This window comes from Ceratotherium simum, chromosome 1, assembly GCF_057802395.1.
Source record: "Ceratotherium simum simum isolate JZ-2026a chromosome 1, ASM5780239v1, whole genome shotgun sequence".
Classification (NCBI taxonomy): Eukaryota; Metazoa; Chordata; class Mammalia; order Perissodactyla; family Rhinocerotidae; genus Ceratotherium; species Ceratotherium simum.
Genome location: NC_141900.1, coordinates 58,571,935 through 58,705,835, shown reverse-complemented (window position 1 = coordinate 58,705,835; position 133,901 = coordinate 58,571,935). Strand labels below are relative to the sequence as shown.

At 41.5% G+C, this 133,901-nt stretch overlaps 3 protein-coding genes, 2 long non-coding RNA genes and 1 pseudogene across 13 annotated transcripts; 3 read left to right on the top strand and 3 right to left on the bottom strand.

Moving 5' to 3' along the window:
* Window positions 1-13,190: 13,190 nt before the first annotated feature.
* CBX3 (chromobox 3) lies at window positions 13,191-24,888 on the bottom strand. The gene is made up of 6 exons (XM_004418902.3): window positions 24,747-24,888; window positions 23,553-23,604; window positions 20,503-20,645; window positions 17,839-18,001; window positions 14,840-14,934; window positions 13,191-14,478 (listed from the first exon to the last, which is right to left on the bottom strand). Exons 2-6 carry the CDS (start codon window positions 23,574-23,576, stop codon window positions 14,352-14,354), a joined length of 552 nt encoding a protein of 183 aa, XP_004418959.1. The 5' UTR covers window positions 23,577-23,604; window positions 24,747-24,888; the 3' UTR covers window positions 13,191-14,351.
* Window positions 24,889-25,892: 1,004 nt separating this feature from the next.
* On the top strand, window positions 25,893-36,529 carry HNRNPA2B1 (heterogeneous nuclear ribonucleoprotein A2/B1). Of its 8 annotated transcripts, none has more exons than XR_015551687.1 (14): window positions 25,893-26,082; window positions 28,993-29,028; window positions 29,126-29,236; window positions 29,408-29,554; window positions 29,882-30,092; window positions 30,249-30,350; window positions 30,428-30,508; window positions 31,240-31,302; window positions 32,579-32,698; window positions 32,960-33,082; window positions 33,813-33,895; window positions 34,750-34,979; window positions 35,273-35,345; window positions 35,984-36,529. XR_015551687.1 is itself a non-coding variant. In XM_087429062.1 (12 exons), the coding sequence occupies exons 1-11, from the start codon at window positions 26,077-26,079 to the stop codon at window positions 33,872-33,874; spliced, it is 1,062 nt and encodes a 353-aa protein (XP_087285188.1). In that variant the 5' UTR covers window positions 25,893-26,076; the 3' UTR covers window positions 33,875-33,895; window positions 35,984-36,529. The 8 variants fall into 8 exon arrangements, 4 of the variants coding, with proteins under 4 accessions (XP_087285188.1, XP_004418960.1, XP_004418961.1 ...); XR_015551686.1 differs by having other exon boundaries at window positions 35,273-35,408; XR_001390918.2 differs by lacking the exon at window positions 34,750-34,979.
* A 4,157-nt stretch (window positions 36,530-40,686) lies between these two features.
* Window positions 40,687-72,443, bottom strand: NFE2L3 (NFE2 like bZIP transcription factor 3). The gene is made up of 4 exons (XM_014786300.2): window positions 71,590-72,443; window positions 49,465-49,644; window positions 43,209-43,292; window positions 40,687-42,425 (listed from the first exon to the last, which is right to left on the bottom strand). The coding sequence occupies exons 1-4, from the start codon at window positions 72,172-72,174 to the stop codon at window positions 41,154-41,156; spliced, it is 2,121 nt and encodes a 706-aa protein (XP_014641786.1). The 5' UTR covers window positions 72,175-72,443; the 3' UTR covers window positions 40,687-41,153.
* Window positions 54,178-57,327, bottom strand: LOC147918215 (uncharacterized). Its single transcript, XR_015551690.1, has 2 exons — window positions 55,685-57,327; window positions 54,178-54,517 (listed from the first exon to the last, which is right to left on the bottom strand). It is a non-coding gene; the product is annotated as an uncharacterized LOC147918215 (long non-coding RNA).
* LOC106801598 (small ribosomal subunit protein eS19-like) lies at window positions 57,691-59,324 on the top strand (annotated as a pseudogene). Its single transcript, XR_015551688.1, has 2 exons — window positions 57,691-57,789; window positions 58,851-59,324. The product of XR_015551688.1 is annotated as a small ribosomal subunit protein eS19-like (transcript).
* Window positions 72,444-72,755: 312 nt separating the features above from the next.
* Window positions 72,756-83,867, top strand: LOC147918214 (uncharacterized). Its single transcript, XR_015551689.1, has 3 exons — window positions 72,756-75,117; window positions 79,935-80,028; window positions 80,384-83,867. It is a non-coding gene; the product is annotated as an uncharacterized LOC147918214 (long non-coding RNA).
* Window positions 83,868-133,901: the final 50,034 nt, after the last annotated feature.

The following is a 133,901-nucleotide window of genomic DNA, read 5'->3' as shown; positions in this document are numbered from 1 at the left end:
AAACAAAGAATAGTTTTTACATTTTAAAAAGATTGAAAAAATATCAACAAAAGAATATTTCATGACTTGTGAAGAGTATATGAAATACAAGTTTCAGTGTCAATAAATAGTTTTATTGGAACACAGCCACACTCATTCATCTATGGCTGCTTTCATACCAGAGAGTCAGAGTTGATAGTTACAACAGAAATCCTATGGCCCACAAAAGCCTAAAATATTTACTATGTGGTCCATTACAGGAAAAGTTTGCCAACCTCTGCTTCAGAACAAAGCTAGTAGGCATCAAAAGACCTAAGTGGTAATGTGAGTTATTTGGGGCCAATATCAATGAAATAATTATTCTTGTAAAAACAGATCATTTAATTTCTTATACACCGGTTGGACAAGAGATAAGATTTTTTAAAAGATCTCATGCACTCACATTTATATAATTCTTAGGGAACATATCACTAAAGCTAAGATAATTTAAAATATGCAATAAATCTACATACGAGCTATTAGTCAAGGGTGATTCCTTATTTAAAATGGAAAAACAAGTGATATAGAAATCAAGATATAATTTTATAGTTAACAGACTCCACCTTCTACCCCCTTACTGGAATTGTCTGTTCACTGGTTGGTATATAGAGCCATTCTGCCAGACTTCAGTGCGGTTGTATTTATTTTAGCATCTCTAGGAGCTTCTATGCTACAAATCAGAGCATTATGACAAACACATAGGTTTTTTTCCTTCTAAAATTTAGTTGACTGAGTTCTTTCAATGAGCATGAAATGTGAGGCCTCTCAGGAAAATTTCTGTCAAAGTTTAAGGACCCTTTTGTGATTTACAGTCTTCTAATTAGAGTCTTTATCCTAAAGATATTTGTTTCTTGTGTTTGGGAGTTAAACTGCTGGCTCATTGCTGCGTAGGAACAAGTTGGTAATAATAGTTAACTTGACATTTTAGGAGAATTATTCTAAAAATTCACCAGCTTGTTTTAGTAATTTATTTTAGGGTTGTTTTTTGGATTACCTTAGAGATTGCTTTGCATTTTGGTTTTGGGAATTGTTTTCTGGGGGGCAAGGAGAAAACAGTAAAAATCAATCAGTAAACAAATAGTAAAATGGGTTATTTTTAAACTTCCTATTGAAAACCTAGAAAGTCTGCCAAAGTTCAGAAATTGTTTGGAAGGTGCATTTCATCCTGATTTATTTATCTTGACTGATATTCAGGCTTCCAGTCTGTAGGAAATTACTACAACCCCAGGAGAGTCAGAATAATCTAAAGGGGGCCCCAAAAGACTATTCTGGAGTTTTTAGTAATGAATCCCAGAGTCAATAGCCAAGGATGTGGCTGAGAAAGTGCAACAAAATTAAGAGTCCTCTTGCCAGCTCTCACACATAGCCTGTGCGTTCTCTGTGGGATAAGCCACCAGACAGCACAAACTATGTTTACACAATAGTTGACTAGGAAATCTGCCTATAAGAATGTCACTCATCCCCAGCTCAGCTTTGTGGAGTGGAGGGCATTCCAAGATCCAGCCATTTACCCAATTCGAATCATTGTGTGCCAAACACTTTCATAATCATCCTGTTAATTCTATGAGATGCATAATATCATGGCTGTTTTATAGATGCAACACCATACAAGTGTAAGGAAGGGAAGACATGGAGGCAAGAAAGTTTCAAGGAGGTGACAGAAAATGATGACATGATCAAATCAAAGAGTTTATCAAGGAGAAAAATAAGAGGCATGACTTTTTTTTTTTTTTTGGTGAGGAAGATTAGCCCTGAGCTAACATCCATTGCCAATCCTCCTCTTTTTGCTGAGGAAGATTGGCCCTGGGCTAACATCTGTGAACATCTTCCTCTACTTTTTATATGTGGGACGCCTGCCACAGCATGGCTTGATAAGTGGTGCATAGGTCTGCGCCCGGGATCCGAACCTGCAAACTCTGGGCTGCTGAAGCAGAGTGCGCGAACTTAACCACGATGCCACCAGGCCAGCCCCGTGACTTTTTTTTTTAGGTGTTTTTTCAGCTAAGAGCCTTCTCATGCCTCAGCTTTTTCTTTTTTTAAAAAGCAGCTTTACTGGGGCTGGCCCTGTGGCTTAGTAGTTAAGCTCAGTGTGCTCAGCTTCAGCAGCCTGGGTTTGGTTACCAGGCATGGACCTACACCACTCATCAGCTGCCATGCTGCGGCAGCGCCCCACATACAAAATAGAGGAAGATTGGCACAGATGTTAGCTCAGGGAGAGTCTTCCTCAGCAAAAACAAAAACAAAGACAAACCAGCTTTAATGAGATATAATTTACACACAATATAATTCGCCCATTTAAAAGGTACAGTTCAATGGCTTTGACTATATTCACAGGTTTGTGCAACCAGAGGCCTGGCTCTTAAATGAGGTATATTCTTTCTTTTGGCTAGCTGAACAAGGTATCACAATTGCATGTCTGTTTTATTCAAACCTTTATTTTCAGGCTAACCTGATTGAGTGTTTTCACCAGTGTCCATCTTAAAATGTAAATGCCACCAGGAAGAGAAGTATGTCTGTCTAAAATAGACCTGGGTCCAACACCTAGGGCTGTACCACGCAAGAACAGAGGAAATTATCAACACTTACTTCATAATAATTGTATCATTTTTAATTTGAGCCTGTTTGGGAAGGAATGATAGTAATCTCCATCACGGATTTAATTCATCCTTGAAAATGAACATGTACACACAATCTCTGAGTTCTTCTCAACTCTCCTCCTTCCTCCCACTTCTTTCAGATCAAAATAGCAAAATAGGACCATTCTAGTCCACTTTTCTTGGAATATATATGCCAAATGGGGAATGCATATTTGCTACTGAAGACAAATACTTATGCTTTTAGTTAAACGAATGAGAAACAATGAAGGAGAAGTTATCAACAGTTTAGAAAACAATAATAAGCACAGGGAGGCTATTGCAAATTATGTGGAGTAAATTAAAGTAGGCTTCATGATTTTGAAAAAAAAAGTGTACATTCCCAGATCTATTTCATTAATTCAGGCACTTGACTCACCCAAACTACAGCACTTTAGATTTAAAAATACGTAATTTTGCCCTTTCCAGCCTTAATATGTGATCCATATACTGAGCTTGCTTTATTTTAGGGGTTTACTCTTCTTTTGGGAGATCCTTTTTGAGTTTTTAAATGGTAGAAACACTATATTTCAAGCCCAAAGTTAAATCCAGGGCCCTCCCTCCCTCCATCACTCCCTTCCTCAAGTTGATACCAGGCCTCTTCTAGGTGCAGGGGATACAGCAGTGAAAAAGACAAATACTTGCTCCCATGATGCTAACATTCTAGAAGAAGGAGAAAGCAAAAGGTTCGGAGTCATTCTCTGCCCTCATTTGCATAACAACCACGTGTAGAGAGATCAGTATCCTATTTATTTATGATAACATAAGAGCAAAGTGTAACTTAAGAATCCTCTCCTATTAGATGTAATGCTCTAGTGCTAGAAAGTTTGCTGAGCATGGCTTTCTGTGGAGAACAACTGGGTTATCAGAGTAAAATTGAGGTTTTCATTGTGTTGCCACTCTGTATAACAAACTGCAAGAAAGCTACAGCATTTCCTCTGCAAAATGTCCCAACTTTTATCCCTTTCAGCACGTTGGAGATAAGTTTCTGTTACTCAGAAATTTTTCCTGTTGCAGAGTATTCAGATATCCACGAAAGCTAAATGAAGAGACGAGAGGAGTGAGAAAGTATAACAGGAACCTCATTGTGACACTACTTGCTAGACAGATGAATTCACTTTAAAGTGAGTCCATCTTGAAATCTATCCAAAGGTATTCAGTTACTGAAATACCAAAATGGTCTTGTTAAGTGGTGGCATGGATCCTGAAGGTAATATGTATCTTCTTTGGTTAATCAATCTCATTCTCGAATTTCCCAATGCCCACTCTCATCTAGACTTTTCCCCTGAATATCTGCCCCTCATTTTTCTTCCTCCTTGATTCTCTCCTAATGCTCCTCATCAAAATGGCTTAGAGCTCTGAGACACTAAAAGTGGCGTTGGAGGTCTAAAAATATTAGCTTAATATACCAGGACGACCAATTCAGGATACTAAATTAGGGTGTTACTAGTATCCAATAAACGCGTCAGGGGAATAGGTACGGGTTGGTGGGTGCCATTGAGCTTGATCCTTATAGTAGACACTGAAATATCACGAAAGGGAAAATGTTGCTAGGAAGGGTCACTTAATATTAGTTTTAGTGTCATTACTTTTTCCTTTAAGAAGCTAAAATGCAGAACTTCTGAATAAGGATAAAAGGTTGAGTCTATGGTTATATTTTTAAAAAGTGAAAATTCTCTATGCATTCATGGAGCTCCAAGAGTAGTTTTAAATATCAATGTTCTTGTCTTGCTCTCCCAAGTCAGTTTTTTTCCCCAATACTTAAATTTAAGGAAAAGAGCAGATTTCAATATTGGTTTGAAAAGAAGTAAGGAGTTGGTAGGAAGTTCCACAATGTTCCGGGTCATTGAAAATATTCACATTAGAAGTTTTATAAAAAGCAAGGACAAAGAGTATTTTAAGAAGGCATTTTCAAATTGGCTGAAATTCTTTGTGTTAGTTATACACTTTGTTTATATAAAATATCCACCTTTTTCTGGAAAGCACTCTTCTGGCGATTGATCCAACCATATTGCTCTACATACCTATTTACAGTAGATAATTCCAGGAAAGGCATTTGACCCAAGCCAGGACAAGCAGAGATCTCTTAAAAGGATTTTTGAATTGGACAGCAGAGAGAGAAAAACTCAATGCCTCTTTAGAGGCAGACTTGGGGATTTGGAAGCTGCCAGCACTTCTGGTTTTGATTTGTGGAGATCAGTTCCACAGAAGAGAGAGCCAATGACCAGAGACGGAGAGTCTTGGGGTTGTGCCAGTCCAGGGTTCCAGTCATCCTGAGGCTTACAGTAGAGATTGGGAATAATATTTATCTGGTCCTTTTGAAGTACCAGACACTGAGCTCTAGGTATATTTCATGTTTCTCATTTAATTCTGAAAGTCCCATGCAATAAATACCATCATTATCATCCTCCCAGTTTTATAGATAAGAATATTGAGGCATAGGGAGGTTAAGTAACTACAATAAATAGCTGAGCTGGGATTCAAACCCACGGGGTCAAACTCCAGAGCCAGTGCTCTGAACCACTTTGTTATTCTGTCTGTAGACCAGTGAGTAATTTCTCTTATCAAGGCAAGTTTGAGTTGGGTATCTCCCACTTTCAGCCAAATTATGTAATGTGTATTGTAGATATACTAAGTAATACACTAATCAAAGGAATCAAAGGAATACTTCAATCTAAGTATGTTCAAAGACACGTTACTATCTCAAACTTCTTTCTCACTAAATGACATTTTTATCCCTCCAAGATGAAACTAAATCTTGGAGTCATTTTGGATCTCTTTCTTCCTAACCTCCACATCACTTCTTTTTTTATCCCAAATCACTTTATTCTACAAACACATATTTGGCAGTTACTATGGACAAAACACTATCTTCAAACGGAAACTGAGCACAAACTCATGTTCGTTTACCTGACGTACAGCAAAGCCAATCACCGAAACATCAGGATTGTAGCAAAGAAAGAGGTTTATTATCAAAAGGCAGCCAGACCTGGAGATGGGAGTAAAACTCAAATCCACCTCCCCAAAGGACAAAAGTTAGGGGTTTTTATCTTGGGTTTTGGGTAGGGAAGGGAGTAGGAGGGCGTTAGGGGCTGAAGTTTTAAGAGTCCCTTGCTCAGATGTGACTGTCTTTCATATTTCTTCATGGGTCGCATGTGCGAATTCGGGAGGAGGGGAGGTTTTATGTATTGCACATGGTGGATTTTTAACCTGTGACCTCCTAAGTTTACCATCCGTCATTTTAGCTTCTCAATGCACCTGCACCATGTTTAGTCAGGCAAGGGGGCTGTCAGCAAGCTGTTCTCTTATCAGAGGTCTTTCTGTTCTGCAAAACAAGCTCAGAAACTTTGGTTACTTTGTTTCCCACATCAGCCTTGAGTATGAGGGACAGTTTCAAAACCAGTCCTCTTCTCTTTATTCCCACAGCTAATGGTCTAGTTCATACAAATGGCCTTGACTTTCTTTAAACTTTTTGTGCCCTAGTTTCCTCACCTGTAAAATGGGGTCAATCATATCTACCCCAGAGGGTTATTTTGAGGATTAAATGAGACAAAGTATGAAAAACAGCACAATATTCAACAACTGTTAGGTATTTCTTCTAGGAACTAACTTCTCTTGTGTGCTCGTGGAAATTTTCATTATGTTTGCTTTTACAAGAAAAACGTGAGCTGTAATGGGAAAATAAAGTCTCCAAATGAATATGATTTCATATTTTTGTACTTCTCCAGATGACCTATATGATTGCCTGCAGAAATCTTTTAGCGTAATATAAATTCTTAGAACACACACAAAACCGCACCCAAATACCAACAACCCTTTCCCCCCTCCTTAATTATTCTCTATTAGCAGATAAGTTAATGATTATCATTTATCTGAAAAGTTCAGCATATTCATAGGAGATAGTATATTCAGAAGAGGGATCAAGCTATGAAGTAGTAACAAGATAGATTGGCACCTACTACAACTTTCTTGATTATACCAAATCAACTACAGTCATGCATTGCATAACCACATTTTGGTCAACAATGAATTGCATATATGATTGTGGTCCCATAAGATTATACTGGAGCTGAAAAATTCCTATCGCCTAGTGATGTTGTAGCCCTCATAACGCTGTAGTGCAACACATTACTCACATGTTTATGGTAATGCTGGTGTAAACAAACCTACTGTGCTGCCGGTTGTATAAAAGTATAGCACATACAATTATGTATAGTACATAATATTTGATAATAATAAATAACTATGTTACTGGTTTATGTATTTACTATACTATTTGTCTTTATTTTATTATTTTTATTTTTTTCCCCCCAAAGCCCCAGTACACAGTTGTATGTCATAGTTGCATATCCTTCTAGTTGCGGTATGTGGGACGTGGCCTCAGCATGGCCGGAGAAGCGGTGTGTCGGTGCGCGCCCGGGATCTGAACCTGGGCCGCCAGTAGCGGAGCGTGTGCACTTAACCGCTAAGCCACGGGGCCAGCCCAATTTGTCTTTATTTTAGAGTGTACTCTACTTATAAAAAAAGTTCACTGTAAAACAGTATGCCATGTTATGCTGGCAGCGGCCTCATATATCGTGTGTGTACTGCATCTCTTTATTGCGTCATTTCCTCTTGTGCTTGATTTAATCTCGTGCTGTTTTGTTCATGATAGCCCCTAAGCGTACAGGATCCACTGCTAATGTTGCCACTAAGAGGCCATGTTGAGTGATTCACCTGGAAACAAAATTAAACGTGATTAAGGACTAAGGTAAAAAATCAATGATTGTTATTCCTCACCTCTCAGGCATGTCCCCATTCCACCATAGCTATGATCTTGAAGAACAAGAACAAAGTGATGGAAGCTGTTAAAGGATCTGCTTCATGGAAGGCAATGAGACCAAGAAAACTTTGAGGAGGGCCTATATCAGACATGGAGAAAGTTCTAAGGACCTGGATTGAAGATCAGAAGCGTATCCCTCTCAGCACCATGACGATCACAGCCAAACCAAAAAATTTGTTTGCGACGTTGAAAGAAAAGACTGGACCCAACTACGATGTTGAATTTACTGCTAGCGCTGGGTGGTTTAAATGATTCAAGAATCATTATTCATTAATAATGCGAGATTAAGTGGTGAGTCTTTGAGTGCTAATGTGAAGGCAGCTGAAAGTTTTTTGGAAACTCTAGATAAGCTGATTGTGGAGGAACATTACTTGCCAGAGTAAATATTCAATACGGATGAAACCTCCCTATTCTAGAAACAGATGCCTGAAAGGACTTGCATCCAAAAGGAGGCCAAGGGGCCGCCCCGTGGCTTAGCAGTTAAGTGCACGCGCTCCGCTGCTGGCGGCCCGGGTTTGGATCCTGGGCACGTACCGACACACCGCTTCTCTGGCCATGCTGAGGCCGCGTCCCACATACAGCAACTAGAAGCATGTGCAATTATGACATACAACTATCTACTGGGGCTTTGGGGAAAAAGAAAAAAAGGAGAAGGATTGGCAATAGATGTTAGCTTAGAGCCGGTCTTCCTCAGCAAAAAAGAGGAGGATTAGCATGGATGTTAGCTCAGGGCTGATCTTCCTCACACACAAAAAAAAAGATCAAAAGGAGGCCAAGTCAATGCCAGGTTTCAAGGCTTTTAAGGACAGGATAACACTTGCCTGGGGGCAATGTTGCAGGCTACAAATTGAAACCCTTTGTGATCTGACTGAGAACCTCAGGGCCTTCAAGCATATCAATAAGCACATGCTGCCAGTGTATTACAGGAGCAATAAGAAGTTATGGATGACCCGGCTCCTCTTCCAAGATGTCCTCCTAAATTGCTATGCCAGTGAAATGGAAAAAAACCTTTCAAGATTTTGCTTATTGTTGATAATACTCTCAGACATCGTCCTTTTATTGGTGATCTTCATCCCAACATCAAAGCGGTGTTTATCCCTCCAGACATCACCTCTTTGATCCAACCAATGGATCAAATAGCAGCTTTTAAGGCCTACTACCTAAGGAAGACTTTTGCCCAGGCTATTGACGCATCTGAGGAAGACATTGAGAAGACACTGATGCAATTCTGGAAGGATTACGACATCTACGACTACATCAAGAACCTTGCTTGGGCTTGGGGTATGTCACCAAGGACTGTATGAATGGCACCTGGAAGAAGACACTCAAGAAGTTTGTCCATGGCTTCAAAGGATTTGCCAAAGACGAGGAGGTTGTAAAAATCAACAAGGCTGTGGTTGAGATGGCAAACAACTTTAACCTGGGTGTGGATCAGGATGACGTTGGGGAGCTTTTAGAGGTAGTTCCTGAGGAACTGACTAATGAGGAGTTGTTGGTACCAGAACAGGAATGCATAGCTGAAAAAGAGGCAAGAGAAAAAGAAACCGCAGAAGAAAAAGAACCTTCAAGAAAATTCAGTGAAAGGTTTAACAGACGCTTTTGCAGACCTCAACAAGCTCCTTCAGAAGTTTTAAAACATAGACCCCAACACGAACCCGTTTTCATTGAGAGAGGAACGGTCACAGTACATTATCTGCTTACAAGCAGATCTATGAATAAAAAATAAACAAACCAAGCAAAGCACCACGGACATATTTCCGAAGAGTGATACCTCCTCAAGAAGAGCCTCAGGCAGGTCCTTCTGGAGGTATTCCAGAAGGCACTGTTGTCATAGGAGGTGACAGCTCAATGTGTGTTATCACCCTCAAAGACCTTCCAGTGGGACAAGATGTGGAGGTGGAAGACAGTGATATTGATGATCTTGACCCCGTGTAGACCTAGGTAATATGTGTTTGTGTCTTAGTTTTTAACAAAAAAGTTTAAAAAGGAAAAAAGGAAAAAAAAATTTTTAAATAGAAAAAAGCTTATAGAATAAGGATATAAAGAAAATACTTTTGTACAGCTGTACAATGTCTTTGTGTTTCAAGCTATTACCAGAGTCAAAAAGTTAAAAAAATTTAAAAGTTTAGAAAGTAAAAAATTTATGGTAAGCTGAGGTTAAATTATTGAATAAATTTATTAAAATAAATTTAGTGTAGCCTAAGCGTACAGTGTTTATAGTCTACAGTGTGTACGGTAATGTCCTAGGCCTTCACATTCACTCAGCACTGACTATCTGGAGCAACTTTCAATCCTGCAAGCTCCATTCATGGTAAGTGCCCTATACAGGTTTATCATTTTTTATCTTTTATACCATCTTTTTACTGTACTTTTTCTATGTTTAGATACAGAAATACCATTGTGTTACAATTGCCTATAGCATTCAGTACAGTAACATGCTGTGCAGGTTTGTAGCCTGGGAGCAATAGGCTACACTATATAGCCTAGATGTGTAGTAGGCTATGCTATCTAGGTTTCTGTAGGTACACTCTATCACGTTCGCACAACGATAAGATCGCCTAACAACATTTCTCAGAATGTATCCCCCTTGTTAAGTGACGGATGACTGTACTGGAGCTTTGAGTTGTTAAAACTGTGCCCCTTGTTTGGTGAATATTCAAAGGTACAAATTCATTTATTCAATAAGATAAAAGGGTCTATGCATTATACAGGTTACATACCAATACACAACACTATTCATGTTCCACTTCAAATTAGATTATCTTTTGCTTGATACCCAATTTTCATATTGGTTTAACAAAACATAAAATAATGCATACTGTAAAGATCAAATAAAACATAAGACAGCCATTCAGCTTTATCTGTTAAAACAAATATTTTAAAGTAAATATTATCTGTTAAAACAAAAATTTTAAAGTAAAATTAAGCACTTGTCTTCATTAGCCTTCTAGGGGAATGTAGCCAATACGAGTCCAGCTAGGAGTCTGTGGGTGGGGTGTTTAAAACAAACAAAAGTGAGTTGTTTTTTGTGACAGAAATAGATAAAGAAAATATAATAATGATCAAGCTCAAACTCATGATGTCCTTACATTTTCCTTTCCAACAAATATCTTCATTGCATAGTTGAGGTTCAAGAACTTGAAAGGAGAGGGAGACAATACTCTTTCAACTGCCTGAAGAGTTACCCTGAAGGGCTGATTTTCCTACCTTTCCACTACTGTCCGTGCTATGTACTACCAAACACCCTGGGCAGTATGAGGTCCTGTCACAATTACCAAGAACTAGCTCTTTGGCTTACAAACAAGGAATATTCCTTTGTTTTCAATTACAAAAGGAAAGAACAGGGAGGTGGGAAAAAGTAGTGAGGGATCACAATACTAAAACTTGAGGTTTTAAAAGTAGGTTATTGGTAGTAAACTCCACATCCAAGTGTCCCCTTCTGTTCTCAAAGGTGTTAAACTCAAGAGATCCTGCCAAACCAATACTCCTCCAGGTAAACAGATTCCAGGCCCCTTGAAAAAGAAAAACTTCAGTTTTATGTGTTGACCAACTTTTTTGGTAGAGGCATATGGTTTTCTTTGATCCACAGGATTACAGAAACTTTGCTACCTACACATTTGACTTCTTCGCAGAGGTATTGATGTCCATCTTCAGAAACAAAAATCAGAAACTATCACAATATCTAACAAAATCTCAGATTAAAGACCTAATAAATATGATAATAAACATAGAAGAAAATTTAAAAGAATATCCACATAGGGGCCGGCCCCGTGGCTTAGTGGTTAAGTGCGTGCACTCCACTGCTGGCGGACCAGGTTCGGATCCCGGGCGCGCACCGACGCACTGCTTCTCCGGCCATGCTGAGGCCACGTCCCACATACAGCAACTAGAAAGATGTGCAACTACGACATACAACTATGTACTGGGGCTTTGGGGAAAGAAAGGAGGAGGATTGGCAATAGATGTTAGCTCAGAGACAGTCTTCCTCAGCAAAAACAGGATTGGCATGGATATTAGCTCAGGGCTGATCTTCCTCACACACACACACACGAATATCCACGTAACTTCAACTTTAAGATGCGAGAGGTATTTTTAAACAAACGGGAAATCCAGAAGACATAAAGACTGGCAAGAGTTGACCACATGAAAATTTAAAAATTTGGTATAAGACATAAATCATGTCAAAATACAAACACTGTGAGAAAATATTTGCAATACAAAAAACTTAATATTCTTACTACAAAAGGAACTCCTCCCAATAAAAAAATTTATAAAGTTGGCAATTAATTTATAGATGAAGAAATGCAGTCATTAAACATGAAAAAAATGCCCAAGAAAAATATCACAGATGTGCAAATTAAAACAAAATGCCATTGGGCTGGCTAAAAATAAGATCAGTATTAGCTTGCAGTACAAGTAGGATATGAAGTAATTGCTACTGATCAAAGAGTAAATCAATGCAAGCTTGACTTCACGCGTTTCTGGGAATCCACCTGTTAGACTTAAGTGTCAGTATACATTATGTGTAACAATGTTCACTACATTAATCTAATAGCAAAAAACTACAAACTAAGTACTCACACCCACAGCAGTTGGTTAATTTGGGGAACCTCTATAATATAAACAGCCTACTATGCCCCTATTAAAAATAATCAATAAAACATTTTGATTATTAAATACAAGGCACTGTTCTAAAATGCCTCACATGCACACATTTCATCTTCATAGAAACCCATGATTTATCGATTTTATAGACGAGGAAACTGAGGAACAGAGAGATTAAGTAACTTGTTTCGAGACTGCTACACTGCTAGTTTTGAAGATGGAAGGGGCCAGGATCCAAGCAATGCAGACAGCCTCTAGACAGAAAAAGACAAGAAAACCGATTTTTGCCATCACGGCCTCTGGAAGGAACCAACACTGCTGATACCTTGACTTTTGCCCAGTGGGACTAATGTCAGACTTCTGACCTCTGGAACTGTTAACATAATAAATTTGTGTTAAGCCGTTAAGTTTGTAGCAATTTTTTACAGCACCAGTAAGAAACTAAGACAACATCATAAAGGATAATAAAAGTAATACATGGACAACATATTGTTTCTACAAATGCCCTTAAGTTTAATGTGGTGCCATCAATTTCTGTTATGAACAGGTTTTGTATCTATGAGCCCATTGTTGAGAGCAGTGCTAGGTCTAGAAGGAGATAAGTAATACACAACTTAGTATAGATATGATTTATGCTTTCTTAAAATTAAAATTTTTAACTTGAGGTACTGTTGACATACAACATATTAATTTCAGGTGTACAACATGATGATTCAGTATATCTATATATAGCAAAATGACCTCCTTTCTTCTTTATGGATTTTGGAAATTAGAAATCTAATTCAAGAGATCAGTCCTATTAGAACATCTAACATTTTTTAAATAGCTGTTTCCAAAACTAGCTTCTAAGTATCAAAATTTTACTTTAATAAAGCAAATTCCTCTTAGGCATCACATTAAACTAATTTTTGTCTCCCCAAAAGAAAAAATTTTGTGGAAAAGCAAATTCTAGTTAAGTTTGAGATTCCTAAGCTCAAAAGATCTAAGACATGTCACTCTAATACCTTAGTGGTATATGATTTATAAACAGGAAGGTAATTCAATAAATGTGTGTGGGTGTTTCTACTCCCACTATAAAGGCAATCAGATAAAGAAAAAAAAGTCTAATCACATAAAGGAATATAAAACTATTTATTGACCGTTTACCAGTATTTACAATAAAGTAAACAATATACAGTTGGATAACATTCTGACTACTACAAAGTTATTGTTTCTCCTGGCTTCTGCTGAACCAGTAACCCAAATACTGAGAAGTCTGAACCTACATGTAAGGAGTTAAGTTGGGATAAAGAAAACACATGCAGGTCGTGAGTTTAGATTACAAAAGTTTGTTCACCCATTTATTCCAGCAGGTCCTAAACTGCCAATATCTCTAACCGTCTGATTAGGTTTCCATGAATGAAGTCTTACACATTCCATGAATCATGTCCTTTTAGTCAATATAGTCCAAGGATTTCAACTTCTTATCAAGTTGGTTCACTAGAAGGAACCTTTAAATGTCCACTTAACTAAGCCTTGCTTGCCTAATTAAAACACACCAGGATCTGTCTAGTTTTCTCATTTGGGTGGGGAGGTTGTTGGTAATGATAAAATTTTCCTTTCAGGGTTTTGCAAATAAACTTGCATTTATATGACTGTAGATACAAATTCTGATATGGCTACTTTTAAATTTTCCAATTAATTACAAAATTACCTATTTAATTTGAAAGGTTAAGGCTTCTGGAAAAATTTCAATTAAACTTGAAGTGATTTATTTCTTAGGTTGCTCAAAATGTCGGCATCCCAGAAACGGGCTAATCTATGGTTGTGAAATGCCGTTTTGTTTTGGTGAATGTTTAAAAAAAGAAAGAAAAGAAAACCATTTACATATGCATTTTATGTATACACACAAAAAAACCCTAAATAAACAAAAAACCCCAAATGGTCCTTAGGCATACATGAGTTAAACACAAATTCTGATTGAGTTATGCCTATGGAGACTTTCCCCAACATTTAGAAAAGCTGTTCTCTAATGCAGAGGAAGTAATATACCATGGTATCAAATGTTCTTTTCTGATAAAGGAAGCAACTACAGAAAGCTTTTATTTGTTCAAAGTAACCAGTGCTATAGACGCAAAAAAACCCCCAACAACTCCCCCAATATTACTTCAAAACAAACATATCAAACTTGATTTTCATTAGAATGTAGTTATTTTTTCACACTAATAAACCAAAAAACCAAGATCAAGATTTTATATATATATATAAATATATATAAAAAGCAATGCAAATAATTATTGAGCTTCATCTTCTGGACAAGAATGCCAAGTTAGTCTCTCTTCATAAAAAGCAATTACAATTTGAGGACACTTCATATTTGCCTCTTTTGCCAGCACCAAGTCTGCCTCATCTGAATCTTTCCTGTCGAGAGGAAAAAAATATTCAGTTAAAAGTCTAAACTGTTTTGGTCAACTGAGACTCGTTCATTTAAGAAATCATAATTCAATCACAAAAGGTATTTAAGCGCTTCAGAAGGGTTATGTGGTAACTGTGGCTATGTTCCAATAAAACTTCATTTTCCAAAACAGGCCACAGTTTGCCAATCTTTGCTTTAAAACATCATTAGCAAAAGTTAACTGGAATCATCCTTTCAGCAGATAATTACTCTCTATCTAATGATGAAAACTATTTATAAAACCTTTCTTATATAAGGCTACATGAGATTTTGAAAAACATGTCTATTCGTACTTTAAAATATAAAAGCAACCACCTGCACACTTACCATTTCATGAGAAACATTAATTCTCCACTGCTGTCTGTGGCACCAATTATTCGTTCAGGATCAAGACCTCTGGCAAAGCCTCTTGGTTTATCAGCCTGTTGAAAAGAGGTTAAATGATTATTTATATAAATGTGTGCACACATTTTTCCACATAGCAAACTAATAATATTAACTTTCAATGTTTTCATGACAGTAGCTTTTAAAAAACTTTTCAATAGTGAAACAGAAATGTCTAGAGTTAAGAGCACATATTTAGCACTAGAACACACTGTAATTTCCATTAACTTTACAAGGAGAAAAAACAAATCTGGATGTCTAAAAGTACTCTGAACTGCAATCAAGAAAATTCTTCATCCAAAGCCATCAAGGGCAGAACTGTGCGCGTGCAAACAAAAAAACTAATCCCTTTATTTCTGGTAACTCTAATCAATTAGTAATTATAAATTCCTGAAAGTTAATATTTCAAGTTACTTCCAGGATTTTTTAGTCTAAATTATCCACTTTTTTTTTTTTTTTTTTTTTTTGGTGAGGAAGATTAGCCCTGAGCTAACATCTGTCGCCAATCCTCCTTTTTGCTGAGGAAGACCGGCTCTGGGCTAACATCCGTGCCGCCCATCGTCCTCCACTTTATATGGGAAGCCGCCACAGCATGGCTTGACACGCGGTGTGTGGGTGTCGCGGTGTGTGGGTGTGTGCCTGGGATCCGAACCCTAGCCGCCGCAGCGGAGCACGCGCACTTAACCACTACGCCACCGGGCCGGCCCCTCCACATATTTTTTTTGTGTGTGTGAGGAAGATCAGCCCTGAGCTAACATCTGCCAATCCTCCTCTTTTTGCTGAGGAAGACTGTCCCTGGGCTAACATCCGTGCCCATCTTCCTCCACTTTATATGGGACGCCACCACAGCATGGCTTGATAAGCGGTGTCAGTGCGCGCCCAGGATCCGAACCAGCGAACCCCGGGCCACCACAGCGGAGTGCACGCACTTAACCGCTTGTGCCACTGGGCCGGCCCCCCTCCACATATTTTTAAAGCACACACAAAATAGTCAAAACTTTAAAACTCAGACTAATGAGTATTGTAATCAATCTGAATTACAGAAAACCTTATAAACTACTTAGTGTAACCAGTGGTTCTCAAAGTGTGGTCTGAGGATCCCTGAGACCTTTTGGGGATGTCTATTTATTATCAAGGTGCTCTCTCTTCATTTACCTGTGACTTTATCAGCAAATCAAACACTGAAGTAGAACTGTCTTCTATTAAGCCAGACACTGAAGTTTGCAAAAACGTAAAATGCCCCTCTTCTCATTTAAAGTTATTTTTCATAAAGTTATGAATAACATGCAATAGGTTTTGTCATTCTTAACAGAATACAAATATTTCAGAAATTTCTATTTTAATTTCTAATACAGTTTAAGCAATGACAGTTATAACCCATATAAACAAAAGTTCTTTGGGATCCTCAGCGATTTTCTGGAGCGTAAAGGGGTCCTGAAACCAAAAATGTTTGAGAACTGTAGAGATCAACAAATCCTTCTTCCCTACCAGACTTTTATATTAATACCCCGTATCTCTGAAGTCAGACTGCTTAGGTTAGTTAGAATGAGGGCTCTAACAACCACTGTGTAGCTTTGAGGCAAGTTAACCTTCATGGTTCAGGTTCATTATCTATAAAATAGGAATAATGAGGGGCCAGCCCTGTGGCATAGCAGTTAAATGCTCGAGCTCCACTGCTGGTGGCCCAGGTTCAGATCCCGGGCACGCACTGATGCACTGCTTCTCAGGCCATGCTGTGGTGGCGTACCACATAAAGTGGAAGAAGACTGGCACGGATGTTAGCCCAGGGCCAGTCTTCCTCAGCAAAAAGAGGAGGACTGGCATGGACGTCAGCTCAGGGCTGATCTTCCTCACAAAGAAAAAAAAAGAGGAATAATTATGCTGTCTCACAGATATTTCATAGTATATGAAATGCAAATTAAGTTATTTAGAATACTGGCACATTGTAAGGGCTTGACATAGGATAACTATCATTATTCAACAGTGCTTTTGTTGAGCATGTGGTTGACTTTCAATTTATGTATACTAATTCTTAACATTGTTACCTTTTCGCTTTGCCTGATAAAGCATCCAGAACCAAATTTGTAGCCAACCTGTTTCTCATCTGTAAAATGGGGACAATACCTATAATCTTAATGGAGTTGTCACGAAGATTTAATGGACTATCTGTAGAGTCCTTGGCATTTAGTTCAAATGATTAAATTTTAAATTTAAAGGCCTTATCAATAAATCTGCATTGTATGTTTAGTCCTCAGGCCTAGATACTAATTCAGAACCAAGATCGTTTCCCAAATTGCCATGCTAGGCCAGCAGGCAGGGCAACTACAATGTTTTGAAGTTGAGTGTAGAAGCAAGGAGTTATGTGATTTGCCCAAAGCCACACAGACATTAGTAAAACAAAGACTAGATCAAAATACACATGTGGTGAATGAACTGATTATTCATGCCAATAAAACATACAAAATTTTTTATTACCAAAGATTATATACTTCAAAATCAAAGTACTGTTTGGGAATACTTGGGCAATACAAAGATCACAAGCCAAAGCACTTTTTGGTGGTCAATGCCACTAGTGGTTTACAATCAGGATGTGCTACATGGATCATTTTCATTGCATTTCAGTGATCTAATCTTAGTGTTCTTTGTATTTAATACTGCCTGTCATGGAACACAGGAAACTGATCAGGCATCAAACCCATGAATCCACTCAAAATAACATTAGCACAACAATTTAAGTGGTATAAGCACTTACTGCACATTTATACAAGGTAGGCTAAACCATGCCTATCCCTTTTGTCCTAAATATTAAGCATTTAAAAAGGCTTTTAAATGATATTTTAAAAGTATTTGAGTTTTTAAAAGTATCTTAAAAATATTTTTAAAAAATCAAGCCATCAACCTTTTACAAAAAGCCAGTCTGGTGGGCAATGTTTTATACTTACAGCATCTCTTTTCTTCTTTGATTTGCTATCATCAGACTCACTGTCAGATAAAGACTTTCTTTTTGTACCATCCTTTTCTTTACCAGCTTTTTGAGAATTAAGAAATGCTTCAATTAACTCTGGACAATCTAAATTTTCTTCAGGTTCCCAAGTATTGTCAGCACTGTTTTCAGTTAAAAAAAAAAAAAAAAAAGTTCATTCAGTAAAACATGGGTTCATCACCATCATCCAAATCCATTTAACATACATCTGAAAAAATGTCCTCTGTACTGCAGATGCTAACCGTTTCCTCCCTATCCTCCACATTCTTCTGAGACAACCCTGCTTCTACTTCCTTTTGTGTTTACTTTCACAGCCTCTACTAAGTGGGCAATCTGCTACATTACCTCCAAGTTAACAGAACCTGACTTTAGCAGAATAATTGGAGCTAATATTTTTCCAAGTTATGCAGACAACCCACTTCAGAATTTCTCTGGAAATTTTAAAAAATGTGGGTTCCTAGGCTGGCCCTGTGGCTTAGCAGTTAAGTGCGCGCGCTCCGCTGCTGGCGGCCCGGGTTTGGATCCCGGGCACGCACCGATGCACCGCTTCTCCGGCCATGCTGAGTACGTGTCCCACATACAGCAACTAGAAGGATGTGCAGCTATGACATACAACTATCTACTGGGGCTTTGGGGGAAAAAAACAAACAAAATTAAAAAAAAAAAAAAATGTGGGGTCCTGATTCCTACCCCAAATTACTTTGTCAGATTAATTAGATCTGCCTAGTGTTGCGGCCTCCAATACTGTGTGTGAAAACAACAATTCTGAGGCATTTTCAAATGTGAGACAGTATTTTCAATTTCTGCTGGGTGCTCAGAAATGATATACAGCAGGGGCTGGTAACCCAAAAGTCAAATCCAGCCTTTTGCATGGCTGATAAGCTAAGAATGATTTTTACACTTTTAATTGGTTGGGGAAAAATTTCAAAATGAAAACTATATGAAATCTGAATTTCAGGGCCCAGTAACAAAGTGTTAATTAGAAGACAGCCACACTCATTTTTTGAACGTAGTGTCTATTGCTGCTTTTGTACTACATTTGCCGAGCTGAGTAGCTGTGACAAGAGACCTATGGCACACAAAGCCTCAAGTATTTTACCACGTGCTTCTTTAGCGAAAAAGTTGGCCAACCTTTGATATAAGGCCGAGATGACCATTTCTGTGTGTTTTTCAGAACAGCTGGAATGAAAATGAGTATCAACTGCCAAATATGAAAGTAAGATCATCCTATACTAGTGATAGACTTGCTAACTCTGTGTGCTCTGATCCAAAAAGCCTTTACAGAACAAGATAGAATGAAATTAATCATTTTAGAGAGGGTGGGAAAGGTGCCATTAACCTCTAGTTACAACTTGGTCTGTGGATATCCTAGGACTCCAAAACTGGCAAATCTAAATTAGAGGGTAGAGGAGGACAAAAGAGCTGAAGTGGAGCCTCCGTTCTGTAGTTTCACTGTAGCCTTCTATTATTAACTAATACAGTATACTGCATATAGCAGGTTCTCAATCATACTAGTTGCCTTAAGTTTGGGAAGAAAGAGAGAGGAGTAGTTTCCTAATGTTTTGATGGGTAGGTCGTAGACAAACAGACTTTAATGTCTCATGGGATTCTTAAAAAAAACAAAAAACAAAAGCCTGTCTACCACATGAAGGTAATCAATTCTTTGGCAAATTGGTTAAATCTACTTTAGAAATAGTTCAGACTTATTTTTCCTTGGTTCTGCTATCTGCAGGAAATTCTTCTAGTGGTAAACTATGAACTTATGATATATACTTAGGGTCAACTAAGGGTACTAGAAGAATAAAATAGGGAAGCCTAAATCTTACAGTCAACTCATTATTCCCAAATTGCTATGGAGATGGCTTTAAAAGTGAATGTTGGGGGAAGTAGTAGATAACAGCTATTTGAAGCATCAGAATTTGACTACCATACTCCACATCTCCACCATGCTCGGAAAACTGCTGTCAATTTCCACCTATCCATTGTCAACAGTCACTGCCCATGGAGCCTAGATCTGTCTTGGTGGTATAAAGTAGAAGAATCCAAGTAGACTAGTACAGGATAAATGTAAGTGTATGAGTAAAATTTGTGCATGTAAGTTACTTACAATACATCTAACATTATCAAGAGTGATTATGAGAGCAATTAGTAATAAAGAACATGAGGAACTAGGGAGCTTAAAAAATGCCCAGATTCTACTTTTTAGAGATTAGGATACAATAAACCTAACATAGGACCTGGATTATGAGCACTTCTGTTTAAGATTCACTAATCTACACCATATAGCTTCAATGTTTTTTAGTGCCCTCTGTATGTACAGTAGGTATTCTAATTAGTACAAAATCCAACTACATTAAAATGCATTACTTACATAGTAAACTGCACTCTAATTCTATAAATTTGACTCTCCAACGTAATCAACTAACCTCAAATCTGCTTAGTTACAACACTGGGCTAAAGACTTGGCTCTTTTTAAATAGATATCAAACAAGATACCCTGGATTAAAGGTATCTTTAAATTTGAAGACACCTATGTGAAAACCGATAAAAGATCTCAGGCTAAAAAAAAATTTTAAATGCAACTTAGGTGCAGTTAAACATACAATAAAAGGAGATTTCTTACTCTGTAAATCCCTTCCACTTCAGGAAATACTCCACCTTCCCATTCACTACGCGTCGATCCAGGACTTTTTCCACCACAAATTCTTCAGGCTCTGCCTCTTCGACTTTTTTACTCTTTCCATTCTGTTTCTTTCCCATTTTTTGCTAAAACAAAAGAAATTTAAGAACCAACTTTTTAAATTTTTGAGTACATTTTAAAGGCTAAATTGCTTAATCGTTGCATCTGACATCTAAATTTTTACTTCTATATCCCAGGACAGACAACTTCTGAAAAGATAAAAGTCACTGGACAATCAATAAAATAAAGGCATGCTTAATCCTGTTGCTTTAGCTCAACCCTAACACCCACCACCCTTCACTGAAATAATACAATCAAAAACACTATCTGGAAAATACTGTTATGTTTTCCTACTCTTATTTCTATCTAGTCTACAAGACCAAATTTACTCAAATTTTCACTCATTTTAACTACAACACAGCAACCCCAACTAGAAAGTATTAGAGGATGACACAGAGGAAAGTAAGTAGCAGCGACAGGCTTTACTAAGTGAACCACAGACCCATTACAACTACAGCCCCCAAACACTAAGATCCCCTTTCCCAATTCAAACAGCAACGTTAAAAGCCTCAACAATATAGAAAAAAGGGAACTGCAGAACGAAAACACAGTTCAGAATCCTGATATCAATTGCAGGGTCAACCAAGGAGACCTTTTTAATAAGTTAAAAAGGACAGATTATTTTTCCATAATCTCTGTAGACAGTATTACTGACCACTTGGGACAAAGCTATAATGCTGTCACTTCAAGAGGCCAAAATGCTGGATTATTTTTATTCTCTGTGAAAAAAATCCTGCTTTCTTCATTTCTCAAGAGAAAGAGTCTAAACTGGTAGCCAACGAAATTCACTTCAAACAAGTTTTTAGGTTTCTTTCTTGCATAACACTATTTGAGAGAAGCAGACCAGGCTCAACCTGCCATATTCTAATAACTCAGATTTGTTACAAGGATTAAAAATGAATAAATTTTTTAAAAAGAGAAATGGTTAATTAGGAGAGACTAAGGGGGTAAAACCTCAAATGTTATGTTCGTTTTAAAATTATTTCATCTTAAAGCTGCTATTAAAAAAAAATCCTAATTGCCTAGTTACTAAAGTCATCCCTCAATATAGCATATAAGTTAACAGCAATGCCTCAAGATTGCAAAAGGACATTAAAACCATGTAGTCATTTAGAGGTACACATACACACAAAGAAATAAAAATCTTCTGGAATTAAAAAAAATGCAGCAAACATCCGATTTTGTTGGATACCATCTCCAAGTCAGGCCTTACAATTTCCATTAATCAAGATACTTGGGTATTGCACCCCGTCAGATAGCTTTCTGCTTCTGTTCAGTAAAAGCAAGTTAAGAATGGTAGTAGGAAGAGTGGAGAAAAATTGGTGTAGACAAAAGCTTATTAGATACTGATCCTAGATGAAAACCAGAACAGCTATGTCCATGAAGGTAAGAGGTTAACAGAATAAAGAGGATGACCAAAATAAACACAGAAAATGAAAAGGACAAAAATACTAAGAAAAAAATTGGCATAAAAAATGAAGTATTTACTACTATGGCACTCAAGCTAATTTCAAGGGCTCATTTGTTTCTTTTCAAAAGAAAATTCATTCACTTTACCATTTAAATTATAGCACACATCTCACAACACTATTTTAAAATGAAAAGTCAAATAAAAACTTTTAAAGTTGTCAATATGTGATCCTCTACAAAAGAATATTTAAATACCAGTAAGTTACAGACATTGAAAAGTATCAAATTATATGCAAAAGCAACTTAATTTTAATGGAATCATCTATTTGCTTGCTTTCTGTATCTATACTCATCCTCAAAGCCTCATGAACAGCTAGTTCCCTTCCCCACCAATACTTGAAGAACAGAGGTGTTCATAAAGTCAATTTATTATCTCTACTTTCCTTTACTGATTATGGAATTTGAAGGACACTTTCATCCTGAGGGGGCACAGAACATGCTAAGAGCTGTTCCCACTGATGGCTTTGATGGAACCATTTGTGCCACAGAGACTCACCACATAGGCTTTATAGTTGTTTTTGTTTCCCAGGAAATTTGACTTAAATGGGCAAACCTATGATGGCACAAATTAAAATCACCAACTTGCCCTTTTTATTGTGAAACCCAACAGACAATACAAACTAAAACCAAATGTCTTGCTTTATTTAGATATTAACACTCACCTTTATATGCTTTCGATTATTATTAACGCAGTGTTAGAATTAAATACTGTGCGAACCGTAACTGAATTTCGTGTTTTTTTTAAACTTGTAACTTGACATGGCTTTTACACATTTGCAGAACTTGTAATGAAGCCTGAGAATGCAAACTTTGGATTTAAGAAACTGCTAGAGACAAAAAATTGCTCGAAAGATCGAGTCTTTTCTCCTTCCTGGACATACATGATTGTGTTCATTTTGTGTATTACCAGAACACTGCAATTATTTAATTTTAAGGCCCATCTGACTTTAGAATAAGCAAGTCTGAAATATGACAACGTGATGAAAGTAATTTGGAAGATTCACTTTCTGCCCCAATCTAAGTGTACAAGGTGCCTGTTTTTGACACTGGGCAATACTGAAAATACTTGCTTTCTCTAGAATTCAGTACAGTCATTTAGGGAATATTATGCCAATCAACAAGACTACTGCTTTCTCTATGCTTGTAACATATTCTTCCATGTTACATAAATTTGTGCATTTTTGTTTCAAGATAAAAATACTCATTAAAATTCACATTGTGCTATCCTCCCAAGATTAGGTTTCTTTAAATGAATTAAAACACTATCAAGGCAAGTCAGTAAATATCTCAATCTAACGACTTCGTTTTGGCCCCTAATTCTCCCCATAACAACACTGGGGAGAGAGGGGACTGGGGAATACATATAGATGTAAATTTCTGAACCACAGAGACGCAAAGTTATAATTTTTGGGGAAAAAATTTTGAGTTAGATCCTTACATATTTCAGGTTTTCATTAACTTACCAATGTAGTTTTATTGGAGGCCATTTTTTATTGCAGACTTGAAGAGCTATTACTAGAAAAACGCATGACAGTTAAAAGGAAGTTTGCACGACACAAAAAAGGTAGCTAAAAACAAGTTTTGTTTGGATTCCAACCCCCACCTATGTAGCGCATATTATCAAACATGTATACAAATCCATACAGAAGCAGATTTAAGCTCCTGCGTAAATTATTAGAGAAAATATGCCTGAGAATATATCAGTGTTCTAACAGCGAGTCTAGAAAACCTTACTGAGGTCATTGGGACTTGAAACAGCTTCGCTGGCCGAAAAACAATAGACAAATATGTTTTTTCAATTCAAATGCCATTTATACATATTCAGTATTCTTTACAAAATGGCCAAATATTTTGGTTCAAAATCGGACAATTTCCTAAACTACCGTGAATTTTTCGTCGAGACCTCTTAACAGTCCAAAGAGTCGCCTATGTAATCCCAACTTGGTTTCTTCTTAGAAACCCTCCCTCTTCCCAATCACTAGTTAAAACACTAAAGGAAAAACACACTGAGATGCTTCAGGCCCATTTCGTGCCACTTTTGAAAACAAGTCACCTCTTCGGTACGTCCATCTGCTCCCAAGCCCCAGGCCCCACCCTGCTGAATGCGGCCTAGACGCCGGGCGCCCGCCCCCCACCCGGGAGCGCGGGCCTCGTGGTCAGCGCATCCGCGGGGAGAAACAAAGGCCGCGCGCGGGGGCTCAAGGGCACTGCGCCACGAGGCTCGCGCCTCGCCCCCGGCGGCGGCCACATAACGGAGCGCCCGCCGCAGCCTCCGGGAAGCGGGCCGCGCGGATGCGGGAGAATGCACCGCCCTCCCTGGAGGCCCCAGTCGCCGGCCAAGCCCGGGAGGGGGAGGAGGGCCCCTCATCGTGATCCGGGATGGGGGAGGGGAAAGGAAAATGCGCTTTGTCTAGAAATAAGGCGACTGTCGCCACGACTCTCCACCTTCTCGGGGACAGTCTCGTCCCCCACTTAACTACAGGCGTCGGCGCAGCGCCAGGCCCGCCGCGGGGTCTCCGCTCGCCTCTCCGCTCCTTCCCACCAGCTCCCGACTCGGGGTCGGGCGGGAAGCAGGGGCCAGGGGGTGGACCTGGGGCGCATGTGGTATGTTAAGCGCCACCACCGAGTGAGAGCTAGAGAGAAAGAAAGACACCGACTTCACCGCCTCCGAGCTGCTCCGCGTCCCGGGTCTGCAGCGTCTCCGGCCCTGCGCGCCTCCAGCCCTGCGCGCCTCCAGCTCCAGCCACATCCGAGGGGGAGGGGGCTGGGGAGCAGCGCGCGGGGCGGCCGCCGGGGGGGGGAGGGGGAGGGTGGCACCGCCCACGCCGGGCGGCCGCCAGGGGCGGGGCAGGGGGCGCGCGCCCGGCGGGGGGGAGGGGCCGCGCGGCGCCGCGCCCGCCGGGAGCCCGGGCCCAGGGGGCGGGGGCAGAGCGGTGGCGACAGCGGCACTTACCGTTCGCGGCGTGGCGCCTGGTGGTCCCCGGAGGGGAGGGAGAGGGAAGGAGGGGCAAGGACGGTGTCCAGAGTCCTCTCGGCGGAGGCGTTTTTGCTTCGCAGCAGCAGCCGCTGGCGCCAAAACCGGACTCCGCCCACTTCCTCGCCCCTGGGGGTGCGTGCCTCCAAACGTTGGGGGTGAGGGGATGAAGATAAATTTGGGTGGGGGGAATCGGAAACTGAGAAAGAGTGCCCCTTTCGGACCACTCTTTGCAAAGACCTTGTCTGAACCCGAGGGGTCAGTCCCAAAGACGTCGGCCAGGGTTAGGTTGGTGGAGGGTGAAGTGTAATTTGTTGACTACAGTCGCTTCGGGTGTTTCCGGAAGGGGCCGAGTCAGTCCTCGGCGCAGGGGAAGGGGGTGGGGGAGGGAAAACGCAGGGGGGAGGCTACAAAGATTTTTATGGCGGGAGAACGGGGGCGAGGGGGGGCGGACTATCAACGGCGTTGCTGCAGGGACCACCTCCTGGGCTGAGGGGGCTGGACCTGAGAGCTGCGGATTAAGCTCCTCCCGGCTGCGTTCATTTCAAACTGCGCGACCGTTTCTTACCTGCCCTGCGCTAAGGCGGGGGCTGGACCCAATTCGGAGAGAGAGAAATACGCAGGACTCGCGCCTTCCGCAATTCACTGAGCCCATTTACGCAAGTGACGTCAAGCACCACCGCTGGCCGCAAGGGGGGGAGGAGTACGTGCTTGGCGTAAGGAGGGGGTAGAGCGTCCCCGCCATTGGCGGCGGTTAGGGCGTTTACGCAACGGCCTGACGTAGGGGAAGACGCGTTAGTCGGGGGGAAGGTTCTAGAAAAGCGGCGGCAGCGGCTCTAGCGGCAGTAGCAGCAACGCCGGGTCTTGTGCGGAGGTGCTCTTAGCGGTGTTGTTTCTTGAGCAGCGGCAGTTCTCACTACAGCGCCAGGACGAGTCCGGTCCGTGTTCGTCCGCGGAGATCTCTCTCATCTCGCTCGGCTGCGGGAAATCGGGCTGAAGCGACTGAGTCCGCGATGGAGGTAACGGGTTTGAAATCAATGAGTTATTGGAAAGGGCATGGCGAGGCCGTTGGCGCCTCGGTGGAAGTCGGCCCCCCGCCTCTGACGGAGAGCGGCAGTGAAATCGGGCCACTTAAGAAGCGGTTGGTCGCAGGATATTTTCGAAGAGGGCCGTTAGCGGAGGCCTGATTGTACAGCACCTTCCCCACCCTCAGCCTCCCGGCGCCATTTCCCTTTGCTGGGGGTGGGGGATGGGGAACTTCCACATGGCGGACGCGGCCCGCGGTAGTGAAAGCGGAGCGCCGAGGCTGCAATTCTTACTCCCCTCGTGAAGCACGCCGATTGGGGGGCCCCGGCGGCCCCCGTTTGAGCGTTTCGGCGGGTTTCGGGTCCGCGTGAGCGAGGCTGCGGAGCTTCCCCTCCCCCTCTCTCCCGGGAACCGGATTTGGCGGCCGCCATTTTCATTTCTCTCCTTCCTCGCAGCATTTTTCTTTTCAACCTCTGAATTCTGCTAGTTTGATTCCTTTACCGAAGAAGAGAAGTGGTTAACTATTTTTCTTTCTTTTTGGGCTGTTTTCATGCTGTTTCGAGGTGGATTCCGAGGGTTTTGTGAGCTTGGATCTTTAAAGTCCTGCGCACCTCGTTAGAGGCTCCCTCCCTTCCCCTCGATGAAATGGCGCCATTGCGTCCAGAAGCCACAGCGAGCAGCGGGCGGGGGGGTTCCTCCGGGGCCCGGGCGCGCGGCGTCCGAGGAGGTAAAGCGAGCGAGGGTGGGGGGCCGGTTTCAAGCGAGCCATCGTACAAAGAAGACATTTTGTTTTCCAGTACTGTTTCTTTGAGTAACGGTTTTCTTTGGGCCTGCAGTGATGAAAAAGACAGTTGAATCGCAGGAAACTTGAGAAATAAGTCAGAATTTGGAACCATGAGATTACTACCGACTGCGTGGGTGGCAGCGGGGAAGGAGGTGGGGGGGACTTTTTCCTGAAGGATTTCCTTAGAATGGTAGAATTTATTCCTGTTTTAAATAATATTTTTTCTGGGAAATGTGATCTTTACTGGATAAGACTACGGATCCTTGTAAATGATGAATTAGAAATTTTGAGGAGAGTGAAGAAAAAAATGAGTTTATTCTTAATGGTACTTTGGTTAAAACATGGCTCAGTCCTTCAGTGCGTGTATTGCTGTATACAGAACTGTGTTAGGCTAGGCCGCTCTGTATTTGAACTTTGTCACTTTTCTCATTTATGTTTGCAATCGTGGTTGATCATTACATTGATAAGCATAAGGTCTCAAGCGAAGGGGGTCTACCTGAGTATTTTCTTTGACCCTAAGCACGCTTAAAAAATAACTTTGTTTGTAATCGATAGTGGACATCGGGTAAGTTTGGAAAAAGCAGAGGTAAGTAATGAGTTTTTGCCTTTTGTTGGTGATTTGTAAAAATTGTTGTAGATGTGCTTTTTAAAATTTCCGTAATGTGGGTTTTAAAAGACGTGTTTACTGACAGTATTTGGTGTAAAGTGAAGAATCCAAATATCAATATGCCGTATAATTAACCATTTTGATAGTTTTAAGTAAACATCTCGGGAGCTAGTTTGATAGTTTGTTAATCTTTAAAATTTTTCAGAATCCTGAGAATAGTTAACTATGTAGGAAGAAAATCTGTAAATTGTTTCTTATCGCTGTATTTTTTGAGCTGTTGGGAGAATATCATGCGTTGAAGGAGAAACCTCCATAGAACTGTGGGTTGAGAGCTGTAATGCTATTTGCTGGGAATAAGTTATCGCCTGTTGTATTGAAAATTATATTTTACGTTTTAATTTGTATTATACACTTAGAGCAGATTGTCCTGGACGTTATGATTTCTTGGGTTTCTGAATATTTTTGATTTTTTAACCTAGTCACCTGAAAATTATAATGATGCATTCTTTAACTGAGAGTCCCAAATACAGGGCTATTAATGCAACATAATTGCTTGCTGGTTTATAGGGATTAAAAGATTTCAGCCCAGGCTTTTTTCTTTTTCACTTGTGAAATTAGATGTAACTTGTGTAGTTTGCCAGATGGCCACTAAGTTAAATACACTTGAGGTTTCGGGTTTTTTTGTAAATGAATTGAAGTGTAAATGATAGTTAAATATGTAACTACTGAATAGTCACAGTGGTCATTTAAACGTTTTTGTGGTTTTTGGGAGAAAATGATTACACTCATTGTATTTATGGTTATTGGTTCAATAATCAGATTGTTTCTGTACTGTCATTTAAATAACCAAACATGGGGGTGCCCACAAAAAGTCAGTTATGTTAAAACTTGAAGCTTTAGACACCAACGGTCATTAAAAAAGTCTGCCTTGGTCAGAAGAGAGGTAAATTTTAAGGATGTTTTGGAGCATATACTGAAGGTTTGAATTTTTTTCCCTAATCGAGAGTTGGTGTATGGGAAAGAATGATCTTTACCAAGGTTTTTTTTTTTTTTTTTGATGAGATGCATTAGAATCACCACCAGAGGGAGCAATGAGGGGAAAATGTCACTTTTCAGATATACTGAATCCTGAAGTAAATGGTAAACTATGAGTTATAAGTAAGGAACCAACAGTTTTTATGTTAAAAAAAAAAAAGGTATTTAAACTGAGCTTTTAAAAGTTAACTTTAACTTCTCTGTGGGATATAGGATTGAATGCTAATTTTGATGAGAATCCTTTAACCCTTCAATGACCAGGGAGTAGATTTGCTTCTTTCTCTTCAGAGAGTTTTTTTAAAAATAAGTGATATTAAATTTGTTTGAAATAATTTAATGTCAAATAAATTTAGAGCAAGCATTAATGACTTTGAAACTTGTGTAGTTCAGCTGAGGCAATTTTTTTGGTGTAACACAACTAATATGCAGTTTAACATATGGTTTAAATTTGATGTAAGTTTTTTTTTTCCCCCCCAGAAAACTTTAGAAACTGTTCCTTTGGAGAGGAAAAAGGTACTCTGCCAGCAGGTCACCTCATATTTAAGAATTTAATTTCCTGCATACAAAGAGAAAATGTAAATAAAAATTGAAATGGTGTTTTCCTTTGCAGAGAGAAAAGGAACAGTTCCGTAAACTCTTTATTGGTGGCTTGAGCTTTGAAACCACAGAAGAAAGTTTGAGGAACTACTATGAGCAATGGGGAAAACTTACAGATTGTGTGGTACGTTAAATGTAAAAGTGCCTACAGATAGTAGTCCTTTAGCTGTTGAGCTTCTGTGTTTAAAATGTTGAGTTGTGGAAAAAATCACTTAAATCAGCCATCAATTCGTACTGCTAGTTCATAACACAAGTAATGAGATCAAATGCTAAAGTTTCCCCTTTGGTCGTATAGGTAATGAGAGATCCTGCAAGCAAAAGATCAAGAGGATTTGGTTTTGTAACTTTTTCATCTATGGCTGAGGTTGATGCTGCCATGGCTGCAAGACCTCATTCAATTGATGGGAGAGTGGTTGAGCCCAAACGTGCTGTTGCAAGAGAGGTGAGCAAAATATAATTTCTTTGTGCAATAAATGTGAAGAAAATTCTGTCCCACTGAAAATTAGAATGTAGTTTTTGGAAGAACTAGATGCTGTGTATCTAGCTGAAAATTTTTTTCCTCATTAAAGCTATGTTGGGTTTCTGTACTTTTGATTTTCCTAGACTTATCAGAAGTATTTTTCAAAAGACTACATTCTTATTTACAAGCCATTGCTTTGCTTGGTATTTTATCGTAGAGTAGAAGACATCTGTGGTACCCAGATAGTGTGTTTTCAATCATATTTGGTTTTTTCTATGCGGGTGACCTTTTTTTCTCCCACTGTTTCAGGAATCTGGAAAACCGGGGGCTCATGTAACTGTAAAGAAGCTGTTTGTTGGTGGAATTAAAGAAGATACTGAGGAACACCATCTTAGAGATTATTTCGAGGAATATGGAAAAATTGATACTATTGAGATAATTACTGATAGGCAGTCGGGAAAGAAAAGAGGCTTTGGATTTGTTACTTTTGATGACCATGATCCTGTGGATAAGATTGTGTGTAAGTGTCTAAGAATTAGGTGTGTGACTGCTTCATATGTTAAATTTTGCATATGTTAACATTACAATTTTAATAAAAGGTAAACTTTAAAGTAATTTATGAGTTGGTTACTATTATAGAATGCTGACTTAACGGAGTCTGAATTTTTCATTTCAGTGCAGAAATACCATACCATCAATGGTCATAATGCAGAAGTAAGAAAGGCTTTGTCTAGACAAGAAATGCAAGAAGTCCAAAGTTCTAGAAGTGGAAGAGGAGGTAACTTCAATTACAGTAAAAAAAAAAAAAAAATTATTTGTATAGGTGCTTGTTACTAACCAGAAAATTTATTGTAGGCAACTTTGGTTTTGGAGATTCTCGTGGTGGCGGTGGGAATTTTGGACCTGGACCTGGAAGTAACTTCAGAGGAGGATCTGGTAAGTTCAAGTTCTAAGTGTTAGGGTGAATGTACTTGATTAAAAATATGATTCAGTTTTGATTAGAATCAGGAAGTACAACCTAATTTTAAAAAGTTATCCTTAAGGCTTTTTAAATAGGTTGTATCCTGGTAGGATGTTCTGATGTGGCAAGAGAAAATTCTGTTTCTCAGGCAAGAGAAAATAGTTAAAAAAGATATTCTTAAAATTGTAATCAAAGACAATGAATTGTCTGCATCCTTTTATGATCTCCAATTTTCTTAAAAAAGGAAAATGACATTGTAACCACCTTAAAAATTATGAGGATTTTCCTGAATAGTGAGTGAAAATACCATAGAGGCTTGCCTGTGGGTTTAAAAAGGTCTGTATCTTAAGTTTTTTGCTTTCGGCTTGAGATATATTTATCTAAATTAATATAAAGACGCCAATAGGAAAATTTTCATCCCGGTCCAGTGTCCCTCTTAAGTATAAATAAGTGGAGTCTCTTAAATTGAGACTTGCCAAGTTCAAGCCCCAAAATTAGGCAGTTATCCTGATAATGAGATTTAGTTACACCCTTTTGTGTGTTTATTTTTAAGAATAAACACATAACACCAGTTTTCCAGCGTAAGGGGGATGGTTCCTAATAATAATTTTCATCCAGAGATAACTAATGGAGAATGTAGAGGAAAACAGGGTGAGGAATCAAGTAGGGTGAACAGGATATAATATATTTTTTCTGCCTCTAACAGATGGATATGGAAGTGGTCGTGGATTTGGGGATGGCTATAATGGGTACGGAGGAGGACCTGGAGGTCAGTTTCTTCTGCGTTTCGTTTGATGTGACTTAAAGACTTACTTAATCACACTGTATGTTGGCCTAGTTGAGTGTATTTGTGAAATTTCTCTCAATGTATGACTCTTTCTTTACAATTACTTTACATTTTAGCTGTTGTACAGCTTAAAGAAAGAGTGTACTTACAGTTAGTATAGGTTGCAGAATCATTTGAGTGGATTTTGAATGAGAATTTAAAGATGGCATCATGTTATCCCTTGGTTTCTTAAGCAAAAGAATTGGACATAGATGTGATACTTTATATAGTCTGTTTTCCTGGAAAAATAAAGAATACTGGATATGACCAAGATAAGCATTTAAGGGGAGTGTATATAAGGGCAGTTGTGTCTTACTTGGCTCTTAGCAAGATAAGTCCCACAGGAGAACATCCAAAAAGTCACCAAAGGAACTTTTCCAAAACACATAAGTGTGCTCCTGGGTCCAGCTAAGGTTGTGAGCCACTATTATATCACATGATATTATTAGATGTATCTTTTGTTGGAGTACAAAAAAGGTTGATACTTGGCTGACAAATGTCCTGATAAGAAAGGGACATTAAAACTCTGAGCTGGTGATAGACCTGATTTCTGGCTTTGCCAATCATTAGGCATGACTTAAGCTACTCCTACATCGCATCATTTCCAACTTTGTTTTGAAATCTAAATATTAATTGGGTGTTATGAGAAAGATGAGTTCTTGTATTTAAACTACATGTAATTTGAGACTTCCTGTACCAATTTAATTTTTTGAATTACATGCAAGTTTGCTAATTTCTGGTCCTCCCCCCCATTTCTACTCAGAAAGAGGGTAGTGGGCATGTTATTTAAGAGACATGGTAATTCATAGGGAAACATGAGCTGCGATCTTTTGGACCAGTAGGAGGATGTGGCTCTTCTACTTTCTCCCACTAGGCTTCGCCTCTTGTCTGCCCCCACAACTCTTACACAAAATATAAATAGTATTTCAAGATGCCTTCAGGAGCACCCTTAATATCTTTAGATTTAGAGGAGAGCTGTGGCATTACAGGTATTTCTCTATAAAGGTTTTATCCAGTTGGTTGTGGGTACGCACTTCCTGCCCTCAGATGTTTACCAAAGATACTCTATTCTGCCCTTGAGGCTATTCTAGAAAAGATTTCACAGAACAAATATTTTACTATAAATAAGTGTTTTGGAAAGCTGGAAATGGGTGTGATAAGACAGTTCAAATGGCACTGAAAATACTAAGTAATTACTTAAAGGCTTATTTTATAATAGGTGGCAATTTTGGAGGTAGCCCTGGTTATGGAGGAGGAAGAGGAGGATATGGTGGTGGAGGACCTGGATATGGCAACCAGGGTGGGGGCTACGGAGGTGGTTATGACAACTATGGAGGAGGTAATAAATTCACCTGCAACCTTTATGTGGGATTTTGGATTGAAATGAATGACTTTTAACACATGAGATTTTTCATTTTAATATTGTCAATAGTTGTCTTTAAAAATTGTAGAATTGTAGATAGGTGTTTTGCATTTATTCTAATGATTTGTTTTTGTGGGAGATTTGTCCTAAATACTTAACATGTATTGCTGGCTTAATGTTTGATTGTATTCTGAGGTTCATTATGCAAAGCTAGTATTCCGTTTTTTTTCCCCACAGGAAATTATGGAAGTGGAAATTACAATGATTTTGGAAATTATAACCAGCAGCCTTCTAATTACGGTCCAATGAAGAGTGGAAACTTTGGTGGTAGCAGGAACATGGGGGGACCATATGGTGGAGGTAATTTATTAGATTCTTTAAAATTATTTTGTGTTATTAAATGATTGGTCTTGCATGTCTTGAAGGAAAGATATTATGGTAATTGTTAGTTTATTTATGTTTGGGTAACACTGCCACCATATGTAGTGTTACTGAAATAAAAATTTTACGGAAGGAAACAACTCTAACATCACTTTTTGGAGTTGGTGTGGTCAAGGTGGGATGTTCAGTAATGTAAAATAATTAGGAGTTGGGAAAGTAGGTTAATATTTTGGGTGGGGTTTCTTGTTTTCCTTTTCTTGGCTCCTTTTTTTAAGAGGCAGCCAAATAAAATTGCTGAGCACATTGCAAGTGGTATAAATTTGTATGAGTTGTCTCTTTTAAAGTTATAGTAAATAATCTCAAACCATTGTTTGTTACTCTTGAGAAAGTATTTAGTAAGACCGGATTTCTTTTGCCTTTTGTGCTTGGTATACTTTTTTTTTTTAATTCCTTTCTAACCAAATGATTGTGATGGAGAACTCTCTAAAAGAAGAGCATTGTTAAAATGTTTTCTAATTTTAAAGGATGATATTATAATAGCTATGAATCTGGATAACTTACCTCCTAAGTAATTAGCTTAACTAGAAACAATGGGTTATGATCTCGTTTTAGAGAGTATATGGCTGTAAAATAGAATCAGCTATAGTATTAAGGTAATCATGGGAAATCGAAGTAAGTTTGCTTTCTCTTGCTCTTCCAACAATTCTAGGAAACTATGGTCCAGGAGGCAGTGGAGGAAGTGGGGGTTATGGAGGAAGAAGCCGATATTGAGCTTCTTCCTATTTGCCATGGGTAAGTGTCTTTTGAGTTTTATGTTATTATTTCTTGGGAGACCTAGCTGCCAGGAGTAAAAGCTTTTTAGGATCATGTTATCTTTCCTTAAAATCTGGTTAGATGGATAATTTCATAACCTATTTTTTTTTTACTCTTTACTTCTGTTGAAACAGGCTTCACTGTATAAATAGGAGAGGATGAGAGCCCAGAGGTAACAGAACAGCTTCAGGTTATCGAAATAACAATGTTAAGGAAACTTATCTCAGTCATGCATAAATATGCAGTGATATGGCAGAAGACACCAGAGCAGATGCAGAGAGCCATTTTGTGAATGGATTGGATTATTTAATAACATTACCTTACTGTGGAGGAAGGATTGTAAAAAAAAAAAAAAAAAAAAAATGCCTTCGAGACAGTTTCTTAGCTTTTTAATTGTTGTTTCTTTCTAGTGGTCTTTGTAAGAGTGTAGAAGCATTCCTTCTTTGATAATGTTAAATTTGTAAGTTTCAGGTGACATGTGAAACCTTTTTTAAGATTTTTCTCAAAGTTTTGAAAAGCTATTAGCCAGGATCATGGTGTAATAAGACATAACGTTTTTCCTTTAAAAAAATTTAAGTGCGTGTGTAGAGTTAAGAAGCTGTTGTACATTTATGATTTAATAAAATAATTCTAAAGGAAATTGTGTAATTATAGACTTTTTATTTTAAATAAGTTAAGGAGTGGGTAGTATAATTAAGGTCCATTGCAAAGCTGTTGTTATATTTGTGTAAGATAAATGTTGGTCAGATATAAGTGTGTTGTCTGCAATTCATCAGGATTAAATTATCTAGATAACTTAAGGGATATCTCTGCAAGGAGAAACACCTTTTTAGATCTTTTAGATGCTGCTTCTTCAATGCAAGGAAAGGAAATAACCCCAGCGAGGTACTCTTCAGGGATACAGGTCTAGTACAAGAGAACTCTTGACGGCTACTAAGTTCAGCCAGTCTTAAAAAACTGTGCTGTTTCTACAAAGCTTTAAACTACAGTAGTTTATAAGGATGCCAACGAAAGCTGAGGGTGTAGAGCAAAATAGTTCTAAGCTTCAGTTAAACTTCTTTAGGTAAGATCTTATTTACTTTTCCTTTCTTAATTTTCCTCCCCAAAAGATAAACTAATACTCTTAAATGGTCTTTCAGTATAGTGATTCTTAATGTAGTTTAACATAGCTGTAAATTGAGTTTAACAATTTATAAACTCAAGAGAATAATTTTATAAACCCTGTTTTCCAATCTGTCATTTACTTAAATCATTTTGGTTGTTTTTTCCCTTTTTTTCCTTCTTTCCCCCACCCCCTCCCCCTCTATGAAGATTCAGGTGCTTAACATATCATTTTTTTCCCTGCTGGAATTTTAGCATTGCTATGAACCATGGACAAGTATATTCTGCTGCCACAAAGACTGTAAAGTGCTTCATTTCAACAGCTGAGGCAAGCCAAGTGATCATTAATAAAGCTTTTCTTGGTTCCTTCAGTGGTGTTGGTAGTAAAATGGTAGGTAACAGTTAGGCTGCAAGTTCAATGAATCATGAAATTTCCCATCGTTACACCCTTGTGTATTCACATTTCTTGGATCAAGCATTTTGAGTGAACTAGGATTTTTTATTAAAAATAAAGACATTGTGTTCTTCTGTTACATGTTCTGTTGATATGGTTGTTCTAGCTTTACATGCTTATCAGGATCAGGCTAAGGAAAAGGTAGGGGCATAATGGTTGAATCTAAATTTTCAGATAATAGTTTATACTTTAATGAATAAAGTGACTGTCTACGTTATAAATCTTCTATGTATCCAGTGCTAAATACTTGGGTTTCAATTTGGTAATTCTTCCCCAATCCCCTACCATATAGGAAAGATGTAGGTTGGCTGCTGAAATTCATTTCTTAAATGTCATCAGATTTGATTGCCTGGCTTTATTGCCTTTTCAGGAATGTGGCATATTAAATCAGGGCGTATTCTACTGTATGCACCAGTGAGCCTTCTTTGATCCTAAGACCACCACTGAATTTATTTAGGTTCTTTGGACAAACATGATAAACTTCTTCAGATACTTTTTTTTTCCTTTGGCAGGAAGGTGTCTTGCTGCAGGTAACTAATGAAGAAGTGGTCAACCACAGAGTCTTCAAGAAATAAGAAATTCTGTACCATCTGAAAGTAGTTCTTGTTGGTGCCTTCATTTAAAAAAAGCACTCTTTAAGATTAAAGGGAAATGTTTTCTGATAAAATACAAACTTCATTTAGTACAGGTTCTTAATATAAAACAATTACAAATTGAGTATTGTTTGTAAAAGAGTAACATCAAATTGGTTAGAGAGAAATGTATCATGTTTTAAATTAGGTTTTGTGAGTAGACAGATTAAAATTTTATTTTAAATATAAAGTTTATAAAATAAATACTTTTGTATCCAAATACTTGGTGTAATGTTTACACATAAAATGTGTGAATCTTGTTTTATAAACATTCAGTTGTCTAAAGGATTGCCATCCCCTAGACTTTTAAAGCAGTTTCACAAAGCAATGCATATTGCCATTTTTCTTACAGTATTAATAGACATGAGAAAAGCATTGTGGACATTATTGGCTGTCCTAATAAAATGCCATTCTTGATACACTGTATATTCAGCGTTTGAATACTGCTATAGTTTTCTGGCTTTATCGTGTATGTTTAACATTGCTAGTGGCGTTTTTAAAATCACTACAGATTTTAACCAGCTAGAATGATACAAATGAGGTGGCTATGCAAAGCACTGAGACAAAATCTGTCATTAGTTTCTCAAATGTCAATTAGTTGTATTACATGTTTTACACTTAGAATCAGTGGTTGTCTTTTTAACGGGTTAAACATGAGGATAAAATTGAATACCAAGCAGTGATTTTCTTGGACATTTATGTGGAATAATGAAAGAAACCAGAAAAATAGCAGGAAAGAAACATAGTAAGGTTGATGTATTTAAACTACAGTTTTAGTTTTCATAATATGAGGTATCTTACAGGTAAGTCACACTAATGATGGCTGGGCAGAAGATGAGCTGTGTTCTATAAAATAGCTGTATCTACCAATTATAAACATGTTAGAATACTTCAAATTTATTAGAAAACTAATTTTGAAGGTTTTAAAAATGTCTAGCTTTACAGAGAAGGTGAACTTCGAAGATAATAAAAGTTGATAAAACGACACAACCTTACAATACCCAACCATTAACTAGCACAGATAACAGGGATAAAATTCAATAATGCATAATAAGCAGAAATAAACTGGCTTACTGAAACATGGTAATGTTTAATATTCAACATAGGCATTTTTCCCATGTGTGTATGTTGTATACTGAGCTGTTAATTTTGTTTTTTAGAAATGGGGATTTTAGGTAGTTTTGTATAACTAGGGTGTTCTAAGGGAAATAACTACCGTTAGTATAGGAAATTATATTTTCTTCGCAGGCTTAACTGTTACTGCTGCATAACACATTAGGTCAATACTTAGCAGTTTAGAGCAACAATAAACTTGTTCCTTCACACAGTTATTTGTGGGTTAACAAGAAACTTAGTTCTGATTCTGGCTGAAGCTCAAGGTCGCAGTCAGGGAAAACGTGATTGGAACTGGAAAATTTGCATCCAGAATACCCTACTGACTGGGTTGGAACTGGTAGCTATTTCCTTCCTCCTTAGTGAGCTATCCCAAGAGCAACAAGAAGCCGCCTCAAAATATGACCAATGTTTATCTAAAGTCACACTGTCTTGTATTCTAATGGTCAGCAATGTGGGAATGTTTAACTTGCGTGATTGCCAAGAAGCAAGCATCATTGGGAGCCATCTTGGGGGGCTGGCTCCCACACTGGAGTGTTTTCTTTTTTGTGAGAGTTTATGAAACTTGATCTTCCTCTCCTGCATGTAATGTTTTCAACAGCCCAATTTGGTATGTGAATATGAGGTAAATTGGACCAAAAGTGATTCTAACTGGTGTACTAAAGGTTTAAAGGTTTAAAGTATTGAGAGCTAATTTAGGGAGGCTTTAAAAGAATCATGTCTCAGTTCTTTAGTAATAATTGCTAGTTCAGAAGTGTGTGGATATGCGCCTTTGCAGAAGGTAGAAAACATCACTAATCTCAGTATATCTGAAGTACATGTATATTCTTGACTTTTATTTAAATAAGTGATCTTTAAGGTTTGGAACTAATGTGTCTAGATGGTTGATAGACCCCATACAATTATAATGCCACACTATTTAGTACTGCAACTAATGCTCTTGTTAGCTGTAACTAGGTATTGTGTGTTGGTTTTTCGTTTCTTTTTTTGGTAACTAGGCAAACCAGTGAAGTGAGTGGATTACCTAAGAAAGCAGCAAATTCAGTTCTTTGAAGATGATGGGGGGAGGGACTGATGCAAATGCTTATATGAAAGTATACTTTAAACATATTCAAATGATTTATAGACACCATAGGCTGACATTTTGTCCTGGGGCTTAGATCTGTGGAAATTGAAATGACTTCTGACTGCTATATTCTAAAGGTCAGTGCTGAGCAGCCTTGAGCGGGAACCCAAACGTCTAGATGTTCTTGTTAAGCACACATTGGTTGGGGTTATATATGTTGCCCGACATGCTAATCTCACCTGTGAGGATGTTGAGCATGGCCTGTTGATAGCTACCAAAAGGAAATGTGAAGGTTTTAGTAGGAAGAGGACAAAGGAGACCGATCATGTGGCTGTGTGACCGCATTTCACTTTTAACTCTAAATTTTTCAACAAATTTTATGATGCTGGAGGAATCATTCCAGGAATAATAATATTTTCCATAGGTAAGGAGGGTAAGACTAGCTTTATGTTGGGACCAATTCAAAATGGAATGTAGGTTTGGGCCAAGCCACTAAATTCAGGGTGCCTACCAGAAAACTACTTCAAAAGAAGTCAAGGGCTAATTATACGAACTACTAGATGAATGAGCAAACATTACTGATCTTAATTCTCTAGTTCTTTTTGGTTCCCTTGAGGTTTGTTTTCTGTTTTTAAACCCTATACCAAATACTTACCCCCTTAAACCTGATTTTGATGGAACTGTTTCTCAATGAAGTCTTAACTGTGTGTCAATGTCTTGTTCAGATTAACTGAAGATGGATGACACTGTAAGGAATGGGTTAAGAGGCGTAAGTGAACAGATTGTTGAGTGGTTATTCTCAGTAAAATGCATACAGTTTAAATTAGAACTTGACCTTTTGAAAATGATCCATTCCTAAAATCGGAAGCTGAATAGGTTTCTCCTTTTTTCATAACACTCCACGTATTCCTCAACTTCACATATAAGCTGCATGCTAAGACTACTGAATTAGCAAAACAGTTTAATCACACTTATGGGTATCAGTTTCTCAATCTGTAAACAGGGAGTTTAGACTGAAATCTTGGTGTGAGATTTTTTAAGTGCTAAAACTGGAGTATCAATGATAGAGTGAGCAGCTTACATCTACGTGCCCTGAATGCATTGTGATTTTTGTCCTGTGAGGTGATCCTTGTCAGTCAGCTAGCCCACGGTAAATGAGATCATTAACTGGCTGTTGCAAGTTTGATTCATTGTGTGGGTTTCAATGCACCAAATACCTTACTAATTGTTTATAGTTTCAGCTTCAGTTACTGTGAATGTTTAATGTTTTTTGAGTCCCAGCTCTCCACTACAGGTCTTTTTTTCTTGCCCATTTGATGCTATATTTCATTGCGGTATTAATATTTTTAGGGATTTGGGGAGAAAATGCCAAGTCTGACAAGTAGGCCCTGGAATAGGATTGCAGTTTTGAAACCTACAAGTAAATTGGTACTGTAGATTTTCATGTTGTAGACTTGAAATAATTTGTGGTGATGTGCCCTGAAGCTATAAATCTGAATATAAAGACATTTGAGGTGTATTCCCTTGCAAAAAGCCAACCTGTGTGTGTGATCACTGTACAAAACTGGTGAGAAGAGTGATGTATCTAGAAGCACTTTACTGGTGAGATCTAGGGCTTGAAAGAAATGCCTAGGCCCAATATAAAATGGAAAAAAATTGATTGTAAAAATCTAGATTGTATAAATACTATTTCTGTAACCCAAGATAATACCTTGACTTCTGATACTCTATGTAGGAAATGATTCTTATGGCAGAAATAAGATCTGACAACTTCGATTCTCCAAATTTTGAAATCAAACTAACAGTATTCACGTTGATTGTTCACCAACCTTCACAGCCTGGGGCAACTATCTTCAAAAATTTCTTGTTTATTGTTCCAGTAAATTCATTGAGGTTTCATTTTAAATTCTAGGACTGACTGCTTTTATGTTTTTAGCGCATTTTCAAACCCTCTGGTTTCCTATTGTCTTGTTTTTAACAAATACTTATCTTTTTTGTTACTGTTAAGCATTTAAAAATCTGTCATATGGTTCCAGTATTTCCAGTTCTTTGGTTGTCAAGTCTGTGCTCATCTACTAACGGTTTCCTTACTGTTGGTTTGTTCTTGTGTGTTCCTGTATGGCTTGTAATGTTTTCACATGAGTTTTTGAGACATCAGTGTTGTAGATGTGAGACCATCTCTTACAGGCTGGCCTATCTCCCTAATATTTTAAAGCCCCATTTTTGTTTTTGGCACCTTCCTTTTATTTCATATAATGTATGTTGACTTCAGTATGGCTTGAGTTGGATCAATTTGTGCAAATTTTAAAAATAAATACTGCACTGTCCTATTTGCTAGTATTTTGGAGGAAAAATACCCCAAGTAAATTTGCTTAGAATTTCTGTATAAAAGGGAAAAGTTAACTTGTTATATATAAAATTTATTTGCACAGAAAGAAAAGGTTATAATTTACAAGTATTCATAAGAACCAAAGTAAAATACCTTTGGGAAAGCTCACTATACTTCAGTGCTAACAAACTAAATGAAAAGGTTAAGGCTACTGTGCATTTCAAGTCATAAAAAATAACATTTTAAGGTAATTATATCCAGTGTTTGCTCTCTTTAAAGTGACCATCTTAGTTTTCATGTCACCTTACCTTATTCTTTGTACATATGTACTTATTCTTTGTACTTATGAATCATGCATGTAATGCAGTAGTAGAGCTTCATGAAAAGTGATTTCCCCCAAATTTCCTACAAGTCTGATCTTCAAGTCCCAAATTTTTGTCCATGTAAGCTTCATAGCTTTAACTGAATGATAAGTAGGAGTACTTAAAAGATATAACACTTGAGCTGAACCTCAGTTTCTGAACGTTACTGCTTTATGCATATTAACGGACTCCATCTTCAATTTCTTCTCTTTTCCTCTTTCTCTTTTGGTTTTCCTTTTTGTGGCCTGAGGTCACCAGTTCCTTGGGTACAATCAAAACACTTCCATCGTGGCTGCACTGAAGAGCATATTGGTTTGGATTGACTGGCCTACCTTCATCATCTCTTAACCTACTAAAAACATCATGATAAAGGTGGTGCAGTTTCTGTTTCATTATGTTAATAGCTTTGTTACACTGGGCTCGCTCTCTCTTAAGGGTTTCCTTCTTTGCTTGCAAGTTACATACATCGTCTTCTAGGTTCAAGATTATGTCCAGTTTGCGCCTACGACAGTTCTGAGCAGCAACTTTATTTTTCCCTCTTCGTCTAATATCACGGATGAGCGACACTTGTAAGTCTGTCAGATAGTATCTGCTTAGCATGCTGTTGAAAGAATCAACAGGCATGCGGACAATTTCATCTACAGAAAAAGGAATATGCAGAGCTTTGGCACGCCGTTCATCACGGCTTAAATTTTTGTCTGTGTCATTGAGGTACCTACTCAATTTCTGTGGCTTTCCATGCCGTGAAAAAGGTTCAGAATTGGATTCTAGAGCGCTTGGCTGTAAGTGGTAAGTGTGGTTATGAAATACATGTTGAAATGCAAGGTCCCCATGAAAACCAGAGTCACTCCTATGACCCATGGGACAAAACTTACTGGGCTCTGGGTAGCAGCCTCCCACAGCCCCTTCTAAGTCATGGTGGGAAAGAGATTCAAGGTCACTATAACCTATGGCACCTTCACACACAGAGTGAGAGGTATTAGACTTGGTGACAGAGGTGCTATTGTGGCTTGAATTTAAAGAAAGCCCAGAATCAGAATCTGGTTTTTCAAAAAGCTGAGAAACTTCCATTGCATCAAAACCTTCTTCTGTAGCCCAAGACATTAAATTTATTTCATCAAATATGTTTATATCGAGGTCATGTAAAAAGTCTTCGCTTGTTAGATTCCTCATCTGATTGTCAACAAATGGAAGAAATTCTGTCAAGTTAGTTCCAGGACGGGTTTGTTCAGAATTGGTGGTATGAGAATTTAACTGCAGAAATGGTTCCTGTGGCTGTGAAGTCCTTGCTACTTGATCCCTTCTAAATGTATTGTCAGGACACAGCAACATGGCCTCCTGGAGATTCACATCATGACTTACAGCCTGGCTAAGATTTACGTTATAACGTGCTGAAGAAGTCATGCCATCGTTGATACTTCCTGGAAGAGGAATATCTCCCAGTGAGATGCCCTGAAAAAGGAAGGGAGAACACTTTAAATAAAACCCTATTTCAATAGCACTTCTAGTATCTAATACAACATTTCTTTCCTCACTTTTGTCAGTTCCTCTCCACAAACAGGAATATGCTGTTGGCCATGAATAACTTTCCCTAGTTCACTAGTATAGGCAATATAATATGTGATGTGAGCCCAAATTGGAATATGCTATACTTGAAAGATTTATTCTTTGAGTATCATGGAAATTTTAAAAAGTTGATAAGGTTAGTAGTATAAAAGGCCTTGTTTTTAAATCTAACGTCTTACCGTAACTTACTGCTTTATAAGATGCAATTCTCATCCTAGCTATTGGCAACATTGTGGAGGGTCATGGGTAATAACAGCTATAGTGAAGTAGTCTGCAAGGGGATTGGGGGTCGGGGGTGGGGTGTCTTTTTTTTCTTTTTAAGCAAATCAGACCAGCATTATAAAGTACAATCAAGACACAAGTGCTACCAGAAAAATAAAGCTATGCCTTAGTTTGTCAAATGCTTACTGCCATTTTGATTCAATATGAATTATATAATTTGATTATATCTGTTATTATTTGGAAGGAGGAACAGTATACATATTCTGTTAATTAATTCTCCAAAGTTGAAGTTTTCTATAAAAAGTAATCCTAAATGTGTGTTTAAATAACAACATACTAGATATTTACATAAATATTTAAATTATGTCATCCAGGTAAAGTTATATTTATTCAGCGAAGTCAGTGCAGATACTTTCCTGCAAGGATAAAAGCCAAAGTTCCAATTACCTCCAGTGAATTTTCAGGCTGTGATGAAAGCAACTGAAATAAGTCTTCCAGAGAGAAAGATGTGTCTGTTCCATTTAGATGTCTCTAGAAAAACAGAAGGTGCATGCATCATTAATTTAAATTAAAAGACTGAATTGGCTGCCTGGGGCTTTAGGCTTAATTTTGAAAGGATAACCAAGTCATATCTCCATGCTGGATTTTTATCCTTATTTTGGAATTTTTACATTCAGTTCTTTTTAGTACTCAATATTTTATTATCCTTAAAAACCTTGAACTCCAAACTCCACCCCAATTCCTCCCCTAACCATCTTCCATATAACTTTTGGCTAGAATTTTCGGTTCCACCTTATTTTGCCCTTCAACAGCGACCCTCCAAATTGGTTACAAAATTATGTAACTTTAAATACATACTTAGATTTACCAAAATGTTTTACCCACTTGACTCATCAGTGCTTCATCTTCTGCCTTCAGGGTTTAGTTTCTTTCTTGTTGAAATAACTTGGATAGTTCTTTTTTAGCTCTACTCTCTAGTTTTTTGTAACCTGTAATTATTTTGCCTTCATGCTTAAGTGACAGTTTATCTGGTAAGATCAGGTTTAATGTTTTCCCTCAGTACTTTGTCTCATGGCATATGTTACTATTCATGTTTGCTATCAGTCATTTTATAGCCAATCTTTTTTTCCAGTTATTAAAATTTTTTTTACTTAAGTCTTTTTTGTCCTGCTATTTCACTTTGATATATCTGGGACTGGATTTTATTTACTCTGCTTGGGACTCTGTACTCCTTTAATCTGAGTCAAGATCATTTTAATTTTGGAAATATTTTGCCACAAACTCCTTAAATACTGCTTCTTGATACTTCCTAGTCTCTCCTAGGACTCCTGTTAGAAATAATTAAAGGTAAGCTCATCTTTGTTGGGAGCTATTTCTGTAGGAATCCCACATAACAAGGGTTACCAAACTAACTATAAGGCAGTTCTATGTTTCCCTCTGCAAGTACCAGTTTTTATATCATTTTCTAGACCTTGCTTTCTTGTCTCAAGATTCCTGATTGTGATGGTAGTGTGGATTCAGACTCTACATCTGGCTTTGGGGTCCTGGTTTCTAAAGGGTGGATAGACAGCTTCCTTGCTATGTCTACTAGCTGGTAGCTATAATTGTCCTAGTCCCCATTTTCTGAACAGAAGAGCCTTTAAATGTTCTGAGCTTTAAGCAGGGAACTCAGGTACCCCTAGGTATGGGCTTGACACCTCATTTCCCATCCATTCAACCCCAGTCTCTGTCATGACATCTGGATCCAGTTCCTCCTTGGGGCTCTTCAGCTTTGGTGCCTGATTAATCTTAAATTCTGGATTTCAGTTCCCTCTTTGTTTCTTATATCTGTAGAATCTCTTTCTTGCTTTTGAGTTCTGCCATACACTTAAAAGTACTATCCATGATGTTTTATCGAAGATTTACTTTTGGTGTGTCATAGGGGGTATCTTTACGTGCTAGCTGGTTCACATTCCTGACTTGTGCTGTGCATCACTCCCACCCCTAACTTTTTACTTCAGGGTTTCCTTTTTTGAAGATTCAGACCAGCTGCACTGAGGAGTAGCTGTGTACAAATACTTGGTTTCTTTTTCTATAGAACCAAATACCTTGGGTTCCATAAAGCCATGTTTTCAAGGCCCATAATACAAAGCCACAAGGCTTTCTTTGCCTATGGATGCTACAGGACTACTTAAGCTAAAGTGATAAGATTTCCTGCTTTTCTTTCACTGGTAAATTACACGTTCTTAGTGGATAGTGGACTTCTTCACCAATTGAATTATTTAAAATGATTACTAATTTCTTATGAAATTTCAGAAGTGTTCTATTAATGACCCCAAATTTGATTCATTAGTCTTGGCCAACCATTGACCAAAATTTGCTGATGGTCACAAGTGTATGAGAATGGATAACATCTGCACAAATCTGTATTCCTGTGAAAACAATCCATAATAGTGGATAAATAACATTATTTGTAGAAAGAAAGTATTTAGAACACAGAAGTTAAGGGTATGAAGATGATTCTGCTTAAAATGAATTATAGAGTGATCCTTCTGGCTAGTCAAATATGTGTTTCATTCAACCTTTTGCCTGTTTCCTCCTCTCCAGTGCCCCAGGAGATGGCAGGTGGAGGGGCTAAGCCCTACCAATCCATTCCTCTGATTGGGTCCACAGAAGACAGAGGCAAGAGATAGGAGGTGGGAGGAATGATAGAATGCCTTAGAGACAACAGCTTCTGCTGAGTCTCGCATCAATTCCAGTTCTCACTGAGCTCTATTTCTCCCCAGGTTCCCTTCTGTCCTGATGGTGGTAATGGCTTCATGTTGCTGCTGGTCCCTGGGAGCCTTCCTATTCCTTGGTGTTTCCCTTAAACCTGCTCTCACCTCTGTTAAAAAGCCCTTCATTTTCTTCTCTTCAGCATGTGCCTTCTATTTGAGGGCCTAAACTGTGAACAGCATTCTGTTTGAAGTCTATGCACCAGAGTTCTGTCTACCACACTTAAGAAATTATTCAGAACAATTTTGAGGCATTTGGTTTCATAGAACTCAGTTAATCCATTTCTAAATCTAATTGCTTAATTTTATCTGTTCAGCTAGGTACAGATCTTGCAGAAAAATGGACAACTAAGGGGCCTGCCCGGTGGCGCAAGTGGTTGGGTGCGTGCGCTCCGCTGTGGCGGCGTGGGGTTCGCGGGTTCGGATCCCGCGCGCGCACTGACGCACCGCTTGGCAAGCCATGCTGTGGCAGCATCCCATATAAAGTGGAGAAAGATGGGCATGGATGTTAGCCCACGGCCAGTCTTCCTCAGCAAAAAGAGGAGGATTGGCAGATGTTAGCACAGGGCTGATCTTCCTCACAAAAAAATAAATAAATAAATAAAAATAAAATGGACAACTAAGCCATTTTCACAGTTAATCCATGAAACGTATTCCATACTTTAAGCTCAATTTAGATTGCCAGGAAATAGGCCTTTTCTGTTTTCTTAAGTCAGACTCATAATTCTCCTTCCTAAGTCTTCACATAAAATGTGAACATACAGTTCTGTTTTGGGTGAAGAATTCATTGCATTTTGAACAGAGATCACTAGGAATATTCAAAGAATACGGTGGACACAGATTTAAATTTATAAGACATATCTTTTAAAAGATTAAACATTAATATAAACTCGTCTTTAGTGAGAAGAAAATGTTTTCAGACCAGTTAACCTACATATACTGCGTATTTTTCTTCATTAATATCCGGTAGTCTAAGTGTAGGACTCCAGTGGGGCTAGAAGATGTCACTGTTAAGGAGCAAATTATGTCAGTCATCCTACATATTCTTCCATGGTTGTCACCCCAAAAATGGAAATAAATGCCATTGATTCACTGTGATCACACACAACCCATTTCTGCTTTCTTTACTTCAACAAACTGTAAGAGCACCTACTAAGTAACAGCTCAGTAAAAGAGCAGACAGATATTGTCAGAAGCGCCAAATGTGTAATTTGCAGAACACAAAAATGTGTAAATGCTAACTAAACAAGACTGACACAGGCCAGGAACATGGAGGTACAAAATGAGGAGCCAAGCCTGATAATTATGAATTAAGGCACAGATCCCTTGCTTTGAGTGATTGATGTGTTTCTGAAAAGTTTTATCCAAAATGATGTTTGTCCTAATTCAAATTATATTTTAAATTCTCCAAGGAAGCTCCCTACTTTATCTATCTCTTCCTTAGTACTTAATGAGTGCCTACTATGTGTCTAGCAGTGAGTTAGTTACTACAAGTAATTCAAAGAAGTAGAAAATACAGTTCCTGCTTTTCTGGGAAGCCCAGTGAGGGAGTAAAGGCAAAGACATACCCAGAAGAAAAATGAACCAATAGCGTAAATCTATATACAATGAAGTGGTAGACGGTGATAAAAATATCTCCCTCAAAAAAGATGACTGTGAGGTACTCAGGAAAGGGGGCTGAAATGTCTCCTTCAAAATAAATAGTAGTATTTAGTATTTAGTTAATATAAAAGTCCACTGGCATTGATATGATAGTATGGTGTGTGGGGTCGGGGGAGAGGAGTGCATGGGGTAAAGCCACACCAAGGGTCCATGAGTTATGAGGAAAGCCAAGGTCTAGGGAGAATGCCAGTGGGTAAAAGCACAGACAGGTGCAGACACTTATGCATTTCCAAGTGGAATGAGAAGCTGCAATGGGGCCCTCCCTCCATTGAAGGTTATAAAAGGGTTCTGAAGCCTCAGAGGCTAGGGAGTGAAAATGGGAGGGTTCCTTGGGGTGAGCCCCCCACCCCCTCACCAGAAGACTAGCAAAAAGGGACTCAAGGAGACCACTTAGAAACGTGGTGTGTGTTCTCTGCAGTTTGGGGAACACAGGAGAAGAGTGTCCAGAGCTTGCCTGAGAACCAGAGCTTGCCTGAGAAATATAAAAGGGCAAGAGGCCAAGCAAGGGCTGCACTTAGGGAAGTGATTGGACTGACGAAGGGGGAAGAGGGTCATGTTTCCAGGAACAGCTGCTGGAGAGCCAGCATGTGGTTGAGAGGGCCGCCTGGACAGGTGAGGTATATGCCACTGAAAATGCAGGAAGGACTCCTAAAGGCTACCTGGAGGTGGAGGTGCATCTGTCCTTGTCAAGAGAAGGGCAAATGAACGACTCCCAGCTGTGGGGAAAGAGTCTCCAAAGAACCTATGAAATCAAAGTGCCCATCTGACAAGTAGTTTTAAATACATCCTACAGTCAAGGGAAACCAGCGTCAGATCGCTGCCAGTCAAGTAACACCTTTCCTGAACATTACCACCCACCACACCCTCAGCCCCAGAGAAGACAGCCTACTGAGCAAAGGAGGAAGACTTGGAGAAATAGAGAACTAGGCCACACACTCCCTTTTCCACTTAAGCCAGCCTTTGAGGCTGCTGCAGCAGATGAGACAGGAGGAGGGGAGAAGCTGAATTTCAGTTCAGAGTTTTTGAGAATTACACTGACCAGAGAGATTTTAATCTGATAATCTTGAAGTTATAAGGCCTTCCCTAGATTTCACCCAAGGTGTAGGGAAGAACTAGTTCCCCTAGAACAGGTTAGAACAGGCTGGAAGGGGTGAGTGGGCAAAGGCAGCAAAGCAGTTTTCTGATTTCACTCCATTGATCATGTAATGTTCCATGTAATATTACATGACAACGGTACAGTGATGATGGGCTGTCTGAGAAGGGCCAAGGCATGGTACTCTCTACCCTCTAAGGGTGTTCAAGGCACAGCCCCAACTCCTCCTGGTTAAAGGTCTTTGGAGCATCTGTTTGCCAGGGTTGTGGGCTAGGACCTCAGCAGGGCTGAGTAGAAACCAGAGTATGGCCCAAATAAAAGAAGGGAGAAGCACAGCTGTAGGAAGAATCCATCCCTTCAGCCTGGCTCCTGGAGTTCATCTTTCTATACCTCTCTCACCACTCAGGAGTGTGGTTAGACATAGAGGAGCCAAGGAGGCTGTCCCAGTGGGCCTGGCCAGAGGTACAAAATGGGCTCCTGGCTGCCGATTCAGCATGGTCCGCCAGGAGACTAAGCAAGGATTGGAGCCCAAGCCCCAGGTGGTATTGAGGGTGATTTGCCTGTAGCGTCCTCTGGCTTGCTCTCCCAGACTTAGCCAACCTGGCTGTCTCTGTGGGTAGCTGGTTGAGGATTCCTGGGTTCAGGGTGCCAGCCATTTCTTTATCCCTTGCCATGGCAAACACAACTAACAAAACCGGCTAGCAACTTCCTGGAGGTGAGTTTAACCAGAAAAAACTAATTCTATCGGCTGATTCTTTTGTAAATCAAATAACCACTCCCACAATTTAAAAGAAATATCTATTTTCATATATCAGATTTGCTTATAGTAGAGTACTTATATGCAAAATTCATTTGTAACACAAACTGTCAAAAGCCATAAAATCTACATTAGGGCCAGCCCGGTGGCACAAGTGGTTAGATGCGCGCACTCCGCTGCGGTGGCCCGGGGTTCGCTGGTTCAGATCCCGGGCGCACACCGGCGCACTGCTTGTCGAGTCATGCTGTGGCGGCGTCCCATATAAAGTGGAGGAAGATGGGCACAGATGTTGGCTCAGGGCCAGTCTTCCTCAGAAAAAAGAGGAGGATTGGCATCAGATGTTAGCTCAGGGCTGATCTTCCTCACACATACACACACACACAAAATCTACATTAAAGCCAAAATGTTAGTAAGGCTAGGATATTCTGGCATGCTCACCTCATTTCTAGATTCAGTGGTCTTTTCTGCCTCCCAGTCAGGTTTATCTGCTATTTTATCTTCATCTTCATTCTTCTGCTGCAGTGATTTCTCCTTCTGGGCTGACACTCTGTGCTCATTTTCCTCATGCTGAGAACTGTGATCCACAGCTTCATGCCTCTCTCTTAGTACCTCATTTTCCTATAAAAGTACCCAAAAATGTGCTAAGTAGAAATACATATTTCATCAAATAAGTCAAACAATCTTTAAAACTGCATTGTCCTTACTGCCCAGTGATCATGAAAACCCATGAGTTAAAAGTTAAGACTGGCATTTCATTATTTCAATATCAAAGAAACATTTAATTCTGAAACCAAGGTCAGTTTTGTGTCCTGTACTTCTTAAGAAGTCCCTCTGAGACAGGGTGTTCTAATTTGCATAATTCAAATTATATGCATTTATAAAGCCCTTAAGTTTAAAATATTTGCAAATTTGATTAAACAGCAGGCAGTTTTTATTTGGTTTTCTGTTGAAAAGAGATCAAACAGCTAAGTTGGAAGCAAATACTAATCAAATATACATAGAAAAATCTGGAAACTTATTACAAAGTATTAATTGTGGTTGTCTCTGAAAGGTGGGATGGGTTGGGGCAGGGTGGGTAAAAAGAGTTGACTTCACTGTATACATTTCTGTACTGTTTGAATATTTTACCACAAACATGTATTTCTTTTACAATCAGGAAAAAGGTAAATATATTTTTTTATTTTGAACAAAAGAGTTCACAACAAAGCTTAAACTAACATCTCCAGAGATATTTTCAACTATGCTTATTTACCCAGATGAGTCCTTTCACTTTTTAATTTCCTTTAACTGAGGAGACTTAAATAATTAAAAGGCTAGAGAATTCTTCTAAACATTCAAATAGTTACCATTTAACATACACTGTAATACTGATACTTTCAATTTTGATATTAAAAGCTCTCTGTATTTTTTTCTTCTCTAACATAACATCAAGTCTTCTTAAACTCTTTCAAAGGATCTATTTTTAATTTCTCTTCCAGCAACACAGCACATTGGACTAACTCAAGGATAGCACCGCACCACTTCCCCCCCCACTCTAAACCACAGAAACGTTAACCAAAAAAAAAAAAAAAAAAAAAAAAAATGAAGGTCAAAGAAATGGAAATCTACAGATGCCAGAAGCAAGGAGAGAAATCAAAGCAAGAGCGGAAGAAGGAAGCTGATGTGCTAGTGGCCTGCTTGGTTTTACCTGCTTCTCTGTTCACGGTGCTAACTCGATGACATACTCAGCCTCCCTCCTGACACTGTGGATGCTGGTCTTGTTCCTACTTCAATCCGTCTCTGCATACAACTCTGCTGTGTGCTCAAGGATACTGCTTCTGCTAATCTACCCTCTTTTCTGCATCAACAATTATTTCCTGTATATTGGATAATTCCCTTCAGCCTACTAATATACAATAATACCTCCCATCTTTAAAAATCCCTCCCTTGGTCCCATATTACTCTTTAGATTCCATCCCATTTTTTTGCTCCCTTTTAGAACATAATCCTCCAAGAGTCATCTGGACTCTGTATTCTCTCTTGAACCTATTCCAATGAGGATTTTGTCCCCACCACTCCACTGACGCAGCTCATCAGGATCTCCCAAGTTGGACAGTTCTCTGTCCTCATCCTACTTGACCTATCAGCAACATTTCACTTAGTTACTCCCTCCTCCTGGAAACAAGTTCTTCACCTGGCATCCAAGTACCTTTTCTCTTTCCTCTCCTACCTCACAGACTACTTCTCTTTTGCTGATTCTTCATCTTCACCGTCTCTAAACATGGCAGTGCCCCAAGGCTCAGGCTCAGACACAACAAGCACCCTCCCACCTTCTGGCCAGGATTTGCTGTTCAGTATTTGCTGTTCCTGCTGCTTATAAGGCTCTCCCTCTGCTCACCTCCCTCTCACCCCCACCCCTTCAGGTCCCTATTTAAATATTACTATCTCACTTTTCTTTCTTAAGCACTCTCTATTAAAAAAAAAAAACAACCTCTCCCATCAATATCTAACTCCCTCATCTTGCTTTATTTTTTTTCCATAGCATTTAGTACCAGCTGATATAGGATCATATTTATTTGTTGTCTATCTGTCCCACTAGAATGCTAGTTTCTTGAGGCAGGGACTGTCTGCTTGGTTCCTGCTATATGCCCACTGCCTACCCCAGAGCTTGACACATAGTAGATCTTTAATAGATATTTGTTGAATAGATGAACTCCTAGACACAACATCCTAAGACTTTGATGGGGATCTGACTTCTGATGGGTGAGATGCCATAGTCTTGCTCTTCCCCATACATAGGATTCTGGCTACAATGCTGATTACTATCTTAAATATGGGGAAAGAAGAAAAAGGTGACTGGTCATCACTCTTAGCTCTACCTTTTGCCAAGGCAAGATTTCTTTTGTTGAACATGAAGTTAAAAAAATTCAGGGCCGGCCCCGTGGGTTAGCGGTTAGGTGCGCAAGCTCCGCTGCTGGCGGCCCGAGTTCGGATCCCAGGTGCGCAGTGACGCACTGCTTCTGGCCCACATACAGCAACCAGAAGGATGTGCAGCTATGACATACAACTATCTACTGGGGCTTTGGGGGAAAAAAAAAAAATACAATTAAAAAAAAAAATTCAAAATTATGGATTCCTGAGGCAGCTAACTTTGTTTATAAATTTGCTGTTGGTGGGCACAGGAGCTTGCAATTTCTAAATCACATGATCTACTGTAGAACCATGAACTAAGGTCTCCTTAGTTAATCTGTAATATGTGAGTTAATGCAACACACATGGACACACACATGAACTTGCAAACATAAGACTATGTTATCTATAATGTTTACATAAATAAACAATAACAGAGGAAACAGTTGGCTAAGACAAGACTAGATCAAGCCCATAAGGAAACTGATCAAATAAACTTTAGTCTGGGAAGGTTTTTTTTGTGGGGAATACTTTTAGAGTGCATAAGAGTCTGGTATCAAAAATATGTAGGATGGCCTGCCTAAAAACTTAAGAAAGAATTGAAGGTAGCAATTCTGTATGACAACTCACATATTGCAAGAATCAGAAATGAGGTTAAAAATCCTACCATATAATAATGGATCATTACTCATTAAAAAAATCAGTTAAAATAAAAGAATCAATGAGTCCATTTGAATACAAACAAGTAAATGAAGGAAAAAGGAAATCTCTTCCTTACAGTAGAATGCAGCTAATACAGGAGAACAATGGAGTTAGAAATTCATCCATGGATGCTAAAACTAGGGAGTCCAAGTTTGATGAGAAACAAGATATTTAAATAGTCTCAAAGTATCACTCCACAGATTACTTTTTAATTAGTAAGAAAAAAAATAACACTACAGGAGAAACCTGGCAAACACCGTCTACCCCATGTGGACCAATCTGTCATCACAATATGGAGATAAACCAACGTGAGGTGCCTCCTGACATGATATGGAGAAGGACATATTACCAATTCTGTGGTATTCTTGCCCAAAATTCATAATCTCAATGTACCCATGAGGAAACATAAGGAAAATAAAAATTGGGGGCCATTTTACAAAATAACTGATTGATACTCTTCCAAAATCTAAGGGTCAAGAAATACCAAGACTGAGGAACTTTTCCAGATTAAAGTGACTAAGAGACTTGACAACTAAATGCAATGTGTGATCCTGGGTTAGATGCTGACCTAGGGGAAAAAGTAGTTATATAGAACGTTACTGGGGCAATAGGTAAAATTTGAATATGGATAGTAGATTAGATAATAGTCTTAGATTCATGTTAAATTTCCTGATCTTGATAATTGTCTATATAAAAAAATCATTATTCTTAGGAAATATACACTCAAGTATTTGAGTATTGAGGGACACAATGGCTTCGATTCACTCTTAAATGTTTCAGAACAAAAAGAATTGTATATGTATATTTAGAGATAAATATGATTATAAGATAAGTCAAATGAGGTAAATTGTAAATAGGTAAATCTGAGTAAAGAAAATTTACTATTCTTGCAACTTTTTTTAAGTTTAAAATTATATCTAACTAAAAAGTTACCCTAAAAAATCCCTACATAGCAAAATATCTCTGGCCAAAGCAACAGCAATGGGTTGACCTAGAACTATTCTTCCATTCATTTTTCTGTTAATCTGTATTTTCCACCCAAACTGTATAGTCATATCAATTGCTTTAATAATTATTTTCATCTCTTCCTTCCCAGCCAGCCCTGGTGGTCTAGTCAAGACTTGGCACTCTCACCACAGCACCCCGGGTTCATTTCCCGGTCAGGGAACCACACCACCTGTCTGTTGGTTGTCATACTGTGGTGGCTGTGTGTTGCTGTGATGCTGAAAGCTATGCCACCAGTATTTCAAATACCAGCAGGGTCACCTATGGTGGACAGGTTTCAGCGGAGCTTTCAGACTAAGACAGACTAGGAAGAAGGAGCTGGACACCCACCCACTTCCAAAAATATTAGCCATGAAAACCCTGTGAATAAGTAGCAGAGCACTGTTTGATACAGCACCAGGTGAGAGGATGGGGCAAAAAACCCGTGCAGGGTTCTACCCTGCTGTACACAGGATCGCTAGGAGTTAGTCAACCCAAAGGCACTAACAACTTCTTTTGCATTGTTACCGCACCAGGTCTGTTTTTGCCCACTGCCCAGAAAGCCAGACACTGAGATGATGGGATTGCAGAGAGAAAGGGTTTAATCACAAGACAGCCAAGTATGGATACAGGAGAATGAATCTCAAATCCGCTTCCCGGAAAATAGGGCCTCAGGGATATTTATGGGGTGGGGGCAAGGTGGTCTGAAATGATTGGAGGTGAGGAGAGATGAGGTAATTGATGATCTGTGCAAGCGTAGTCAGGCTTCATGCCTCTTCATAGGAAGCACGTTCACAGAATGGCGGCTTTAGCATGCCCTGAGGGTGGAGTTCCAACCTCTTGCAGTGAAAAGGTCGCTTATCGGATACTTGTCTGCGTGGGCACAGTTGATGGGTTGGTGGTCTCATAATCTGGCCTGAAGTGGACAAGGGGTTCAATTCCTGAAAAAAACAACTCAAACACCCATTACCATGGTGACCCCAGCTCCAGGGGGATGTTACTTATAGGAACCTAGTGGGAGTCAAGATAGCATATTACCTAAACAGCACAGTTAACAATGGGTAAGTTTATCATGCAGATTTAAGTCCTCATCTTCTGTTCTGATAAGTTTCTAGGTAAGGCCATCCCCCCCTTCCTCCTGGTACAGGGAAGAAGATACCTTTACAAATGGAGATTTTCTTTACAAATGTAAATGTTTTCATAAAGGGCTTTTAAGACAGGGCTTAGCACAGACCCACCCAGATGCCAGAGATATCTATGGTAATGGCCTGTTCTGGGGGCAGGCCTCCCATCCCACACTCCTTTGGTTAGTTAGTGGAGGGGGCCAATTCTGATCCCCCATAGTTACTAGCTGCTTAATCATCAATGGTTAACTGTTTCCCGGTTTCACCAACATTTAAACTTCATACTTCATTTTCTTGTCTAATTGCTTTGGTTATGCTTCCAGAGTAATGTTCAATACTAATGGTGACACCTGATGTAAAGGAAAACACTGTCTCTACTCTCAATACTCTACTACAGGGGCCAGCCCCAGGGCGCAGCGGTTAAGTGCACGTGCTCCGCTGCTGGCTGCCCGGTTCGGATCCAGGCGCGCACCAATGCACCGCTTGTCAGGCCATGCTGTGGCAGCGTCCCATATAAAGTGGAGGAAGATGGGCACAGATGTTAGCCCTGGGCCAGTCTTCCTCAGTAAAAAGAGAAGGATTGGCATGGATGTTAGCTCAGGGCTGATCTTCCTCACCAAAAAAAAAAAAAAAAAAAAAAAAACAACTCTACAACACTACTTCACTTCTGACACCTGATGTGTGGGGTTTCCACACACCAAGCAATTCTGCAACACCAGCTAGGTATCTTATAATTTAACTCAGTTCTGACACGGTCTACGTGGGATATTGTCAGATCCCACAGATTAAGGGCTCAGTATGACAAGACTGCCCCCCCACCCCCCCACCGATGCCAATGCCAATTGCAAGTCCAGGTTGTCACCTGTGCTTCCAACCAACTGGCTATAAATTGAAGGTTCCCACAACCCTCTCTGACTAATTTGCTAGAGCAGCTCACAGATCTCAGGAAAACATTTTACCTTACTAGGTTACCACTTTTTTATAAAAGGATGCAACTCAGGAACAACCAGATGCACAGAGCAAGGTATGTGGGAAGGGGCATGGGGCTTCCATGCCCTCTCTGGGCGCGCCGCTCTTCCAGCACCTCCACACCTTCACCAACCTGGAAGCTCTCTGAACCTAGTCCTGTGTTTTTATGGAGGCTTCATTACATAAGCACCATTGATTAAATCACCAGCCACTGGTGACTGAATTCAACCTCCAGTGGCTTTGCTTCCTCAGGGGTCTGGGAGGTGGGGCTGAAAGTTCCAACCTTCTAATCACATGGTTGGTTTCCCTGGCAACCAGCCCCCATCCTTAAGGGCTTTCCAAGTCACCTCATTAACATAACTCAGGTGTGGTTGAAAGGCCCTTGTTATGCATAACAAGACACTCCTTTTACCTTTATGGGTCTGGAGCTCTTTCAGGAACTGAGGACAAAAGACGAAATATTATAACAAAAGATGCTCCCAGTGCTCTGAATGCTTAGGAAATTCCAAGAGTTTTGGCAGCTCTGGGCCAGGAAGGGGGATGAGGACCAAACATATATTTAAATCACATCGTTACAACTGACGTTCTTATCTTGCTCATGAATTTAAAAGGAATGCTTTTAATGTTTCTCCAATGAGGATGACATGTGGACTTTTATTTGAGATTCAACCGTCAATCATTTTTTTAGTCATTCATTCAATCAATACATACTGAGTGCCAAAAACTACACTAGATACTGGGGATACAGTAGTGAAAAAATACATTCAGACTGCCCCTTCATAGCTTCCATTCCACAGGGAGAGGGAGCCAAAAATACAAGTGAACTAACAAAATAACTGCAAGTTATGGCAAGTGAAGGAGAGAAGAAAAAGGGGACCTACTTTAGAAAGAGTAAAGGGAAGGCCGCGAAGAGGAGGTGATATTTTAGCTGAGATCTGAAGAAATAGGAAGAGTTGTATGAAAAGAGGAGGAACGCATTCAAGACAGAGAGAGTATCCAATGTACTCGTTCGACTGTTACGTAATGTATTTAATCAGCTTCTTAATGATGGATATTTAGTTGTTTCCAATCTTTTAACAAACAATATTAAAACGTCCTCATACATACTTCTTTGCACACATGTGCAAGCAGAATAAATTTCTAGACTTTATGCTGGGTCAATAGATATGTCCTTTTTTTATTTGATGGATTTTACCCAATAGCCCTTCAAAAATGTTTGTGATAATTTACATTCCTACCAACAATGGACAAAAGTGCCAATCTGATAGATGAAAACTGGTATCTCACTGTAATTTTAATTTATATTTCTCTTATTATGAGTGAGATTGAACATCTTGCACAAGTTAAAAGCATTTGTATTTCCTTTTCTGTGAACTCTTTGTGGCCTTTGTCCATTTTTCTTTTGGAGTGTTAGTCTTTTTCTTATTGATCGGAAGTAGGATAAGATCCTTTTTACTCACCTCCTCCCATCCAGTCTGCAGAAATGCAAGAGTGGAAGTGGGGAGACCAGTTAGGAGGCTATTGCCATAATTTGAGAGTAGATCATAGTCTGGGGAAAGGTGGTGGTACCAGACAGAGAAGTGGAAGAATCATGACATACTGTGGAAGAATAGATGGACTGATGAAATGGGAGGGAGAGGAAAGGGAAGAATGAAGAATGACTCCTAGAGTTCTGGTTTGAAGAACTTGGTGGATAGTTACGGAGACAACAGTTTAAAGGGGAAACAGAGGGAGTTCTTCCATTTTGGATAAGTTAAATTTGAGATGTGAAAAGTCAAGTAGAAATATCCATTACACTGACGAGATGAGCATGTGAAATTTAGAGTGTTAGAACTGAAGGTATAAACTGGGAACACATCAACATAATAAAAGAATCCACGGGAACTAATGAGATTCCAGCAAGAGGACAAAGCAAGGAGAAGGGGCTCAGCACCTGGGCTTGAGGAACTGCATCCTGCAGGTCAGGCAGAGAAGCCAGCAAAGAGACTGAGGAGGACAGGAAGTGAGGTGTGGGGGGAGAGCAATGTCTCAGAATCCAAGTGTTTCAAGAATGGAGTGGTTAATTGTGTTGAATGCTGCTTGGAAGTTGCACAAGGTAAGGACAGAAAAGTATCCATTGGATTTGGCAATAAGAAAGCTGTTGGTGGCCTTCGAAAAATCAATTTAGGGTAGAAGCCAAATGATACTGTGTTGAAGAGTAAATGGGGGATGACAAATTGGAAAGAACGTACAGATGATTCTTTCAAGAATTCTGGCTATGAAGTGAGTGGAGAAATGCGTCAGAGCAGTGTTTTGTTTTGATGATGAGATACTAGAGTATGTTTGTAAGGGAATGACTTAGGAGACAGGATAACAGCAAAGCAACGTCCTTTAGAAGGTAATAGATAGACTCCAAAGTACAGGTCACAGGATTAAGTTTGAAAGAAGGAAAAATAAAGTCTTTATTTCAAGATTAAGGAGTAGAAAGTGGATGCAAGAATATATTTGTGGATTTGGTAGTAGGAAGATCTATTTTTATTTTTGAAGGGTATTTTTAAAAAGTAGAAGTAGATATTGAACATCAATGTGATTTAATATGTCCACAAATTATTTGACCCTCTTTTCTTCAAGAGGTAAAGCTTAATTCTTCTCCCCTTGTAGTAGACTGTAGTAGACTGTAAGTAGGGACTGGACTTAGTGAATTGCTCCTAACAAAGAGGGTAAGGTGGAAGTGATGGTATAGCACTGTGACTTCCTCCTTGCTCTCTCTCTGATCACTTGTTCTGGTGAAAGCCAGTGCTCATGTTGTAAGGACATTCAAGCTGTCTACGGAGAGGCCTACTTGGCAAAGAACTGAGGCCTCCTACCAACAGCCATGTGAGCAATCCATCTTGGAAGTGGATACTCCAGCCCCAACCAAGTCTTCAGGTGAATGCAACCCAAGCAGCATCCTGATTACAACCTCATGAGATCCTGAATGAGAACCACCCAGTTAAGCCACTCCAGAATTTGTGACCCACAGATACTGTGGGATAATACATGTTTGTTGTAGTAAGCCATTAAGTTTTGGGACAATTTGTTATGCAGCAATGGATAACTAATAAAAACATTAAAAAAATGCTTTTTGTATCTATATTTTTTGTATGCCTTGCTAATATTTTATTTAATATTCTGCAGGAATATGCAGGAGTTCATCAGAGCTCTGGCAGCCTTCCACAAAAAGTCCGGGAAGCTGAAAGTCCCTAAATGCGTGGACACTGTCGAGCTGGCCAAGCACAAAGAGCTTACTCCCTATGACGAGAACTGGTTCTACACACTAGCTGCTTCCACAGAGCGGCACCTGTACCTCCAGGGTGGCACTGGGGTCGGCTCCATGACCAAGATCTGTAGGGGACATCAGAGACACAGCGTCATGCCCAACCACTTCAGCAGAGACTTCAACAGTGTGGCCCGCTGGGTCCTCCAAGCCCTGGAGGGGCTGAAAATGGTCAAAAAGGACCAAGATGGGGGCTCCAAACTGACACCTCAGGGACAGAGATCTGGACACAATCGCTGGACAGGTGGCATCTGCCAACAAGAAGTATTAGAACAAATCATGATAGGTTAATAAATTACCTCATTCATTAAAAAAAAACAACAAGAAAAAGTGATTCCTGGATTTCTTTGATGTGTTTTTTTAGGTCTTGGCGTCATCGTCATGCTGCTTTTGAAAAAAGAATTGGGAAGCTGTATGTAACATCAGAATTCCTTACTGGAAAGTTTCAAAGAATTGTCCTTGAATTCTGCCTGCACCACCAAGAGGTTTTTTTAAAGAAATTATTCTGACAACATTTTCAACTTCTTTTGTGGGGTATGCCAAACAGCCCTCCAGAACAGCTGTTCTAACTTATATTGTCATCAGTGGTATTGGAGGATATCCATTTCCTCACATCCTACCTACTCTGGGTTTGTTTCTTAATATTCTGTTAACTAAAAGGCTAAAACTGCAGCTCATTAGTGGCTATAATCTTGGAGATATCAACGTTTCTATGAAACAAGTGGTGACTGTGAAGGCAGTAAGGGAAGGCTCTAGACTGGGGTAAGAGACAGATTCTAAATGTAAGAGAATCTGAATACTCTTCCCCCCCGCCCCCAAAGCCCCAGCAGATAGTTGTATATCACAGTTGCACATCCTTCCAGTTGCTGTATGTGGGACGCGGCCTCAGCATGGCCGGACAAGTGGTGCATCAGCGCGCGCCCGGGATCTGAACCCGGGCCGCCAGCAGTAGAGCGTGCGCACTTAACCACCAAGCCACGGGGCCGGCCCATGAATACTCTTAAGATGGAGACATGAGGAGCTAAAGGAGCCAAGGGAGGAAAGTCAGGGTCAGAGTAGGAATCTGAGCTCTCTTTGCTGCCTGTGGGTAGTTCCTTCTTCCTCTTCAGCCAGAGAGAGAGGCAGAAGAGGCAGAAGGTGAGACCTGGGGCAAGTCACTGCAGCATTGAATATGTGATTTCCTGAGGGCCCTTTCCAGTTCTGACAATCCAAGGGTCTCTCAGTAAGTGCCTATATAATTTTATCACCCAAACCAGTCCATTTTTGAGAGGGTAAGAAGGTGCTATGAACAATTAAACTGGACAACAGGCATAAACCAAGACTGTCCCAAATGGCCACCCTATCTATGAGGCCACAGGGGAAAGAGGAGACTGCATAACCATCAAGAATCTTGATGGCAAACTGAAAAGTGCTGGCTTAATTCCACAGACCTGGGGAAGAGAGATACTTTAACTTGCACAGCTTTAGGTATTCAATACTTTCTTGGCTAGTCCTTCACTTACTCATTCAGCTATCATTTATTAAGAGCCTATTATAAAGCTAAGAGAAACGTATCATGAGAAGTGATGAATGAGGGGCCGGCCCCGTGGCTTGGTGGTTAAGTGCGCATGCTCCTTTACTGGTGGCCAGGGTTCGGATCCCGGGCTCACACTGACGCACCGCTTGTCAAGCCATGCTATGGCAGCGTCCCACATAAAGTGGAGGAAGATTGGCATGGATGTTAGCTCAGGGCTGATCTTCCTCACACACACACACACACACGCACACACACACACACACAAAAGAAGTGATGAATGAGAAGAATTTTTACCAGGTTTGTGTAATGCCCATGGAGCTGTGCAACCCAGACTCCCCTCAAGGAAGGAATTGTGGCAGCTGCTGGGGACCTGTGGGCAGACAGCCTCCAGCTGTGCCTCTACGGAATGCCTCAGCTGCTGAGAGCCACCTCACCTAACGTCATGCCCTTCCCAGGATGCAGCCACATCCCACGACAGCGAGGAGGGTGTGAAGGCCTGGCCATCAGGGCCCGACGTGAGATAACTGCTGCACCACTTCAGCTCCAGAGCGCCTGGTCTTGTTAGCCCGCATCACAGCTTGACTTCTGCTTCTGTCCACTCCTGCTTTCTTGTTCTTCCTTCCACAGCTGTAGATCCCAAAGGTCTCCCCTTATAAACACACTGCACACTAAACAGTCTCAGAGTCCCTCTCCCAGAGAACCCAACTTGTGACAGTTAGCAATTCTATTTTTGGGGGGAGTAAGGGAGGGGACGACCAGGATCGCAAGGCAGGGAGAGGTGGAGGATTCATTATTATAATATTCCTGTTTAGAAAGTGAAAAAGGCCTATGGTACTTGTAATATAATTTGCACAGTTCACAAGGCCCCACAAAAGCCTTGTGGCTAGGAGGGCTCAGGTCCAAAAAACCGGTGAGTAAAAAGGCCTATCTTACTCCTACCAGCTGTGTGACCTTGGGACACTTTGACCCTGTTTCCTCACCTGTGAAATGAAAGGATAATATTTCTAATTCACATTTTAAGGAATTAGTTGAGAAAAAGCACTTTATATATTTTAAGATGCTATATAGACATGAATTACTACTCATTTCTACTGCTTTTTGAGTCTGAAGAGTTGCAATGACTAACTGCTGACAACTCAATCAGAATGTCAAAGAGAAAGTGATACCAGCCCCTGGTAGCCAGTAATTACTATTATCTCTTCTCTTTTCCTGTTTTTCTCAACTCAGTGACATGGAGCTGAGATAGAGAGTATGTGTTTTACAAGTACTGTTATATATACTGGAGATTTATGGTCCACGCTCTTAATTTAACGAATGGGTAAGTCAGAGCCAGTCCAGATGGCCTAGTGGTTAAGGTTCGGCACTCTGCTTCGGCGGCCGGGGTTTGGTTCCCCGGCATGGAACCATACCACTCGTCTGTCGCTGGCCATGCTGTGGTGGTGGCTCACATGGAAGAACTAGAAGGACCTGCAGCTGGAATATACAACTATGTACTGGGGTTTGGGGGAAGAAAAAAAAAAAGAGGAAGATTGGCAACAGATGTTAGCTCAGGGCAACTCTTTCCCAGCCAAAAAAAGAATGGGTAAGTTAAACACACCATTAAGTTACTTTTTATTGTTGTGTGGGTGATTTTTACTCCTGTGGGACTGGGACTCAATAAAAAAAGGCTTGCCATAGGAAGCCATCGTAAACTTGTGAGCTGGGGTGCTTAATCACAACTAAATACCCAGCGACTTGTACTGAGCCGGCACCTGCTAGAAAGGCCCTCCCCGCCACAGCCCTGTCTGCTGGTAACCAACCCATCTCATCCTCTGCATGGATCCAGAACCTTCTCAGTTTGGGCTCCTTAGCTAAAACTGGCTTCTTCTGTCTCTAAAATCCCGTGGCTTCTAAGTTTTCTCTTATCACACCACTTCTATCTAAAATTAAACTATTTGGGACTTTTCTTTCCTACTGAGCGCTGCATGAAGGTTTTCTGCGTCAATGAAGGTGGTAGAAGGGGAAGACAGGAGCAAATCTGGGCTTTTCTCTTCTCCTTGCTAAGCCTCTGAAGTTCCTGATAACTGGCAAGATGGTTTCTGGGTCTGTACTTATTATACTGTATTGGGACTTGAATAGTGTGATGGAGAGTTTGACCCTGAAAAAACTCTTTGTGAACAGTCCCAGCTGGCTTAGCTGGGCCTTTCATTTATTCATCTGGGGGAGGAAGGACTGAGACCTGCTTTGACCTTTAGGGTTGGATGAACCTTCAAAGACAAAGAACAATGTGGTGCCTACGAGAAGGATGACATCAGAGGGAGAGGGGTGAAGGCCCAAAATTCTGAGACCTGTCTCTAGGCTGGAGGCAGCTGGAGTCATCAGGTCAGGGGAGACACGAGGAGCCACATAAAGAGAGACTGTGTCCTGTTTGGCCAGGGTGGTTTTGAAAGTAGTTTATAATAATTATAGCTCACATTTATTGAGCATTTGCTGTGGGCCAGGCACCACATACGTGATCTCACTGAAGTTGCTTGGCTTCCCTGTAAGGTAGGTACTGTTGTTATCTCTTCTTACAGAGGAGGAAACTGAGGCACAGAGAAGTTAAATAACTTGCCTTACGCCACACAGCTAGTAAGTGACAGAAGCAGGATTTAGCTGCAGGCATTTTTACTTCATAGCCAGCTCTTACACACTGTTGGTTCTTGTTTGCCCCTGCAGATCCATGTGTCCCCCAGAAGCTGACCTCTGCAAACTCCGGGGCTCCCGTGCTGGCTGGCTGGCTTCCAGCAGGGTTCACCAGTGGGAGACTGGAGGGTGGGTAGAGGGGAGGCCAGGGCATCTCCCCATGAGTCTGCCGTGACAGCTCCAACCCCAGGGCTGCACCTTTCACTCAGCTCTGGTAACACCCTTTCCACCCCTTCCCAGATGGTAGTCTCTGTGAGTCCAACACACCAACCGTGGAAAAACCATTCATCAGATAATTGGCGGAATCTGAATACTGAATGGATGTTTGGTGATATTAAAGAATTGTTGATTTTTTAGGTGTGCTAATGGCACTGTGGTTATGATTAGAAGAGTCCTTATATTTTAGGAAAATATGCTAAAATATTTATACGTTTTCTGAGTCAATGAAGGTAGTGGGAAAAGTAGTAAAGGAACAAAGCTGGCCTTTTCTCTTCTCTTTGCTAAGTCCTTGCAACGAGCTGGCATAGGAATCACAAGAAACGATGGCTGGGATTTATTTCAAAATAATGGGGGGAGGGGAAAGGGGAATTGTAGATGAAACAAGACTGGCCATGAATTGGTAACTGTTAAAGCCAGAAGACAGGGACAGGGGGTTCCATTCTCCTAGTCTCCATTCTCTCTACTTGTAACATATGCTTAAAATTTTCCATAATAACATGATATAGGCTAAACTCACTTCTGAAAGCCCGTGGAGGAGGCAGGGAGGCAGCTAAAAAAAATTAGCAGGCATCCTCCACGTGGCTGAAGCTAAGTTATTCAATGTGAGTGCCCACCATGAGTCAGGTATAAAAATAACCAGTGTCTCCCAGTAGGAGCCTCAACACATATGACACAAGGGCAAGATCTCCAACCCGCTGGCTTTGATTTTTAAAAGGAGCCACTTCTCACACAAGTAACCCGTCCCTGTAGGCTGAGGGACTGGGAAGGGGGGGCGGGGGGAGCAGAAGAGATTCATTTATGATTCATTTATTTAATGCTGGATTACCCTAGCAGGAAGGATAGCCCAGCTGGCCCTCAAAATGCATGATGTTTCTGTATTTTCTTTATTATGAAAAATTTCAAACCCCATAAAACGAACAGAAAACAGAATAATATAGTCAACCCTCCAGGTACCCATCACCCAGTTTCAACAATTATCAACATTCTGCCATTCTTATATCATTGATACCTCCACCCCCTCCCCCCAATTATTCTTTCACAGTTTTTAAGTAGGATTTACACATGCAGAAATGCATAAACCTTAGCTGTACAATTCTGACAAATGGAGATACCCACTTAACTCACACCTCAACCTCCTTACAGAACATTTCTACCTCCTCAGAAACTTCTCTCCTGTTCTGATATTTTTACCTTAGCTTTGCCTGTTCTGGAACTTCAGCACCGAGTTTTAAACTGCATCTATTTGCAAGCTAGTTCTGCATTCATTATTAGTTAGTTTTTTTTTGGCAAGCTAGTTTCCTATCCCCCAGCAAGGAATTAGATCTGGCTTCAGTTTTAAAACACTAGCCCTGGTACTGCTGCCCAAGCAGGTAATGGTGGCCCAGTCCTTTAGCTACTCTGGGCCTAAATTCACAGAGGGGCAGGCTTTCAGCCAGGCATCCCCTCCATTTGTCTGTTGCTGGATATCGGGAGGCCCTGGAGGAGGAACACTAGGGCTGAGGTCAAGCTTGGGCCCCCACAACAATCCCCTGGAGGTCTGGTAAACTGCAGATTCTCAGGACCCACCCGGGAAGCTCTAACTCAGCCAGTCTGGGGTGGGCCGGAAATCTGCATTTTAACAAGCAACCCAGTAAGTGACGGAGTAGCTGCTGGATCACCCTTGGAGAAACTTGGCTCTAAAGAAAGGCTAGAAGTTCTTGCTTTGGATGAGCCCTCAGGGTTGTGCCTCCTCAACAAGTCCAAGGCCTCCTTCACATAACTCTGCAAATATTTGAGTTGGTGGTCATGTCCCTTCCTCAAGTCTGATCTTCTCAGCATGGAACATCCCCAGTCTGTTCAACCATTTCCAGCGTGACTTCACCCCTTGGGGAGAGAGGGGTTCCTTCCACACCAAAGCAGGTCCCAGCGTGACCTAACAGCATTTGGTAATTCCTGGAGATTCAACCCCCAGCTCAGAGGCAATAATAGTAAATCACCTGTTGAACATCTATTAACATGCCAGGAACTGAAGGAGCCCTTTAACACAGTGTTATTTAATCCTTACAAGAACTCTCTCAAAAAAAGGTTAATGTTCTCCTTTGACAATTTAGAAACCAAGGCTCACAGAGGCTGCCCAGGAAGAGGTGGAACTGGGATGGTGTGATGATTAGTTTTCTGTGTCAACATGGCTAGGCCATAGTACCCAGGTATTCAATGAACTCTAACCCAGGTGTTGCTGTGAAGGTACTTTGTAGCTGTGGTTAACTAGCTACCATCAACCAGGTGACTTTCAGTAAAAAAGAATATCTTTGATAATCCGAGTGGGCCTCCTCCAATCAGTTGAAGGGCCTTAAGAGCAAAACTGAGGTTTCCCTGAGGAAGAAATTCTGCCTCAAGCCTACAGCATTAGCTCCTGCTGAGTTTCCAGCCACCCTACAGAGTCTGGACTTGCCAGCCTCCTCAATTGTGTCAGCCAATTCTTTGAAATAAATTTCTAAAATATATATATTTACTTATTTATTTATTTTATACTGGTTCTGTTGTCTGGAGAACCCCAACTGATACCAATAGGAACCCAGTTCTATCCAAACCTCGAAAGGTCATGCCTTGCCTCTATGCCACTGCCCATAGTCTGGCCAACCACCACCTGCAACTCAACCCAAAACAACCCAGGAGTGTCCCTGAGCCTCAGCCAGCTTCAGCTGCCCAGAATTGTATTTGAATATTAATGCAGATCCCTAAGTAGATTTTGAGAGTAAACCATTCATATTGGAAGGTGGCCACAAATGGGAGAAGCTTGTTTTTATGTTTGAAGTTTTGCAGTGGGTGGGAGGTATGGTTTACTCAGTGCCTAAGAAGAGTGACCTGTTCTATTCCAGGCAAGGTCACTAAGTTGCTATATAACTTTAGGCAATCCTAAATTTCACCACCTGACGAATTACAATGCCAACCTGAAAGTCTGCTTTCCACTGCCCCCATCTGCTCAAATTAAACACTAAATGGTCAGATGGCCCATCAGGATTTCAGATCTGATCTACTTTCTAGTTGGGACTCTGGCCTTGAAGGACTCAAGACATTCAAACTCATGCTAACATGGAAGTTCTGCAAAGCCAACGTGGAGGGATGGGTGAGGAGTGCTCAACAGGTGCTGGCTGAGCTGGCCTCCACTCCTAACCCTGATCCTGGGGGCTACTTGCAGGTTAAAGCGAAGACTCAGTTTCCACACTCAAGACACTGAGGTTCAAAGCAGAGGATGCCAAGTCCCATAGAAGAAATGTTACAGTGTGCCATAGGGCTCAAAGGGAAGAACAGGAAATGCTTTTATAGATGAGGTGATAGTTGAGAGGAGTCTGAGAATCTAACATTAAAAGACTTGGGAGGAATGAAAGGAGGCATTCTGGGCACACGTAACAAAGAGGCAGGAAGGCATGGGGCTGTTTGGAGAAAAGGAAGGAAGAAAGTTTTAGCAGGAAAGTAGGCCACAGGAAGAGGATCAGCGGCAGATGAGTCACACCGGCCAAACAGGGAGCCCTGAATGACAATATGGAATTGGTAGGTAATGAGGAGCTACTGGAGGCCCCCCAAATGAAAATGGAGAGAACCAAAGTGTGCTTTGGAAACCTGCACCCGGCAACAGAACGGACAGGGATAAACTGGGGAAGGGGCACTGGAGAGCCCCAGCTGAATTAACAGCAATAGCTGACCTTATTGAGGGCTTACTATGTACCAATCCTGCTAAACTCACATCACCTCATTTAATCCTCACAACAACTCCCTAAGGTCCTCTTACCATACCATTGTACAGAAAAGGGAACCCAGGTGCAGAGAGGTTAAGAACTGTGCTGCAGTTCATACAACCAGTCAGCGGCGGAGCTGAGATCCACGGCTACCCAGCCGGCCTGACTCGAGGGCCAGCACTCTCGACCACTAGGCCAGCCTTGCACTCTGATTTGAGTTGAACTGAGAAGTAGGGGGAATAGAGAGGAGGAGAAAGATTCAAGGGACACTGCAGAGACTGTATCTCTGTAACCTACCAACAGAGTTGAAGGACAGGCTGGAAAAAGTTTGAAATAAGGTTCCTCAGAGTTGTGGCAATCAAGCCAGCAAAAGACCCAGAGTTGCTCATAATCATATACCAAGTTCTGCTGCGAATGATCCTATAGAGACCAGCTGCTTCCAGAAACAGTTGCCTTAGCTTTCAAAGGCTGGAGTCTACTTGCTAAACACTCCAAGAGTTGCCAGGAAAACGGAGATGGTGATTGTGCAACAGATTGAATTATGTCCCTCAAAATTCACATGTTGAAGTCATAACCTGAGGTACCTCAATACCTCAGAATATGACTTTATTTGAAAATTGGGTCATTGCAGATGTAATTAGTTAAGATGAGTAGGGTGAGCCCCTAATCCAGTATGATTGGTGTCCTTACAAAAAGGAAAATTTGGATGCAGATATGCATACAGGGAGAACGCCATGTGAAGGTGAAGGCAGAGAGTGGGGTGATGCAGTAGAAACCAAGGGTTGCAAAAGACTGCCAGCAAACTGCCAGAAGCTAGGAGAGTCCTGGAACAGATTCTCCCTCACGGCCCTCAGAAGGAACCAACCCTGCCAACACCTTGACCTCCAACTTTTCACCTCCAGAACTGTGAGACAATAAATTTCTGTTGTCTAAGCCACCCAGTTTGTGGTACTTTGTTACGGCAGCCCTAGGACACTAATACAGTGACCTATGCCACTCTTCCCATAAGGAGACCATAGGTGCCTCCTGACTGCGTCCTTTAGTAAGCAAAGTGAAGAGCCTGCTGTGAAACTTCGCTGTACTGCAACATATGTAATTATAAGACAATTTCTGTATTGTAGCTGTGGGTTAAAAACAGGCAAGTGTTTAAAATTTCATCTATCTCCAATTGCCCAGGTATCAGGGACTATCTTTTATTTTGAAACAAAAAACAATCTTTACTTTAGCAATCAAGGACCTTCTTTCTCTTCCCTTTACTCTTAGACACAAGTATCGACTGTGTCAGATTCTTCCTGTGACCTGAAGAAACCCAGCCCAACGGGCAGTAAATCAAGAGGTCCTGCTGGACACCTCTCACCCAGCACAGGGTCCTCGTCCCAGGGCATGAAACCGCATCAAGATGACCACAAGCCCTCTCAGTTTCTGTGCGGCAACAGCTCTCTGAAATACTGATGCTGGCCACAAGCAGTCACACCAGATTCAAATACGCTCACACATTCAATTCTGCCAAAACTGTTCATTTCTTTGTTTAACCCGTGCATTACTCTGAAGAACACGTGCTTCACCGGTTGTAAGTGAATGGTGGTGGTTACGAGGGGGAAGCATGTCTGCCCTGGGGAATTCCAGATTCTGTTTGCAGATAATGATTAGCCCCACTAAGAAGTAAAACCAAAGCAGGACTTCTTTTGATACTTGGAAAATCCCTGAGCCCAAAATATTATGCACATGTACAAACATTATGGAAAATTATACTATAAGACAAAAATCTACCACTCCAATGTAAGGCACCGGAATTATCTATTTTTTTTAAAACCAAACAAATCTATAACATTCCTTTGGGGCAAAGAACTCCCTCTCTGAAGTTAACAGTAGCTGACATTTATGAAGCACAAAGAGTGACTGGCACTGACAGGCACAGTTCCCAGCCGGTTCCGTGGAGTGAACTGTTTAATTCTCACAACAACCCTGTGGTAGGCACCTATACTATTCCCATTGTGAGGTGAGGAGAATGAAGCACAGATAGGTTAAGAAATGGCCCAAGGTCACAGAGGTATAAGTGGTAGAGCTGGGAATTCAAAATCAGGCAGTCTGGCTCCAACACACCCCACCCCCTTACCAACCAATCAACCAAGCTCGAAACAGGAACAAGACAAAAGGGAATCAAGTGAGTGGGGACAGGTTAAGGAGGGTGCGTGGAGGACGGGGGCGAAAGAAGAGAACAACAATTCCGTTCCAGGCCCTGGGCTGGCACTTCACACATGCTTTTCTCATTTAATTGGCATAACACCCTGAGGTAAGAATTACTCTCCCACTTGACAGATGAGACACTGAGGCTTGGAGTGACTAACGTAACCCCATAAGAGGGCACATTAGTACGTGATGCCCCCAAACCCAGGTTTGCTCATTGCAAAAACCGGTGTTTTCCCAGCCATTTTCTCCCACAGTCGTGGTTTCAAATTGTAACTTCAGCATTATGGATGGTACAATCTGCCTTGAACAGTCAACCCAGCACTGGAGAGCAGTGGTCCTGGAGTCAAGAGTGGAGGGCATCACCTCATTCCTGCTGTTTGCTTGTCCAGAGAACCTGGTGTTTAATTAATCTCCCAGTCTGGGAGTCAGGAAGCTCAGGTTCTAGTCCCACTTCTGGCACTAACTAACTGTGGTTTAGCCAAGTCCCCTGACCTCACTGGGCATCTATTTCCCTTAAGTACAAATTGGATATAAAGATGCCTGGCCTGCATATCCCACAGGGTTGATGTAAAAGGCATTATCAATAAAAGTGAATTGGCTGGGAAAACGGTAATGTGCTCCACAGCTGATTATTGCCAGCAAGGACATCATAACCAGGTCATCCCAGTAGCTACCACGGTCCAACAGGTCCACACATGCCGGCTGGGAAGGCAGTGCCAGAAGAATGGTCCTGGGTGAACTTCACCCTCTCCCCTAAGAAAACTAGGCTCATGGCATCCAAGGAGGTCAGGCTGGGCCTAGGCCCCCCGAGCTTCCTCCAAGGCAAGCTCGCCTGTGTAAATAGGCATCAACCAGGCGATGTTGGGAGGCGGAGGGAAGTTCCTCAAGAGTGAACAGCCTTGCCTCCCTCCAGGTCCCTGTACACTTGGCAAGCTGGCTGGCATTCAGCTGTGAGGGGGGCAGGGTGCCATCTGGTACAGCATCCACATCGGGTTTCACCCCCGCGTGTTACAGAATCAGGAATAGTAGCAGTGCAGCACGCACCACGTCAGGGGACAGAGGATTCAGCTGAGACAAACCCACAGGGTCCAGACCGGATGAGTGAATGGGAAGAACCTTCCACTGTTCTGAACAGACAGGAGCCCACCAGACTCTCACTAACCCCCACCCCGAGTTCCGGCCCCAGGAAGAGGAAGGGATCAGATCTGCATAACAGTGAATCACCAAGTGCTTTGGCACAATGACCCCTCCAGGAGAGGGTGGAGAAGCTCGTCTGGCAACTACCTACACAAACAGGGCAACTCCGAAGAGCAGCAAACAAACCTGTCCAGCCCCAATGCCCCTTTTGCATAAGACTGCAGTCCACAAAAACAACGTCCACGGAACACTTTTTGATTGAAGTCAATTGTTAACACTAAGGTTTGGGCCAAGAGAGAATTAAAAAGGCCTCTTGGAAAGATAAGGTGGTTTTGTGGAAATTGGTATTAAGTGTCCTTTAAGACTCCAGCGGGCCAATGGGAGCATCAGATAGGATGCTCAACCGACAGATCTCGGCGAACTTTGTTTCAAAAGGAAGTTAAGCCGAAGGGTTCGGACCCATAAACCAAAGAAAGGGAACTTGTTAGTCACTAGGTGACCGTCAGGGTACCTGTTTTCTTTATGGTAATAAGGGGTTATACAAGTTCCAAGAGAGAGGAGGATTGTTAGGTCACAGCTGGATCGTCTGCCCCCTGGCCTCGGCCTGGATACTGACCACGGCTCCTTAACCCAGGGAAGCAGCAAAAACGAACTGCCATTGGGTTAAAATACGGGCGGGGGCCGGCCGTCGCGTGAGGCCGGGAGAGTGGTTCTTAAGAGAAACGTGCATCGCCCCCGGAGGCCAAGGTCTCCTTCGGATCCTCCAGGTCGGGCACGGGTTCCAGAAACAGACATCTCAGTGTACAGGAGGTACTGAACAGATAGTGGGCAAGAAAATCACCAGCATCCCTTCCTCCCTCCCCTTCTCCGAACTCCCTTTGATAGCTGCCAAACTCAGGAGAGGTGTCCTCTACAACCAAACGGATGATTTCACCCGCTTCTTTCTCAAAAACCCAAAAGCCACAGTGACGGCACTAATAGCCTTCGCTCGGATCCACAAAAAGGAGAGGCGCAGAGTCGTCCGCGAACCCACAACCAGCCAGGGACTGAGGGTGGAAGGAGAGCGCTGGTGTGCCCCTTCCCTAGGTCCCTCACACCCTCTAGGGCTCCTGGCCAGACCCCCCCAGCACCTCGCTCGCGTCCCCAGGCTCCTGTTACCTCGCTCGCGCGTCCGCCGGCGTCCGGCACCTGAGCCGTCGGTTCCGCCGGTGCCTTCTCCTCCTCTCCGGCGGCCAAGGGGCTACTCGGAGCCGCTCGGGGGTCCCCGCCGCCCCCCGGCGCAGCCTGGCTACCGCTGTCCACGCCGGCGCCCACACCTCCGGCCGACGAGGCGGCGGCGGCGCCGAGCAGCCCGTGGGCCCCGTCGGCGTCCCCGGCTGCCACGCTGTGCACCAGCCACGCATCCACTCGGGTGCGGGGGATGAAGGGGACCCCCAGCGCGCGCACCTCCCGGAGCAGTTGGCCCTCGGGCGGCGCTGCGGGGTCGGGGTCCCAGCCCTTCGGGTGCAGTTGGTGTGCGCTCCCCCACCCTCCCGAGGCGGGCAAGGGGCTGAGAGCGTAGGCGGGGCTCGTCGGGCCGCCCCGGAGGAGCAGCAGCTCATCCCGGAGCAGGGTGTGCGGCGGGAGCAACAGGCAGAGGTCCAGGTCCAGGTCTAGGTCCAGGCGGAGCCCCGCCAAGCTCAGCAGGATGGTGAGGTGCAGGAGACCACCGCCGTCCGACCACCACGGCTTCAGGTACTTCATCTCCTGCCGCGCGCCCGCGGACACCCCTGCCGGCGCCCACAGGTCCCGGCGCTCCGGCCGCCGCTTTGGCACGTGCGGGCCCCGCGCGGCGCCGGCACCTGCCCGGAAGAGTCAGAGAAGCGAAACAATGGACCCGGGCGCCCAGCGGCCGTCGCGGGCTCCCGGGGCCGGGCACAAAGGCGCTCCCTGGGCAGCCGGCACGGTGCCTGGGGCTCAGGAGAGACGGAGGAGAAGCCACCTGCTCGCCCAGCCCGCTCGCCCATCCACCCTGCAACCCTGCAGCCCCGCGCCCCGGCCAGGCTCCGCCCCGGGCCGCGGGCGCCGCCGCAGGGGACACGCCCACGGCCGCCCCGGGCCCGCGCCGTGGGAGGGGCCCGCGCGGGGCGGGGCTCCCCAGCTCAAAGGCTCTTTATTCCGGGGGAACGCAAAGCTCTCTGGGAGCAGTTGTTCCGGGCGCGAAGTGTCCCCTACCTTGTGGCGGTGGGCTGGGCTGTTGTAGCTGAATGCGCGGGGTGGGAGTAGGTGGCCAGGGGTAAAGGTGGGTGGGAAGGACAGGATGTGTAGACTAGGGGAAAAGTCGAGGCATGGGCAGCATGAAAAGGGACTGCACCCACGTGAGAAGGCAGGCGCAGTGCCCTCAGGAGTCTGATCCCTGGGTTCGGATCCCAGCTCTACTATCTGCCAGTCGTGTGACCTTGAATAAGTTACTTAACTTCTCTGTTCCTCAGTTCTCTTATCTGTAAAACGGGGATAAGAGTACCTGTCCAATAGGGATGTGGTGAGGTCAGGTGAAGTATTATATGTAAAGTCCAATGTTTGACATTTAGATACCACAGCTGCCATTGGGATTAAACAGCACTGCCCCCAAACCCTGTCCTTGTCCTTTCCCGTGACCCCCATTTCTCCCCCCACCCCCAGGGGCTCTGTGCTCGAGCGTCACAGAATCCTCACTGTTTCCTGGGGGTGCCCTGCACAATACTTGGCCTTCCCTCATGGTCTCCTTTGCTCCTTAAGTGAGGGTTATGAGCATCAGCTCTACAGTTACCCTGTATGAGTTCGAATACCCCCTCCAGCACTTACTAGCCTGGACCTTAGACAAACTGCTCATTCTCTCTGTGCCTCAGTTTCTTCCCTGTAAAATGGGCCTAATAATAGGACCTCCCCAGCAGACCTGTTGTGAGCCCCAAATGAGATGCATGTAAAGCACCAACCACAGCACTTGGTAGGTAGGAAGTGTTCTCTGAGTATTACCCATTATTTGTATTGCCCATCCTCCAAGGCTTAACCCCAAAGATATATCCTCTGAGTTTTCACGGTTTGGAATTAATCTCTTCCCCCATCTGCTCTCCCACAGTGCTTTCTCCATATGCCGACATTGCGACACTTGGCACATTCTTCTTTGTACTATAGTTGAGATAGATCTGATTTGCCCATTGTAAATTCTTGAGGGCAAAAAACCTGGTTGGCACACCTCTGTGCCTTCATGCTACCAAGCACTGGGCCTTGCAAATGTGGGTTTTACTAACTCTCACTCCCTTCCTTGAGGGGTAAGGGAGAAGGAGGGGATGCCCACCTGAGGGTTGGCAGTTGTGTAAGAAGTTGAGCAAGACTTGTTTTTTTTTTTTTTTTGTGAGGAAGATCAGCCCTGAGCTAACATCTGCCAATCCTCCTCTTTTTTTGCTGAGGAAGATCCATGCCCATCTTCCTCTACTTTACATGAGACGTCGCCACAGCATGGCTCGACAAGCAGTGCGTGGGTGTGTGCCCGGGATCCGAACCCGAGAACCCTGGGCCGCCGCAGGGGAGTGCATGCACCCAACCACTTGCACCACCGGGCCAGCCCCAAGCAAGACTTGTTCTTAAAAGCCCCTCCCTCCACCTGGTTTTCTCCTCTTTCTTGGGGCTAGTGTGAAAACTTCATACTAGGTTTTAATTTGCCTGTCGCAAGCCAGGGGAGCAGAGTGTGCTTCTGCTTTAAGCCTTGGAGGATAGGTTAGGGAGTAGTGAAGAGGCTGGAAGAGGAACAAAGAGAGATGCTCAACAGCATAGCAAGATTTGGGACAGAAGCCCTGTTGGTAGTATTTAGTCCCTGGTCAGGGGATTTGGATTGTGAGCTTGGTAAATGTCAGCTGAATTTAGGTTCTTACTGAGGACCTACTAAACTGCCTGATGCCTTGCTGGAGGCTGTGGTGGATATGAAATGGAATACTTTTGCTTGGTAAGTTTATGGTTTCATTAGGGAGACTAGCTATAGATGCATGAATCACCTAGAAACAAGGAAAAGAATGTTCTCAAATGCCAAGAATTGAGGAGATGTAAATCACTATAAAGGAAGAGCTGTAAACCAGGTGAGAACAGAGATGGTGCCTTCTTCAGGGTGGTATCTTCCAGAATCTTGCACACAGTTGGTGCTCAAAAAATATCTTTTCAGTTGAATTAAGGAGTTTACATTAAGAAGTGTTTAGATGGATCTGAATAGACCAGGAGCAGGAAGGGCATTCAGACTTCCTTTATAGCATTAGTTGGAGAGGGGGCTGACTCCTCACCTTTTAAAATGTGAATTGATAGTCATAGTGTCTGTCAGAAAGCTCAATTCAAAAGTGGGGCTTAATGCTAGCTTACAGACTGGTGAAAAGGAGGACACACAAAGGACCTTGGGGTCAAATATTAATCAGGAAACTCATAATCATTCCCACACACCCTTGACCTTAATCAAAACAAAAGTCCCATTTTTTGGAATGCAGAAAGAGTGGAATGAGATTAGAAGGAATGACTTCTACTTAAGTTTTTTTTTTATTATTTCTAGAATCCCTCCATCTAGGAATAGCCAAGTGAATAGTGCAAAGTCATCTGCATTTATTGAAGTCCTTAAATCAGTACTGCTCAAAGGATGGTCCAAAACTGATACCAATCCACAAACCGTTTGTATCTGGTCCAGATGAGGTAAGCAATAGAACTGAGAGTGTTTAGAAACTTTTATAGCAATTTGACATTGTTGTGACATCCATCATGTGATCAGTGGGTTTGTTTTTTATGCCTTTGTTTTTTATTTTATTTTTCTAGAAATTAATTTTTATTTATTTTACAAAAGTACTGACCTACAAGAGATTGGAAATCAAAAAAAAAAAAAAAAAAAAGCTGGTCCTTCGCCAGGATTAGTTTGAGAAGCACTGCCTTAAATGGTGTTCCTGTGAGGTAGGCAAGTTCTAAGATGATTTCCAGTGCTCCCCTTTCCTCAAGTTCAGCCCTCCAGTGTGGGCTGAACCTAGTGATTTTCTTCTAACAAATAGAATATGGCAAAAGTGATGGGATGTCGTTTCCAAGATTAGGTTACAAAAGGACTCTGAGTGGCTTCTGTCTTGCTTACTGTCTTAGTCTGTTTGGGATGCTATAACAAAATACCGTAGAACTGGTGGCTTATAAACAGCAGAAATTTATTGCTCACTGTTCTGGAGACTGGAAGTCTGAGATCAGGGTGCCAGCATGGTCTGGTTCTAGCGAGGGCCCTGTTCTGGGTCCAGACTGCTGACTTCTTGTTGTATCCTCACATAGTGGAAGAGGCAAGGGAGCTTTCTCTAGGGCTTTTATAAGGGCACTAATCCCATTCATGATGGCTCTGCTCTCATGACCTCATCACCTCCTGATGGCCCCATCTCCTAATACCATCACCTTGAGAGTTAGGTTTCAACACATGAATTTTGGGGGGACACAAACATTCAGACCATAGCACTTACCCGCTCTCGCCATCTCTTGCTCTCTCCCTCTTGGAGAAAGGTGCCATCTTGTGAGCATCCCTCTGTAGAAGCCAGTAGCCAGTGAGAGCCCGAGGTTTGTCAACAGCCACTTGAGTGAGCTTAGAAGCAGATCCTTCCCCGTTGAGGTCGGAGATGACTGTAGCCCTGGCCAACTCCCTGATCGCACCTGGGGAAAGACCCCCAAGCCAGAGGACGTGTCTAAGTTACACATGGAGTCCTGAACCAGAAATGACTCTAAGATGATAAATGTTGTTTCATGGCACTAGGTTTTGGGGTATTTTGTTATGCAGCCTAGATAACAACGTATGCTGTGTCAGAGTGGGCATGAGATAAGTGGAAGGAAAAACTAAAAATGCAATTGCAATTTTGCTGCCTGGTTAGTGATATATTCAATGAATAGTTTATAACTATGAAGTAACATTACAGCAGTACATTCTGGTCCCGAGATGCAAAAATCTGGCTTACTCCTTTAAATGTAAGATTGTAACTTGGCATGAAAGATAGTTACCACTAAAACATAGCCACCATTGGCTGGTATGAGGTGAGCAAAGTGCTTTCTTCCATGGCAGTTTCTTGTAAGTATCCAAATTCAGCAAGAAAGAAAACATCAGAACCTTGGCATCCCTTTTTTAGAAAGTTTCTGCCAATATTAGCCACAGGAAATTTAAATTTGTGGTAGAAATTCCAAGATTAAGCAAAACAGCCTATTAAAAGTCCAAGACAAGGGCTGGCCCGGTGGCACAAGCGGTTAAGTGTGCGCGTTCCGCTGCAGCGGCCTGAGGTTTGCCAGTTTGGATCCTGGGCGTGCACCAACGCACTGCTTGGCAAGCCATGCTGTGGCGGCGTCCCATATAAAGTAGAGGAAGATGGGCATGGATGTTAGCCCAGGGCCAGTCTTCCTCAGCAAAAAAAGAGGAGGATTGGCAGATGTTAGCACAGGGCTGATCTCCTCACACACACACAAAAAAGTCTAAGACATAAAGTAAGATGTTAAGTTGTATTATCTAGGAGGAAGAATTAAGCATAGTTGGTTTCAAAATGTCATGAGTAGGAAGAACAGTGAAGACATTGCAATTGTTAAAGATTTTGTTTACCGTGGGTCAGTCATCAATTTAAATGGAGACGGCCACCAAGAAATCAAGACCGAGACTTGGAAGGGCAGCGATGAAAGAATTAGGAAAGATCGTCAAGTGTAAGGAAGCATCATTAGAGAACAAGGCCAAGATCATCCACACCCTCGGATTCCCAGTTACTATGCACAGGTGCAAAAGCTGGACAGTGGAGAAGGCTGACAGGAAAAAAAATGGATTTGTTTGATATATGGTGTTGGAGGAGAGCTCTACAGATATCCTGGACCGCCAGAAAGATGAACGGGTGGGTCCTGGAGAAAATGGAGGCAAAAATGATATGACTATCAAAAATGACTATCGCTGGAGGCAAAAATGATAACATTGTGGCTGTCCTACTATGGGCACATCATGAGACGGCAGGATTCTTTGGAAAAGACAACGATGCTGGGAAAAGTAGAAAACAGCAGGAAAAGAGGAAGACCAAATGTAAGATGACTTGACTGCATAAAGGAAGCCATAGACATGAGTTTGAGTAGAGCTGTTGAGGACAGGATATGGTGGATGTCACTCATTCATAGGGTCACCAGGAGTCAGAGCCGACTCGACGGCACATAAGTTTCAAAACAGGCATAGTCACTAGAATTTAAATGACTCTGCAGTTGAGATGTTTTGCCAAAGGCTTCTGCAAAATTGACTAATGAATGGCCTAATTTGCTATCTAGTACCAGTCTTGGTGATGATGAATCAACTGATACTTAATGAAGAGGAAGAGTTTATCCTTTTTCTCTTGTTAGTCTATAATCTTCTGAAAGTTTGACTATAAAGTTGTTTTGGACATTATAATAATGATTATCACCATCTATATGCTCAGACGTACCACTCACAATAGAAACCACGATGTACTGAACCCTACTCTGTGCTGGGCCCTTTTCACGTATAATCGTGTTTACTCCTCACAGCAACTTTATGAAGTAGGTATTACCTCCATTTTATATTGTCTAGATAAGGTCACTGAGGCTCAGGACATGGCACTCTGTGCCCAATGACATGCCCTTGGTAAATGGCAGAGTCAGAGTTCAAACCCCAATCTCTCCACTTCCAACTGCAGTCCACCCCTCCTCTGCAATGTTTAGCTTATTTATTCATTACTCATCCTCCTCCTGTGGGGGGAAGTGCACTCTTTCAATAAATGCTTTCTTCTCACAGCTTTTGAAAATGTAAAATCTGCTAAGTTTCAGGGGAAATGAAGTATTGGTTTTGTCCCTCTGGGTGATGCTCCTCCTTCTTGATCTTTTACACAAAAATAACCACCCTGTATTTAGGGCACCCTATCATGTTGGCTCTTAGGTGATTCTTGCACAGTTTTGATTGCTGTTGATCTATGCCGGTCTCATTTACCATCAGTGACACATATTAAGCACCCATTTGGTGACAGTCATTGGGATATGGAGATGTTCAAGACAAGAGCTTGCAGTCTTATTAGGGAAGAAGGATGTGCACAGGGTGAAATTCACGCCACTGATTTGAGAGCGTGGGACTCCTCCTGAGAAATATGTTTGTTTAAGGTCAGGCCTATGCCAGGAAACTCACAAGCTAAGTGGCTTTGCTGCCTCCCACCCAGTCTCTATAGTGTGAACTGGAATTCTTACATTCAGGAGAAGGTTCCAGAGTTTGCAGTTGCTCTGTGTGTGTGTAAGGGGATTGCAGGGCACAGAAAGGGAATTAGGAAGAGAGGTAGGGAGGTCTAGGGGACATTGGAGTGAGACTGATCGGCAGGGAATGAGAAGTCCACAAGAAGTTTGCAGCATACACATTTGGGAGCAAAGGGGAACTACCATTGCCAACCTTTGTCCTGTCCATCACATCCAAAGTGCTGGACCCCTAAACTATTATGGACCTTGGTCTGTTTAACCACCCACACAAACCTAGTCAGGGTGGCTGACCACTATAACAAACACCCCCAATTCTCAGTGGCTTAACCCAGTGAAAATTTACTTCTTTCTTATTTCGTAGCTCAAAAAAGGGCTTGGGATAAGGGGAGTCTGTGCTCTTTGGGGTCATTTGAGGACACAGGCCCTTTCCCTGTTTTGGCTCTGTCCTCCTCTAGGTCCTCAGTGTCTTCTCCATTCAGCTGGTGATGGAGAGCGAGAGTGAAGGCCAAGAGTGGGAGGATTTTAAGGGCGAGGCCTGGAAGTGGCCCCCATGACTTCCACTCACGTTCCATTGGCCAGAACTAAGCCACATGGCCACAACTCACTGCAAGGGAGGCTGGAAGATAGGGCCTAGCAGTGTCCTCACGGCCAAGAAGGGAGCATGGATATCTGTTTTTGGCACATCTGGTGAGCCACTGTCCCTTGGTCTTATTCTGCATTCCATTCATTCAGAAACTATTTATTCATCAGCTACTGGGTATGTAACTCTTTTGACTAAAAATATTATTTTAGCCCCTCACAGTGAATTAACACACTAATGCAGACCCAGAGCAGCTTGTTCAAGCTTGACAAGTCTAGGTGTTTAAGATGCCGCCTGGTGAGAGTGCTCAAAGCAGATGGTGCGTATCATGGAAAGAGCTTGGGATTCCTGCATCTAATCCTAGCTTGGACCAAGCAAGTCATTTTGGCAAGGGCGCCTACATCTCCGGACCTCGGGCCTCTCACCTGCACAGTGAGAACTTGAACTGGACAGGTGCCTAAGTTCCCGTCCTGCTTTGAGTGTCTCTGAAAGTCTTCGTGACAGTTGAGGAATTATGTTAGATTACTACCAAACCCCAGTGTTCTCACTTAACTATGAGGCTTTCAGTCCTAAGAGCACCACCACATAGCTTTGGAAAAGAAAGCAAAAGGTAATAGCCTCTACTCTTGATTAAATCTCCAGCTGGAAGAAGGATCTGAAAGGTGTCTCTCTGACTTTGAGATGCATCTTCCTTTTTTGTTAGCGCGTGTACCTGCTTGATGACATTTTGAAGGTCTACCACTCACGTTGATCTTCACTCTCCAACTTCACGCTGTTGGTTGAGAGGGAAGCAGCACGTAAGTGGGGTTGTGGGGAAAGTCACTGATCATCCACATAGTAGAAAACTCAAGCACCTGTAAGTGGGAATTAATACCAATACAGTTTGCATAGGCCCGATTTATGGCTCCTTTGCTATAAGAAACTAGTTGTGAGGCCAACAACCCTGATCATTGTTTAATAAAGTTGATGGGTTTTTTATTATCTGAACTGGTGATTAGTTTAGCACCTGAATTCTCTCATTTGCTTAATCATCTCCCTCAAGCATATTTGTATTTTTGATAGCAGCTATAATGTTCTCTTTACTAATTCACATCATTAACCAGTTCCTGCTTAACTGTTTCTTTGTCCTTACTGATTTTCTCTGATTCCTAGTGTTGTCGTCCTGAACTCTGGAATCTCTATCTGATCTTAACTCAGCGGCAGCTTTCTGATTGCCAAACTACAAGACAGAAGGCGCTTCCTGGGCCGTCCAGATCTGCTTCTGAGTTCGCTGTCAACCCTGCCAGCCTTCTACCCACCTTTTTAAAAGGCAAATACTAGTCAGAGTTTTTGCATGCTGAACAAAGGTTGTCTATGATATTGCAGTGGGTTGAATAGTGACCCCCCAAAATTCCCATCCACCCCAAACTGCAGAATGTGACCTTAATTGGAAATAGGGTCTTTGCAGATGTAACTAAGGTAAGAATTGAGATGAGATTATACTGGATTACGGTGGGCCCTAAATCCAATGAGAGTGTTCTTATGAGAGACAGACAAGGACACGCAGACATACAGAGAAGGAGGCGATGTGAAGACAGAGGCAGAGATTGGAGTGATGCAGCCATAAGCCAAGGACACCAGGAGCCACCAGAAGCTGGAAGAGGCAAGGAAAGATTCTCCCCAAGAGCTTTCAGAGGGAGTGCAGCCCTGCCGGCACCTTGATTTCAGATTTCTGGCCTCTGGAACCACATGTGAGAGATACATTTCTGTTGTTTTAAGCCACCAAATTTTTGGTGTAGTAATGTGTTCTGGCATTCCTAGGAAACTAATACAAATACGTTTTTTATTTTCCTTCCATTTTTGTTTTGTTCTTGTTGTTATATAAGAACTATTTCTTCCCTGAGTAAAGACTGGGCAATCTAGGTGCTGCCAAGTTCGTGACAACCTCAGAGCCAGGGTATGGGATGGAGTGTTCCTGAAGCAGGGAGTTACAAAGTTGGTTCAGGTAACGGGAGCAGATGGGCAGGTGGCTTGTCTTGGAGGCCACCTGAACCCTTTGCCTGGTCCCTGTATCTTAGTTTCAAGGCTCCATCTGTACCAAGCCTTATTTTGTCCCTCTCCTGTCACGCACAGCAAGGCCCCAGCAAAACGCTGCCTCAGGCTTTTGTAAGAGAAGTTGATGAAAAGTTATCGTGACTTTCTTTTTACAAACTGGAAATAACTTTTAGTTTTCTTTTTAGTTTTAGATAGAAGTGATATACGCTCGTTGTAAAACAACGCCAACAGAAAATACAGAAAGGGAACAAGAACTTACAATCACCTAGAATTCACCACCCAAACATAGCTACTTTCTAAAATGTAATATACACGTATATATTTTTATAAAAATAATTTTGCAATAATTTATACAACAAATAAATTATGTAATAATTGTTATAAAAATAATTTCTTTTTGTAACAAATTATTTTTTGTAACTGCTTTTTAAAAACCACTTATACTGATGACATCTTCCATATAAACAAACATAGCTTCACATCGTCATCTTTATAGGCTGCAAAATATCCCATAATATGGATGTACGTTGATTTAGTTAAGCAGTTTGCTACTAATAAATGTTTAGGTTGTTGTCAAGTTTTCGCTATTATGAACAACTCTGTGATAACCTGTAATACATATTTTTGGGCACAAATCTGATTATTTACGTAGTATAAATTCCCCAAAATTTCTGAGTCAAAGAATATAAACTTTTGGGGAGAGTTAGACATATTCTGCCAATTGCTTTCTAGAAAAGACTATATATGGTAACAGTATATCCTAATTTTGAATTTCAGTAAATAGTCCTTCATTTTCTGAGTAAAACTAATATAACCTTGCTATTCTTAACATCTAGATTAGAAACGATCTTTAAACAAAGTATTGTATAGTAATTTGAATTTTTTTGGAGAGCCTTTTTCTTCAGTCGTCTCCCCTCTCCCTTTCTATCTCATTTCTGTTTGAAAGTGCTTTGTGATCACATGGATTATTTACTACTTTGTGACTTTTACAAGCATCAATTAACCACGACATGACTCTCCCTGACGTACGTCTTTTTGAATTCAGTGACAAGTGCATTTTCTCAATTCTATTGAACTGTATCTTTCCAAACCTTCAGGATTGCCAAAATGAGTTAGGAAGAAACAGGATCTGGATCTTTTTCCTACAAAAGTGTCAATATTTGCTAAAACAAAGAGCAGGGAGTACCCCCAATGGAATGCCATCTGTCCTTGTCTTTGAGAGCCTGCCAGAAAATCTTTTCACAGCCAAGAGATGATTATTTGGCATAACTGATACTGAAATTCAGCAAGGTGGCTTACAGATCAGAAACTGGCTAATGTAAAGAGATATTTTGCTATGTGAAAACTGGAAGTATAGAAATATGTTTCATTTTAGAAACTATAAACTAGGGATTGCTTACTTTACCAAAGTATTTCCCATAGGAATTTTTTTTTTTGGTGAGGAAGATTCACTCTGAGCTAACTCTGTTGCCAATCTTCCTCTTTTTTTGCGTGAGGAAGATTGGCTCTGAGCTAACATCTGTGCCAATCTTTCTCTATTTTGTATGTGGGTCGCTGCCACAGCATGCCTTGATCAGTGGTATGGGTCCGCGCCTGGTATCCAAACCTGTGAACCAGGGCTGCTGAAGCAGAACACGCTGGACTTAACCACTACGCATGGGGCTGGCCCCCCATAGGAATCTTTTCATCAACAGGATCACCTAGTTGGTTTAAATGTTCAGATCATTAACAAGTCATTTTGTTGCATGCCTTCTAAGAAGTGAGCAACTGATGAGACATAATTCCCCTCTTATGGTTCCATTATTTCAACCATGCTGTTTCTTAAGCAAATAAGCTCACTACTTTCTTCTATTACGTATGGAAACTCAGTTCTGTTGCAGTTTTAGGGTGGAGGCATAACACACAAGGCCCAGTTTCTGAAGTATGGTCAGTTGCCCGATCTGAGTTCCAGAGGACAGTCTTAGCTACCTGGGTTCCCTTGGAGAAAACCCAGATTCCTTTGATCAGCAACCTGAAGATTAATTCAAGAGGTCATCTTGGGTAGGAGTGAAATTCTTTAAAATACATTCGGCAGCTTTCAGGGTCCCGTTCTCCTCCTACAGAGTATTGCTCAGTGGGATGTTTGCCACTCAGAATTTCTAATCCATCTGTGTCTTGTCCAGCTCTCCCCTGAAAACAAATCTATTTGGGGACCTCAAACCATCTGTAAAGTCTGACTCCACAACATTTTTATGACCCGAAAACACCCCATCCAGCTAAGTCATTTCTTCCAAGTTTATTTCCAGCAGATGCTGCTACTGCTCAGCTGGACCTTCATGTAATCTTGCTCTTCTCAGGAAAAAAGCAGTCATCCCAGCCTCCACAGAGCTCTAGGCCGGCTCCTCCAGCCGTGCCTCCCGAGGGTCGGGGTGGACTAGGAGTGCGGGTCTCCTCTCACTGCAAGGTGTTTGGCTGCCCTGCAGACGTCTTGGCCCAGTTTGGCCAGGTCCAGCTAGACCAGGAGGGTCTTGGCCAGTATGGAAACACATATTTCAGCTTCCATGGGCATGTTTACCTAAACGGTTTTTGGTATGGACTAAATTAATTCATTCAATAAATATTTAATGAGTACCTACTGTGTGTCAGGCATTGTTTTGAGAACACTGTTCTGTGAATAAAACAAAGCCCAGGTCTAATGGAGTTTTGCAGTCCACTTGGAGCAGACAGACAATAAACAGTAATTTGTCGGGGAGTGATAAATGCTTAAAAAAATAAGAAAGCAGGAGAAAAGGAATAAAGAGGAGGAGAGTGATGGTATGTGGATGGGTGCACACACCTGTGTTACGTGAGAAGGTGGGTAGGGAAAGCCTGATCTGAAGGAGGTGAGGGAGAGAACCACACAGTTAGCTGAGGGAGAGAGTATTCCAAGTAGTGAGGCAGTAAGTTCAAAGGCCCTGAGGCAAGAGAGTACCAGCTGTGTTCAAGGAATAGCGGGGGGTGGGGGTAGGGTGGGGGGGCTGCGGAGGTGTGCAGTGCAGCAGGAAGGGAGAGCGGTATCAGTGCCAAGTCATACTGGACATCACAGACCATGGCAAGGAATTTGTATTTTACTCTGAGTAGGATGGGGAGCTGTTAGAGGATTTTGAAAAGAAATTAATACATGCCAAAGTACATACTTATCAGTAGCTACTTCAAATGTCAATGGACTAAATGCTCCAATTAAAAGGCATAGAGTGGCTGATTGGATTAAAAAACAAGACCCATATATATGCTGCATACAAGAGACACACTTCAGACCTAAAGACACTCACAAACTGAAAGTGAAGGGATGGAAAAAGATACTCCACACAAATGACAATGAAAAGAAAGCTGGAGTAGCAAGCAGTACTCATATCAGACAAAATAGACTTTAAAACAAAAACTGTAGAAAGAGACAAAGAAGGGCATTACATAATGATCAAGGGAACAATCCAACAAGAGGATATAACGCTTGTAAATATCTACACACCCAACGTAGGTGCAATTAAATATATAAAGCAATTATTAACAGACATAGAAACAGAAATAGACAGTAACACAATAATAGTAGGGGCCTTTAACACTCCACTTACACCAACAGATAGATCATCCAAACAGAAGATCAATAAGGAAACATTGGACTTAAATGATACACTAGAACAGATAGACCTAGTAGATATATACAGAGCATTCCATCCAAAAACCGAAGAATACACGTTCTTTTCAAATGCACATGGAACATTTCTCCAGGATTGATCACATATTAGGCCACAAAACAAGTCTCCATCAATTTAAGAAGATTGAAATAATACCAAGCATCTTTTCTGACCACAACGGTATGAAATTAGAAATCAACTATAGGAAGAAAATCAGAAAAGCCACAAATACGTGGAGATTAAACAAAATGCTACTGAACAACGACTGGGTCAATGAAGAAATCAAAGAAGAAATAAAAAAATACCTGGAGACAAATGAAAATGAAAATACGACATGCCAGAATTTATGGGATACAGCAAAAGCGGTTGTAAGAGGGAAGTTTATAGCAATACAGGCCTATCTCAACAAACAAGAAAAATCTCAAATAAACAATCTAACAATGCACCTAAAGGAACTGGAAGAAGAAGAACAGAGTCCAAAATCAGTAGAAGAAGGGAAATAATAAAAATCAGAGCAGAAATAAATGAAATAGAGACCAAAAAAAAATAGAAAAAATTAATAAAACCAAGAGCTGGTTCTTTGAAAAGATTAACAAAATTGACAAACCTTTAGCTAGACTCACCAAGAAAAAAAGAGAGAAGGCACAAATAAGTAAAATCAGAAATGAAAGAGGAGAAATTACAAGAGACACCTCAGAAATACAAAAGATTATAAGAGACTACTATGAAAAGCTATATGCCAACCAATTCGACAATCTGGAAGAAATGGATAAATTCTTAGAATCATACAACCTTCCAAAACTGGATCAAGAAGATGTAGAGAATTTGAATAGACCAGTCACCAGTAAGGAGATCAAAACAGTAATCACAAACCTCCCCAAAAATAAAAGTCCAGGACCAGACGGCTTCCCTGGTGAATTCTACCAAACATTCAAAGAAGACTTAATACCTATCCTTCTCAAACTCTTCCAAAAAATTGAGGAGTGGGGGAAGCTCCCTAACTCATTCTACGAAGCCGACCTTACCCTGATACCAAAACCAGACAAAGACAACAAAAAAAAGAAAATTACAGGCCAATATCACTGATGAACATCGATGCAAAAATCCTCAACAAAATACTAGCAAATTGCATACAACAATATGTTAAAAAGATTATGCACCATGATCAAGTGGGATTTGTTCCAGGTATGCATGGATGGTTTAACATTCGCAAATCAATCAACGTAATACACCACATTAATAAAATGAAGAATAAAAATCACATGATCATCTCAATAGATGCAGAGAAAGCATTTGACAAGATACAGCATCCATTTATGGTAAAAACTCTGAATAGAATGGGTGTAGAATGAAAGTAATAAATGTAATAAAGGCCATATATGACAAACCCACAGCTAATATCATCCTCAATGGTGAAAAACTGAAAGCTATCCCTCTAAGAACAGGAACCAGACAAGGATGCCCACTGTCACCGCTCCTATTTAACATAGTACTGGAAGTCCTAGCCAGAGCAATCAGGCAAGAGAAATAAATAAAAGGGATCCAAATTGGAAAGGAAGAAGTGGAACTGTCACTATTTGCAGATGACATGATTTTATATATAGAAAACCCTAAAGAATCCACCAGAAAACTTTTAGAAGTAATAAACGAATATGGTAAATTTGCAGGATACAAAATCAACATACAAAAATCAGTTGCATTTCTATACACCACCAACAAAGTAGCAGAAAGAGAAATTAAGAATACGATCCCATTTACAATTGCAACAAAAAGAATAAAATACCTAGGAATAAACTTAACCAAAGAGGTGAAAGAGCTGTACACGGAAAACTATAAAACATTGCTGAAAGAAATTGAAGAAGACCAAAGAAATGGAAAGCTATTCTGTGCTCTTGGATTGGAAGAATTAACATAGTTAAGATGTCCATACTTCCTAAAGCAATCTATAGATTCAATGCAATCCCTATCAAAGTTCCAACAACATTTTTCGCAGAAATAGAACAAAGAATCCTAAAATTTATATGGAACAACAAAAGACCCCGAATAGGTAAAGGAATCCTGAGAAAAAAGAACAAAGCTGGAGGTATCACACTCCCTGATTTAAAAATATACCACAAAGCTATAGTAATCAAAACAGCATGGTACGGGCACAAAAACAGACACACAGATCAATGGAATAGAATCAAAAGCCCAGAAATAAACCCACACATCTATGGACAGCTAATCTTTGACAAAGGAGCCAAGAACATAGAATGGAGAAAAGAAAGTCTCTTCAACAAATGGTGTTGGGAAAACTGGATAGCCACATGCAAAAAATTGAAAGTAGACCCTTACCTTACACCATACACAAAAATTAACTCCAAATGGATTAAAGACTTGAATGTAAGACCTGAAACTATGAAACTTCTAGAAGAAAACATAGGCAGTACGCTCTTCGACATCGGTCTTAGCAACATATTTTCAAGCACCATGTCTGACCGGGCAAGAGAAACAATAGAAAAAGTAAACAAATGGGACTACATCAAACTAAAAAGCTTCTGCACAGCAAAGGAAACCATCAACAAAACGAAAAGACAACCTAACAATTGGGAGAAGATATTTGCAAACCATACATCTGATAAGGGCTTAATCTCCAAAATATATAAAGAACTCATGCATCTCAACAACAAAAAAGCTACCAACTGAATTAAAAAATGGGCAAAAGACCTGAACAGACATTTCTCCAAAGAAGATATACAGATGGCCAACAGACACATGAAAAGATGTTCAAAATCATTAACTATCAGGGAAATGCAAATCAAAACTACAATGAGATGTCACCTCACGCCCGTCAGAATGGCTATAATTAACAAGACAGGAAACAACATGTGTTGGAGAGGATGTGGAGAGAAGGGAACTCTCATACACTGCTGGTGGGAGTGCAAACTGGTGCAGCCACTATGGAAAACAGTACGGAGATTCCTCAAAAAATCAAGGATAGAACTACCATATGATCCAGCTATTCCACTGCTGGGTATTTATCCAAAGAACTTGAAAACACCAATGCATAAAGATACATGCACCCCTGTGTTCATTGCAGCGTTATTCACAATAGCCAAGACTTGGAAGCAACCTAAGTGCCCATGAAGGGACGAATGGATAAAGAAGATGTGGTATATACACACAATAGAATACTACTCAGCCATAAGAAACGATGAAATCCAGCCATTTGTGACAACATGGATGGACATTGAGGGTATTATGCAAAGTGAAATAAGTCAGAGAGAGAAGGTCAAATACCGTATGATTTCCTTCATTAAGTAGTAGATAATAACAACAATAAACAAACACATAGAGACAGAGATTGGATTGGTAGTTACCAGAAGGGAAGGGGGGAGGGAGGAGGGCGAAAGGGACAATTTGGCACATGTGTGTGGTGATGGGTTGTAATTAGTATTTGGGTGGTGAACATGATGTAATCTATGCAGAAATAGAAGTATAATGATGTACACCTGAAATTTATACGGTGTTATAAACCAATGTTACTGCAATAAACAAAAAAAAAAGAAAAAAAAAAAGAAATTAATACATGCCAAACACTTAAAACACTGCACACAGTAAGTACTCAAAAAATGCTACCTCTTATTTTTACTTTCCTTGACTCTAAAGGTGATCTCCTTTTATAAGAATAGTGTTTTCTTTTCTAAGATATGGCAGAAAGGATGGAAAGCAAATGTAAAAATCCTGATCTCACAATTTTTAGGTCCAATTTTAGCATCCTATATCCATAACAGGTTTGATTATTAGAAAATTACCCCATGTTCAAGATTTTAGGTCCTTCTTTTTCATTCTGCTGCTCAGCAATGTATTTTTTTAAAAACTTCTTATAATGGACATTTTCAAATTTAATACAAAGTTAGATAGGACACCCAGCTTCAGGCAAGTATCAATTCATGGCTAATCTTGTTTCTTCTATGCTACCATCTGTTTTCCTCCCCTTCCTTACACTGAACCACTTTACAGCAAATCCCAGACATGTCTTTTTTTTTTTTTTTTGGTGAGGGAGATCAGCCCTGAGCTAACATCCGTGCTAATCCTCCTCTTTTTGTTGAGGAAGACCGGCTCTGAGCTAACATCTATTGCCAATCCTCCTCCTTTTTCTCCCCAAAGCCCCAGTAGATAGCTGTATGTCATAGTTGCACATCCTTCTAGTTGCTGTATGTGGGACGTGGCCTCAACATGGCTGGAGAAGCAGTGCGTCGGTGCGCACCCGGGATCCGAACCTGGGCTGCCAGCAGCGGAGCGTGCGCACTTAACTGCTAAGCCACGGGGCCATCCCCCAGACATATCTTTTTGTCCATGAATGCTTCAATATGTGTCTCTACAATCTTTCTTTTTTGCATTATCATAATACCATTATCATACCTACAAATTTAACAGTAATATCATCAAAAATCCAGTCAGTAATTGAATTTCCCTGGTTGTCTTATTAATGCTTTTTAAAAACAGTTGATTTGTTTAAATCAGAATCCAAACATGGTCATAATTTGCATTTGGTTAATGGGTCTTGTAAATCTTTTAAAATCTGTTCACTTTATTTTTCTTTTCATTTATTTGTTGAAGAAATCTGGTCATTTGTTCCCTAGATGTCCCTCATTTTGGATTTTGCTGAATGCATCCCCATGCAGTTGTTGCCTGTGGTCATTTTTCCTACAAACTGGTGGTTGGTTCTAGGGACATAATCAGGTTGGATTTTTTTGGCAAGACTGCCTCATAGGAGGTGCTGCGAGCCTCCTGTTGCAGCCCATCAGGAGGCACGTCCTGCCTTGCTGCTCTCTCTCGTTGTGGTAAGATACACATAACATCAAATTTACAAATTTAGCCATATTAACATGTATAGTTCAGTGGCATTTAGTGCCTTCACGATGTTGTGCAACCATCACCATTATCTAATTCCAGAATTTTTCCATCATCTCAAAAATAAACCCTGTACCCATTAAGTAATCACTCCTCATCTCCCCTCCCCCCAGTCCCTAGCAGCCACTAACCTGCTTTTTGTGTTTACTGATCTTTCTATTTTGGATATTTCGTATAAGTGGAATCATATAATATGTATCCTTTGGTGTTTGGCTTCTTTCACTTGGTATAATGTTTTAAAGGTTCAACCACCTTGGAGCATGTATTAGTACTTTACACCTTTTTTGTGTGTATGTGAGGATGATTGGCCCTGAGCTAACAGCTAACATCTGTTGCCAATCCTCGTCTTTTTGCTTGAGGAAGATTGTCCCTGAGCTAACATCTGTGCCAGTCTTCCTCTACTTTGTATATGGTATGCCACCACAGCATGGCTTGATGAGTGGTGTGTGGGTCTGTGCCTGGGACCTGAACTCACAAACCCTGGACCACTGAAGCAGAGCGCACGAACCTAACCACTCTGCCACTGGGCCAGCCCCAGTACTTTACTCCTTTTAATGGCTGAATAATATTCCATTGCAGGGATATACCGCATTTTGTTTTATCCATTCATCAGTTGATGGACATTTGGGTTGTTTCCATCTTCTCACTATTGTGACTAGTGATGCTAACATTCAAGTCCACGTTTTTACTTGAATGCCTGTTTCATATTCTTTTGGGTGTATACCTAGGAGCGCCTCTCTTTCTGTGACGTTAGGACTCATCAGTGGTTTCCCTTGGTGTCAGTCTGATTCATACATGATAATGTTCCCTGTGGGCCTTTCATCTACGGATTTTAGCCACCATTGATGACCACTGCCTATTCCAATAGGATTCCAACAGCATGCTTTTCACAGAGGTTAAGGTGGTCTAACCATTTTATTTTACTTTCGGTTAACATTAAAGCAGCACTGTTCTGGGCAACCACGTTCATGCGATTTTCTGAGGGGAAGAAAAGGGGAGGGGGGGATTGGTGACCAAAAAGTGTGGGAAAAGCGGCGTACAATGGACCCCTCTTGCTGCAGATTCCAGTGTCCACTCACATATTAAGGCCCCTGGGAAGTTCTGCAGGAAAGGAGCCTGTCTAGCTTTGTTTAACTCTGTATTTCCCAAGTTTATTTGACTACAAACATTTTTTTCTTTATAATTCCTCTTACTATCCATTCAAACATGTTTTGGAGAATACTGTTTTAGAGTCTAGGTTACTTAAAAGAACACTATTTACTTATTAGTATATGCATGTTTCTTTTGTTAGTTTTTTTTATTGAGGTAACATTGATTTGTAACACTGTATAAACATTGTACATCATTATATTTCACCTTCTGTATAGACTGCATTGTGTTCCCCACCAAAGTCTAGTTGCCATCTATCAGCCTACAGATGTCCCCCTTTACCTCTTTTGCCCTCCTTCCACCCGATTCCCCACTGGTAACCACCAATCTATTTTCTGTATCTATGTGTTTATTTGTTGTTGTTTTATCTTCCACATATGAGTGAAATCATATGGTATTTGGCTATCTCCGTCTGACTTATTTTGCATAGCATGATACCCTCAAGGTCCATCCATGTTGTTGCAAATGGCAAGATTTCATCTTTTTTTATGACTGAGTGGTCCCTTGTCTTCTTTATCCATTCATCCGTAGGTAGACACTTAGGTTCTTTCCAAGTCTTGGCTATTGTAAATAATGCTGCAATGAACATTTCAAATTAGTGTTTTCGTGTTCTTTGGATAAATACTCAGAAGTGGAATAGCTGATTCATATGGTAGCTCTATTTTTAATTTTTTGAGGAATTTCCATACTGTTTTCCATAGTGGCTGCACCAATTTATATTCCCACCAGCAGTTGATGAGGGTCTCTTTTCTCCATGTCCCCTCAAACACTTGTTATTTCTTATCTTTTTAGTAATTTCCATTCTTACAGGCATGAGATGATATCTCATGGTGGTTTGATTTGCATTTCCCTAATAATTAATGATGTTGAACATCTTTTCATGTGCCTGTTGGCCATCTGTATATCTTCTTTGGAAATATGTCTGTTCAGATCCTCTTCCATTTTTTAATTGGGTTGTTTGTTTTTTTCTTATTGAGTTGTATGGGTTCTTTATATATTTTAGATATTAACCCCTCATCGGATACATGATTTGTAAATATTTTCTCCCAGTTGATGGTTGTCTTTTCATTTTGTTGATGATTTCCTTTGCTGTGCAGAAGCTTTTTAGTTTGATGTAGTCCCATTTGTTTATTTTTTCCTTTTGTTTCTCTTGCCTGAGGAGACATATTCAAAAAGATACTGCTAAGACCGATGTCAAAGAGTGTACTGGCTATGTTTTCTTCTAGGAGTTTTATGGTTTCAGGTCTTAACATTTAATCCATTTTGAGTTAATTTTTGTGTATGGTGTAAGACAGTGATCTACTTTCATTCTTTTGCATGTGGCTGTCCAGTTTTCCCAACACTATTTATGGAAGAGACTTTCTTTTCTCCGTTGTATGTTCTTGCCTCCTATGTCGAAAATTAGCTGTCTATAAACATGTGGGTTTATTTCTGGGCTCTCAGTTCTGTTTCATTGATCTGTGTTTCTGTTTTTTTGCCACATGCATGCGTTTGTTAGCTGTCTGGAACCAACCTGACAGTCTCCTGAAGCTTATATTCACTTAGTGGCCATAAACAGACTGTATTCTTATAAAAGCCCTGGACAGCAGAATTGGCAATATTTCTGGCAAAGCTTTGCCGGGAAAGTCTGAATTAAGATTATGTCCCTGGGAATGAACGCTCGAGCTGAAGAAGAAAATGTCAATTTCACTTACCTCCATCTTATAGTGTTTGATGGACGCCTGTAATAAACCTTAGAGAAGTGCCGTATTGATGTGTACCCAAGGAAGCCAGTGCCACTTATAGTTCCTCTCTCTGCTCTTCATTGCTTTACTCCACACAGCCTCCAAACCATGGCTAGGGTGGCTATTCCCCTTTATGCTTCCCTGAGTCACGGTCCTGTGGACTCTGTCTCACCACCCACACAGCCAGAGTGGTTAGATGATGCTAAACATGGAGGTCGCAACAGAGAGAGTATCTGGCGGATTCCTTGATTGACTTTCCGGCGTCAGGGATTTGACAGTTCTCCTTTCACATGGCCTTTAGGAAGAAGTGACTGCTTAAATATGTTTCACTTACCAGTTTGCTTTTAAAAAGCTCTTATTAGTCAGCTAGCTGTGCAGAGTGCTGGCTGTGTGATCTGCACTTTTGAGGTTGGAAGCAGAAGATGGTGCCTGCCAGATATATACTTTGGTTTTTTTGAGGAGAAGGTTGGTGAGATGTTACAAGGCAAAACCTATGACCTACCCCCCTTTTATGACAGTCTCCAGACATGGTCTCAGGGCCGAGTCTAGGTACTGCCATAAACCGTGTGTTCTGAGGGAAGAAGAGATTCCACAACAGAAAGAAGTTGCTTCATAAGAATGAAAGGACCACTTCAAATATACTGTCAATAATTCAACAAATTATAGCGATGAAGCAACTAATTCAGGTCATGCTGAGCAGCCAACCGATCCTGGGCCAAGAAAACCAATGGCAGATGACAGGAGGAAGCACACCTGAGCCAGCTTGCTCACGAGCTGAAATATTCAAATGTGGGCACAAGGCGGTTACTTCATTCTCACACCTGTTCTGACTCAGCACACACTGAAATGTTGAACCAAGATTTGACACGATGCCAGTGCTGGCAGCTGAAGCAGAAAATTCACAGTGACACCACCCAAATGGTGCCAGGGAAAGGACAAAGGGAGCCCATCGGGCTCTGCCATCAGCTATGGAGGACTTTCTGAAGCCTTTCTCCTACTAGCAGGGAAGACTGGGCTGATGCCTGGCTTCCTTGGAGTAGCTTGCAAAAAAAGTTAGCATGGATCTACATTTAAAAATTTGCCAACTGAAGATTTTTTAGGTGTATCAGTGGGATTTTGGTTTCATGATTGCTGCTAAAAAAATTTGAGCAAGTCACATGACTATATACGATTTTCACTGATTTAATTACTGCTTAGAAAGGAAATTGCCAGATTTAGGTGCCCAGGAAAAGACATCAGCATCATGCCTCACATTTCTCATGGTGTTCAAGCGAGAGTATTGATCAAAGAGTATTGATCAAATTGTTCAAGTATTGATCAAAACCTTTCAGCAGCCTTTAGTCTGCCTCCACTGGTTTTAAAGTGACATGTAATTAGCTGACTTATTTTGTGGTCCCTTCTTCATGCCTTTGTGTTGGACAGTATCAAAGGAGATCTGCCTGCGGCTGTTTTTATAAATCTTTAAGTTCAGTGTCTTGTGGGCCTCTATAAATGGTAATTGAAGAACTTTTGTTTGCGGGATATGGAAGTGCTTTAAAGTGCTTGTGGGAGAAAATCTTGAAAATTTGGTAGACCCGTTATAGGAGAGGTAGCAAACTATGACCTGTCTGGAATATAGAAAAAAAATGTATACATCTGCTCAAGCAGCTTTTTATTAGTGGAATGCATGACTTACTTTATAAATAGTAAAACTAAGCCTTGGCAGCAGTTTTAATTCTCCAGGGACCATAACTTATGTTAAAAGGGCGAATATGGTTCATGATAAGATCTGAATGGGTTATGGAATAATTAGACAGAAAAACCAACTCAAAATAAATGTTGACTGCAGTTCTAAGACTGAGCACCCCTCTGGCAGGGGGGGTGTCTACCATTTGGTTGTGTTTGAACCACTGTCACAGAGTGGGAGAGGACCTTAGCTGTCATCTTCTCTGGCTTCCCCAGCCTCCAGTGCGGGAATCCTTAACCATCTAGATGGTTGAACAAGCCCAGGACCTCGCAGGCAGCCCATCTCATGGTTGCTTGCCCAGATTAAGTTTATACAGTTCCCCTGTGGCCTCTAACCACTGGACCTGCTCTCTGGAACTTCCCAGAGTGAATCCACTTCTATAAGACAGATTTTCTAATAGTTAGGTCTCAAGTGTACCGTAACTCACCCTTTTCCTTTTCCAAGCTGATTCTGTAGATCTGGATCTTTCTGAGGTTGCTCACTTAATCAAAGAGGGTGAACTTCCCAGAGGGAAGAGAGCAGTGCTTTAGCCAAGCAAAGAGCAGGAGCTGTGCTTCTGAACTAGACTCTCCAAAAAGCCCAAGAGCACTTTTCCAGACCAGCACTCCATCTCATTCTGCCTTTCTCCTCTTTTAGAGTTTCTAGACCTTTCCCCATCTTGGAGGTCTGCCACTAGCTGGCATCAATAACCAATGGTCTTAAAAGGCATGCCTAGCAAAGGAATGCAATATGGCAGATTTGGTCTGACAGGAGCCTGCCTCTCTGGGCAGTATACTTCTAGATGGTTGGGTAAGTTGAGAGATTCATCTACCTCCCTTTGGCTGTAATTTAACATTTCCTGAACATCTTTTACAAATTATTATTTTTAAGATGTAAATTATGTAAAATAGTACAACCACTTTGGAAAACAATTTGGCATAGTAAAGTTGACCCAGCAATTCCATTTTTAGGTATATACTCTACAGAATCTCTTGCACATGTGTACCAGGAGACGTGTAAGAGAATATTCAGAGTAGCATTGTCTGCAGTAGAAACAAAAACAAACAAATGAACAAACAAAACTGGAAATATCCTGAATGTCCATTGACAGGAGAATGAGTAAATGCATTGCTCGTTCATTTTTTTTATTGCAGTAAAATATACATAACATAAAATTTACCATTTTAACTATTTTTAAGTGTACAGTTTTGCGGCATTAAGTACATTCACATTGTTGTGCAACTGTCACCACCACCCATCTCCAGAACTTTTTTGTCTTCAGCTGAAACTCTGTACCCATTACACACTGATTCCCCAGTCCCTTCTCCCCCTAGTCCCTGGCAATCTCTATTCTACTTTCTATCTCTATGAATTTGCCTATTCTGGGTACCCCATATAAGTGGAATCATACAATATTTGTCCTTTTGTGACTGGCTTATTTTACTTAGTATAATGTTTACAAAGTTCATCCATGTTGTAGCATGTATCAGAATTTTCTTGCTTTTTAGAGCTGAATAATATTCTGTTGTCTATATATACACACACCACATTTTGTTTATCCATTCATCTGTTGATGGTTACTTGAATTGCTTTGAATTTTGGCTCTTGTGAATAATGCTGCTATGACCATAAGTGCATAAATATTTGTTCAAGTCTCTGCTTTCACTTCTTTTGGGTATATACCCAGAAGTGGAATTGCTGGATCATATGGTAATTCTATGTTTTGAGGAATCATTATATGTCCTGTTTTCCACAGCAGCTGCATCTGTTCATTCATTTTTTTACTGTATATGATATTCTATAGTATAACTATAAAGTAATTTATTAGATATTGCCAAACTTTTTTCTAAAATGATTTACTAATATATATATACCTACCAGCAGTCTATTAAGAGTTCCTAGTGATCCACATCTTTGCCAACACTGAGTATTATCAGATTTCTTAATTTTTGCCAATTCAGTGGTTTTTAAATGATTATCTTACCATAGTCTTAATTTTTATTTCTCTGATTACCATTGCAATTACTCATCATTTTGTATGTTTGAAAGTTTTGTTTTGCACATGGACATCTTTAATTCATTCAGAATTAATTTTTGTGTATGATGTATGATAGGGGTCTAATTTCATTCCTTTCTATGTGGATAACCTATGTGGATAACCGAGTGTACTGGCTCCATCCTTTTCCCATTGCCTCCTATCTCATATGTCAAGTTCCCATGTATGGTTGGTCTGCCTCTGAGTTCTCTATTTGTTCACTTGGTTAATTTGTCCACCTATATTAATGGCATCTGTTTTCTTTACCATGAGGTGACAATAATGTATTGAGAGACTGATCCTGGGTTAATTGGGCACTTATTGTCCAGTATTGTAATTGCCCCTGGGTATGGACTATGTGGTTAGAATTGGCCTGCTGGTTGACTAAAGTATGGTCCATGCATTCATGGAGCTCGGAGACACATATTTCAATCCTGATGATGCAACGTGAGATGTGTGGTAATAGAGGAATAGTTGAAGTGCTAATAAGAAAAAACGATGAAGGAAACAACTAATTCTAGTATGAGGGCATCCAAGAAGGTAACAGTCAGGGAGGTTGACCATTTCAAATAGGAAGTGTACAATATCCTGATTGAGAGCTGAGTTCTAGAGGTAGACAAACTTGTGTTTGAATTCCAGTGCCCCTACTTATTAGCTGTGTAACCCTGACAAGTTCTTGAGACCTCACTGAGCCTCGACTTCCTTATCTAGTCAACAGGGATAATAATAATACCGACCTGAGAAGGTTGTTGGGAAGATTAAAACAGACCTTGTATCAGGAGCACCTAGCCCAGTACCTGACACACTGGAAGTACTCAATAAATGTAAACCTATTAATTCACTCATTCAATAATATTAATTGAGTACCCACTGTCTGCCAGACATGGCAATAGGCTATAAATTCAAGTGTGAGCAAGGCAAATGGTCTCTACCCTCATGTAGCTTTCAGTCAAGTGGGATAGATAGATGCTCATAAAATAATCACACAAATATATCATTACAGACTTTGATGAGTACTATAAAGGGAAATTATGGCAGGCTAGGACAGAATAGAAGAGGGAAACTTGATTTATGATTATTTTTATTTATTTATTTTTTTGTGAGGAAGATCGGCCCTGAGCTAACATCTGCCAATCCTCGTCTTTTTGCTGAGGAAGACTGGCCCTGGGCTAACATCCATGCCCATCTTCCTCCACTTTATATGGGACGCCGCCACAGCATGGCTTCATAAGCGGTGCGTCTGTGCGCACCCGGGATCCGAACCCACGAACCCCGGGCCACTGCAGTGGAGCACGCGCACTTAACCGCTTGTGCCACCTGGCCGGCCCCTATGATTATTATTTTTATTATCACTACTTCTGAGCTGGGACTTGGAGGATGAATCGGTTATGGGCGTGGCAGGCAGGGAAAGTCATTCCAGGCATACTGAACTTCAAATAGAGGGCATGGAGATGTGAAAGTTTTTCCTCAGGTCAAGGGCAAGGGCCTAGGTACCCCTCACGTCTCGCCCGCCTTTCCCAGGGAACAGGCAGGAGAAGGTTGAATGACTGCCTGTGGCCCCGAAACATATCTGTGGCTCAATGAACCCCGATCTTTGGTCAGTGTGAAAAGTTGTTTTCAATGCCACTGACCAGCTCGCTGGCAATAACAGACTGAGAATGAATGGTGAAAATGGCTCGGATGAGCTGGATTACAGTGAAGTCCTTTTGACATTAGTGCTGGTCAAAAATGTATTTAGGACTGACTTCAGGACATTCCAAAGCTCAAAGGTAAAAAGAAGTGCTCAGGGAAAATAAAGTTAAAGGTTTTTCCAGGACATAAGTGAGGTATTTTTACAAGCTGATGGTGAAAACTGTTTTCCGTTTAGAGTAGATGTGGCAAAGAGTTATATTTGCAAGAAGGAAAAAATAGATGATTGTGAGGGGTTTTTCTGGAACAAGTACAATTCAACAGTTCTCAAATTGTGGTGTATATCAGAATCTCCCTGGGAGCCTGTTAAAAATTTAGACTCTCTGGCCATCCCCGAGACACAGTAGGTGTTCCTAGGCCTGGGCTCTGTGTTTTTAACAAGCTCCAGAGGGAAGACTGATGCTGGAGGACACCCTTTGAAAAACCTTGTAGACTTAGCATCTTCATCATTAACTCTTTCCTTTCTTTCGTCTTTGTTTGCAAATTCTTCTTTTAGAAGAGTCTCAAGAATAGGCTTTCTTTTCTGTTCCCCCTTCCCCTGCCTCAGTGTCAGCTGGGGGTCCCCATACAATTGCCTGGGCAGGTTGCATGAATGTGTGGAACAGGGAGGGTAGGAGAATAGGAATTGAGCTGGTTGGGCAGCCGGCCTATCTGTCTAGTCACTCTGCTTTGCTAAACATTGTGCAGGCTGAGAACATATACCTGAGAGCCTTATACAGCTCCGTGCTGCCCGTTGGCCACCTGGCCACTGATTCAGACAATTGTGCAGAAGATAATGGTACAGGCTCTGGACTCAGCCGACTTCAGCTGGAGTCCTGGCTCCGCCACTTACTAACATGTAACCTTGGACAAGTTACTGAACCCCTTCGAGCCCTTCTCTTCTTGTTTGTAAAACTAGACTTGGCTCATTGGGCTTTTGCGAGGATGTAGAAAGGTAATACGTGACTATGTCAGGTACAGGGGCTGGCAATTTGGAGGATTAAGTTAAGTGAGTGAGATTAAGTTAAATGATTATGTAGAGTGAGCAGGTAATTTAAGGGATATTCCTATGCATTGTCATGGACTATGGAGAACGACAGGCAGACATCTATCTCGTTGTCCAGCACACACCCTTCTCATTCTACTGTCTGTACTTTTTTTTCTAATTGGGGTGTAATTGACATACAACATTATATTAGTTTCAGGTGTACAATAGTTATAGAATTTTTTTCTTGTTATGAGAACTTTTAAGATCTACTCTCTTAGCAACTTTCAAATATGCAATACAGTATTATTCACTATAGTCACCATGTTGTACATTACATCCCCAGGACTTATTTTATAACTGGAAGTTTGTACCTTTTGATTCCCTTCACCCATTTGCCCCCCACAGCCTATGCCTACCTCTGGCAACTACTGATCTATGAGCTAGGTTTTTTTTTAGATTCCACATATAAGTGAGATCATATGGTATTTGTCTTTCTCTGTCTGATGTTTCACCCAGCATAATGCCCTCCAGGTCCATCTGTGTTGTAGAAAATGGTCAGATTTCCTTCTTTCTTATGGCTGAATAATATTCCACTGTGTATATATACACCACATCTTCTTTATCCATTCATCCATTGATGGACACTTAGGTTGCTTCCATGTCTTGACTGTTGTGAATAATGCTACAATGAACATGGGGGTGCAGATATCTTTTTGAATTAGTGTTTTCATTTTCTTTGGATAAATACCCAGAAGTGGAATTGCTGGATCATAAGGTAGTTCTTTTTTTTTTTTTTTTTTAAAGATTTTATTTATTTATTTTCCCCCCAAAGCCCTAGTGGATAGTTGTATGTCACAGCTGCACATCCTTCTAGTTGCTGTATGTGGGACGCGGCCTCAGCATGGCTGGAGAAGCAGTGTGTTGGTGCGCGCCAGGGATCCGAACCCCGGGAAGCCAGCAGTGGAGCGCGAGCACTTAACCGCTAAGCCACGGGGCCGGCCCCATAAGGTAGTTCTATTTTTTATTTTTTGAGGACCCTCCATACTATGCCCTCTGTACTTTTGCAGTTATTTCTCTGATAAACGTCCATTGTCTCCATGCCCATGTATATTTAACCAAATTATTTTCAGAGCTCCACTGAAGTCCCACTTTTAGGAAACCTTTCTCTGTAGCAGTAACTTCAGCTCCCACTGGTGTTTCTTTCTCCAGTTTACTGTTGTGATTTTCATCCACATCTGCACCAGTTAGGTTCTGATTATGTTCTGCCTTATATTTCTCTTTAACTATTACATGGGTGTGTTTTGTCATCTCATCTCAAATAAAACTCTTGGAGGTCTGGGTAAATATTTTGCTTCCAATAACTGCAGGAAAAACCTATATATGTGAAAGGGAGATAGTGGTTAGCACTGGCCAACTTAAAGTAATTTTTTTTTGCTTCATGAAGAGCCAAGGCTCTGAATTTTCATATAATTCTCACATATGAATTCTCATATAATTCTCAAAGAATCATGCATTCTTTGTATACAGTTTATTCAATCATGTATTCCTGTGCATTATAAATATAGAAATATGAGAAATTCATTAGCGACCTATATCTACCTCTTTCTTCTCAGTACACACCACACACATATACACACACACACCAGACACACACAAAGGAGGGGCAGTTGAGGGCCAAGATTATAATCAGGTATATGGGTACTGGGACGTTAATCTCAGAGTTCCCACTCCTGCCTGGTTTCCTCTCTCCTCTCAGGTGCAAACGTGATGATCAGGAGGTTGTAACCCTCAGTCCCAACCCTTTCCTGGTTGGTGGTGGGTGGATCTGGAGGCTGCTTGAAGCTGTCTGTGTCACTACACCACCCCGTCCTCCCTGTTCCCCCGGACCCCCCACCCCCCCTTCCCCGCTACACCGCCTCATGGCTCCACTCTGAAACGGAGGCTCCTCACCCCGTTCTTTAAATATTTTGCTTAGAGACCCTTCTCTTCCCACCCCACAACGGAAGAACACTCTCTCCAGGAGACAGTGCTCTCAGCTAGCGGGGGACAGTCTGCGCTGAATGTGATCACAGCTCCGGAGGGGCTGGGCTGGGGGCCTTGGTGGAGCACACCGCTGTGCAGTTATCTTTACCTTCCTCTTTTGCCTTGAAATAAAGCACACAGCTTTCAAATTTCGTGTACGTTAGTTTTCTCTCTTCTGGGGACGCTCTCTCCAAAAGGCCGGCTTTCAGGGGGCTTAACCTTGGGGTCTGGGGGCTTGATTTTTGATTCCCAGCTGCCTTCCCTTTTTCTCCTGGGAAGCCCAAGGTCTTTCATGCAATGCGCCCTCTAGAGGCCGACTGTGGCATGCCAGTTAAATCCAGTGGAGGTTCTCATTACTTCTTGACCCCAAATAAAATACCCAATGTAAGCAGCCGGTGGTGAAGTGGGTCAGGGAAACGGGTGAACGTTGTTTCTCGGAGAGGAAAAATCTCAGCTTTAACTTTGACAACCAGTTTCTCTAGTACATTGTCACGTGAAGTTGGACCGCCCTGTCCTGCAACTTTCTGAGACCCCCAAACACCTAATTTTCACAGTCTAGATTCCTTGTTTGTGTTGAGAGACTCTCTCCATAAGTTTGTCAAACCCTGAAGCTGGCTTGATTTCTAGGCTTGCTTGATTTTATCCTTTAGAAAGCATCTTACTCAATGTAGGGTGGGGAAAAAAACCCATGACAATCTTTCACCCTCCATGGATATGTACTCATAAACTCATCCGCTGTCAGCGCATCTTTTTGTTGTGGTCCTGTACATTGACGAGTGAAAAGAACCTGAGGTTTTGCAAGGTTCTCAGCAGGAGGAAATTAAGGAGGACCAGGACCGGGTCCTGCCAGCACCGGAGCTCTCCAGACCTGGCCTTTTCTGGAGAACAGGGACGTTTCACAGGACCATTACTCCGCAAAAGATGACTCACAGAACTGCACTTCAAAGCCAGAGCCAAAAGGCGCGTGAAGTAGCCTGCCCCGAGGAGAGAAAATGACACGGTGTTTTTCACTTATGATGTTGCTAATACTCACCTTGAGGGAGAAATTCACATTAGTTTAACCAACCCTATATGCTTCCAATTCAATTCAAAAAACCCGGTGTTGCCAAATAGAAACGTAAGCCTTTACTCATTTCTCAAGCAGAATGAAATAAAATTGATCGTCTATAAAATATTTATCAGATCTAGGCTAGTGTTTGAATTATAATATCTCCCGCAGGCTTTAAAATGTCCTTTCTCTGCTTATTTCATTATTGATTGGACAGACAAAATTTTTACTTAATGCAGTGACTATAATGTGTTTACAGGGATTAATTTACTCACTCTTGAGGATTAGTTTAATTCTTTTATGATAGCAATTTTTCCAGGACTTTTTTCCCCCAAAGGGTCACATCCAAATTTATTAGACTGTTATATGGTTCACAATAATTTGGGTGTAACTGAATAATTTATAACTGTGTTTGCCAAGCCTGGCTGCCCATCAGAATTACGTGGGGAGTGTCTTAAAAATACATATTCCCAGGTGTCACCCCAGACTCAGTGAAGCAGAATCCCTGGGGGTGCAGCCTGGGAATTCTTCCATTTGAAGATGCTCCCCAGTGATTCAGGTGCAGCAGCCCAGCCCCTCTTGGTGGAGTAGGGTTTCCGGAAGTGAGGAAGTGATCGATATAGTTTAGTCCTGGGTAATTTTATGGTTAAAATGTTATTGTCATTATGTGTAGAATTTTCCGTTGCCAACACCACATGTCCTCATTTCTTTGCATCCTTCCGCCCACTAGAATTACCCAAGCACCCCTCCCTGTATTAGAAGTGAACTTCAGAGGGGGAGGACAGGTGAAGGAGATTCAGAGTACAACTGTGTTGTCACTGTGAACGGAGGAGCTGGCTAGAGCAAGCAGAACAGCCACCTGATGAGGTTCTCTTGCTCTCTCCTGCTGGTCTGGTCTAGTAAGCTCTTTGAGTCAGCATCCCTCCATTTAACTGGGTTCCTGAGAGCCCTCAGGAAAACGAGGCTTGTCCTGGGTTATGTGCCAGCGGAATTCACCATGTTCAGTGATGTGAATTGGTACCTGGACACAGGGCTTGAAAAATATGGCTCTGTACAGTCAATTGATGAGTAGAGACACAGTCATACCATTTCAGAGCTATCAAGACTAAAACACTCAATTATATCTCAATTAAAAAAAATTAAAACACAACAAGCACAATCACAACAATGACAACAAAAAAACTAAAAAAACCAAAGTTTTTAGTTTATGTCAATGAATAGGCTCTCTCTCCCTAATGTTGGTAAATAGGCTTTTCTTTACTGAACAAAGGCCATCCATCTATTTGAACTACAAATCAGTCTCCAGGTTTGATCAAAGATTTTGTGAAAATAAATGTATCTACTAGAAAAACCTTACGTGTGATATAAAAAGTAAATCACATTTAAAGGTGTTCATTTGGAGGTGGCCGCATGGCAAATTCCAACTGTACAAAAGGCCTAAGATGAAAAATAAAGCTCCTTCTCCTCCTTTCTAGGTTTTGTCCCTTAGAGACACTCACTGAGACCAGTTTCTTTGCTATTCTTTGAAAAATATTGTATGTTTATATTATATACCACCTCTTACATGTATAGGCAGCCTCTTAAAAAAACAAGCTATTTCCAGCCTTTTTGCTATTATAAAAGCTGCTCTAATGAACATATCTGTGTATATATATAAAAATATATATATATATATATACACACACACACACATACCTGTCCCATGAGTCTCTGAACCCACAAGATAGTGTATTTGAAAGATAACATTTCTGGAAGTGGAATTAATGGGCTCTGTGGACATGTGCACACTTAGTTTTGACAGATGGTTCAAATTGTCCCCCCAGGAGTTGTGCCACTTTACCAGTCACCAAGAGTATGAGAGTTGTCTTACTGAACGCTCTTATTGTTTCTAATAGTTTTTCTGTTTGTGTGCTTTTCCAGTTATATAATACATCATCTCCAATAAGGATAATTTTCCCTTCTTATTTCGAATTTTAATACCTCTATTTCTTTCTTTTGCATTGGCTAATAATTCTAGAGCAATGCTAAACAATAGTGGTGAGAGTAGGCATCTTTGTCTTTTTCCTGACTCTAATGGGAAAGTTTCTATGATTTCTGTGTTAAATATGAAAATTAAAAATCTCTTTTTCTTTACTAAGAATTAAAAAAAATCGGAAATGAAATGGTAAGTTTTATCAAATACCTTTCTGGGATCTATGTAAGTTATTTTATTAAAAATAATTTATTATATTAAATTGATAGGAAATCTAAGACTTCTGGTTGCCCCGAATCTATCAAAAAAGATGTGGTTACAACATTATTTGTAATATAAAACAAAAACCAAAACCTGGAAACTATGAAAATGTCTCTCACTAGGGAAATGGTTAAATAAATTATAGGGCTTTCATATAATGGAAAACTATTCAGCTCTTTAAAAAATAATGAAATAGATTATATTTGCCAAGATGAATCAATTTGAGATCGGAGGTCAAGTGAAAATAGCAGTGTATTATAGTGTGTGTCCTCATTTGTGTAAAGAGTAAAAGGGGACATGAACATATAAATATGCATGTATAGGCTAAGAAAAGTTCTGGAAGGACATGGAAGAAAGTATTAGAAATGTTTGCTCCTTGATGAAGGATAGATGTCTGGGGATCAGAGATAATCTGCTGTGTTTGGATTTTTTTTTAAAACCATATGCATTTATTCCTTTTCCAATGAAAAAAGAATAACAAAAAAAGTTATGATTAAAGTTATTTTAAAAGAAAAAATTTTTTGTTCATGTTAAAGGTTTAAATTCTAGTAACTAAAAGGTGAAAGATAAGCAGTATTAAACATAACTAATTATGGGTCAAATTTGTCATGTAGAAGTTTTTGTTCGTTTGTTTGTTTTTACACCTGAGGTGGGTACCTTACTCCTCTCACCCTAGTCGAAGTTCTCTGATGGAGCTCCAGCTTCTGGAATTTTCCACAAGCCCCTAAGCCCCCTGCAGTGGGAGCTTCAGCCAGCTGAGTTGGCCTCACTCTTGCATCTGGGGGAGTCGTGTAGAGCTTTTACAGTAAATGTTCTCCAAATAGAATTCCCGACTCCATTCTTAACAGTAAATGGAAGCCTCTTTGACCTTGTGCTGATAGGGATTCTTTCAACCTGGATGAACAATAGGGAAATGATTTACTAAATTAGGGCCAACAATATGATGACATATGCTTTTGTTAAAAATTATGATTACGAAACTTAAAACGAGGAAATGCCTGCCATAATGATAAATGAAAAGAGCAGATTAATATGTCACATATACATTATGATTTTAACTTTGCCAAAATAAAAGGGGGCGATAAATTTATAAGGTAGCTTTAGTAGAGTGATTTAGTAAAGTGGTAAGTTTTCCCCAAATATCTTCTTAACATTGGCATTACATCAGTATATTTTATTAAAAAATAAAAAAGAGGTGATAAAATAAATTTTTTTGAGATCCTGATATGAGAAGAGGAAATATGCTTTCTTGTTTCCTTTTAATGTCATATATGGAGAAGGGAAGTCCCCTGGCTCGAGGTCACATATAGCTAAGAAATTCAAGACAGCACTACCATTCAGGGAGGACTTCTTTTTTTTTTTTTAATTGATGTTTTAATGGTTTTTAACGTTGTGAAATTTTGGGTTGTACATTTTTGTTTGTCCATCACCATATATATGACTCCCTTCACCCCTTGTGCCCACCCCCCACCCCCACTGCCCCTGGTAACCACAGTACAGTTTTCTCTGTCCATGTGTTGGTTTATATTCCACATATGAGTGAGATCATACAGTGTTTGTCTTTCTCTTTCTGGCTTATTTCACTTAACATACTATGCTCCAGGCCCATCCATGTTGTTGCAAATGGGACGATTTTGTCTTTTTTATGGCTGAGTAGTATTCCATTATATATATATACCACATTTTCTTAATCCAATCGTCAGTCGAGGGACACTTAGGTTGCTTCCACTTCTTGGCTATAGTGAATAACGCTGCAATGAACACAGGGGTGCATAAGCCTCTTTGGATTGTTGATTTCAGGTTCGTTGGATAGATTCCCAGTAGTGGGATGGCTGGGTCATAGGGCATCTCTATTTTTAATTCTTTGAGGAATCTCCATACTGTTTTCCATAGAGGCTGCACCAGTTTGCATTCCCACCAGCTGTGTATGAGGGTTCCTGTTTCTCCACATCCTCTTCAACACTTGTTGTTTTTTGTCTTGGTGATTATAGCCATTCTAACGGGCATGAGGTGATATCTTAGTGTTGTTTTGATTTGCATTTCCCTCATGATTAGTGATGTTGAACATCTTTTCATGTGCCTATTGGCCATCAGTATATCTTCTTTGGAGAAGTGTCTGTTCATTTCCTCTGCCCATTTTTTGATGGGGTTGTTTGTTTTTTTGTTGTTCAGTTGTGTGAGTTCTTTACATATTATGGAGATCAACCCCTTGTCAGATGTATGTTTTGCAAATATTCTCTCCCAGCTGGTGGGTTGTCTGTTCATCTTGATTCTGGTTTCGTTTGTCTTATAGAAACTCTTTAATCTGATAAAGTCCCACTTGTTTATTTTTTCTTTAGTTTCCCTAGTCTGGGTAGACATGTCATCCGAAAAGATTCCTTTATGACCAATGTCAAATAGGGTGTTGCCTATATTTTCTTCTATGAGTTTTATAGTTTCAGGTCTCACCTTCAGGTCTTTGATCCATTTTGAGTTAATTTTTGTGAATGGCGATAGCAGATGGTCCACTTTCATTCTTTTGCGTATGGCTGTCCAGTTTTCCCAACACCATTTATTGAAGGGACTTTCCTTTCTCCATTGTATGTTCTTAGCACATTTGTCGAAAATTAGCTGTCCGTATACGTGTGGTTTTATTTCTGGGCTTTCGATTCTGTTCCATTGATCTGTGTGTCTGTTTTTGTACCAGTACCATGCTGTTTTGATTACTATTGCTTTGTAGTATGTTTTGAAGTCAGGGATTGTGATGCCTCCTGCTTTGTTCTTTTTTCTTCGGATTGCTTTAGCTATTCGGGGTCTTTTGTTGTCCCATATAAATTTTAGTATTCTTTTCTCTATTTCTGTGAAGAATGTCATTGGGATTCTGATTGGGATTGCATTGAATCTGTAGATTGCTTTAGGTAATATAGACACTTTAACTATGTTTATTCTTCCAATCCACGTGCATGGGATATCTTTCCATTTCTTTATGTCATCATGGATTTCTTTCAATAATGTCTTGTAGTTCTCATTGTATAGGTCCTTCACCTCCTTGGTAAGATTTATTCCTAGGTATTTTATTCTTTTTGATGCAATTGTAAATGGTATTATCTTTTTGAGCTCTCTTTCTGTTAGTTCATTATTAGCATACAGAAATGCAACTGATTTTTGTAGATTGATTTTGTACCCTGCAACTTTGCTATAGTTGTCGATTATTTCTAATAGTTTTCCAACCGATTCTTTAGGATTTTCTATATATAAAATCACATCATCTGCAAATAGTGAGAGTTTCACTTCTTCGTTACCTATTTGGATTCCTTTTATTCCTTTTTCTTGCCTAATTGCTCTGGCCAAAACCTCCAGTACTATGTTGAACAGGAGTGGTGAGAGTGGGCAGTCCTGCCTCATCCTGTTCTCAGAGGAATGGCTTTCAGTCTTTCCCCGTTGAGTATGATGTTGGCTGTGGGTTTGTCATAAATAGCCCTTATTATGTTGAGGTACTTTCCTTCTATTCTCATTTTGTTGAGACTTTTTATCGTAAATGGATGTTGTATCTTGTCAAGTGCCTTCTTGGCGTCTATTGAGATGACCATGTGGTTTTTATTCTTTGTTTTGTTGATGTGATGTATCACGTTGATTGATTTGTGGATGCTGAACCATCCCTGCGTCCCTGGTATAAATCCCACTTGATCATGGTATATGATCAGGGAGGACTTCTTATTGGCACTTCCAAGCAAATGAATTGAGCTTCTGCCATGGCAAGGCTGGGCACAACTCTGAGTATGACACCCCATTAAGGAGGGATTCCACTTTGGAGCTTCCTAATGAGTGGCTGCCACCATGGTTATAGTTTATATCTGTGTGACTGGTCCTGCTGCTCATTTGCCATTTGCAAGTGATGTGTCTCACCACATCTTGATGCAAGGCCCTACTGTTCTCTCAGTTGATGTAAATTATTTGCTGTAGGGAGATGATTGTTCAGCAACTTAGGAAAAGCTTTAGAAAATTCTCCCTGAATGTCCAGAGAGCTTTGACCCTTGGGAATCTGATTCGTCACCGTTGTCGGTAACAATATTTGCCTCTTTTCATTCCCCTACACATTTTCTTACTCAGCTAATATGGTAAACAGCACTGATTTCTGCTCATTAATGACCAGGCATATGAGGCAAGACCCCACCTTCCTGAAAATCTTTCTTCCTATGCTAAAAGAAGAAAGAATGCCCCAGGGGTTGTATATTTCTGCCTCTTTCCTGGGTACGACTTTATCTACATAGGTAGATAAAGCCCTAGTGTCTTTTGGCTGGTGATAAACTGCTTTGCTGCTTGGCTGACTGCTGCGGGAGGCTGACCTCAACTAGAATAAGTCCTCCTCCCCTTCCTACACTGTGTCCCTTGGTCTGGATCACTGGGAAAGGTGGCCTTCATAAAATGACGCTTGAGACCTTCCTTCTTTGGCCAGTTCAGAGAATGACCAGAATGGGGTGAGAGAGCTCCACGAGTGAGGTTTGATGAATTTACAGCTGGGAGATTACTTATATTGTAGGAAAAAGTAAAAACATGAAATCTGAACTGGGAAAAGGGCAGAGCTTTGGGAAAATGTGGTATTCAGGGACATGTTTTTGCAACCACCTCTTAGTCACATAATCAACCTTCAGCAGAAAACAGAGAAGAGCAATGGAAAGAAATCAAGGGAGAAATCCCAGGGAATGATGGGGGAGGGAAAATCTCAGTAAAAGCAGCCAAGAGTGCCTGTATGGGGGGGTGGGGGGGTGGGGAGAGACGGGCTTTTATTTTTTAAGTTCTGGAAAAAATCTTTAAACAAAAACTAAAAAATATTAAATAAGAGGTAGATGTTGGAACCACCCAAGAGCACCATGAAATGTATTCCTGAAATCAAATTACAAATCTCCAGGAAATGAACGAATTCACCAGGTGCCCAGAGATAAATTCTTTTTTTTTTTTGTTTTGTTTTGTTTTGTTTTCTTTGGTGAGGAGATCAGCCCTGTGCTAACATCCGCCAATCCTCCTCTTTTTTTTTTTGCTGAGGAAGATGGCCCTGGGCTAACATCTGTGCCCATCTTCCTCCACTTTATATGGGACGCCGCCACAGCATGGCTTGCCAAGCAGTGCGTCGGTGCGCGCCCGGGATCCGAACCAGCGAACCCCGGGCCGCCGCAGCGGAGCGCGTGCACTTAACCACTTGCGCCACTGGGCTGGCCCCAAGAGATAAATTCTGATTTCAGGGCATCAGGTTTTGCATTTGTCACCCAGGCTGTTTCAGGGCACCTCTAAGGCCTATACAATTCTAGCGCAAGGACATTCTCTAGCTAGTGTCTGTGACAGCATGTGAAGTGCCACCACCAAGCTCTGCAGGGGCTTCAACCAGAGCCTGCCAGAACTCCTCACTGAGGTGGGTGTGAGGCCAGCTGACCACCGCACCCAGTCATCGTGTTCTCAGTGTGGTCTCTCTTCCATCCTCCCTTCCAGGGTGCTTGGCTTCCTTCCGTGGCAGCTCTGAGACGATGCCTATGAAGTTTTATAAAAGTCTTCACATTTTACGAGCGGTCTTCAACGTCCATATGGGACTATTTAATAACTGAACTAAGGTAAGTTTCCACTTAACCCCTGAGCATTTTTCATTTGTCTATTTTAATCATGATACTTTTGAGCAGTGGCCAGATTCAGTCAGTTTTGGTACTTTCACTGGACATTTGTTTTGGTCTGACCAGTATCCCTTTCCCTGCCCTTTGGAAACAGCAGCCAGAATCTCCTTTGGGGGAACTACCCTATTCCACCAGTCTTAATGAAACTGTCAATCAAGGAGTCTAGGGGAGGGGGAGGGGTGAGATCTGAGACCCAAGCTAAGCCAATCAGACTCTTCTGGGAATTTGAATCATGAGTGGAATAACATCGGGTCAGAAAAATAATTCAAGTCCAGTGAGACGCCACTAATGCTTGCTACTTAAAGTGGCCTACTGAGGAGGCAGTGTAGCCTTTGGAGTATGGGCTGTGGAGCTAGATTATCTGAGTTAGAAACACAGCTCTGCCACTTTCTAAATAGGATCTTGAGCAAGCTAATTCACCTCCTCATGCCTCGGTTTCCTCAGATTGTGAAAAGGGGATAATAGTACCTCCTCATAGGGTTATTGTTTCTATTATGTGAATAGGTGCAGGTGTCTCAGGAGGAACTCTTGTGAGGAAACAGGAACCACTCTGAGTATTTGAAGCAGAAAAAGAATTTGATGCATGGAATTAGGAACATAAAAATCAGTGAAAGGCTAGAGAAGCAGGCTCCAGGCTGCAGGAATGGCTTCTGGAACACACTTCCAACCTGGCCTGCCAGGGGAGCTCCCTCTTCTGCCATCGTCAGGAAGGTGGACCATTAGTAGACCCTCACAGGGACATCAAGAACACAGTGCCACAGCTGTGACCCAGGGACCAGGAAGGCACTTGGCTGCTACTGTGACCACCTCTCATCACTCAAGAAGCCGAGGACTGGACAGTGGACAGTACTTTACCCAAGAGCATCAAGATCACTGAGGTTCGATTTTTAAAGTTGAAACAATGGCTGCTAGTAAAAGTGCTTGCATTTGTAAACAAGTATTGCAACTTGTAACTGAATGATCTGAGGACCCTGTCAGCTCTATAATTTCGTAATTCCCAAGGCACATGCAAAAGTCAGTTTCATTGACTTGTAATTATGCTTCATATCTTATGTGATGGCAAAGAGGGAGGATGGTCATTCATGGGCCCTCCAGCAGAACAGAAGCATTTATTGCTTGCATCTTCCTAACTCCCTTGAAAGGTAGTTTTAATGGCCTAATTCACTTTTGTAATACTGGCCTGGTGAACTGGAGACTTTGGCAGTGCAATCACATATGCTGTTGAGGCTTCGACTGAGCCAAGGGAGAAGCATCTGGACTGCAGCAACGTGAGACTGGCAGGGAGGAGAGGAGTAGGGGATGAGGAAGCTGATCCTGATAGAGACCTCACAGTCAGGTGTCAGCTGTGGGAGAGCGGTGGGGGAACCCTGCAGAAGGGGATGTGTGGGTGTGGGTGTGGGTGGGGTGAGCTGAGCAATACATTGGGTTCACAGACCGCAAAGTCGGCTGTGATGCAGGCTTCCATTCATATCAGGAGATCTGGCCCAATGGCAGAACCCGTCACAGGAATCTAGGCACTGGGACTGTTCAGGGGTAGAGATGAGTTCAGGGGTCTATACACAGCAGGACCTCCCTCGTGGGGAGGGGGTGCTGGAGTGGGAGGAGAGGGAGATGTGAGGAACAGGAGGGCTCCAGAGCTAAGCCGGGTGTCAGAGCCCCTTTCTCGTACAAGTCTTCACTGGGATTTAGGCTGGGTGCCAGTTACCCCAAGCAGAAACCACTAAACCAGCATTTCTTTCACTTGAATAGACTACAGACCTTTTTTTTTTCCTTTGTTTAATCAGGAAAGAAACTCTGTGTTAACTAGACTTTTTGCGGTGATCATTTTGCAATATATACAAATATTGAATCTTTATGTTGTATGCCTGAAACCAATATAATGTTACATGTCAATTATACCAAATAAAAAAAAGGAAATTCTCACAAGCTGAATATTGGATTAAATGGTTTTTTTTGTAATTACTTAAGTATGTAAAAATACAAAGCTATATAAACTTTTCACATAGTATTTATATAACTATATTTATATAGTTATTATATTATATATATTGGAGTTATTTATATAACTCCATATTTCCATTTACATATACGGAATATATATATTCCATGCCACACCAGTTCCATTATATACATATATAATGATATAATTATAAAGCAGTACAGTGTTGTGGTTAAGAACACAGGTTCTGAAGCCACATGTGCTTGGGTTCAAATCCTAGAGCCACCACTTAGTTGATATATAACCTTAGGCAAGTTAACCTCTGTGTCTCAGTTTACTTGCTGGTAAAATGCAGGTAATAGTACCTATCTCACAGAGCTGTTGCGGGGGTTAAATGAGCTAATCCATGTAAAGAGCTTAGCACAGTGCCTGGCATGTTGTCAGCTCTCAACAAGTACTAGCTATTATATTATAAAAACAAAGGCGATATATGAATGGAGCACAACCACATCTGCAAAACCAATATTATTCAAGAAAGCCACATTAATTTAATATAACAGATGATGCTGCTGTTCTGAAACTGATCGGTCAAGTTGGGTTTAACAGTAGGAAGATGTGGTCTCAAGTCCAGTTCTGTATTTACTTTGGCCTTTGGGTTCGATGCTAATGCAGAGATGCCTGTTAGCCTGGCCGTATTTGCTGGTTCAGAATAATCAGACCTCACAGTTAATCAAAACTCTGCCCTTGAGCATTCCTGAAATGCTGATTTTAAGGAAATGCCACTTGACAACTCTGTGGAACTGTCTTGTTCATTCAAAAGTGAGGTGAGCATTGCCACATCCTGGAAATCTGCATTAAGCAAGTGTCTAATTGCATTATTGCTAGAATGAGAAGCAGGAAATTTCCTCATTCTTCATTTACTGCTACATTCACACTAAATGAACATTCACAAGCTGGTAGGTACAAAATAGGGCCTATTAACAGAATGACAATGGGGTTCTGATTACTCCAAGGTTTCTTTGAGTTTGGATACCAAAACACTTGGCATTCTAACTACTTAAGTTATTCAAATTATTTTGGACCCTTCATTGTTCATCATAACATGATACCATTTGGACTTCACTTGGTGAGAATATATTTACAAATATAAATATAAACTCTAAATTATATGGTAGAATATCAATTTTTTAAAAAAAGATTATCATCAAAATGAAAACAGCAACAACAACCAATACTCTTTTGGCAAACTGAAGACCCCTGAGAATCCAAGGACTCTCTCACTTTGCTTTCTCAGTGCCAGGTATACAGTAGGTGTCCAATAAATATTTGTGTCTGAATGAGGAAAGGAAACTGGTAAGGGAACTGAGGCAATAGCCATTCCTGTGGTCCGGGTGGATATGCTGAGGGCGGGTGAGATGCTGGGACTTAGAGATTTGTGGACCCACAGGGCTCTCCTCTGGCACTCTGACTCCAGCACCTTCAGAAAACAATTAGGAGCGGGGCTGGTCAGGCCCAAGATGTCAAGTCTGGAAAGAATGACCTAATTATCAGCCACAGTGGGTAGAGGGTGGGGCTAAGATCCTGCCGTGGGGATTGCAGCAGAAACTGGGACTGCCCGGCCCTGCAGCTGGGCCTGTGTATAAAGCAGAGTCTGGGAAAACCAGTCCAGTGTGCAGGGCGGGAGCGAGATAACCTCCGCCCATGGACCACAGCCCACTGAAGAGTGGGACAAATCACACCAGATATATTTATCCGAATACTGTCAGTGCCTCCATTTTGTTCAGCTGGAGGAAAATTCATTTTAACCTGAAGTTCAGGGCAAACAATCCGAAGGGCAAGAGTTTCCCCAGTGGAACAAGATGGCCTGCATCTACAGAGTGTAGCCCACGGTGCTGAACAGATTCCCGGGCCCAACCCGAGCGCTCGGATTCCTTATGGCTCTTTTGGAGCCTGGTCTCTGCATCTTAAACAAGCTCCCCGTGTGATTCTGATGCCGGAGGGCTGCCAGCCTGACTTACACACGGATCCACGTTTTCCTTCAAGGCTAGCAGACCTGATTTAGCTAAATATGGGGCTGAGTTAATCAATTAAACAGTTAGACTATCTTTATTGATTTGCTACCACATGCAGGGCTCTGTGGCTGGATCTCTGCAGGAGAGGCAGTTGTTCAACGTGCCTCCATCGTCCCTCACTGGGCGCCCCACATTCAGTGACTGCTGTCTTTTTCCTGTAAGTAAGCCTCCTCTGGTGCCCCAGTTTTACTCACTGGGTACCTGTGTTGTTCCCCTGAGCCAGAATCCGTGCTGGTATTTGTCTATGGGACTTCCTGAAGCTGTAGGGGTCACTTGGGTTTGGGGAACCTGCCTGCCCTGAGCCCCGCTGTCTAAGGAGCCATGCGGGCCCCTCAGGGCTCCGTTCCCCTCCCCAGCCACACTGATGGGATAAATGACCCAAAGACCACCATCCTGATCGGGCTAGAGGAGTGTGTTGCTGGGAGAGATGAGCTGCTTCTTTTCTTGGGAATTTGGTGTGATGAGTGCTGAAAAACCATGAAGAACTTAGGTGCTAGTTTTGTAGATTGGTTGGATTACATTTGAAGTTGTTTAATTTATACCTAGATTTGAGAAACAGAATAAAAAGACCAGACAGCAGAAAAGAGAGTGGCCAGTGCTCAGCTGCAGCAGTTTCGCCCCGCCTGAGACCTAGCGCCCAGCTCATCCTGGGATTCGGAGCATGTGTGTCCTTTCCCTAAACCTTGTTTTGCCAGGGCGACAGGTTCTGACTACAGCAGGCCATCTGCCTGCCTCTCTGAACCCGTGCACCTCACTGTGTCTACACTCCAAGTCCCTCCCCACCGGCCTGGACAACTCCTGACCCCTGTCAGCACACTCCATATTACGTTATTTTTCTTTCTTGGATGGACTTCCCTCACCTGTGTGGGATGTGGCCCCAGAGTCTCGGGCACCCTCATTTGGGGGTGAGCCTGTCCCATGGCCAGCCATGTTCCTGATGCAGCCTAATGTTTAGGCTTCAGTGTAAAATGTTAAGTTTTTATTTCTGATCTGTTCTTACATTTTGGAAAAGAAATATCACTTCCTAATTTTTTAAAGAACCAGTCCTGGTGGTCTAGTGGTTAACATTCAGTGTTCTCACCACCAAGGTCCAGGTTCATTTCCAGGTTAGGCAACCACACCACCTGTCTGTTGGTTGTCATACTGTGGTGGCCTCATGTTGCTGTGATGCTGGAAGCTTTGCCACTGGGATTTCAAATACCAGAGGGTCATCCTTGGTGGACAGATTTCAGCAGATCTTCTAGACTAAGACAGACTAGGAAGAAGGAACTGGCCACCCACTTCCTTGAAAACCACACAAATAGCAGTGGTGCATTGTCTGATACAGTGCAGGAAGGTGAGAGGATGGCACAAAAAGACTGGGCAGAGCTCCGCTCTGCTGTACACAGGTCACTAGGAGTCGGAATTGACTAGATGGGACTAACAACAACAAATTCTTTAAAGACTGGGCCTTCTCCATTTCCATCTTTTTAACTAACATCAGAATTACCTGATGAAAGAAATGTGATTTAGAAGGAAATGACATTTTTCTTTCAGGATGCTGAAATTTTTACTTGAAGGCCTGATTATATATTTTTTGGGAGGGAGAAAACATAAGTGTTCCCTAATTGTGATTCCTGATGTAAAAATTGCTAACCTTCCTGCTTTCTATATCTTGCTATTGTAAAGCAACATCCATAAAATTATGCTTATTGTTCTTTTCCTTAGCAATTTGCAGGCGGTACCAGTCGTGTTTCACGCTCCTAGCAGTCATTGCCAATGTGTAGTTAGTGTGTACCTGTTTTTAATTCTAGGATGTATCTGTTCCCTTTTTCGTCTCCTCTGCTTTTCCCTTGCTAGAGTGCTCATCTCTCCAGCAACTGAACCAGATTGTTCCTGAAACCAGCATCTCACCTCAGTATCAAAGTTTATGTTTGCAGAGGCTGCTGCCCTCATGGTTGTGGCATTTACTGGGCTCTCTATTCTCTCAAGCTGAAAGGCAACAATATTCAAGAGTCTGTTTTTCTGCTGGCTGGGACAACCACCCAGCACAGAGACTTCTGCTTTTGCCAGAGCTGAAAGATCGCAACAGTGATCATGTTGAAGTGTGTTCTTGTGGTGCTTTGGAATATAAGAAACACTTATTGAGAATGTACAAACTGTAAGTCCCTGTACTGGGTGCTGTAAATAGGGCAGCAATAACTTTTATTGTAGACTCTCTTACAATAATAAAAGAGAAAAACCATTTATAAAAATGACTTCTGTACGACTGTAAAATTCTAGAGCCAGCAGGAAACTTGGAGATATTATCCGTCGACTTTAAATGTTTGACTGTAACCCACATTAAGCAATAAATTTGACATTGAGACCCAGTACATATACATGTAATTGAAACATGCTTCACTAACAATACTTCCTTACCACGTAATATTTTCTACTTGTTTTGTCTGTTTTACTTCATTCATTACAAATGCTGTTCATAATCCAACAAATTGATTTCCTGACCCATGAAAATCAAACTATTATCTGGAGTTTGAAAACACTGAAATATAAATGCCTCGCTTACACACGATGGCTCTGAGGCCCAGGGAGGTGGTGTGGCACGACCCAGGTGTCATGCTGAAGTTGGGGCCCAGAGCTTGCATTCATTTTCTTCTTTTACCCTGCTAGGTCATAAGCTGGGGAAAATTAGTTCTTGGAGCCAGCACCAGCCAAATAGACAAGACGACCTACTGGATGATGTCAGGAGAGCTGACTTCCATTCCTTGTGTAATATATGTAATATATCTTATGGCCTCAGATGGGCACCTTTTTCCTGTGATCAATGATTTGCTCTAGTTTACCTGTAACTGAGGGGTTTCTTGGGATGTAGGACTTCCAGTGCTAAAACCAGGACAGTCCCAGGCAAACTGGGACAGTTAGTCCCCCTAGGAGACATTTATATCCTAACACCCATGGAAAATGAATGGGCACCATTTAAACTCCATGTGCAGGGGGCCGGCCCCGTGGTGTAGTGGTTAAGTGCGCGCGCTCCACTGCTGGTGGCATGGGTTCAGATCCCGGGCACACACCGAGGCACCGCTTGTCAGGCCATGCTGTGGTGGTGTCCCATATGAAGTGGAGGAAGATAGGCACAGATGTTAGCCCAGGGCCAGTCTTCCTCAGCAAAAAGAGGAGGATAGGCATGGATGTTAGCTCAGGGCTGATCTTCCTCACAAAAATAAATAAATAAATAAATAAATAAATAAATAAATAAATAAATAAATTGCATGTGTGAATAGCTATAGGCACAAAGAGAGCTATTACTTTGATCTTTGGTACATATTTTGACCACCACTGAGGAGTGACTTGTCTCTGCAAGACAACACCAACCCAATGACATAGACTTTCCCGTGGGCACCCCTCCACCTTGTGCTACCAGAAGACACTACTTAAATCCTCCAATATTTTCCAGAATTGGCCTAGGGGAGTATTGGTAGCCTAGAAGTTCTTCTGCTTGCTCACAGTTGTCTTATAGGCTGTAGATATTTTGATGCAATGATGACGTCTAGGTGAAAAGAATTGGAGGTAAGAAATGTTAAGAAATGGTGACTCCAAGGATAATAACAAAGATACTTAATTTGGAATTAGGATTTTACATTTCATGTGGTCTTTTAACTTCCCATTTTCCCCTTTTGTTCTGTTGGTTTGGCCTCTGTATAGGATGATGAGGTTTCACTCGCGCTAGTGTCACCTGGTTGAAAGATCACGTCCTTATTCCTGAGACTGACTTGGCACCTTTACCTCTAAATCGCATCCTTTATCTGGAGGACCTTGTGAATTTGGGAAGACTCACATGACTGCTAGAGAGACTTACCAAAATTGGGGACTATTGATATATTTTCATTATTCAGTATTTAAAAAAAAAAATATATATATATATACATATTTTTTTTGCTGAGGAAGATTCACCCTGAGCTAACATCCATGCCAGTCTTCTTCTATTTTGTATGTGGGTCGCCACCACAGCATAGCTGAAGATTAGTGGTGTAGGTCTGTGCCTGGGAACCGAACCCAGGTTGCTGAAGTGGAGTGCACCAAGCTTAACCACTAGGCCATGGGGCCTGCCCCCTAAGAATATATTTTATTAATTGCAGGATACTACAAAAAAAAAAGGTCTCAAAATTATATTTTGTAGATGCTTTTTGAAGCTAAACACATCATGGTTCTGTACTCAGACCTGGGACAGGGGCCATTGTAAAGGGCAAAGGAGGGCCTATTATGCTGAAGCCCATTGTAAATGATAAATCCTAACACATAGATGTTTGGTATAATGATGCTTATGATGTGTTCTTTGTGCTCGTTTTGTGCCCTCTCTGGGAGTGAGCAGATTTACCAAATCAACCCTAAAAAACCATTTCCAGAACTGCTTCTTTGCATTTGCTTTTAGGGCCAGTTTATCAGCTATGTAAGAAAATTAATTCTCATTACATCATAATCACATTCCTCTTTTGGTTTATAACCTAGAATACTCAATCACCCATCTGTCCCTAATGCCTTTTAGCTGTCTAAAAGAATCAATTTACCCTCCAAATGTGAAGATTTGCCACTGCAACAGATATTAAAAAGAATAGGACTCAGGCTCTGTATAAAGTTTCTAAAGAGGGATTTTAAAATGCTTTGAACAATGGGATGATTGTTGGAATAAGAGAGTTGGCCCCTCAGGTCTGCACTCATGAGGATGTATAAGTTTTGATGCATTTGTTTAAAAATCTGTGACATTACTTTAGAGTGTCTCTCTCTCTGTATAATCTCAAATAATACAAATAATTTGAACTATGTATCAGTTTGCTGTTGCTTGCATGCTCAGCCTTCAGCCTGAGGGAATCTGTGTATGGCTTTCTAAATTATTCTCAATGGAACGTGAACATTTTCCATGGCTCAAAATGATCATGTCATGTAATTTCATGGGACTCTTCATCTTTTTGTGATTTGAAATTGTTATGCCGACCTAGTTCTTGGGACCTCTTTCACGGATATTAGGACAGATTGAGCAAATAAAGTACTTGATTGGGCCATGTAGTGTAGTTTACTGAGCACTTATTCTGTGCATAGCTATGTAGAGGAATGATCTGAATGCCCTATGGTTCTTTTTTTTTTTTTTTGTGAGGAAGATCAGCCCTGAGCTAACATCCATGCTAATCCTTCTCTTTTTACTGAGGAAGACCGGCTCTGAGCTAACGTCTATTGCCAATCCTCTTCCTTCCCCCCCGCCCAAAGTCCCAGTAGATAGTTGTATGTCATAGTTGCACATCCTTCTAGTTGCTGTATGTGGGACACGGCCTCAGCATGGCCAGAGAAGCGGTGGGTCTGTGCGCGCCTGGGATTCGAACCCCGGGCCGCCAGTAGTGGAGCGTGTGCACTTAACCGCTAAGCCACGGGGCCGGCCCAAATGCCCTATGGTTCTAATGAGCTGGATTTCCCTTTGTGTTTGAGGACTTCCTCTAACCTCAGACCTGGAGTGAAATTCAAGGATTGTAAACACTATTCAAGTGAGAACAAAAATCCCCGCAAGTCCCCTGTAAAGTGAAACCAAGCTTCTCCCGGCAGGCAGGATAATTCTCAGATGACAGGAGGTATGTTTTTCTTCCTTGGGCTCCACTAATCAAAGTGTTAGCTCGTCTTGGGCAAGCTTTACCCAGCTCTGACACCTTTCATCTAAGACGCTGAGGCTCTCTATAAACAGCAATTATGTCTCCTAACACCCTCGTTAGCCCCATTTGATGGAGAAGAAAAGTGAGGTGGAGCAAGATGTCATTGCTCACAGAGGAGCCACCAGCGAGGAGGAAGCCTCGCCTGCTGAGTATGGCTCTGTCTGTGGGGAACCGAAAAGCACCAAGCAACTTGTTCTACTCCAGCCTGACAGCTCAGTAAATAAAATACTCTGGTTTCTTGGTCTGATTTTCTGACCAGCTGGATGTGCAAAGTGGGCTTTTTAACATCCACTCTAGGGAATAGCAGGAGACTGTGATGAGGCTCTGGAAATCTGTCCCTAAACATTCCTCCTCTCTTTGTATTCATGGGAAAATTGCTCTGGCCTCTTTTGGAATGGAAACAGAAAGAAAGATGAACTATTTTCAGAACCAGAAATTGGGGTACATAGTGTGAAAAATGTGAATGAATTTACAGGAATGAAGAAAGAGAGATTCAAGGTTGGGGTTGTACTGGAAATCCTGAGCATATGGCAACCCTAGGCAAAGGAAGTGTAACTGTCTTTAGGAGAGTTATATGCAGTAGATAAGATTTTGAATCTGCCAAGGTGAATAATATTGCATCCCAGAAAAATTTGGTGGTGAGGTGGGATGGGGAATAGAAATTTGATGGCCTTCAAAGTTCAGGCAAAAGAGAAGGCGTTTGACTACAAATTCATGATGCTCAGTGACAGAAGTGGGAAGGAGGTTGTGATCATCCAGGTTACGTATGCAATGATTTATTTAAGCAAGTGTTTATATTAAGCTCAATTTAGTTGTGGATGATTAAAGATTTTCTGGGTTTCAACTATCATCAATGCTCAAAGGTAACTTATCCATCATTTTTTCTTCATTTGCTGATGTTTGGGAAGGCTTGGTAATCACACACACATACACACACACTCTCTTTTGAAAAGAACATCTCCATCTAGCTCTCCTTTCTTAGAGGCCCTCTAGTTTCTTTCTTTAACTGAGTGAAGTGGTCTAGCTGTAGACAACCACGTTTCCCAGAAGAAAGTAGCCAGGGTGCTTTGGGCTGAGGAGTTAGATGAAGGGGTGAAGGAAGGTAGAGGAAGAAGGGGTGATGGGTGAAGGTGGGGCCTGGGGAAGATTGTAGGATAAGCACTGCTGTCTTCAATTGCCTCTTGAAGGGGAGCAAGCATAGACCCTCAAAAAACATGTTGGGAGGTGCTTTTCTAATATGCCCAAGAGAACAGAATTGTTTTGGGTTATGTGAGTTGCTGTAGTGGTAACAATGATGAGGATGGTGAAATAATAATACTAATAGTAATATCTACTTTTGATGGAGTACCATATGTCAGGTGTTTTCAACACTTTAATTCCAAAAACATCTTTTATATCAGGGTTGCAAAACCATTCACACTAATACGCTCATATAAACAAGGAAATGTAGTATCTTTACTTCTTTATAACTGATCTGATCTTTTTATCCCCATTCCACTAAATATACAAAAACTTCTATATTTAAGTCCAACCTTAGTCCATAGTCCAAGTGAAACCATCTTTTTTTGATAAATCTCAATATCTGTTGGATAAAACGATCAGACTTGCTGAGTTCCATTTCACACCAACAACTCTCCAAAATGCCATCTCCAAGGGCAATATCTGGCTTATGAAACGTCATGCCCTGGGACGAGGAGAGGGGCCCTGGCCTGGTGTTGACCTTTGGGTGTGCGCTGACTGGTGTCCAGTGAAGTTTGGTTGGGCAGTCCCAGTCCCCATTCTGCTGGTACCCACTGCTTAAATCTCACCTCATCTGAGGCACGGTGGCTCTCTCTGATGAGCAGACTTTGCCTCTTGTGGAGAGCAATATCCTTTTGAGAGCATTATGGATCCCCCTGAAGTTTGGCTGTGGCTTCCATTTGGGGCAGCTCTCAAGTCTGCCCTCTGACCGTCAGCTACAGAGCCTCCTTACGCCTATCGTGACCGTCAGCTACAGAGCCTCCTTACCCCTATTGTGGTGGCCACATATGCCAACCTCCTTAGCCAGACTCTCAGCTCCATCTTGCATCCCCCCCTTGGGGACATCTGATAACTTCTGGATACTGTCTAAGCGACAGGGTAACAGGGCAGTGGGGGAAGCAAGTGTCAGGCTGGCCATGCTGCACGTAAGTTTGTTCTGAAACGTGCACACATGCGTTGGGAAGGCAGTCCGAGGAGATCGTCCCTTAACAGGGAGACAGGAGGACACCAAGTTCCCCTTGCCTTCCCTTCAATGCCCCTCTCACAAAGTCCCCTCTCCCCTTTGGAACTTGAGCCCAGAAAGGAGGGAGGTTGGGACACGGAACTGACTGCCTGTCTTCCCTCCTCTGTCACCTTTTCCTCCCTCTAATCCTTGATGTATTAAATGGGAGCTAACAGAGTTGAGAAATTTTAGTCTCTCAACCATATCTGGCTTTCAGGAACACTGTCTTATTGCATGAACAGAAAAATAAGACAGATTTTAAATTAAAAGTTGCTTACTGGCCTCTGTGTTCTAGGCAGTTCCTGCTATGTTTTCTACAGTATAAATCCATGATGAAATGTCTGGAAAAGGCAAATCTGTAGAGACGGAAGGTAGACTGGTGGTTGCTGAGGGCTGGGGGTGGGTGGCTGGGGGTGGGCAGAGACTGCTAAAGGGTACGGCTTTCTTTACGAGGTGATGAAAATGTTCTAAAATTGTGGTAATTGTTGCACAACTCTGTGAATATACTCAAAGCCATTGAACTGTACACTTTAAATGATGAATTCTATAGTATGTAAATTATATCTTCATAAAGGTGTTATTTAAAAAAAAAAAGCCATATGGCTTGGCCTTGGAGGAAGCAGACTGCAAGGGAATATGATTAAAAAAACTGTGGTATATTCACACAATGGAATATCATATTACAGTGAGGAGGGACAATCTACTGTTTGTCTCAGAGAATGTCATGCTGAGTGAAAAAAGCCAGACACAAGGAGTGCATCCTGTATGAGTCCGTTTATATGAAGTTCAAAATCAGGCAAAGCTAGTCTGTGGTGGTAGATGTCAAAATAGCGATTATTCTTGGGAGGGAGGGAGGTAATGGTTATGTTGTTTCTTGATCTGGGTGTGTCTACTTTGTGAAAATTCACCAAGTTTGTGATTTGTGCAACTTTTCTGTAAACGTGTTATACTTCATTAAAACGTTTACTAAAAAAGTGTCTGTTTACTATTTGCAGAAAAGTATCCCCATTATATCCGGATTTTGTAATTCCCATTTTACAAATGAAGAAACTGAGGTCCAAGTGTTTAAGTGACTTGTTGAAGGTCACACTGCCACAGGTGACAGAGCTAGCCTCTCTGAAGGCCTGGCAGGCCACCAGGACCCTGACTTCATATTTCCTCCTCTGGCCTGCCCCCTGCTGGGTCTCCAGTCTCTTTTCCCTTTGGCCACGAGTGGAGTTTTCTATGAGAAACTCGTACCTTTTATAAAACAACCACAGAGCTAGAAGGCCTTTCACCCCGCCCCCCAAGAGTATAGGAGGGTCTGCACTGCCAAGTCTTTTTAGGCCTATCCTGACAACGTAACCAGCTCCACCACGTGAGCTGCGGCCCTCTCTATAGCTAGCACCTTTTACCAGAAATTCCCAGAAAAGCTTCAGTAAGGGGAGCAGCATTCGAGATAGATGGATGGTGTTCACCTGTCACATAACAGCTAAAAATAAAAACGGGGAGGTGATAGTGAGATGTCATTGGTGGCATAATACCAGCGGATTGACACATTCTCATTGTTATTTCCAGTGGAAGGAAATATCTAAAGCGCAGCTGGCCCAACATGGCAGTAAATTCCGGTCACTCATTAGTACAGTTTGAGTCAAAACAGGCGAGTACGCAGTGTCTCCCTTGAATACAAAGGAAAATGATACACAGTGAAAAAGTGGAATTGAGACCTGGTTAGCATAGGAAAATTGGATCAATGCCGCAGCCAAGGAGGACTCTCTTCCGCACACAGGAGAGGTAAGTAATGAGAGGCTCTGGCCAAGATTATGCTGGAAAAAGACAGAGCTATGTTTGGGCTGAGACTCAGAATGTACCTTTCATTTTAAAATGTGTTTTTCAATATAAGTTGACTCATCGAATTGAATTAGAATTTTAAGTGGAATGTTGAGATCTTCTGAATAATTACTGGAAGTTCTTGAGGCTTTATTTCCATTAGGGCCAGTCTACTCCTAATGTGCTCCTTTTTATGTATATGTGTGTTTTTAAGTGATGAAATAGGAATTGATGAGTTTGGCTTAGTGGTCAGGATGTAAAAAGTTGTTACCATAGAAACTTGAACCTTGCCCAGAACAGTTTGCCTGGGGCAGGTATTGAGTTTTTAGCACTTGACCTTCAGAGGTTCTAGATGAAGTTTCCCTGTCTCCTGAGGGTCATGCTTACGGAGGAGTTCCAGCAGGACTGGCCTGCTTTGACACGGGCGAAGCCATTTCTCAAGGCCCACATAGATATATTGAAAATGGGACCCCAATTTGTTTAGAGAGAAAAAACTCAGCAAATATTAATTATTTTTAATTTAATTTTTAAATTCAGATTTCTTGAGGGTGCAGCAGAAAGAAAGTAATACAACCTCTGGATCACACCTTTGGAATATTTTAAATGAAAAATTACTTTCATCATAAGGTTAAATTCTTTTTCAGAATCTCTTCTATCACAGGGACTTCCAAAAGAGGGTATTCTATCTCTACTCAAGAGGGGCTTATTTAGTTATGAACAAAAGGTGGTCCATTCCAAAACTTTTACTTTGAGAATCCAGAATTTAAACTTTTATCCTTAGGATGAATCTGCTTTCCTTAAGCTACTTCTGCCAATTGGAGCGAATTTTGCCAGTGAGTAGGATTTATAGTAAGGACGAAAGTTGAGGATAGTATACTCTTTAGTGTAAGCTTGGTTTTGTGAGATTTACTAGAATTGGGTATGTGAGATTTGAATGCTGATTTTTAAGGAGATATAGAAACTATATCATTATATTTCTCCATTTAAAAATTAAGGAGGAAGGAAATTCTTTGCTTTCAGACAAAAGTGTGTGGGAATCTCTGGGGACAAGTTGAGAAAGGGTTTCTTTAATTGGATCTGAAATGTAGTGGCTGAGAACAGAGGGAGCGCTATTCATTTAGGAAAAACAGAGACATCTGCTGGTGGATTGGCAGACTGACTCTTCCAGATGCTCCTAAGGCCCCTGAAGGGGTAATATTTGCAAGACAGGGACAAATCTGTCAGTTTATGCTATCTCCTTTTTTTTTTTTAAATAATTTTATTTATTTATTTTTTCCCCCAAAGTCCCAGTAGATAGTTGTATGTCATAGCTGCACATCCTTCTAGTTGCTGTATGTGGGACGCGGCCTCAGCATGGCCAGAGAAGCGGTGCGTCGGTGCCTGCCCGGGTCCGAACCCAGGCCGCCAGCAGCGGAGCGCGTGCTCTTAACCGCTAAGCCACGGGGCCGGCCTGATATCTCCTTTTTTAAAGAGTTGTATAATCATGGACTAAGAATGTTCAGTAAAAGGGAAGAAAGCATACATGTACAGTTTACCGAGCTCTGTTGCATTTGGTAAGACTTTCTCTTTGACTACACCTGGATGGGCAAGTCAGAGTTCTTTCAGAAAAGTCATGTTTCTGTCTGCTCTGTTTTCTGACTCCTTTTAATCTGAAGCCTACAGTGAAAGGGAGCAGTTTTGTGAGAAGGGGTTGCTCAATTCTAGTCCAGCCAGCAGACATCCTGATGTGTGCAGCTTCTGGAATAAGAAGTGTTTGACTGGGGTCTAACCCAACTTCTCTGCCAGCAGCTCTTAACTTGCAGTGTGTTATCTTTCAGAGGGACTAAGCAATACCCACTTCTAGCACTGTTATGTGGATTAAATGAGATTTTTGGATGCAAACGTCAAGCATGGTCAAGAAAGGCTCCCAGTGCCCTCCAAGCCACAGTCACCATCTTTAAGCGGGGCAGGAGCCTCCCAGCTTAGACATGAGCACTGTTCTTCATCTAGTATTTTCATCTTCCTGCACAAATGCACTGATAGCTCAGAATAAACTAACTCCAAACAGAATTCACCAACTCCAACTGCCTCCCTGTCCTCAAATGGCTTTGAAGCCACTCAGAAGAGCTATTCTTGATAAGAAGTTGAGGAGTCCTATTTGTAGCTAGAGCCTCTTCATGTCACTATGAGCACAGGCTCTGGAGTCAGGGCCTCGATTATCTCCTCTTTAGAATGGGGACAATAATACCCCCTCCCAGGGTTGCTGTGACAATGTAACAAGAAGAGCTCACAGGCTCTTAGCACAGGGCCGGGCCTACAGGAGGACTTAGCATGGTTATTTATTTATTTGTCCTGAGGAAGAGTCCCCCTGAGCTAACATCTGTTGCCACTCTTCCTCTTTTTTTGCTTGAGGAAGATTAGCCCTGAGCTAACGTCTGTGCCAGTCTTCTTCTATTTTGTATGTGGGTCACTGCCACAGCATGACTGACAAGTGGTGTTGGTCCTTGCCTGGGCTCCGAACCTGCAAACTCAGGCCACCGAAGTGGAACGCTCTGAACTTAAACCACTACACCAAGGGGCCAGCCTCTTATTTTTTAATAATACAGTCTCGCAGGTGTATCTTCTTTTCTCCATTTCTACTGCCTCCAGGCCTGGATTAATGCAGCCACCGCCACATTGGTCTCTGGGTCTCTGAGCTGCTGCTCTCTCCCATTCTTTTTACAGGCTATTGCTAAGCTAATGGTCTTTATGTTTAGTTTTCATGGAGCTATTTCCTATTCAAGAAACTGGACAGCTTCTTAAATAGTCAGCCAAACTCTCTCACGTGGGTCTAAATCCATTATAATCTGACTCCACCTGCTATTATCCAAACTTCCTTCTCACTAATATTTGTTTCACAGTCTCCATTCCAGGCAGGAATGCCCCCCTGAGCATATGCTGTTCACTCTGGCCCCAGTGCCTTCACTTATGCTGTTTCCCTTATCTCTTATGCCTCTCATTCCCTCTCTCAGTCTTGCCTATATTTTAAGATGCAGCTCAAATCCCACCTCCACCCTGAGCTTTTCTCCAGTTCTATAGCCTATAACAATTTTTCCTAGGGCTAACTCCTATTGCACTAATGAATCCCATCCAGCAACCATTAGTTGGAATTTACTTGTTCTCAAATTTTTCTTATAAATTCTGTGAAGTAAGGGCCTGTGTTAATTCTCTCTGTGCCTCAGTTTCCTTCTCTGTGAAATGGTGATAATGTCAGTTCCTGCTTCATAAGATTGTTGTAAAGATTAAGTAAGTTAACACATGTAAAGCAAGCGCCTAGCATCTAGAAAGTATTTGATAAATGTTAGCTATTATGGTTGTTCTGGACACATTAAGGGATCAATACAGCTTGTTTGATCATCGGGAATGTTTCAGAGAGAAGCCATCAGGCGCCAGACTTGGCCTTTTAGGGCCAGCTGACTCATCATCGTGTATCTTTTAAACAAGACATTAATTCATTTGGCAAATATTTAATGACTGCCTACCGTATGCCAGGTACATACTGTACTGTAGGTGCTGGTCTTAGCTTTGTATATTTTTACATATGTGGCCAGCTAGCCATTCACACCTGGAATAACCAGAATAGGTCAAATATATTCATCAAAGAGGCTTTGAGTTCAAGTCTCGGCTCCATCCACATGGCCTTGAGCAAATAATTTACCATATGGGAACTTTAGTTCCTCTAGTATAAAATGAGCTCTAAAACTGTTTCTCTATTTTATTGTCTGTCAAAAGAATCCACTATGGTTTAAGTCACATATTAGGCAGATATTGGCCCTCTCTCCGCTCTTGATCACATCAGACCTGGATATGTGATCTCTTTGTCCTGATCTGACGCTCCCCTTGCTTGTCTGCGACTGTCGGGTACTCCACCTGCTACTATTTAAGAAAGAGCCTCCGAGGAACTCCCTGACCTCATTCATATCACTACGCTTTTTTTATGTTAGAGGAGATTTGATCACGTTCCCCAAATGTTATAGGAGAGGAGGAGATGTGTGTACCTTTATCCATTTGTCATCTCCCTCTTCTTATTCCCCTATTTTCCTATCCTCCTTAATTAAATCACACACATGCACGTACACACACATAAACGCACAGTTTATTTATATGCTCCTTAACACAACACTCTAAGATTTTTAAAAACCTATCAGCATCTAGCACCTTCCTTGTCCTGTATACTTGCCTAACACATGCTTGCTGACAGATGGAAATTGCCCTAGCTGCCATCATGGAAATGGAATGTTTTGCTTTTCCAGTGGTTTCCAAGTGTGGGTGGGCTGTGAACTCTACCACCTCCCCCTCTTCCTTCCCCATCTGAGTCAGAATTTCTGGAGATAGGGCTCAGGAACGTGGATGCTTAACAAGCATCCGAGTGATTCTTCTGCATGCTCAAGTTGAAGGCCCATAGAGGCTGGCCCACCTGTGTCAACTTCAAATCAACTACAGCTGTATATGGGCTGGACGAGGCTCTATTCACTGTTGGTTCAGAACCACAGCTTATGCCATTCAGTTCTGGCTTGTTGGATGGCCTGAATTACCAGTGCTGACTTGTTAGGTGCCAACTCCCTGTCACCCAGTCCTGAAGCATGGTGTTCCCACGCACTCCCTCAGGAGTCTTAGTCACCAATGGCATCTTTCTCTTCTGCTCTCAGCCTTCATAATGTGTGGTTTCCCTAATGAGGTTGAACTTCCTTTGGATATGAGATCTGCACACCTGGGCATGGTCCAGTTGCTTGGATTTCTCAGGAATAGATTGCTGCATTCTGGGGAGCAGCATATTCTGGAGCAGATTCTAAATTTCAACCATTTTGGACTTTGACTCAGTGTAAGAAATCCATTCTATGCTGAGGCTCTGGGTCCATACAAAACCACACGTATAAATATGCCCAGTGAACAAACAAATATATCCATCATATCTTTGCCTTGTGATATTTTCTATTCTATTTTATCAAAAAGATAGTCTTTAGGTGCAAAATCCAAGCAGGTCTAGCATCTCTGTCTCTGCAATTCTACCCTTCATCATTTTCAAATGACTTCAGAGTTTACAATCTCCCTAAACCATCCACAGAACCCAGATGAGGCAGTTTCTTACTTGCACTCAAGGAAGCACAACACACTGCTAGTGAAGCAGGATGACGTTGGGATAGGCTTCTCAGAGTTAGATGTGGAATTATTTTTGAAGTATGCCACTACCCCCACAATGCGCCTCCAGAATATGTGGGGCAAGGTGGGGGTTCTCAGCCTTGGGAAGAGTAGTTGAAAAGCTTCTCAAATGATTTCCACCCTCCCCACCTGTCCCGGGGGTAGGGACAAGGCATAAACCCTCTGAAAATCACTGGAGTTGGGAGCCACCTTAGTATTCTCAAAGTGGACAAAAGCTGAGAATCTTTCCACTATTAATAGCGACGTACTTGCAATATAGCCCACAACCAATAGTGTGTGGTCATACCACAGCTGAGAAGCAGGTGCCACTTGACCTGGCTATACGTTCCCAGTGGGCGTTCCAAACCCGCCTGCCAGCTGCTGGCCTCCCCTTTCTTCATGCCATTCCCTTTCCCACCTGGGCTTCCCCCCTTTCTTTCTGATTGGTTCTCACCTTCCAAGACTTCTCCCCTTGAACCCCACTGACATTTTCTGTCCATGTTGGGTAACTCCCTGCTTGCATGATTGACAGCAGCTATATGCATCTTAACTCCAAATTAATGGAGGGGAAGACTAGGTCTTGCTCTTCTTTGGATTTACCATGATGCCCTAGAATCAGCAAATGCTCAGTGAGCATCTCCCCCTACAATCCCAGACTCTGCGGTTGGCCCCTGTGCCTTCTGCTTACCTCCTCACTGGTGCCCAGAGGCGATGTGGCAAAATGGTCATCAGGTGCTGAGTGGCCTGGCTCAAGTCTTAGCGTTACATAAACTGACATAGAAAGTTCTCTAAAAAATGTTATTTAGAAGTGAAGGAGAGAAACAAGCTATAGGGCAGCGTGTTTACTCTGCTACCACTTGTGAGGGAAAGAACATGTGCACCCACGTTTGTTCATGTACGGAATTTCTTTGGGTGAATCCAAAAGAAACCAGCATGGAAAGTAATGGCCACCAGCCTAAATATCCCACCTCTGTCGCAGAGGTTGGTGGCTCCTAGAAGGTCTGCGTCTGGTTGAGGGCAGTGTAACCCAGGTGCTTGCCTAAGGGGCTGACCTTCTCTTCATTTCACCCCCTCCGTCATTCTTCCATTTCCTTTTTACACTCAAGGAGTTCTGAGCTTTGTTTCTTCCAATATTTGTTCTCTAATTTAATCTCTCGTATATATACACCACAGATGACACTAATGAGCATCTTAAAAAACTGGAAATTCTTGAACTAAAGCACAACGGCTTCTACTCCAAGGTCCTAACTTCCAGCTGGATGTTTTTGCCATGACGAGAGAGCTCTTTAAGCTGTGATTCATTTCAGCTCGTATTGCCTGAGTCGGTGTCACTCTGTCAGAATTATTTGTGAGTCATATCACCTCTCTGCCTTAATTAACTTTTTCTGTGAAAGTGGTTATAAGATGATTTACTTGCTTTTACTTGTTATGGGAAACAAATAGAAGGGTGAATTTCAAGGAGTTAGACGTTGGTGCAAAACAATTGTCAACTCCTGCCAGCAGTTGTTCTTCCTGAAATCTTTGGCAGTGGTGACCATACTAAAGCGGTTTACTTTCCAGAGTCTTAAGGAAGTACAAGATGTATCCTAACTTGGAATGGAGGACAGGGAGGTGTGGAAGAATAATATGTGCCAGTGTCTAATGATATTAAATCATAATATCTAACATTAATTGAATGCTTACTATGCACCAGACCCTGTGCTAAGCACTTAATTTAGTTCTTACCTTCACTCTACAAGGACTTGTCCCCATTTTACAGATAAGGAAATTAAGTGACTTGCCCGAGAAGTTAATAAGTGCCAGTGCACCCACCCAGACCCTGGCCACAGAGAACATGCTCTTAACCACTATCTAGACCACGGATCCGAAAACTTTACCTGTAAAGGGCTAGATAGTAACTATTTTAGGCTTTGAGAGTGGAAAGCAGTCATAGACAATATGGAAACAAATGAGTGTGGCTGTGTTCCAATAAAACTTTATTTATGAGTGGTGAAATTTGAATTTCATATAATTTTCGTATGTCATGAAGTATTATTCTTCTTTTGATTTTATTCTCCACCTTTAAAAAATGTAAAAGCCATTCTTAACTCATAGGTACAAAATAGGTGGGGGGCCAGATTTGGCCCATGGGCCATAGTTTACCAACCTCTGTTTTAGATCACTGAAAATAGGACCAGCGGTGGGAGAAAGGAAAGTCTCTATAGGAGGCTTGCCCAACATATTCTAGATCCTTCTAGACTTTACCCAGGGCCTAAAATGAAGAGATGGGGAGAAATGTAACCCCCCCCCCCGCCCCCGCTGTCTGCCTAATTGTCATGCTCGCAGTTCCTTTTCATCACTTTTCTCCTGACTCCACCCTCTCAGCACCCAGAGCCCCCTGCTCTCCTGCGTTGCTCAGAGCCTCTCCTGGGTCCCCCACTTTGATCACCCCTCCCTAGGCAGTTTTCCTTCCTCCCTGTCCCCCAGCCTCCCATGTCATCAGAGAACTGGTATAAGCTAAGGTGCTTTTTAAAAATTTGCCTTAATGTGTTTGCATTTTAAAGGAAGTTTCTGGATGGGGCATTTCAATGAAAGGACTCTCTCAAGCAGTTAGCTTGGGAAAATGGGTGAGGAACGTCGCGGGTGGGGGAGGGAAATTTTCAAGAGAGAGAATCTCATTACTCTTAAAATCACAGCTGGACAGAGCCATAGGGGAGGCTGACTCTGACCAGAGAACCCTAGGGCTCCCCAAGGCCCCTGGACTGAGCTTGGATGTGGGTAAGAGATGGGTTATTGGGGACACGCTGGGAGAACCCTCGGGGCTCTTTACCAGACAGGTTGAAGGGGCTGAGCTGGTTCAGAACTAACAGTGATGGATGAGCTGAGGGCTGATGCAGGAGGTGGTGACTTACTTCCTTGGCCCACTTAGTCAGATTTCCCCCTCGGTAACAAACACTCTAGGCGTTCACTTCTGTGGCCATACAGCCCATGGAAAGATGCTGCATCAGCTCTGTGGTCCTTTCAGTTGCGTCTGGTGGTTCTTAAGCACCGTACGTGGTGGAGGCTGTCTGAACCCCTGGACACAGCAGAGCAGCAGAACACCGGTGTTCTCAAAGGGGAGCACGCTTCCTGGGCTGTTTTGTGTTTCCTGAACTTTCCTGTGTCTTGTGATTGTTCTCGGCCCCCCCACCCCCCATATGAGTTACTGACACACAACCTTGTGTTAATTATAAATGTTTCTGAGCCAACCGGATTCATCTGCATGTAGTTGTTTTCTCTTTTAGCCCATGTCAGCCTCACAGGAATAAATATAGGTCCTTTTCATAAGCCTTCCTGGGAAGGTGGGAGGATACCTGACTCCTTCTGTTATGGATCCAGCTAAGACTCTACGGCTGTCCAGGCCTTCTTCCGTGGTATTCCCGTGGTAACTGCACCGGGGAAGGAAAATATTGGGCAGACTCATGTTTAAGGAATAGCAAGACAGAAAGAAATGTCTGACTGTTATCCTCATAGAGGTAGAATTTTCCCAGAGAAATACCTTCTTTTGTTAATAGGCTAAATTTTTTGTTAGCAAAGTGTGTATGTGTGTGGTGTGTGTGGTGTGTGTGGGGGTGTGTGTATCTAGAGAAACAGTGGAATGCACTGTTGTATTGTTATTTTCTTAGATTTTTTTGTTGTTTTCAAATTAGGTCAGTTTATAGATAGATTTTTATAATCCCAGAAATTTCCCTTTACGAGGAAGGAGAGAAGTACAATGAAGAGTTAACCTGTGATATTACATAGTATTCCCATATAGCTTCAGAAAGGAAAGTATAGTAAATGCCTTTGACCCTTTATCCCTGCAGGGTCAAGTTTGGCTTTCAGATGTGGCCTATAACATTTTTATATTGACACTCTGTGTTTGAAACTCATCAAGATTTGAACAATATCCCAAAGCGGATGGTGTATGGAAGTATTATATTTGGCTTCTGTGTCTGCCTCAGAGGTGTGGATTTAGGATGGATTGATTAATTCAGAATGTTAGGGCTAATCACAAAATTTTGGATCCTGAGTTTGGAGCTCTATATGTAGACTTGTTGCTGCTGAACATGGAATGGCTCCATGCATTCCATGTTGCTTTTTGAAAACCTATGCTCCTTTACTACACACACAGATTCGAATTTCTGTTCTTGTCTGCACAGAGGAAGGGGGTGGTGAATACACAGGCCAGATAAAACACGTGAGTGGGCAACCCACTTCCACTATTCCACTTTCAGACAGCCCAAATTCTAAAAGAAGGATGGGTATTATTTAAATTTGTGTTTCAATTCAGTTTTCTACATAATCAGTCTAAGGACAGCCATGTTGCTATGGTGATGTCCCTTACATATTTGGGATGGTGATCAGAGCTATGATGGTACAGGCAGACCTCATTTTATTGCGCTTTGCTTTATTGCGCTTCATAGATGTGTTTTTTACAAGATCCTCCACCAGCAAAAAGATGACGATTTGCTGAAGGCTCAGATGATGGTTAGCATTTTTTAGCAATAAAATATTTTTTAATTAAGGTATGTACATTGTTTTTTTAGACATAATACTATTGCACACTTAATAGACTACAGTATAGTGTAATCATAAACTTTTAGATGCACTAGGAAACCAAAAAATTCACATGACTGGCTTTATTGTGATATTCACTTTATTGGGGTGCTCTGGAGCCGAAACTGCAATGTCTCTGAGGTTTGATAAGGAATACCATTTGCTGAGCATCTACCACATACTAAGAAGCTATACGAGTTATCCCATTAGTCCTCACAATAACTCTACAAGGTGGTATTTTCTTCATTTTGCAGATGAGGAAACTGAGGCTAAGATTACACTACTTTACCCAAACCACACAGCTAGCGAGTAGCAGAACAGCACTTTTACCCATTTTACCCTGACTGCAGCCTGTCCGTGCTCTTTCAACACCTTTACCCTCCCTGCACCACCTCATCTCGCTAAGACGGCGCATGCGCGAGGCTCGC

Coding starts and splice junctions, on each gene's coding strand:
- CBX3 (XM_004418902.3), bottom strand. CDS start 23,576: ATGGCCTCCAATAAAACTACATTG. Junction 14,935..17,838: donor CAAAGAAGAAAAGAGATGCT/GTAAGTATAAAA, acceptor TCTTTTCAACAG/GCTGATAAACCAAGAGGCTT. Junction 14,479..14,839: donor TTAATGTTTCTCATGAAATG/GTAAGTGTGCAG, acceptor TCCTCTCGACAG/GAAAGATTCAGATGAGGCAG.
- HNRNPA2B1 (XM_087429062.1), top strand. Junction 30,093..30,248: donor TCCTGTGGATAAGATTGTGT/GTAAGTGTCTAA, acceptor TTTTCATTTCAG/TGCAGAAATACCATACCATC. Junction 33,083..33,812: donor GGGGGGACCATATGGTGGAG/GTAATTTATTAG, acceptor CAACAATTCTAG/GAAACTATGGTCCAGGAGGC.
- NFE2L3 (XM_014786300.2), bottom strand. CDS start 72,174: ATGAAGTACCTGAAGCCGTGGTGGTCGGACGGCGGTGGTCTCCTGCAC. Junction 43,293..49,464: donor CCACTGAATCTAGAAATGAG/GTGAGCATGCCA, acceptor CTGTTTTTCTAG/AGACATCTAAATGGAACAGA. Junction 42,426..43,208: donor AGCCTGAAAATTCACTGGAG/GTAATTGGAACT, acceptor TTCCTTTTTCAG/GGCATCTCACTGGGAGATAT.